The sequence below is a fragment of the Anabrus simplex genome, chromosome 2 (assembly GCF_040414725.1).
Source record: "Anabrus simplex isolate iqAnaSimp1 chromosome 2, ASM4041472v1, whole genome shotgun sequence".
Taxonomy (NCBI): domain Eukaryota; kingdom Metazoa; phylum Arthropoda; class Insecta; order Orthoptera; family Tettigoniidae; genus Anabrus; species Anabrus simplex.
The window spans coordinates 806,779,044-806,900,939 of record NC_090266.1 but is presented as its reverse complement, the minus strand read 5'-3'; the positions used below and the strand labels follow the sequence as shown (position 1 = coordinate 806,900,939).

The 121,896-nt window shown below is 39.2% G+C and overlaps 1 protein-coding gene across 2 annotated transcripts; it reads left to right on the top strand.

The window, feature by feature from the left end:
• Window positions 1-793: 793 nt before the first annotated feature.
• On the top strand, window positions 794-96,565 carry LOC136864472 (transmembrane protein 272). Of its 2 annotated transcripts, none has more exons than XR_010859316.2 (7): window positions 794-921; window positions 1,135-1,315; window positions 35,821-35,931; window positions 36,036-36,158; window positions 36,252-36,392; window positions 36,494-36,841; window positions 96,326-96,565. XR_010859316.2 is itself a non-coding variant. In XM_067141490.2 (7 exons), the coding sequence occupies exons 1-6, from the start codon at window positions 877-879 to the stop codon at window positions 36,676-36,678; spliced, it is 786 nt and encodes a 261-aa protein (XP_066997591.1). In that variant the 5' UTR covers window positions 794-876; the 3' UTR covers window positions 36,679-36,686; window positions 96,326-96,565. The 2 variants fall into 2 exon arrangements, 1 of the variants encoding a protein (XP_066997591.1); XM_067141490.2 differs by having other exon boundaries at window positions 36,494-36,686.
• The last annotated feature ends 25,331 nt before the right edge of the window (window positions 96,566-121,896 follow it).

Below are 121,896 nucleotides of genomic sequence, written 5' to 3'. Positions count from 1 at the left end.
TTACGGAAAACAGTCTTTATTCTGAGAAGTAGGATACGGTAATGAAATCAGAAAATTGATTTAAGGTATCTGAACTTGACCAAAATGTAAACCAAATTGAAATCATTTAGGAGCTTTATTCCTGTTGGAACAAACTGAATCTTGCGGGAAGGAAGAGTGAACTACGGAGAAGTGACGCTAGAAATTTACGTCCTCTGGCATAGGAAAGCACCTACCGGCTACAGTTTTAAGATCTTTGCACTGCCTAACTGTACCACATCAGAAGATGCTGAAAAATTATATAGGATTTTCTAACGGCGAAACGGGCATAATATCGCTCTCCAAACTGCGGCTTCTGTACGAATGTCGAGACATCAGTTGGGTTGAGGATAAGGTAGGATAGCTGATAATTTATAAGATGTTGATTAAACCCAAAGTTATCTATGACCGCAATTTTGATCACTTTATCGGATACACTGGGGCAGAATTAGAGAAAACGGGAAGGAGTGACAAAGTCGCTATTATACTTCTCTGCTTATTTCGTGAATTATTACGTTTAAGCAAAGTGTAAGAAATACGTTGTAGAAAGTAAGTCATACAATTGCTCTCATTCTATTTTTTATCTCACATCTGTTTGTTGTCTTGTGAAATTGCTAGTTTTAGTTAATATTTATATGTTTTCGTACTGGAACATGTTGCAACGAGGGGGCGTGACAGCTCAGTATAGAGAATTCTAGCGGCGCTTGTCGGAAGTATCTCGAGGACGAGTCTAGTGTGCTGTATTTCCCGGCCTTTTTTTTTATCTCGTAGGCAACGGTAGTAGTGTATCTGTTCCTTGTGTCCGTTGATTCTCCTTGATTCTGCGTGATTGGCAGCAAATGTTTACGAGATGAAAACATGGCGACGGGGGAAACTTCGTATGAGAGCTTGTACCACCAACAGGTGGGCATATGCATACTTATCTTGTACACACTAAGTGTATCGTTTCTATAAATATAATACATTTTTCCTGTGCTTAGGAACTATTTTCTTACACTGCATTGTGCTGTGACGAAGGAACGTGGTTTTTTTTTTTTTTTAAGTGAGGTTACAATGTTATATGCACCGTTTGTTTTGTTGAGGTTTGTAAATTATTTCTGTGTTGTTCTACGACAGGATTTCTACTGTCAGAGTCCGGGGGCTGTATCACAACCTATTCTACAGTGTCAATCGCAGGTCCAGTCGGAAGACAACACTCCACCCCCCTCGTACCACAACATTCCTGGAGAATCTCTTTCTCACATCAGTTCGGACCGAGGAGCACCGCCCACCTACGAAGAAGCAATTGATCCTAATGGTTTGCAGTTCTATGTTCTCAGTATGCCTTGCGCATGAACCTTCTTAATTTATATCATTCAGCTCTGTTTACATGAGTTGTCAAATCGCATGGCGTGAGTCAGTAGAGATCGAGTGAATATATTTTATTTTTAATATGTGAACGTTATCGCTTTCTTGTGCCGCTTGGAAAATTTAAGTAAGTGAAGAGGGATACGTAGTAGAGTGGAATAACTTTCGGTTGAGAGGTTGTGCCCGATTGATGCCAAACCACTGTAATATTTTCTTTATGCATTTGATAATTAATTGAATAATTGTTGCTGCCATTGAGTACGTTTTCCTTCCTATGTAGAGATATTGGAGGTGTTGCACAATGTAAAGGCATAGATTCTTTTAATTTAATTTTGAAATGTTCCTTATCTGTATACTTTTCATAACTTAAAATCGTAACTGAAAAGGGTGGAATGTATTGATGTCAAAAGTGTAACCCCAGTGCTAGATCAGTTTACATTTTATAAGTTAATACCATACTCGCAGACTTTTTAAAATGTTATTAGTTTTTACGTCCCAATAACTACTTTCATTTACGGTGTTCAGAGAAGCCAAGGTGCTGGAATTTTGTCCCGCAGGAGTACTTTAATGTGCCAATAAATCTGCCAACACAACGCTGACATATATGAGCAGCTTCAAATACCACCGGCTTGAGCCAGGATCGAACCTGCCAAGTTGGGTTCGGAAGGCCAGTGCTCTACCGTCTGAGCTGCTCAGCCTGGCTTTTTTAAAAAATTCCCTGTGTTGTTGATTGCCGTCACCTGTTAGTATTTTTTAAATCTCCAACTATTTTTCAAATTCCTTAATTTTCCTTTGTCACCTCATATATGAAGTAGGCTATGCAAAATAGAAAACAGTATAGCAATTTGGAAAGTACTATAATCCAAAAACAGTAAAAGACTTTAAAAAGAACATTCAACACAATACTTCATGGTCTTCAAACTATTGGATTCAGTATGATATTGAATCATAACTGGAGAAAAAAGAAGAAAAATAACCAGGGGTCAAACTTGAAGCATTTCCTCATTCCATATTACATAAGTGAAACCCTGTTTGAAGTAAAATGCAAGTTACAGAGTGTTGTGCCCATATAATTTATTCTATGTCTTCGTCTTCGTAGAAGAAAATCATATGTATTGAATCCAATAGTTTGAAAACCATAATGTATTGTGTTGTCGAATGTTCTTTTTCAAGTCTTTTGCTGTCTTCGGATTAATAGTACTTTCCAAATTGCTATATTGTTCTCATATTTTGCATACTTCATATTATGAGGTGCTTTTGGGAAATTGAAAATAGTTTCTCATAACAGAGTCAGGTATGTTTGACTAACATCCCAAATGGGGTGAACGGAACGTTCTTAACTTGTTTGCAGTTATTTTTAATCTTTATCGTTTAATTTCTTAAGTGCTATCCAGTTACTTATGTATTAGTATTCTTCTGTTAAAAACATTTTAAATTCAAGTGGGTACTATTTTATCTACATAATCGTAGAAATGGCTATACTTTTGTTCCTTTTATTCTTGATACGTTCTTATGATGTTAAGACCATAGCTAAATGGTTAGCATGCTGGCTTTTGGTCCAGAGGGTCCCGGGTCCGATTCCTGGTCGGACCGGGGATTTTAACCTTGATTGGTTACTTCCGATGGCTTGGGTGCTGGGTGTTTGTGTGTGCCGTATTAATCATTAGAATTCACCATTAATAGAGCTCCGTCCTCACAGACCCGTAGGTCGCTTGTACGTCGTCAACTCAAAAGACCTTCGGAGGCCACATGCCATTAAAATTATTATTGTTATGATAGAAACACAACTTAGTGGTTATCAAAAAGAACACACTGTATATCTCTTGGATAAAACTCTTGTACGAAGACCTAGAATAAATTATATCGGCACAACACTTGGTAATTTGCATTTTACTTCAAACAGGGTTTCACTTAAGCTATATAATATGGAACGAGGAACTGCTTCAAGTTTGACCCTGTTTTTTTCTTTTTTTGTTTCTTCCTAGTTATGATTCAATATCATATTGAATCCAATAGTTTGAAGACCATAAAGTGTTGTCGAATGTTCTTTTAAAGTCTTTTACTGTTTTCGGATTAATAGTACTTTCCAAATTGCTATATTGTTTTCATATTTTGCATACTTCATTGTTCTTGGGTTGGCTGAAACACTTTCATATCAGTTGATGAATTGCTTGCAACTGTCTTGTGAAGTTGTTCTTTTAATCAAAACAAGGAAAATCAGTGTTAAATTATGTTATTATTTATGTTTGTAATATAGAGTACAGGAAAGAAGAAATTCAATGCAGTAATATTACCAGGTTTTATTAACCATGCTTTGCAAGATGATTCAAACCATTTTGATTTTCTCTGTAATCATATCAGACAAATAACTCCTCACCACATTGATACACTTGTCACAGTGTTGACTAAATCTTGTTCATTCAGAATGTAGTTTGATATATTCATTAACACACAAGTTTAGGTGTGGACCAGCTGCTTCTTTGTTCTGTTTCCAGATATACGAAACACAAGTCAGAGATGTTTACTGAGTAATTATAGACTTATGGCCAGTACTTGGATTTTTATGACATCCTGGGTTGTCATCCTGGGTTGTTTTTCCATGTCTAAGTTAATTTAATATTTATGAACATGATGCTGTTGTTATTTGTCTTATAAATGCATATTGGGTCATCATCAACTTTGTCACATTTATACAGGGTTTCTTTGAAAAATGTTCCAGAGGAGGCAGCACACAATGAAGGAAGGAAGAAAGGTCCAATAAACATTGGGTCACAAACCCAATGGGCCGATTGCAGAAACGATGACTAGTTTTAAGCCTTACACAACGTTTACCTAAACAATGTCTAAATCGAGCACGATCTTCCATTGCATAGACAATGTTCCGCCAATGTTTAACTAGACATCATTTAAAGTTTTAATATTGGTTTGAAAATGGAGATAGAAGTATCTTACATGCAACTCTTTGCTTGTCGTAACCAATGAAATTCGTCGGTACGCGCGCCGAACACCAGTCAGCTGTTTATCTTCCTACACATTACTCAAATATGGCTAAGCATGGGCATGACTTGCCCACCGATAAGAATGTAGCTTTTCGGTGGAAATTAAATCTCGTAATATTATCGACACTAAAGTGACATGCCACCATTTGGTGAAGTATAGATTTGATTATAGCGTTATTATGGTGAGTGTAATCTACTCGTAAATAGGTTCGACGACGGGAAGATGAAATGTGTAGGGACCTGAAAAAAATCGCATTTGCGATAAATGTGAATCTTTGAATCTTGTACTGAATCCAAGCCTACGGTAATTATATTGTGGAATAAAATCATTTTTACACATAAATAGAAGTGCGACAAAATGTGATTTGTGACCCAAAATGCAAAATTAGTATGAATATGCAATATTGGTGCAAATTCTGCAAAAATATGCTATTTTACTGGCAAAAACAACATATTTCGGTAAAATCGTCAGAAATACTCAAAATATGATGCATAATTCCTTCGACCATTCCGATCGATGAAGAAAAGTAGCCAATTGATTGCTGCTTGCTGACTTTAATCAATATTTACAATGGGAATAGCAAGGGGAATAAGATCTGTATCGATTATTATCGAAATGTAAATCGAGTGTCACGGAAATATGAGATAGATGCAGCGTTGTTTTCTTGTTCAAAATTGAAACTAGTGAAGAGTAGAAAGTCGAGCGATCGTTTAGATTATGGGGCGCATGACAAAAACTGCACGAAAGGGCTCAGCAATGTGCAAAGGATTGTTGATAAGGCACAGATTTAGCGACAGTGTTTTGCAAGTCTTGTAATTGCCGAGTTGGGTGCAGGGAAAAAAGATAGCATTTTGAAACATGTTAAATCTGAAAAACACGTGGGTAAGCGATGCGATAACGAATGTTCAACCCCTGCTGCTAGTAGGGCCTGCGTCTCAAAGAAAGCAATCTTCTGTGCTTACACAGATAGTTGTAAACGACGAAAAATTTCCAGAGATAACTTCTCGAAACGCACAGTTTAAGTATTTGCCAAAGCAAATATACCTCTGAAAAAGCTGGAAAGCAAGGATCTCAGAGCCTGGATTACTGAGTTTTCAAATGAAGAGCTGCCATGTGTGAGAACTCTATGTGAAGTATATTTACCGGGTAAGTTTCGATTTCATTGATCGGGTATGGTTTAGGTATTAAGACATCAAAACCACGCGCAGAATTGAAGGATACTGAATTTGAGTGAGATTTCCATATCGAACTATCTTTCCCATACCCAATTGATCCAGTAATTTTAAATTTTGTTATAATTTGAGGTCTTTCTTCCTTTCTAGAAGTTGCAACTGACCGCCATAAAATAACAGCAGAGGCTCTAGTGGGGAAGAACATCAACATACTCCGTGATGAAACTACAGATAGAATGGGCCGTTGTGTTTTTATCATATTCCAAGTCCCAGCCGGATCGAAAAGAGAGCTGCACGTTGTTTCTGTGAACTATCTTGATGCAGGAAATGCTACAAACTGCTCTCGTGCTGTTGCAGAAGCTCTGTGCAGTTGTAGTGTACCATATGATGCAGTTAAACTGTGTGTTAGTGACAGTGCCCCGTACATGACCCGGTGTTATGAAACATTAAGTGTGGTCATAGGAGATCATTTAATGCATGTACAGTGCTGGGCACATAAGTTCAGCTGGGTTGGCAATAGTTGGGTCACAGTGATGACAGATTTAAATCATGTGGTTGCGATGTTAAAGTCTGCATTTTTGAACACAAGAAAGCGAAAATATAATTATTTACAATATTCTTAACATCAAAGTATGGTGCTTCAAAGGAAGCAAAGCTTTTTCATGCTTCTGTCATAACCCGATGGAATAGCTGGTTTCAGGCTGTCTTCTATTTGAGTGCCTACTTTACTGATGTTACATTTTTCAAGATGCTTGACATGAAAGACATCAGCAACTGTGGTATTAAGTACCTGAATGATCTGAGTGACTGAGAAGGGTCTCTGTATCCTACCTCTCATCTCCATTACCCCAAACTGCATAATCTTGATGCCAGTTTTACCTTCATTTATGAGGGGAATTTTTCTGTGGCAACTACTGCTTTGATTAAGGTCACTCCTCTGCAGCAGGCTGCATGTAAAGACACATTTGTCAAAGCTGCTCATTCTTCACAGTGCAAGCTAGCCACATTGAAAGCTAAAGACCCCAACCATAAACTTTTTGTGTCAATTTCTCAAGCTTTGTATCCAAAAAATATAATTTTGAATAGCACTGATAAATTAGATGAGCTTGAGAAATTGTTTGGAGTAACAGATCTCTCTCTGAAACATGCAATTCAAACCCAGATGAAAGAAAGTGAAAAATGTCATGTCATGCTTGCATTAACTGCAGTTCAGAGTTCAGCATATTTGCAAAATACTGTCTTGAGTTGTTGTGGACCCCAATGAACAATGTAGATAGCAAGCGCGTTTTGTCTCATTAAAACACAGTGGTTACAGACAGACAGTGCAGTTTGAAAAAAGCAATGCTGAAGTACTGACAGTGCTTTCGTTTGAACAATGAATTTGTTTTGTGTGTGAACCAATTGCAGTTCATAAACTTGGAATCGTTAAAATGAATAATACCATGTGATTATTTTAACTTTGTAAATAGATGCTGATTTTGGAAATATAGATGCTAATTTTGGAAATAGTAGATGCTAATTTTTCAGGTCCCTAGTAATGAGTAACCGAATGTGTTGTATGATCCATATAGATGTAGCTTGCATTCTGGAGATTGTAGGTTTGTTACACATCATTGGCAACCTTGAAGATTGCTTTCCGTAGTTTCCCCTATTTTTATACCAGGGAAATATTAGGGCTGTTATTATGGCCACATCTCTTCTTCCCCAGTCCTCCTCTTTAAACAATAATCACCACCACTTGCCTCTTCCTATCTCATAGTTGCCGAAAACTTACCTGAATTAGCGTGACAATTATATATATAAAAAGCCCATACAGACTACTTTTTAGTTTTCACTATTATGTGTGCTTACTTGGTAGTAAATATAAGTGAATTCCTCCCGGTTGATGTATGTGATAGCCCTCTGACAATTGGAACAAGTAATTCTGACATGTATGTACGCGAAGTGACCTATAATTCCATGGAAGTGACCCCATGTATAATAAAATACAGTGGAACCTCGGATTGCGAGTAACTTGGTCTACAAGTGTTTTGCAAGACGAGCAAATATTTTAAATAAATTGTGACTTGATAAGCAAGTGAGGTTTCACAATACGAGCGTCACGTGTATGTACGTTTCCACCTCCCCTGTGCCTTTGTTTTCCCCTCCCCCTGCCACACTCTTTCCTGGGAAAGTGTGTATAATCATTTCCCGCGCTGGACTTCAGTTGGCGTGCCTCGCTCGCATAGTCAACACCGTACGAGTGTACGTTTTGTTTCTGTCATCTGTGATATAACTGTTCGGCAAAATTCTTCCTTCTGCAGCCCAGAGTTTATAACATTATAAGGAAGCTAAAATAATGCGAATCTTATTTGGAATACCTTGTAAAGGAGAGATGTGTTCATTGCGATGTCTAGGAACCCACCATCCCGCCCCCAGAAGTACATTTACTTTTATAACCTAATAAGAGCAGCAGCCGCCATCGGCCATGGCTAGCGTAACTACTCGCATTCTCATTGGTAAACGTGAATGGAATGTGACATCATTGCCATCAATGCTGATACGTACATTGTTACCAACCCCGGTTGAATAAAAGCACAAAGAAAAAACACCAATCGTGTTTCCTCACGAAACTAGGTGCCTAAGGACGCTTCGCGGCTTCTAACTGTCCAGACTAATGGTCTTGTCCATGGCAAGGATCCTAACTGTCCAGACCAATGGTCTTGTCCACGTCAAGAATCCTAACTGTCCAGACCAATGGTCTTGTCCACGGCAAGAATCCTAACTGTCCAGACCAATCTTGTTTCCTCACGAAACTAGGTGCCTAACGCCGCTTCGCGGCTTCTAACCGTCCAGACCAATTGTCTTGTCCATGGCAAGAATCCTAACTGTCCAGACCAATGGTCGTGTCCACGGCAAGAATCCTAACTGTCCAGACCAATGGTCGTGTCCACGGCAAGAATCCTAACTGTCCAGACCAATGGTCTTGTCCACGGCAAGAATCCTAAACAGTAATCACCACCAGCAACAGTAACAGTAAGTACCACTCATTAGTTCCTAAGTACAGAGGTTGGCAGCCCTGATCGCCTCTCAGCAACATTCTACTCGAGTGTGCAAACAAACGACAGTCATACAGTGCGCAGCTGAATGTAGCGAGTGCTGTGAACGAAAAGAAGGCTAAAAAGGAATTCGGTCGGAGGAAGGAGATGATTACAGTGGATGAATCTGTTCAATGACAATGCAATGTCACATTTTCGTGAAATCCTCAAAAAGAGGCAAAAGCAACAGTCATTGGACAGGTTCCTCGTTAAAGTTGCACGAAAAGAAAACGCTTCCAATCAGCCAACCGATAGCAGTGATTCCATTAGTGAATTTCGTGCTACACAGTAACTCTTCTCATGTCATCTCTCGTCTCCCTCACACCAACAATGATTCTATTGTAAGGTAAAATGCAGTTTAATTATTTTACGTTATATTTTGTTTTAGAAATGTTATGCGAATAAATGTTTTTGTGTTGTGGACGAATCATCCAAGTTTCAATAGTTTCTTATGGGAAAATTTGTTTTGATATAGGCCTACAAGCGATTTAGATTACGAGCATGTTGCTGGAACGAATTATGCTCGCAATCCAAGGTTCCACTGTATATCGGTTGCCAAGAATTCTATTCAAATTGACAGTTACCGGACTGTCCCTTTGTCAGTCTCAAGAAACAAGTCTCTTGAAAAGCAAAATCTTATTTTAAGCTCTACCTCCCCGTACATTTCAAGTGAATTGCTGCAATTTTGTAGCGGGGGACCCGCAGAGAGGCCGTTGGACAGACCTTTCTTCCCGGAATCGTCTCAATATGATAATACAAATTACATGTTTCATGGTACATAATCTGTGATTGTAATTCACTCCTCTCATTTGAGGTTAAACAGTGTTCTCAGCAGTGTTAACCTGGCTGGTTGAACATCGGTTGTAGACAGTGTCTAAGTGATAAATGTCTCTGCAATGCGTCAGCTATACTTAGGCATTGTTTACCCGTAGACATCGTCTAAAAACCCTTTCTGCAATCGGCCCAATATCTTCGGAATTATGGTGTGCTACCACTATCATCAGTGATCTCTATGTCTTTGATCTACTATTCGCAACATGTGCTCATTGCGACAGCCATCCATTACAGTTCAGGCTTCCATCCTACGCTGCATGAAACCACGCTTTTGTTGGAACACATCCTGGCCATTGTTGGATTGCGTCACCGGCATTGAACACGTGTTCTTGTAGAGTATCCACATCATTTATGGGGACCACATGTACTGTGGTCTTTACATGTCCCCAAAGCCAAAAATGTAAAGGGTTAAGGTCAGGCGAGGTGGCAGCCAAGGTATTGTCCCTTCTCGAACAATCCATCGCTCAAGGAAGACCCATATTAGGTGTCCTACGATGAAAATGGGGCGGTGCCCCATCTTACATGAACCACATTTTCAGTCATTACTGTTGGCACATTCTCCAGCAACATGGATAATTGGTCCTGAAGGAAGGTACGATACTCGGGACCGTTCAGTTTGTTGTGTAGAACTTGCGGACTTGTCAGACTGTCCCAATGAATGCCTGCCCATGCATTGATACTAAATTTGTGGTGGTGGTGTCTCTCTTCCAATGCATGCAGATTTACATTGGCCCATACGTGAGTGTTATGAAAATTTACAATACCATCTCTCGTGAATCCTGCCTCGCTTGTAAGCAAAACTTTAACTGTGAAATGCAGATCATGGGCACAGGTTTGGAGAAGACACTGGCAGAAGTGAAATCTGGTGGGCCGATCGTGTAGCAGCAGAGCTTGGACGTGCTGTACATGGTACGGATAGAGTAACTGTTCGTGGAAGATTGTCCAGACATTGCTTTTAGCAGTACCTTCAGTTGCGGCTATTCTATGGACACAGTTTCCTGGATTGTCCTCCACATGTTGCAATACCCATTGTTCCATATAGGTGTGCGAATTGTTTGTGGTCTACCATGATGTGGTTTGTGGTGCAAAGGATCCTGTTTCTGAAAGGTGCTGGAACAGGATACTAAGCAACTTTACAGATGGTGTACGGCGTGTTGGATACTTGTCAGCATACAGATTGCGTGCCTGTAGGTTTCTTGCATTTGCTTGCCCATAACAGGAGATCATATTGGCCATTTCCCATGTTGAATAATAGACCTCCATTATGTGCCGAAAGGCTCGAGAAGAAAGACAAAACAAATTACAGTACTGCAGTGTTACAACAAAACGCGCCATTTGAGCACTGATGTGCACCTGAGAAACCTAACTTTCCTGACTTCGAGAGCAGTATGGTCTGTAGTACGCAGTGGAATACAAATATATTAACTAGTGTATTGCGTTCTTGCTTGATATAGTGCAAATGCACATGCACGATGCACGCTGTACTGCATCAATTCTCTATGTACAATGGTTTCACACTTGTTTCATGACAGAAGTTCTTGGGAGTACAAGATAGCCCTGCCTACATAATACCATAATACAACACGCTAGTAGGTTTACGACCAATGTTTAGGTAGGAGCGTGTTTCTGTCTTTTGTTGCATGCGACTCTCCATACATTATTGGAATATTGTGATCATTGATAGTAGTGATAGCAGACCATAACTCCAAAGATACTAGGTTTGTGTCCAATGTATAGAGGTCCTTTTTTTCCCCTTCATTTGTTGTGTGCTATCTCTTCTGCAAAATATTGGAATCTTTTTCAAGGACAGCCTGTATAGGTATTTAACATTTCAACAGATATTCTTCTAAACATCATTTCATAATGCTTGTGCAACTGATCTTAAGGAAGTTTGTTTGCCAACCATTACTTGGTGGTAGCAGGATTTACCAGGAATGTGCTGTGTAAACCTGGAACAGCTTGAACCTGTTTGAGATGCCAAAAGTGTGATTCATCGTGTGTGAAGAAGAAAGAAATAGGTAATATTCTCTTCCTCCTTCCAGATAGCCAACCTTCAGTTTCCTTGTTTCGGGGAGTGATAGAAAGAAATCTTAACCGAACGCTATCTATGCCCCTGTACAGTATTCTTTTGTCTCTGCTAAGTACATTACAGTGGAGTTTCAAGATAGTACTCTGATAGTGCAAAAGTTGTGAGGTTTTGTTACAGATTTTGGTGAAAAGTATTTTAGTATGAAGGACATTTTATTTTGTGAAATGTGTGAAGTGAAAATTAAAGCTGGGAAACGTTTTTCACAGCAACAACATTGCAATACTGCTAAGCACAAAAGCTGTGCAAAGGGAAAATTAGCTACAGGAAGCAGACAGCGATTGCTGTTTGAGAAACCCCGCAGCAGCAGGAATTATTAATGAACAAGTGCAGTGTGTATGCGAGGTTCTTCAGAAGGCAGAAGTATTCAGTCAGCAGTATGTAAATATTGTTGGAAACAAGGATAATGTCCAGATAGAGGAGGTGACTAATACTAACAAAGTATTAAAATTTACCTATGATGACAAGTTGAAAACTAGAAAAGCATCTGGAATTGATAAGATTCTGGGGATGTACCTTAAGACAATGGTTGGGATGTAGTACCATATCAGAAGTACTTATTTGATTACTGTTTGCATGAAGGACCTATAAAAATGAATGGAGAGTTGCTATACTAGCCCCTGTGTAAAAAGGAAAGGATGATAGAGTTAATGCTGAAAATTACAGGCCAGTCAGTTTGAAATATGTTGCACATAAGCTTTGGGAAAGCATTCTTTCTGATTTTATTAGACATGTTTGTGAAATTAATAACTGGTTCGATAGAAGGTAGTTCGAGTTAAGCAAAGGTTATTCCACTGAATTTCAAACTTGTAGGATTCCAGCAAGATATAGCAGCAGATATCCTGAATTCAGGAGTTCGAATGGACTGTATCGTGATTGACCTATCTAAGGCGACTAACGGCAAAATTGAGTGCAATTGGACTAGACAAAAGTGTAACTGAATAGGTGGCTATATTTCTAGAAAATAGAACTTGGAGAATTACAGTAGGCATAGCTTTATCTTATCCTGTAATCATTAAGAGTGGAATTAATAATGTTATTGGTTTTCCGTCCCACTAACTACTCTTTTACGGTTTTCGGAGACGCCGAGGTGCCGGAATTTAGTCCCGCAGGAGTTCTTTTACGTGCCAGTAAATCTACCGACACGAGGCTGACGTATTTGAGCACCTTCAAATACCACCGGACTGAGCCAGGATCGAACCTGCCAAGTTGGGGTCAGAAGGCCAGCGCCTTAACCGTCTGAGCCACTCAGCCCGGCAAGAGTGGAATTCCTCAGGCCATTATTATTGGACCTTATTAGTAATGATGAATCTTGTGCGGAATTGTCACACCTCCTCATTTAAATTCTTTTTCCCCCAAATGTTAATAATTTTGATAATACCAGCTCTTGGATCAACAATTTTACATTATATTTTAGTAATAACATCACTGAGCGGAGTAGCCGTGTGTGTTAACATGCTACGGCTATGGAGCCAAGCTCTGCAATCAGCAGGCGAGTGGGTTCGAACCTCACCGTCAGTTGTCCTGAGAATTTTTTTTTTTTCCCCCCCCCTTTTGCACTCTCGAGCAAATGGCAGGATAGTTCCTATTCATAAGCCACAGCTGATTCCTTCCACCTCCTCACCCAGTTTCATTCACCATCATTCATTTCATATTCATTATCTTCTCAACTGAGGTTTGCATCAGGAAGGGCATCCAGCCGTAAAAATATGTTGTAAAATATAATCTAATATAATCCTGCAGTCGTCTTTATATTTTCTAATCTCATTATAGGACATTTTTGCTCCTCTTCTGTGTACCTGAAAAAATACATTATAATCGTATAGTACCATGTCATTAAAAAAAACCACTGCTTATGAACATTTACTCAAAATCACAAGCAAAGTGGCTAGTTTCACTTTCTTTTCATGAATACCATTTGGGAATGTGATGTTTTTGGGTAATTTACCAGTTGAGGTAAAGAAAAGTCCAAATTAAGTGTGTGACCGACTGAGCTTGACAGCTGCAGTCGCTTAAGTGCGGTCATTATCTAGTATTCAGTAGATAGTGGGTTCGAATCTCGCTGTCAGCAGCCTTGAAGATGGTTTTCTGTGGTTTCCCATTTTCACACCAGGGGCTGTACCTTAATTAAAGCTATGGCTGTTTCCTTCTCACTCCTAGCCATTTCCTGACCTATCGTCGCCATAAGACCTATCTGTGTCAGTGCGACTTAAAAAACAACTTTAAGTGCGTACATTGCTAACGACTCATATGGAATTGTGTACCTTCAGAAGTTTAAAAAAATGTATTTTTTGGATGGTTGTGGGGCACAAAATTGGAATCACATACTGGTTCAGTTCTGGGCAACACTTGCAGGGAGTGGTAGATCTGAATACATCAAGTACTGCTATGTTATAAGAGGACATTCATATCTCCCTTGCGGTGGAGGTTTTGACATAGTGGAATGTGTAATACTGCAACTGGATAGAGTTTACACACCCGAGGAATATAGGGACATGACTTTGCAGGCTGGTAAATTGGGAAAATTTCAAGTAAAGATAGTAACTTCTCAAGATATTTTGAATTTTAAAGGTTGGTGGCCCTATCATTATGAAAGGAATACTCTATCAATAATATCACTTGGTAAAATTGTGGCAAGAGAAAACAAGAAGTCTATGACCATTTCTCAGTATTCCTTGATAAAATACACCACACAGGACCCAAGTACAGTGACCTGTTATGATTACATACATGGTCACCTGAAACAATCATTCAGATTGCTGATGACAAATCAGAAACATGTCGCGTACAAAATGTTGCTTATTCCCGTTCGTATCTCTCTGGGGATTCACTCATTTATCATTCTTCATCTCTCTGGGGACTCACTCATTTATCATTCTTCTTTGACATGTAATTTCACCTGATCAGATGCCAAACCCTTCAAGAATTCCATTTTTTTCCGGGCTTTCATGGCACAACTTGGACAACACGAAAGCATTACAATCTGCGATCTCCAACAGCCAAAAGAAAATAGCCATATCACTCAATTTTTTCATCAGTACTGTAGTTCCCTAATGTACGCCTCGAACTGAGAATTTGTAGTTCATAATAACTGCAGCGGACGAGTAATTTGAGATGTTTTACTTACACTGAGCACGCAACATGCATTGACAAAAATACTCTCGTAACTGCTCACGTGAAGTCCACTTGAGAATTTCAATCGACCCTAGCGAGCTAACCCCGACCTAGGGTGTGAAGTCTGTTGACACAGATAAGAAGATGACATAACCTACAGCTCCCTGCAAGATTTTTAATTAAGTCCAGTTGTTTTATGTTTACTGGGAGTCTATGAGACCTCACGTCACTGGTTAAAGAATATAATAACATAAAAAAGCAATGAAAAATCAATATTTATTATTCAGCAGGCTTATATTAAATGCATGCTGGTACCTAAGATATTTATTATTTAATACAAATGTAAATATTCCATAATTTCAGACTGGGTGTTAACTAACTGTTGGTGGGGCACATGAATCAAAGCCTGACGAAAGAGATCTTAACATTAATTCTACTGTACACAGAAAGATCAATTTGAGCCTGATGAAAATCCATTTGATTCGAGTTCTATTTTATTTGACGATTCATTTCCCGTATTGCAAGATACATCTACATTAGAGGCGTCATACTCCGAGAAGACCATAACCTAAACAGATGACAGGGACAGATGACACCATTTAAGTGGAATCAGTGACTAAAAGCCAGTGATAACATGGAAGTAAATGTACTGACCAAAATAATGTCGACTCCAGCACACCCAAGCACGTTAAAACTACAATGAATTACTGTAAATATATTATAACCAGTTCATTATCACGTATTAATGTTTACAAAATTAATATAAGACCTTGTATGAGTGGCGCCTCATAGCGGTATATGTTGGAATCAGTTCTAACATAGAGGTAACTACAGCACTAGCTGTAGTTACCAGTCGTTGTGCAGATAACTGTGAAGAAGCCGATAACTGTTGTTTCGGAAACTCGTTTTAAACATATCACCATGTTAAGTCACTGATAACTACGCATCTACAGATAACTGTCATTCCAGAAACCAGCCATTAATGAAGCAGAATTTTCATGTTCAGTTGTGAAAGGTCATGAGTCCAAGATTTATTTTGTGTTGTATACATTGGTTTTTGGATAATTATATCACGTTGAGTGCCATACGACCCCATATGGGTACGTGAGAGTAGCCAAGTTTTTGAACTTCACGGCCCCATATGAGGTCGTACGTTCGTTCTAAATCGAGAACTGTGCGAACCCATTTGGGTGCGCAGTAAGTATGTGTTTCGAAGATGTACAAAGTCTCTTCCTGCCATCTGCGGGTCGTCTATTTAAAGTACGTGCATAGTCCACCTTCCATTTCTCAATTCCTGTTTTGGCACGACCCCATATGGGTACGTCAAGAGTGCTTTGTAGGGTGACAAAGTCATTGTCTATCTCACGCACGGGTTGTTTATGTAAGTGTGCAGTGCTGTGAGATTCATTTTCTTTTTTAAGTCGTTACGAGTAAATCGAGCAGTAAAAGACTTAGTGCAGACTGTCTGGACGATATATCGAACGAGTCGGACAATGATGATGTAGACGAAGTATATAGTTACAGTGATTTTGAACCCAGTATACAGCAAATATCGATCTCGCACGTTCAACCACATTCATGAATTACAGTCTTCAGCACACACTTCCCCACTGTACTCCAGGTTTCCAAGCCAGCTGTAGCAACAATTATGACTGTCTTCAACGATATAGTCACTGGTTTCCCATGTGCACAACCAGCGCTGCCAGCTTCTCTTACTCAAATTGAAAGTTATACAAAAAATTGTATACTTATTCAATATTCCGTAACTACTAATTCTTCTTATAATATTATTCTGTTACATCCTAATTTACCAAATTCACATGATTTTCATTACTTTATATAACTATATTCTATACGAAAATTTCCTAACCTAAAATCGAAAGATCGTCATTTACAAACATTTCCTGACCTCAAATCAGAGATCGTACTTTTTAACGGCTCCAGTATGAACAAGATAACATATCTATCATAATCAACAGCATATAACGCGTCCCCGCAAAGGAAAATGTAAGTATGACCGACCGTCGGGACAGTAACTACTGTATAAGTACGACCCCATATGGGGGCACTTTACAATGGCGAAAAATATCTTGTAACCCATATGGGGGCGCGTGTACGTGTACAGTTCGTAATGACCAATACGACCCCATATGAGGTCGCAATATTTTACCTAATATACATAATAAGTTAACCTAATACATCATAAATACATCCTCATATCAGCGATCATTTGCTTGGTTAAGCCTGTGAACGTTTTGGCACCAGGGAGTAACTCGATGTTATTAGCTCACGGCACTAGACAGCAAGCCTATGAAAATCGGTCTGGCACTCAACGTGATATACATAACTGTACCTTTTCTTCCATATGTACATATACACAATGACAAAAGCAGGCCTACCAGATCCATTAGGAAATCCTTGGAAGAGCCTGTAAAATGTTTTTCTCAGTTATCTCAAAATGGAAATGGGTGGCATCATGACCTTTCTCAAATGTTAATTTCATCGTAGAAGCATATATGTTGTGAAAACAAAGTATGTTAGGTGTTGGAACCGTGCACTCTCTGTAGCTGCCTGTTGAGATCTCTACGATAAAATCAACGTGCACCCTACCAGGACGCATAACATTCAACGCGTTCTTACAAATGTCACCAACTCAACATATTACGGCACACGAAAAGAAGAACATGCTCCATCAATAATATTCAAGACTCTTAATAGCTTTAACAACAGTAGCTGCCCAAAATATCACCAGACATTACAACCAAATATTACCTAAATTGCAAGCAGATTATACAAATACTTATCTAACCGCAATTATGTATATAGTTATGTATTTTTACGGACCCATTATATCGGAACATCATAACTAATCAAATACTGTTGTGAAAACTTTGTTAACCCCATTTTACCCCAAACAATGTATATGTAGCACCACATATTAATAATGTTAATGCAATGTATTTTTAACAAGGTATATATATACCACTGTTTTAGTTATATGTCCAATTTAACAAGATTATCCAATGCCTATGCTCAACAAAACAAGTAGTTTTCTAAAAGTTCAACCCTATTCCAAGACATAAAATAAGAATAATAGGCTTTATAAACTGATACTTTAGTATTTAAGATATATGCCAACAAGGTATTGCATACTAATATTTTAATCACAAGTGTCCAAACCAATAATTCTGCATTTTCATATGACTGATCAATAATCAATTCATGTAATTTAAGAACCAATTTTTAATGTATATTACTGAACTTACTACTATTAATTTACACTAATGTATGTATATCTCATTCCACATTGTACAACCCAAATTAGATAGTGATAACATGAAAAATAGCATGTAATTTTATGGATGATGTATATTAGTTAATTACTTACCTTGACACTGTATGCTGGGAAACTTAGGATTGACACATACAATAGCTCAAATGTACCAAGACATACATACCAACATTTATGATCAGTTGGACTTAATTTAAGTTTTAATCATTATATGTGATGTTTTTGTAAAATATATCTTTTAATGCATGTCAACTGAAGATGACCCCCTAGGGGTCGAAACCGGTCTTGACCATATTTACTAGCTGAATGTGAATAAATTTTCTATTGATAAGGTGGTGACTTATATTTATATTGTTTTTGTAAAGTAATATCTATCAATACGGAAATGAAACTTAATAAACAACAATATTACAGGCTGTCATGCAATTTTTGGATGCTACTAATTTCGTGGCAAAAATTATTTAAAATGGAGGTCAACTCAACCTGGCAAATGGACATGAGTTCATATAACTCTTTCAATCAATCCCTACTGATCTGCATTTAGGGCAGTCACTCAGGTGGCGGATTCCCTATCTGTTGTTTTCTTAGGCTTTTCTTAAATAATTGCGAAGAAATTGGAAATTTATTGAACATCTCCCTTATTAAGTTATTCCAATCCTTAACTCCCCATCCTATAAACGAATATTTGCCCCAATTTGTCCTCTTGAATTCCAGCTTTATTTTCATATTGTGCCGTTGGAAAACAAGTAAAAAACGAGAACTTGGCCACACTGTCACATCCTGCAGCGCATTGGAGTATAATAGAGGAACGTGCTTCATCCCGCCCTACCGTACCCGCCGTCACAGCTCACTGAGTAGACGGCTGGGTTATCAAAGCCACATGCACCATGGAACTACGACTCGAATCTACGTCAGGTTGTTTTTTTCTTTTGTGTGTGTGACGTCAGGTCCCTAGTTGCCGTTGTGTAACTGCGTTTGTAAGCATGTCCTGTTGTCACATGATAGTAGTCGAACACATGACGGTGTGATTCAACTGAATGCATGAGTCAACTAACCACGCAGTGCAAAACCATAACTGGTCCTGTCAAGTTGGCGGTGCAAAAATAATTGTATCTTAACTCCAAATAGACTTTTTACAGATGGATTAGAACATTACCATATATGGTCATGCTCGCTAAGCGAGGCTGGTCCGAGGCGGCCATGTCACTGCTGTGTACGTCAGCCGAGTTTAGCAGGCTTGCCTATCCTTCACCTCGCGCAAGGCTTAACTCTCATTCTTCGAACTTGCCTTCTCATAGCAGTGTTTCCGGTACTATATCTATACAGGGTGAACAAAAAATGCCGCACTTGGAGGTCGGCATGTGATTCCTCATCCCATTGCAAGACAGAAATTTCTATTGCCAAATCAGATCTGGTGCTGTCAAGTGCATGTAGGGCGGCTTCCTGATGGAGTACACAAACGGCGAATACGTCGATATGCTTTTAGTGTTCGGTGCATCCGATAACCAAGCTTCTGCTGCTGCTCGTGAGTATGCAGCACGGTACCCTCAAAGGTGCCATCCCGATAATGTTTTTCGTCACCTTGATACTTTCAAGAAAGAAGTCATAATAAACTTGTTCGTATGTATGAGAAAAATCAGAATCCTCACATCGTTCTTCAAAATTTCGAACACTTTCGTACTATCTAGTACTACTTCAGCACGGCTGTGAGCGGCCATGTTCATCAGCTAGCAGTCGATTCCCAAAAGCCGTAGACATTCACATACAAAAACTATGTTTACACAACTTCCCATGAGGAGATGGACAAGCGTAAGCTTTAGTAATGTAGCCAATAGATGCAGATAGCTTGTTATTTTTTGAATCATTGCTCAAAGACATCCAGAAGCAAAGATATGACATTCGGAAGTTCGACATGCAATATATTGCGTTGTAACTGCTGTGCACTTCCCGTGAGATGCAATATATTGCGCTGTGACCTTCATTGGGTTAAAGGCATTTTATCCTACTGCCAGCTCTAAGCTAAATGTGGAAAAGGGCGCCTTTTGCAGCCGTTCCTAGCATGGAGCATGGGTTCTGGTAGCATTTCCTCCACCCATCGACCATCACCCTACCCAAAGGTACTCGTCTGCCCACAGCTGTTGGCCCCCTTAGGGAGTCGAGTAAGTTTGCTGACTCTTGGCATACTATCTCCTCCATTACCATAGCTGGTATGACTTGTCTTGTACTGAGCTAAATCTGTTCTCACCCTCTTTCTTGAAATCAAAATTGTGCTTGCTTTTCTGACACGTGGTTCTCTTGGAGTTTGTGTGCTGCCCCTGACTCTTTCAGAAATTCTTTTGCACGCAGATTCATGGTTGTTCATGGTGTGGGTTACGATAGTTGAGCACTAGTTTGCAAATCGTGGGCAACGGCTGAGTAGCCTGGTAAGTGGTCCTGAGAGTTGGGATGCTAGTTGCTATGGAAGAGGAATGGGCATCTCAGACATATTCTGAGTCGTGGCCTTCCTTGAGCTCAGGCGACTAGGACTATACAATCCATCAGTGGTCCCTAACTAGTTAGAGGAGATTCTCACTGGGACTATGTGTAAGTAGGGTAGCATCCTGCTTCACAGAATTTACTGAGCTAGGAATATTTTTAAAATACCTTGGTCATATGAGAGTAACAGAGTCCCGCTTCCATTTGACAAGCGAGGACTTGGCAGATGAAATGTAATACAATGGAGAGCTGCCAAAATTATTGGGGCTAACGGATGAAAGCAAATACAACTGGCTGAGTCAGCAATGAGGATGAGTCTGGATGTATTAGAAGTTAATGATATTCAAGTAAGGGGAGATATTGAAGAAGAGAGAGAGATCATCAGGTGTTCTTAACAGGGATGGGCAGAGTGTGGGGTAAAACTATACATCATGAATACTATTGCGTGCAACATAGTTTCTCCTAGGCACGTAAATGAGCAAATGACTTGGGTAGATTTAGCAGTCGGAGGAATTAGGATGTGAATTCTCTTAGCCTATTCACCCTGCGAGGTTTCACATGAGTGTGAATTTGGCAAGTTTTATTAAGCACAGTGTGACATTGTAGTCAGGGTCAACAGCAAGTATAGGATAGTGTTATCTACGAGGGTAATCCCAAAAATAAGGTCTCCTATTTTTTTATGAATACAGAAATCTTTGTGTGGCTGTTGTTCACAATATTGTGAAGAGTGTTTCCCGCGCTCGCATATAAACATGCGCACGCCGTGCTGAGGCACTCAGTCTTGGCTTGGCAGCCATTGAAAATGGAGCTCCGGTTGGATGTTACTGCCAAGTGTGAAGTGTGCACAGTTATTCGGTTTTTGAATGCAAAAGGTACTGAACTGATTGAAATCCATCGCCAATTGATGGAAATGTATGGTGAGTCTTGCATGGATGTCAAAAATGTTTGTAAGTGGTGTAGAGAGTTTGCAGCCGGTCGGACTGAAATTCACGACGAACAAAGGAGCGGGAGACCATCAATTCGAGATAGTCGTGAAGGTTGAGCAAATCATGCGTGAAGATCGGAGGATCACCCTGGATGACCTCTGCGCTTTGGTTCCTGAGGTTTCCCGAAGCGCCGCTCACACGATTTTAACGGAAAAGTTGAAATACCGGAAGATGTGCGCAAGATGGGTGCCACGCGTGCTGACTGAAGACCACATGCGGCAACGAGTTGACTTTTCCCGCGCATTTCTTCAACGCTTTGCAGCCGAACAGGACAACGTTTTGGACTCGATTGTCACGGGTGACGACACCTGGGCATTCCACTGTACACCTGAGACCAAGCAACAGTCTTCGCCAAAGCTGCGGAAATTCAAGCAAACACAGTCTGCCGGTAAAGTCATGACAGCTGTGTTTTGGGATCGAAAAGGGGTATTGTTGGTCGACTTTATGCCTGCTGGGACCACAATTAATGCTGACAGGTATTGAGAGACCCTGAAAAAACTCAGATGAGCAATTCAGAACCGGACAAAAGGAATTTTGAGAGAGGGTGTAAACATTCTCCATAACAACGCTTGCCCGCATGTCGCCCAGCAAACCGTTGGTCTCCTGCAACAGTTTCAGTGGAACATCATCACCCACCCACCCACCCTATAGTCCTGACTTGGCACCCAGTGACTATCAGTTGTTCCCTAAGTTCAAAGAACATTTGGCTGGAAAGCGATTCAGCACTGACGATGAGGTGAAAGATGAGGTTCACAACTTCCTGAACAGCATGGCGGCGAGCTGATATGACATGGCGTACAAAAACTGTCACAGCGTCTACAAAAATGCATTGACCGAAATGGTGATTATGTAGAAAAATAGCTAAATGTTCAAGCTGTAAAATGATGTAAACCATTATAGAAATAAACAGGTCTGTGTATTTATAAAAAATAGGAGACCTTATTTTTGGGGTTACCTTCGTATGATAACAATGCAAGAGTTGGAAATAGAACTCAAGTATATGAGAAAGTGATAGGTAAATATTTGAAAGATATGGAAGCAAATAGGAATGGGAAACATTTACTGGACTTCTATACTAGTATGAGTTTAGCAGTTATATTCTTCAAGCATAAGGCTATTCACCGCAACACCTGGGAGGATAGGAGCACAAGATCCATAATATTCTGTTTTATAACCGACTTTCAATTCAGGAGATCTGTTGGGAATGTTTCTGGAATTTTTCGATGATACAGATCACTATCTGATCTATAGTGAACAAAGTATATCTAGGTCTAGGGTAGAGAAAGTGAAATCTGTGTGCAGACAAATTAGACAACTACATGGATATGATTACTGAGAAGTTCCAAACAATAGACTGTAAGAATGTTCAAGACATAAAAGAGAATGATTGGTGTACAGGAATGCTGTAGTAGAAATAGCAAGCAAATGCTTTGGAACAACTGTTTGTGAAGATGTGAAAAAATGAACTTCCTGGTGGAATTATGAAATGTGTCGGTCAGAAATGGCTTCAAACCAGAAATGGTGCAGACAGGGAATTGTATGTAGGTGAAAGAAATTAGAGTAAAACAAATAATTGTTGAATCCGAGAAGAAGTTGTGGGAAGATTTTGGTAATAATCTGGAAAGGCTTGTGCAGTTGGCCGGGAAATCTTTCTGACAGTAATGAAGAATCTCAGAAACAGAGGGAAAATGGAAATGAATAGTGTTGGATAACTGAGGTGAACTCATAGTATGTGATCGCAGGAAATCATTGGCCAGGTGGAAGGTATATTTTGAAAATCATCTCAACCTAAAGTGAAATCATTCTGTTGACGTCACAAACAACCGTGCTCATGGGGAGAAGGAGAATGATGTTAGTGAAATTATGCTTGAAAGATTGGTAAATAAACTCTGTTGTCATGAAGCAGCAGGAATAAATGAAATGGTGAAATATAGTGGGAAGGCATGGATGAAATGGCTTCATAGAGTATTGTAACATGGAATTTTAGTTAGTTACCTTCTGATTGGATGAAAGTAGCAATTGCACCTATCTTTAACACGTCATCACACGCTCCCGCGGCAGTTTGCCGCGTTTGAACAATAATCCTAATATCTTCCTTTGTTGTATCCAAGAATCGGCGGGCAGTCAGGTATTCCTCCCCCCACATCTCTGTATAACGACCGTAGCCTTATCCAGTTCGTCGCTGTCTCCTCTCTACGTCAGTTCACATTTGTGTTGGTGGTGTCACGTTGTGTGAGCAGATTGCTAACGTGCGTGCTATCGCGTACAAACATTAGTGAGCATATTGCTAACGGGCGAGTTCTCGCGTATATTTAATATGATACAGTTGCAATATTTCTGTTTTATTGTTTGCGCCATTACCTGGAAATGGATCCGTACGACGTACGACAAGCTACAGTGAGACATATAGTGGACAGTGTTCCAGAATGTCATTCAAGTAAATTAGGAGAAGATAATTCTGGTTATCGTGACGTTGATGAAACAGATGTTTTAGAGCATGATAATAGTGACTCAGAAGAGAGTGTTGCAGAAGAAATAATACAACCGTGCGAGGTTGGTAACGAACAACACACCCCACCGCCAAACGAAGAGACACTGAACCTTTCAGTAGGCGCTCAGCAAGAATTTGAATGTTGTGAGCCTGTTCTTAAAGTGAGACAGCAACAACCACATGAGAGGCCCCTGCAACCAGGGCAATATGCTATCTGTGGTATCTGCCCTAGAAGGAAAAATAGCAGAACAATGGTTATTTGTTGCGCATGTGATATTCCCATCTGCCGAGAACATATAGTGCCAACGTGTTCGAGATGCTCAACCCAACAGGAGGATCCAGCTGAAAATGACTAGACTGGCTGATTGTTGGACAGAAGTAATATGCTTACGATGTTTCTTAAATCAATCATATTTGTTTATATTTCATATTTTACTAATTCAACTGGACTTGTGTTAATGCAACTTATGTGAAAATGCCTAAAATATAGTATGCGGCAATTTGCTAACGGGGCGTGCTTTGATGTCAGCTCACAGGCTTGGAATTGCGGCAGTTTGCTAACATAGCGTGTTCTCGTGTTGTAAAATATTTTAAATTACTAATAATTATTTGCAGTCCTAAATATGATGTTTTGGTAAGTAAATTCTCTTTCTTACAATGTTGTTAACGTTTGAGGATTGGTTTCTTCATTTCAAAATCAGAGCAACAATATATAACATGCGTGAGCAAATTGCCGTGGGGCGTGCTGTCATGTAAAAATAAGGGGGCGTGTGATGACGTGTTAAGCAAAGGAACAGGTAGGATTGAAACATCTATTGACATATTTCTTGTTCACTGGCATTTTGGAAGGAAGGTTATGATAAATGGTTGAGAGTAGATTGTATGAAAACCAGTGTGGTTTCAGACCACAGGGGAGCTGTTAGGATCAGATTTTCAGTATACGCCAGGTAATTGAAAAGTCTTATGAGAGGAGTAGAAAGTTATGTGTATGTTTTGTAGATATACAGACTACATATGACAGAGTGCAGAGGGAAAAGATGATAGCTGTACTGAGGGATCCTGGGATGGTTGATAGATTATTAAAAGCAATCAAAATCATTTATATTGACAATTCAGCTACAGTGGGAGTTGATGGTAGAATGAGTTCTTTGTTCAAGATATGTACAGGGACTAGGCAAGGCTTTAATCTTCCTCCTTTGCTGTCCATAGTTTGCATGGTTCTGCAGTCTGTTTCCAGTTATTCAACTGAGTCAGCAATGGAATGAATGAAGCCCCCATCTAGTGGTGAGGATAGGAACTGTGCCAGCTGCCAAAGTCTGTTGCATTCCTCTGGGGCGATGATTAATGACTGACAGATGAAATGATGTTGGAGAGTGTTACTGGAATGAAAGAAGACAGGGAAAACCAGAGTACCCGGAGAAGAACCTGTCCCACCCCTGCTTTGTCCAGCACATTGAGTGACTGGGATTTGAATCACACAAACCAGCAGTGAGAGGCTGGTGCACTGCTGCCTGAGCCATGGAGGCTGTTAGTTTGCATGGATCATCTATTGAAAAGTATGAAGTGGCAGGGAGGGATTCAGTTAGGTAGAAATGTAGTAAGTACTTTTGCCTATGCTGATGACTTGGTCTTTATGGCAGACTGTGCTGTAAGCCTGCAGTGTAATACCTTGGAAATTGGTGCAGAGAGTATGATACGAAAATTGGCATTTCGTAGACTAAAGTGATGTCAGTCGGGAAGAAACCTAAGAAAGTTGAATGTATGTTAGCCAAAACAGGAACAGGTAGATCATTTCAAATACACAGTTCAAAAAAATTAGGGGAACATGTTTTTGAACATATGTCATGCTCCACAAAAGAATTCCTCACATCCAGGTATATTACCAACTAAACCTTTATTCCTTACTGTTGAAGTATACAAAAGAACATTGATGGATTCGCGTTCATTTTCAGAACACGAACGTAAATGTCCAAATAGGGGCGAAAACAAAGTGACAACAGTCCTCCAGGGTGGATTTTTATCACAGTTGGAGAGCTTCAGTATGGTGTATGTCCTCCACGAGCATTTATCACAGATTGCCACTTATGTGTCATGCTCCGTGTAAGTCGCCGGAGGTCGCGTTGCGGTATCAAGTCCCATTCTTCAATGAGAGCCTGTTCGAGGCCTTGGAGAGTCTGTGATGGAACATGAAGCCCATGAACACCTCTGTCAAGCCTATCCCACACATGCTCGATGGGATTAAGGTCGGGACTCTCTGCTGACCATTCCATCTCTTGAATGTGTCTGGTGATGCGCACTACATGAGCCCTGGCATTGTCGTGCATGAATACGAATTCAGGGCCAACACTGTATGCAGGAACTAACACATGCTGTAGCAGTATCTGCTCGATGTACCCCACAGCGGTAAGATTACCACAGACGACGACAAGATCTGTACGATTATAATAATAACAGTAAGTTATTTATTAAATTAACCACCTAATCAATACAATAAGTCATTGTCTTGGATGATTTACATTGATCTATTAACTAAAAATGGTACATGTTTCGCTTAGTATGAAGGCATCATAAGCCATTGTCTTAACCTCGGAATAAAAATAAGCACTTGAATAACCTATAATAAGATGAAATTGATTTTTAAAAGTCTTGGAGATACTTAAACTAAAATTAACGTTAAAAATAACAATGTTGGTTTGAAACAATTTTTTTTTTCAAGGTGAAGAATTACAAATGTGAAAGTATTAAATTTTTAAAATCAATTTCATCTTATTATATGTTATTCAAGTGCTTATTTTTATTCCGAGGTTAAGACAATGGCTGATGATGCCTTCATACTAGGCGAAACATTACCATTTTTAGTTAATAGATCAATGTAAATCATCCAAGACAATGACTTATTGTATTGATTAGGTGGTTAATTTAATAAATAACTTACTGTTATTATTCTAATCAAATATTATCAGTACGGATCAAAAATGATATTTATTACATGTAATATCTGTACGGCCATCAATACTGATGCCACCCCACACCATCACCAAACCTTGTCCGAATCGGTCGCCTTCCTGGACAACATTCGGCATGTACTTCTCACCACGGCATCTCCATACACGTTGACGTCCATCACGCTGTGTCAGAGGAAATCTGGACTCGTCAATGAACAACACAGGTCTCCATTGGCGAAGTTGCCAGTTGACTTGGGTACGGGCAAACAGAAGGCGAGCTGCGCTATGTTGCTGCGTTAAATGGGGCACTCGAGCAGGATGTCTGGGTCGTAAAGACACTTTTCTTGGCCTGTTCCTTACTGTCTGGTCAGACACCGTGACCCCAGTGACCCTTCTGAGGTCTTGTTGCAGTTTTCTGGCAGTTGCTGAGCGACGCCGCAGTGCACAGATGGTCAGATATCGGTCATCCTGTGGAGTTGTAATGTGTCCACGACCTTGTCCAACCCTCCTTGTGAACTGGCCTGTCGCATTGTATGCAATTCCACAAGCGTTGAATAACTGACGGAGAGACATTGAGATCCACAGCAATATGACGAAAAGTCCATCTTTCCTGGATCAATGTGACGGCCCTTGTGACTTGAACCTTGTTAAGATGTCTCATGGGATGTGCTGGTTTATGTACAACGTGCTCAGATGACCGCAGTAGTCTGTGTACCTCACAACAACGCACGGATGCACGGCTTTTCACTTTGTTTTGAGGGGTCACCGGACATTTTAATGCATGACTATGCCTACAGATGGAGTATAACTTCAATTTGACATACTCTGAGTAGCTAAGGTCTCAAGGTATGCTGTACAACCATTGGATCCCCCATCTACCAAATTAATGTTCATATACCAGACGTTACAAAACATGTTCCCCTAATTATTTTGAACTGTGTATTTAGGACTGTTGTATAGTAAGTGAGATTGAATCAAGCTGCAGCTAAGCTAATGCAGTGAGCTTGCAGTTGCAGTCAGCAGAAGTTGGCTCCCAGACCCAACTATATTTACATCAGTCTGTTTTCAGACCAACTTTGCTGTACAGGAGTGAAAGCTGGATAGTCTCAGGTTACCTTATTCATAAATTAGGAGTAACAGACATGAATGATACGAGAATGATCGCTGGTACAAACAGGTGGGAGGAATGGCTGGAGGATACTTGGAATGAGGAGGTAAAGGCTATGTCAGGAATGAAGCTAACAGTGATGTATTATAACATGTAGTGATAATATTTAATTATATTTAGGTATCTAAAGACATGATATGATTGGGAAATGGTGATATTTCATGAGATTGAAGCATATAAACACAAAGCTGTGACATAACATTTAGTGCTTACGGGAATGAGAAAAGACATTTTCAACTTGTACAGTAAGTTTCCTTTTTTGCAAGGAATGCATTTTTGAGAGTCTTAAAGATAGACAGTTATTTTATAACAGGCCATTAATATTGGTATTGATGTATGTAATATTTCTACATTGACAGTAGGAGTCGTCATAATACTAGCCGTAGTAAATTTTCTTAGCAAAAAAAGAAGTGGGGGAGGGGAGGGAATTCTCTTGCTTTAAGTGATATGAACCATCTGGCAACACTGAATGCTGAATACTAAAGGCAGTATGTTAAAGAGTTTTCATGCCCAGAAGTATTAAAAATTTCACCAAAGCACTTTGTAAAACATACAAATGTGATTTTTCAGTTAAATGTGTAGGACACGGTGTCTGTCAATGCCATATGAAGTCTAAAATCCCCTGGAAAGAGTGGGTGCATCAAAAGGAAATGCAAGACTCTCTTTTCTCTTATGGGCTGAGTAAATTTGACATTTCCTTTTGGTTTAACGTAACATTTCCTTGTCTGCAGCAGACAGTGCTACCTTTGAAGTTTGGTCTGTCTGTCGTTATTCAGTATTTTCAAAGGAGAATAGGCGATCGATGAATTACATTCATGGGATCACTTTTTATCACTGTGAATCAGCTGCTTATCCATGATCATGTTGATACATATATCACTAAGAAGGGAAACTACTCTTACTCGGTACACACAGTGATTTGCCTGCACTGGGTTCTATTCATTCACTTCCTTTGCTCTGATTGACAATGAGTGTTTGCTCAGAAAGAAGAATCAGTTTTTATAGGGTGACAAGGTAGTGCAGTTACATTGTCCAGTAGTTAATTGCCATTATTATTAGAGCCCTTGTTTCTAGCAAAATCCATATTCTTTTCCACACTTCTTAAGGTAAGCTTTGTAAGACACAGCTTGATAAGAAATTTTAACTACGTTTGGTAGTCCTTATAAGTGTTTTATTTTGTAGGAAAACAGTTTTGCTTGCCTATTTTATGATTTTGAATGAAAATAATTGAGGGGTTGCCGACAAGAACCCCACTAGTCAAAAAAAATCGAAAAATGAGTTGTAGGCACCATCTTTTAGTGTTCAGCATTATGCACGTGATTACACAACCGATTTAGTCAAAAACACCTCAGGTCGTACTGTATTAGCCTCTAAACATACGGCGATTCGGCAAAAACCCACAAGTCTGGACTGTTGCTAGTGAGAGCACCACTAGTCAGTGGTGCTTCAGGCAGGTGCTGCGAGAGCGCTCTGCTCAACTCCCGATAAACCACTGATAAGCTACACTTTTATTTACAACTGCCTGCGTTCCTCTAGGTTGTACTCCTGTTCTCCAAGGTTTTACGTTAATATGGACACAAATAGTCCAATGAGGTTATCTCAACGCTGCTACATTTCATAAATAGCATCCCACACTCCGAGTTAACAGATGAGCTGGTTTTAATAAGTGACAGCTGTCCTGGGCAAAACAAAAATAAAACAGTGGTTTACTTCCTCTTCTGTGTAGTGCACATTCTCAAACTTTTTAAAAGGGTTACATACTTTTTTGCCCGTTCGTGGTCATAGCTGCCTACCAAATGACCAGGACTTTTCACTTATTTCTGCTCAACGCCGAACTTCCTGAAGACTGGGATGAAAAGATTCTGAAGGTCCGAACACGTCCATCTCCATTTGGTTTGGAGATATTCACCTACCATGATTTCAAGGATTAAAAAAAAAAAAAAAAAGCAACTGACAGTTTGTTTTGTAAAAAACCAAAGCCAGCATTCAGGCTTAAGTGTGTTCGATCTATGCGGTGTGAGTTCAAACATAAAGCTGTATATTTGTGACAAACTTACTGTGGTCCTTGGAGCCGTCACATCATCACAGATCTGAAGTTCAAAACTCCTGACACAATCAACTTACTAGGATCTTTCCCATCCCCTCTTGCAGTGAAACCTGCGAAGGCTATGGATATATTAAAATTTGCCGAATACCTCGCAAATCCTGCAAGCAAAGAGTACTGCTCAAGCCTATTTGGCACAGCTGCATCAGTGGATGTACCTACAACCAGTTAATAATAATAATAATAGTAATCGTATGGCCTCAGCTACCGTGTGCAGACATTTCAAGTTGATGCCATCTGGCTGTCTGCTCATCAATTTTGACGTTCCGTTTTACTCTAGGCCCACTAGATGGCAGGCCGAGTAAACCGAAACTCTCTTGGGTGTGTATGGCTGAGATTTAATTAATTTTGTCGGGTAAACACCAAATGTGTCACCAGAGATCTTTTACATGCCGACATCGTACGACATGGAGTGTCGAATGGACTTTTTCCGCCCTTCAAAAATCCGACTACCTCTGCCGGGTTTGAACCCGCTATCTTGGGATCCGGAGGCCGACACTCTACCACTGATCCACAGAGGCACCTTACAACCAGTTGTGACTATGAAACAGACAATGACAATAGTGATGGATGTGAAGATTAATGTTTTGAGTTGTCCCTGTATGCTGTATATCACGTTTTCCTCCTCTTTATTTAATAATCACTTATATTTATATGGTATATATAATATTATTAGGCATTATCTTAGTGGTGGTGTATTGAATTCTGCAAAAAAAAACACTAGTCCAATCCATTTTCCTTCTTCACACCCTGAGAATATAATTTGGTATCACTGAATGAGTTCTGATAACATCCCTGATGCCTACAGAGTATTTAGACAAAACAAAAAAATTAGCTATGTATGTGACGAAGATATGCGGTTTTTCTCATTTTCCCACAATTATGATTTTCTGACTAGTGGGGTTCTTGGCAACAACCTCTCAATTGTATTTTACACAAAACTGACATTTTAAAAGTGCACATTTCACTCCTGGCTGTCAATTATCACAGATTCCCATTTTTTAAAAATCAGGTAAACAAACTTTAGGCAGATGCGTAAAGAAGCATAGAAGGGATATGAATTTAAAAGGGAGAAGCACCAGGATGTTGTGATATAACACTACATAGTTAAAGAATAGGAAGTCCAAACAGGTATTGGCATGTTGTCACGTGCTTTAGTGAATCCGCAGGTTCCAAGTTGTGTCAATTATGCATCATGCATTTGTTCAATGAGGTGAGTACATTTGGGTCCGTAGTTAAGTTAAGAATGCCATCCACGAGATCCTCCCGGTCAGGATTGTTATGCAAATACATCAACGAGTTTGGAAGTGATATTTTTAGTGTGAACAGCAAAGTCCAATTTTCTTTGGCATGTGAAAGTGTTCCTACAAAGAAACCATATGACATTGTACAGTATATCAATACAATACAGCATAAGAAGTGAGTAGTCAGCTTCACTTAAAATATACCATTGATAAAATATACACCCTAGATAAAGTCTCATTTTAATTTTAATGTGCTGTTCACCTAGGTTATTTAATATTTTAGTACAAGAAATTTCACTGAAACTTTATAAAATATACCATTCTGTAGTTAAAATTCCCATTGTAAGTTAATGGTTTTGTTAGTGTGCATAACCTGTATCGAAGAGCTTTTTAGAGACTTTCCAGAGCACTGACAATGCTGTTGATATTACCATCATGTAATTTTACCATGGCTTGAATTATTGCTGAGAAGTGATGTAACGGATGTAGACATTTTCTCACAGAACTAGAATGTTTGTCATAGAGACAAGATGTTAATGGTAGGAGGGTGGAGTGTTCGTACTGGTGAAAGAAAAATTTATAAGTGGCGCAAAAGTAAGGTCTATGGATGAGAAACATGAAATTGTAGGTGTAAGCCTCATCACTAAAGATAATAGGCAGCCTGATGATTTTGGTGTTTACAGATCTGGAAAGGGTGGCAGTGACGCTTATATGGAATTATTTGATAAGTTAATCAGCTACGTGGGGAACAAAACAGAATGGAATGTTATTGTAGCCGGTGATCTCAATTTACCAAATGTTAACTGGGAAGGGCATGTGAATGACTGAAAGCATGACCAACAAACAATGAGTAAGTTAATCTGAGAATGACAGCTCAGTCAGAATGTAATGGAACCAAATAAAGGTAAGAATATTCTAGATGTGGTGCTGATAAAACCAGATGAGCTTTATAGTGAAACTGAAGTGATATATGGTGTAAGTGATCATGAAGCTTTTTTTGTTGTTATCAAAAATAAATGTGATAGAATGGACGGATGTAAAAGTAGTACTATTAAGCAATACCACATGGTTGATAAGAGAGGTATAGGGAAATTGTTATAAAATATTATCAGTGGAAGATGGTAAATAGAAATGTAAATGGCCTATGGGATGGGTTTAAAGCAGTTGTTGAGGAGAATGAAAATATGTATGTACCTTTAGAGGTGGCAAGAATTTGTGAAGACCCACTATATTATAATAAAGAAATAAAAAGATTGAGGAGATGATGGTTAAAAAGGAATAGTTAGGTATGGTTGTGGAAGTAAGGAGAGATTGAAAGAACTTGCTATGAAATTGAATTTAGCAAAGAAGTCAACCAAGGATAACATGATGGCAAACATAATATTGGCAGTCACACGAATTTGAGGGAAGAATGGAAAAAGTGAAGGCAGAAACAGGTTCCAGGAGTGACAGTCCAGGGATCATTAATCAACAAGGAGAATGTGAATGCAAGAACTTACAGAAGGCAGAAACATTCAGTCACCAGTATGTAAATATAGTTTGATGTAAGGATATACCCAGGTAGAGGAGGTGACTAGTACTGACGAAGTACTGAAATTTACCTGTGATAATAAATACATTTCATAGGTAATACATTTCATATTAATCTGTATTGGAGAGCAATATAATAAAACAAAAGCTAAAGGTTTCAACCTATTCAATACCATTTGTTGTAACCTTAAAAAGAGTTACATATATTTGTTGTAACTAGTTTTGTTCTTACTAGAGACCATCATCAGTCAAAATCAAAGTTAAGGCAAGGCATGAATATTGATAAAATTTACGAAGCAAGCATGAAATTCAATGCAAGATAAGTCCTCAAGTGCTGGTATTTTAAGTGTTTCGTCTGGTCTTCTGTGAGGTGTAGTCTTCAAATTGGAGGAAGGCTGAGAGCTTGCACAGGACATATGATTGTGATGAGTGTTTTTCAAATCTTTACGTATTTTACAGTATTATTGGACCTTTATGTTTTCTTATGTATGTAAATGTTATGAGTAATAAACTAGAATCACAGATAGGGCTTTTTGCGGATGATGTTATACTGTATAACGTAATAAATAGGTTACAGGATTGTAAGAGACTGCAAAAATACCTCAACAGTGTTGTGAGATGGACAGCAGACAATGGTATGATGGTAGACGGGGTGAAATCAGGTTGTAAGTTCACCAAGTGGAAAAGTCCTCTCAATTACTGTGTCGATGGGGGTGAAAGTACCTCATAGGGATCACTGGAATGATCTAGGTGTTAATATAAGGAAAGGTCTTCATTGGAGTATTCACATTAATGAGGTTGTAAATAAAGGTAACAGATCTCTTCATATAGTTGGTGTATTTAGGGGTTATGTTAATGGTATAAAGGAGATGCCATACAACTCACCAGTAAGATTCCAATTAGAGTATGGTTCCAGTGTAGGAGACTCACACCAGGAAATTTTGATAGCAGAACTGAAAAAGAAAGAGTTTTTGTATGTTTTTAAATATAGTGTTTTGGTTTAGTTAATCTTAGTTTAAAAGAGTAGTGTTACAAATGGGAAGACTTTGGAGTAAGGAGACGAACTGCTCGGCTAAGCAGTATGTTCTGATCTATCAATGGAGAGATGGCATGGAATGATATTAGTGGAGGAATAAGCTTGAGTGGAGCTTTTAAAGGTTATGAAAGATCATAATAGGAAGATGAAGTTGGAATTTAAGAGGATGAATCGGAACACATATTCATTTAAAGGAAGAGGAGTTAGGAATCGAAAGAATTTATCAAGGAAAATGTTTGGTAAATTTCCAACTTCTTTGTAATATTTTAAGTAAAGACTTAGTAAACAATTGATAGGGAATCTGCCACCTGAGCAACAGCTGAAATCTATAGCAGTGATGATTGATTTTAAGATCATGCTAACAGATGTCATTGAAATTTAACATTTAAGTAAAAGTTCTTAACCACATCAAATTATTATTATTATTATTATTATTATTATTATTATTATTATTATTATTATTATTATTATTATTATTCATCCTGTAAAATCTTGCCATGTGAGCTAAGGTATGGTTTCTTGGAAAGCATTTCATGTAAAGAGCTTCATTGGTTCTCTTTTATGTGAGATTTCATCCCGATCAAATTTCAAGTGTATGACTGTTGTGTTAATAATATTCTATTTTGTTTAGTGCAAAACAAAAAAGAGAGATATTTTGTATGTTAAACATATTTAAAAACTGGTTTCTGTCAGATTACTACCATTTTGTTGAATTTTTACTCCTTCACGATTTGCAAACAAAGATAAGATGATAGGTTCAATTTCTGTTACTCTTACAGAATAAGCTGTTTTGTAATGTGAATTAGATATGAAACCAATAAATTATGTACTTTAGTGTGTATTGTAGTTTTCTGTTTTTAAGTTGTCAGCTCTGTTACTTAACTTGTCTGTAATATCATGCTATTGCTTTTGTAAAGCCTAGCTTAAGCTGAAAACTGACTTCTAGGATTATGGTGGTGGTTGTGGAATATGGAACTAAATAAGGTGATCACCGTATACAAGTCTACTGTTTCATTATTCTGTATGAGCTGTTCATTTTTCCATTTGTATATATGTGTCACAAGGAAATCAAGCCTATATAAGTTGATGCATTTTAATTCTGAGATTTCTTTAATTCAGATTTAGTTGATGTGGGAAATAATCTTCTATGAAATTTTTAGCATTCGTGGAACTTATGCTTTATTACATTTTTGGTATTTATGGAACTTATGGTTTGTTATCACAGTTTTAATGTTTATGGAACTTATACTTTCTAAGTTGTCGGATAGGCCTTCTTGACTGTTTGCTGTTGGTATGAACATGAAGTGTTCATGAGAGTCTACTTTGAAGGGCTCTGCTTTGTATAATGCCACATGATATTTATACGTGCAGGGATGTGTTTTGTTAGTTATTATTAATGTATGACTGGGCTGTGGCCACTTGTGAGACTTTTTTTTTTTGTCATCTTGTAAATTTTTTGAATGATATGTAATTTTGAGTTATATTTCAGTATTATTTGCATTATTATGAATTTATTTTAACTTAGTAGGTTCGAACACCACTGTCGGCAGCCCTGAAAATGGTTTTCCGTGGTTTCCCATTTTCACACCAGGCAAATGTTTGACTTCTTAAAAAATGTTGTGATATTACTGCTAGGAACTAGTAAGTGTTACATGAGTTATTGGTCTTCAATTTTCAATGAAATATGTATTTCATATTTGCATAGTTTAAATTTTTATATACATTTTTCTTTTTGCTGTACCTTACTTATGGCCACGGCCGCTTCCTTCCCACTCCCTTTCCTGTCCTATCGTCGCCGTAAGACCTATCTGTGTTGGTGCGACGTAAAACAATTAGCAAAAAAATTTATTTTAATTGAGTGTGAACATTAAAAGTAATTCTTACTTTGTATGTTCTTCCAGCTCCACCACCTTCGTATGACTCCCTCTTTGGGCGTGTCAGAGAAGCACATAAGTCATCAAAAGGAATGTTTGACTTCTTAAAAAATGTTGTGATATTACTGCTAGGAACAAGTAAGTGTTACATGAGTTATTGATTGGTCTTCAATTTTCAATGAAATATGTATTTCATATTTGCATATTTTAAATTTTTATATACATTTTTCTTTTTTCTGCAGTTGGCTGCACTATTATTTTGGGAGTCACGATTGTTATTCCCATCTGTATGATTGTCATTGGGTCCATTTATTTATATGAATGCCCCCAAGGAGAATATATTCCTATTTATCTTCTAGTAGGTGGTAAGTTGATTATTCTGTGTGTTATGACTCCCCCTGTATATATTCTGATTGCTGTACTGGCGTTAATCTTTAAAATTCTTGTGCAATTTTCAGGAGGATTTGGTGTATTGAAGCAGTTAATTCATCACTCTGCTCGAGTCCGTCAGCGTGAGGAAGAACAAGAGGAAGAACGTATGCGACAATCTCCTACACAGACGCTTATTAATTGCTTCATGCTCGGTTGGTTCATCATTGGTAAGTGTCTGTTCCTATGAAGTAAGTGAAGCATACTTAATTGCGTGCTGAAATGAGACATTCTGTGAGTTGAATATACAGCAATTTTATTTTTGTTGTAGGATCTGTGTGGGTGTATAAAGAATATGAGCCAAACTACGACCCAGCTCGGGGGAAATACTGTAATCGCACACTCTACCTTTTTGCATTTTGGCTTATCACATCAGTGTATATTGTGTTGGGCATGATTACGATGTGTTTGTGCAGCATCAGTATTGCGTCCATTGCATTCCAGCGAGAAGTGTGACCTAGGAGGTTTGTCAGTATCATTTGATAATCCATTTTTTATTGGTGATTTACTGAGTAAGATTACAGTCGATGACATACTCAAAGAAGAAGAAGAAGAAGGAGCAACATAGTTAAGAATTTGCAGTACATCTTCACATGATGATGTATCTTGAATTATTGAGGTGAGTTGGAAAGAGATCAAGGAAAGTCATATGATTATGTGTTTCACAGAATCTAAATACTTGCTATTATTCAGTCTCAGAATTCCTTGTTATGAAGGAAGGGAAGAAAAGGGTGTTTGATTAAGAATTGTTATTCGTTGCGTTTGTTGAATCCAGATGTGTGTGGGTGACATAATGCTCCATATTGAACAATTTTCTGTTAAAGACTGCATGGCCTTTTGTGTAGTTTCTTCATAGATAATGTCGAAGGCTGGGCAGAATTTACAATGTAGTTGATAGGCGACTTTGGTTGAGGGATTATGACTGCCATACGTGTCTTGTAGGTATATGCAAATGAGGTCATGTAGCAGTTATCTCTAGAGAAAGGAGCTGAGGGCTTTTGATGACTGAGAATATTCTTGAAATTTGGTGAGTACCTGAATAAAACATAGTTCTGATGTGAAATGAGCCCTGTATATAGAGTTAGGCAGTTGGTAACTAACTAACAAAGAACAGTTTGATCTGAAGCTGCCAAGAAACACTCACCAACTGATCCTCTTGGATTTTGACATCGTGAGCGGGTTTGTTCAAGGTTCATGCGACTGGTTCTTTACATATTATGCTGTTATTCACATTAATGCTAGTATGAAGTTTTATGGAATTTTGGTGCATGACAGTCATTGCTTATTCCTCTTATTCATTACCAGCTGCTGCTGATGACGTGTCATGTGGCCGGGTGGGAAGTGAATTCGTGCTAAAATTACAGTTGCCTGCACATAGTTCAATATGCTGCTGGTCATTCCAATTGTAACACCAAGAAGGATGTACCCATTTGACCTGATATGTATTTAACTCAGTGAATTGAGGACAGGGAAAAATGTTTATTAAGAAAGTGTATTTTGCTTATTTTAAGGTTATACTCTCAGGTCTGTATAAGAAGTGGGTTTTACACACTGCCTATAACATACCTGTTGTAAGACTGCAGTACTAGTACAATGGAAGATAGAAATTCACTCTCTTTGGGATTTCCATGATCTGGCATGAATCAAAATGATTACATTGTTGGTTGTTGATTCTGTTACTTCTTCTGATAATCTGGGAATCCTGTGTTTTGAGCAGGGTGTGAAGGATTACATCAAGAAACGTGGAGATATCTGAGGCAATGTAATGTAACAGTGATGGAGGACTATTGTCAGTGCTTAAAATGAGGAAGTTATGCAGTAAGGAATTCCTTCCAGCGAGATGGGTAGGATTTTTAAGAATGATGTGTCTCCATTTATTATGGTCCTGGTATGCTTCTTTTCTCTCTAGGGCATCCCGTGTTTCTACTCTCTTCTCTAGGTCTTCTTTTATCTGTTCTAACCACCTTTCCCTTGGGCATCCAATTGGTCTTCGTCCCAGAGCAATCTTTCTAAGATACTTCCTTGGTGTTCGAGTCTCCAGCATCCGCTTAACGTGTTCTAGACGCTTCAGCATTGCAACACTCAGGCTTTCTTCCATAGTCAGGTTGACCTGCAGGTCTCTTCTTATCTGATCATTCCTAATTCTGTCCTTCCTTGTTTTCTATACAGCTAATCTAAGGAACTTCATTTCAACAGCTTGCAGTTGACTTACTTCTCTTTTATGTATGATGCAACTTTCCAGGCTATACATCATGATGGGCAGGAGATAAGTCTTAAACAGGATCTGTTTAGCCCTGAGGAACTCCCTTATCCCACACTATGTTCCGTACTTCATTAAGAATTGTTATTTGTTGTCTTTGTTGAATACAGTTGTGTGTGGGTGACATAATGCTCCATATTTTCTCAAGCATTGTCAAATGTCTTGGTCCATGGGCTGTATTCACATTTGGGGGTAATGCCAGTGCTTGGATTCTGCAACAAGGATATAAATGTAAAACAGTGTAATTCCCCTTGAAAGAAGAAAATCCGTCTTTAATCACGGTTCAATTTTAAAGTTATGTAGGTACATTCAAACCCTGGTTATTGAAACTAATTTGGGCTGGTGTTACCTCAAATTCCAAATACTTGGATTACATGAAAATAAGAACAAATCAAAGGGTAATGCATGAAGAAATGTTTCCCACAAATAAGTTCAACAGTACAGTACATACCTGTGTTAGATATGGGCTAACATTATAAAGTTTAAATGAAATGTGAATTTAAATTTCAAAGAAATTGTCCATAGAAATTAAAATAGAGCCTTGTTTTCAAGAAGCAATATTATGTCATCTAAGAAGCACGGTGTCAGTTGGCGTATCTTCTGCTTGCTGCTCAGTGTAACGGAGTGCCACATCTGGTACTGCCAAACCCCACCTTGCTGTTAGTCATCAGTGATACGGTGTCTTGTGGCACTGTTTTCAGCGCGCTCACTCATCATTTCAACTATTGAAACATTGTTCAGTTCAAACTTTTCATTACTGTTCATCCATTCCAAAACCTGACTTTCGTTTGCATTTACACAACTGGTAAGCTGGGATACATCCTTCTTGGTGTTGCAAGGTGAGGTCATCATCATTTGTACTATTGGTATCTGTTTCTTTGCATAAAATATTGTTCCAAGACTTTCTTAGTATGCCCATCTTTATTTCAGCCCATGAATTGGCCACCCAGTAAACCCTTCTTTTTAACTCCATGATGGTTCCTTCACTTCTCTACTTTGTAGGAGCATCTGAGGTAGACGACGAAAATACTTTTTTTTTCTCAACCATTGTCAAATATCTTGGTCCAGGGGCTGTATTCACATTTGGAGGTAAGACCAGTGCTTGTATTCTGTCTTCCTCATGAGGGAGTAATCTGGCATTGTCAAGTGTTAAGATTGCTTTGGAAGGCAAGCCGTTTTACTGTAGGTAATTTTTGGTCGTGAGAATCTTAAAAGCAATTCTTAAAAACATTTTTATCTATCTAGGCAGATTCTAGGATTACATAATATAACCGGTAGTGCAGATACAGTTATATTTTTTAAAGCTCTAGGCTTAGCAGATTTGCCAGTTAATGTTTATGGTAACCCCTGTGGGTGGGGGATGCAGATGAAGAATATACCCACGGTATCCCCTGCCTGTCGTAAGAGACGACTAAACGGGGCCCCAGGGGCTCTCAACCGGGAGCGTAGTTTGGCGACCACTGTGCCCTTAGCTGAGTCCTGGCATTGCTTCCACTTGTGTCAGGGTCCTCACTTTCATCTATCCTGTCCAACCTCCCTTGGTCAACTCTTGTTCTTTTCTGACCCCGATGGTATTAGAGCATTCCAAGCCCAGGAAGTCTTTCATTTTCACGCCCTTCGTGACCCTTGCCTTCCTTTGTCTGTTACTTCATTTTTCGAAGTGACGGATCCCTTCTTTTTTCTCTATGTCTACCCTCTGTGGGTGGGGATGCAGACGAAGAATACACCCACCGTATCCCCTGCCTGTCGTAAGAGGTGACTAAATGGGGCAACCAAGGGATGATTGGATTAGAACCATAAAACTACTTGTCATTAGTACCATCATGCAGGGAACACCATGGGTCGCCTTTACTTGCAAATAGTACCACTGGTTTTCCGTGGTTTCCCATTTTCACACCAGGCAAATGCTGGGGCTGTACCTTAATTAAGGCCACGGCCGCTTCCTTCCAGCTCCTAGGCCTTTCCTATCCCATCGTCGCCATAAGACCTATCTGTGTAGCAAAAAAAAAAATAGTACCACTATGTTATGTACATAATAGGTTTGTGATTAGTAGCAGCAGAGAGTGGTTCACTGTAGGTTTCCAATACCCGTGATTAGTACCATTGTGAAAAACACCACGTGTCTGGGCGTTGCCTGTGATTAGTACCTGCTATATGAGGAACACCACGGGAATACCGCCACCCATGATTACTACACCTAGGTGAGGAACACCATGGGTTTGCGTCGCCTATCAGTGGTACCATTATGTGAAAAACACCATAGGTCTGCGTTACCTGTGTGACGTACAATACTTGTAATACCATAATGTGTGGAACACTGTGAGTCTACGTTACTTTTGATTAGTACTGCAACGTGGTTCTACTTTACTAGCGATAAGTACCATTATGAGGGGCCGTTGACCTGGATTTTGGACCCATTTAGACAACAAGTATCCTTGATTCAGGATTGTGCTTTAGAAGCAGTTTCTGGGTCGGATCTGCCGATTGTTTTAAATTCATGCCCATCCATTCATTCTTCATCACATTTTTTAATTCTGGTCATTGGATGATTTAAACTTTTAAATTGTCATTACATTTCGTACCATTAGGGGCCGATGACCTAGATCTTAGGCCCCTTTAAACAACAAGCATCATCATCAGTTTATGGTCTCCATTTGTTTTCAATGCTGCAAGAACTGTCAGCCTCGCTTCAGATTTCTTGTGGTCCAGGGCGACTATTTCTTCATCAGACTAGAGTTGTACATGGGGGCATTTTAAAATTTAGGTCAGTTTCATCACGGTATACAATTGATCTGGACTAAGTTTTTCTTCTCCTATAATTTGGTTAAATTTCCCACAATTCTGTAACATTCTCAGAAATCACCGAAAGTTTTGCACCGCAGATTTCAAGTTGCCTTAGTTCATATCTCTTCTTCCACCATTCCAACCATCTTGAATTTGCAGTAAAATAATCCATACCTTCCTTTAACCCTTAGCCCTCTTTTTCTTCTGAACACTCCTGCCTCTCCAGCTCCGTTTAAGAATCTGCTTGCAGAGGGATAACAGAGAGCACAAACATATTGACAGCATATTTATAAAAATTAGTTAAAGCAAACACAAAATAATATAATAGAAGTACAATACGGTATTCAGGTGCAATGTTTAGCATTTTCAAACCTGAAATTATCTCAGTCAGTCACTTTTTGTCTGTGATAGTGCATTATGTGAAACTTCCCAAAACACTCGCCAGGATGTAATCCAGGCTTTTTTCTGCAAGTATTGCTGAAAAAATCCACTCTCGCATCGTAATTTAGGCTTACTCTTCATTGCCATATTTAGGACAATGCCTAAAAATGCTTTGAATTCAGGAAAAGTAACATCTATCCACGACCTCCTAATAGACTCGCGTGAGGGGCGTAACCTTTTGAATGTTTACACTAGCATACCGGTTAGTCTCGCACGTGCAATTTCCGACAATAACTCGTCAGTCAAGAGTAATAATTGGAAAAAGTCAAGTTCATTGAACCTTGCGGTGTTTTATAACCTGACGTACCTGTGAATGAGCTTTTGAAATCCAAGTCAGTGTTACGGTATTTCCTCTATCCATCAGAAGAGGTACCAGCATTGCCATTTAGCATAATTTTCTCATTATCAGGATTTTTATCACTCAACTCACCAACACAATCTCATTCCACAATATCTTCCTCACCACTTAATTGAAAATCACTCCCACTATCGCTGAAATCAACGTCACTTTCACCTAAAAGTCTGGCTATTTCTTTCTCACGCTGCTCGAACGACGCCTTGTTGCTATGCAAATTTGTTTACAAACTCACATGGTCTGCAAAGAATGTGCACAAAGCCTGATTTCAAAGAGATTATAGCTATACATTGCTTCAAATTTTCAGTAGCTTACTGTAGCTTACTGTACCTGTAATTCATGCGCGCGTAACCCGACAAAGGAGTTATATAGGGAAGAAAATCATGTTGGGCATTGCCTGACATAGGATCTATGCGGGATATTCTCGTTGTCGGGCATGGCCCGCCGCGTGAGTGTTAAGGGTTAGCTCATTCCAAAAAAAAACTCTCTTTCTTGCACAATGATCCCTGAATTTGTATCCCCTTTATATCCTTGTTGAGTAAACCCTATGGAAAGGAATTGGAAATATGGAAAGGATCTGGTCATTACATTCATAGATCTAATAAAGGCATATGATAGTGTTCCCAGGGAGAAGGTTTGTGAAAAAGCCTTGATCATAAAGAGCCTGAATAAACAAATTGTAGAAATGGTGAAAGTAATGTACAGTAAGTATGTCCGCAGCATAAAAACTCCAGTTGGAAAGATGTAATGGTTTAGAAATAAAAGTGGACTAAGACAGGGGAGTATGCTGTCACAACTTGTGTTTCTAATGGTTATGGACAAAGTTGTAAAGGAGACAAAGAAAGCCTATACGAATAGGGAATTTGTTGTTATTATTTGCACATGGTATTGTGGTGTGGGGAATGAACAGCAAAGAAGTACAAGAACATCTTGATGCACTGAACAAGAACATTGAAAAGTATGTTATTAAAATAAGTGCAGAGAAAAGCAGGACATTGGTGATATCAAGAGGAGAAAGACGAGGAAAAGCATTGTGAAAATTGGTGGTCGAAACCCTGAAATTGTGGACAGTTTCAAATACCTAGGGAGTGAATAAATGCGGAATACAAGGGTGGTCGTGGAGATTAGCAAGAGGGTACAACAGGGCATTGCATTTTATTAGAGTGCAAGAAACCTTGTCTGGAATAAGGAAGTACCAAGAAAGTGTAAAGTGATAGTGTACAAAATGTACTATGCACCCATAATGACTTACAGCTGAGACCTGGAAAATGACAAGTAGAGAGGAGAGTAGAATACAAGCCAGTGAAATGAAATACCTAAGATGTATGCTAGGGAAGACAAGGAAAGACAGAGTGAGAAACAAAGAATTTACAAAAAGAAGTTGGAATAGGAAACCTGAATGAGAGAACTTATAAGAATAAACTAAGATGGTTTGGACATGTAAAGAGGATGGAGGAGAAAAGAATACCAAAACAGATGATGGAGATGAAGTTTGAGGGAAAGAGAGCAAGAGGGAGACCTAGAACAAGGTGGATCTCTCTTTTCTTTCTCTTTACGTCACACCGACACAGATAGGTCTTACGGTGACGATGGGACAGGAAAGGGCTAGTAGTGGGAAGGAAGCGGCCGTGGCCTTAATTAAGGTGCAGCCCCAGCATTTGCCTGGTGTGAAAATGGGAAACCACGGAAAACCATCTTCAGGGCTGTCGACAGTGGGGTTCGAACCCACTATCTCCCGAATACTGGATACTGGCCACACTTAAGCGACTGCAGCTATCGGGCTTGGTCTAAGTGGATCTGCACAGTTCAAAAACATTAGGGGGACATGTTTTGTAACGTCTGGTATGTGAACGTTAATTTGGTAGATGGGGTTCCATTGGTTGTACAGCATACCTTGAGACCTTAGATACTCAGGGTATGTCAAATCGAAGTTGTACTCCATCTGTAGGCGTAGTCATGCATGAAAATGTCAGGTAACCCCTCAAAACAAAGTGAATAGCGGTGCGTCCGTGTGTCGTTGTGAGGTACACAGACTACTGCGGTCATTTGAGCACCTTGTAAGTAAACCAACACATCACATGAGTCATCTTAACAAGGTTCAAGTCGCAAGGGCCGTCACTTTGATCCAGGAAAGATGGCCTTTTCGTCGTGTTGCTGTGGATCCCAGTGTCTCCGTCAGTTATTCAACGCTTGTGGAATCACTACAGTGAGACAGGCCAGTTCACAAGGAGGGTTGACAAGGTCGTGGACGGATGACAACCCCACAGGATGACAGATATCTGACCATCTGTGTGTTGCGTCGTCGTTCAGCAACTGCCAGAGAACTGCGACAAGACCTCCGGAGGGTCTGACCAGACAGTAAGGAACAGGTTAAGAGAAGTGTCCTGATGACCCAGATGTCCTGTTCGAGTGCCCCGTTTAACGCAGCAACATAGCGCAGCTCACCTTCTGTTTACACGTCAACTGGCAACTTCGCCAGTGGAGGCCTGTGTTGTTCACAGACGAGTCCGGATTTCCCCTGACACAGTGTGATGGACGTCAACGTGTATGGAGATGCCGTGGTGAGCAGTACATGCCAAATGTTGTCCAGGAAGGCGACCGATTCGGACAAGGTTCTGTGATGGTGTGGGGTAGCAACAGTATTGATTGCCGTACGGATCTTGTCGTCATCCGTGGTAATCTTACCGCTGCGGGGTACATCGAGCAGATACTGCTACAGCATGTGTTGGTTGCTGCATACGGTGTTGGCCCTGAATTCGTAGTCATGCACGACAGTGCCAGGGCTCATATGGTGCTCATCACCAGAGCTGTCTTGCAAGAATTGGACATTCAAGAGATGGAATGGCCAGCAGTGAGTCCCGACCTTAATCCCATCGAGCATGTGTGGGATAGGCTTGACAGAAGTGTTCGTGGGCATCCTGTTCTACCACAGACTCTCCAAGACCACGAACAGGCTCTCATTATAGAATGGGACCTGATACCCCAAGGTGACCTCCGTAGACTTATACGGAGGATGCCACGTAGGTGGCAAGCTGTGATAAATGCTCATGGAGGACACACCATACTGAAGCTCTCCATCTGTGATAAAAATCCACCCTGGAGGACTGTTATCACTTTGTTTTTGGACATTTGGACATTTCCGTTTGTGTTCTGAAACTAAACGCGAATCCATCGATGTTCTTTTGTATACTTCAACGGTAAAGAATAAAGGTTTTGTTGGTAATATACCTGGATGTGAGGTATTCTTTTGTGGAGCGTTGCATAGTTCAAAAACATGTTCCCCTAGTTTTTTTGAACTGTGTATTAAGTAAAGAGGAGTGCAAGAAGAAGAAGAAGAAGAAATCTGGACTGGGACAAAATGATGGAAGAGGATGTTAGAAGGAGAGAAGAAAGTGGAGGAGTGCCACAAATGCCCTGACCTGGTAATAACTGCATAAGGGAAAAGGATAAGAATGACGATGATGAGTATGCCATATGAATGGAGCTTTGTTAATTTTTTTCATATCAGATTTCTTCATTGACTTCTCTTCAAGAGACGAAATACCCAAGTACTTAAAACTTCTCAGTTTTATCTCTGTTTCTACACTAATCTCCAATTGTCACTTCACTGACTTCATATTCAGCAGTATGTTTTCTAGAATTATTTTGCCTTTCTCGAGTCTTGTCAAGACTTCCAGTCTCACATTCAAAGGCACAAACTTCCTCTTATCCTTGCCATTCACTATTACAGTTAATACATGCAAACTCACAATAAAGAATGTTAGAAGTAATATACTGGTATCCGACTGCCATTTGCAATAACTATCAGCCTGCCACTTATTTAAATTTGTGACAGCTTTCACTTGGTGAGGGTTATTTTTCTGACAGGAAGTTATAAATCTGACGTGCACACAACCTCAGTTGGTAAAAGGACGAAATAAGAATGACGTGCAGACTCCTCAGAAATCAGCCTAAAGGTACCTGTCAATCTGTAGTAGTGGTGTGGAAGTAGGGTTATTTATGTATGTACATTGGGTACAAAAAACGTCTAGTCCCGCGAGGTCATTGGATCTCCAGCTGACATCAAACCAAGTGGAAAGTATAAAGAGCTGTAACTTCCGCAGCTTTTACATTCATACAGGCATTACACAGTATACACGGTATTCCCTGTAGTAATTCACTGGTTCCGCCTGTCACGAAGGTAATAATTTAACTAAATAACGTGATGCCCTTGCAAATTTTGTTTAAAGAAAGAAATTCAACAGAATATACAGCATTTCACTGGCAAAACAGATAGCAGTCATCGTTTTGTTATAGATTATTGCCGCTCTTCATATTCAAGTGGGGTATTGTATTTTTGGCTACAGTTGAGAAAAAAGTTTGCAGTTTAATTGTAAATAATAATAATAATAATAATCAGCTGATTCCTGTATTCCAATAACTTACCATATAATCTCGAATACCACCCGCCACCGAATAAGACCTTATTTTGAAAGAACAAAATTATTTGCAATCTTTACTAACACACATCAAATGATTAGAAAATACAAATAAAAGTAAACAAACATTTCCAGAACGATATCCAACGAGTTCATTCATCATCATCATCATCACATACCTGCCAACTTTCAAAAAGAGAAATCTGGAAGATCCTAAAGTGGAAAGTTTTTAACACACCCATGCTTCGCAAAAATCTTGAGACATAATGAAAAAGGACGGCAAGGGGGGAGATTAGAAACAATACTAATACAAGTCAAATATATGTTATGATCACTCCTGAAATTAAATACTTGCACAAGGTTACATCTTCATGAGTGCTTGTCTGTTTCCACTTAACACTGGGAACACTTTCCATGATCGTATAACACTAGGAAATTAAGCAGAATATGCCTTCCTAAAAGACTGATAATATGGTTTCTTAGTTGAACTCATTACGAACACTACTAAAAATACTAAATTGCTTACAAATTCGTCACGCAATTCCATGAGTTTCAGAATTAAAGCCAGTGTTACTCACACCCACACACAGACAAAGCCTTTCACAGCTGCTACAAAGCATGACACATTACTACAGTTGTTATATATAAATTCACAGCCTGCTACTTTTCACGGATATCTTTTCTTCAAAATCACAGCCTGCTACTTGTTTGGGAACATCTCAGTGAATGAAGTAGCAGTTGATTACAAGATATTAGAATCATTCCGTATTGACGGTTTTCACTTTACAAAGGTGAAAAATGATAGTATCCTCCTAATTCAATACAATAAATATTCCGTCATTAGACGGAGTAAACAAATAAATATTCAGTCATTAGACGGAGTAAACAAATTGTATTGAATTAGGAGGATACTCTCATTTTTCACCTTTGTAAAGTAGCAGTTGATGTCGAACAGGTCACAAAAGAACGGTGATAATCGATACATTTACCGGTCGAATTTCAAACACTGCATCTCGTTATTACCAGTTACTGTCGAAAGTCAAACAAATCCGATTTGACCGCAGAAAGCGAAACCAAGTGTGGATATTCAAAATCCACACAGTAACGTCGTTCATCCATACAACCGTAAAACACACGCAACATCCGTACATTTTACGGAAAAACCTGAATACTTGGCAGATATGCCATAAGTACCAACTTAGGAACTTTCATCACCATCACCTTCCCACAAAATGTCATCATCGCTGCCATCCATAATGTTAGAAATGCTACATTTCCTGAAGCTCTTCCGTATGAGGTGTCCAGGGATACGATTCCATGCCATCAAAATCCAATCATGAATACACAACTCATCAATATCGTATTTCCTACCGGCGGCACGATTTCCAATAATTTCGGCTTCCCGAACTACTTTCAGTTTCTCACTCGCAGTAAAAGATCGCAAACACTTTGTGGAATTCATGTTGATACTCTGAGAACGTGTGTGAGACTGACGCCAAGCGTGGAAGTAGCGTGTACTGAGAGCAGAGAGGGCATTGTTGCCAAGCCGCGCCGGCGGTGATGCCCAATTTACGCGCATTCGGAAAAATAAATTTCTCAAAATTGTAAATAAGACCTGCACTCAATTTTGGAAGCGATATTTTCGAAAAAACAGTGCGGGTGGTATTCGAGATTATACAGTATTTGTAATTCTGAGTTGGTATTTCAAGTCTCTGGTGTATTGTATACTGTATACACTCTAATCTTTCAGCATTTTTAATTCCAGTTTTAATTTCTTTTAGCTTATAGGAATAAAAAAAAACTTTCTAATGAGGATTTAGTTTTAAACACATTTCTGCTCTTTCAGTTAACCAGTTGTAATTAGGATATGTCTCAACACAGTTCAGAATAATTGTACTGTAGTTATTTTATTAGATATTATTGTGCTAACTTTATTATTACATAATATTTGTGTGTAGGGTGAAAATCTCTACCGAGCTCGACAGCTGCTGTCGCTTAAGTGCGGCCAGTATCCAGTAATCGGGAGATAGTGGGTTCGAGCCCCACTGTCAGCAGCCCTGAAGATGGTTTTCCGTGGTTTCCCATTTTCACTCCAGGCTGTACCTTAATTGAGGCCACGGCCTCTTCCTTCCAATTTCTAGGCCTTTCCTATCCCATCGTCGCCATAAGACCTATCTGTGTCGGTGCAACATAAAGCAAATAGCAAAGTAAAAAATCTCTAGGAATTTAGATCTTAACAAAATTCTATTGTTTCAGTTAGCCTGTCATAATTAAAATAGTTTAATTCCAGTTTAGAATTGAGGTGTAACTTTTTTATTGGATAGTATCTTGCTTCCCTTTCCTGTTTGAAAGTAGTAGTAGTAGTAGTAGTAGTAGTAGTAGTAGACATGATACTGTATAGGTTTTTGGGCTTATGCCGTGTCAAGAAAATAAGGTGAAATTCTTGACACGGCATAAGCCCAAAACCCTATACAGTATCATGTCTATAAGTACGGGCTGTGAAAGCATCAATGGCAACAATAATAATATTAATAATATCATCTGTATGTACAATATATGTAAGTATTTATCAATCGGTCATCAGTGATCTGCATTTAGGGCTGTACCCAGGTGGCAGATTCCCTATCAGTTGTTTTCCTAGTTTTTTCTTAAAAGTTTTCAAAGAACTTAAATTTATCAAACATTTTCCTTTGTAATTTTTTCCAATCCCTTACACCTCATCTTATAAAAATATATTTGCCCCAATTTGTCTGCTTGAATTCCAACTTTATCTTCATATTATGATCTTTCCTACTTTTAAAAGCTCTGCTCAAGTTTATTCACCTACTAATGTCATTCCACGCCACCACTCTACTGACAGCTCGGAACATACCACTTAGTCAGTATCTTGTCACCTTGCTCCCAAGTCTTCCCAGCCCAAAAGTTTGCAACATTTTTGTAACAATACCCCTTTCTTGGAAATCACCCAGAACAAATTGTGCTGCTTCCAATTCTCGTATCAAGTTGTCCTGGTGTGTGTCCCATATACTGGACCACGAACCTGCTACGCAGGCATAGCAGGGGGAGAGGTGATACTCCCACGTGGTGTGTCCCAGGTGGTGGATAGGAGGGTCCTAACCGGCTTGCCAGCGGACTTGAGGGAAATAAAATACCTCTCGCGGACCAAACACACTACCAACTGCGGGTGGGGGACGCACATGTAGAATACACCCGCGGTATCCCCTGCCTGTCGTAAGAGTCGACTACAAGGGGCGACCAAGGGATGATTGAATTAGAACCATGAAACTACTCTTGATTCGTACCATCATGCGGGGAACACCATGGGTTGCATGTACTTGCGAGTAGTATCATTAAATTGGTACGAAATAGGTTGTGATTAGTTGCAGTAAAAAGCCTGGCCTGGTGGATTCCAGTACCCGTGCATTGTACCCATGTGGGCAACACCGCGGGTCTGGATGTAGCCTGTGAGTTGTACCGCTAAATGAGCGGCACCGTGGGTCAGCGTTGCCTGTGATTGGTACCCACTATGTGAGGAACACCATGGGAATACCGGCGCCCGTGACTAGTACACCTAGGTGAGGAACCTTACCAGTTTGCGTTGGCTATGAGTGGTGCCATTGTGTGAGAAACACCATAGGTCTGCGTTCCCTGTACGAATTGCAATACTTGTGAGTAGTACCATCTTGTGTGGACCACCGTGAGTCTTCCCTACTTTTGATCAGTACCCCAAAATGACAAATACCATGGTTCTACTTTACTCGCGACATGTACCATTCTGTGGGGCCTTACACGTGAATTTAGCACCCCTTCAGACATCAAGCATCATTGTGCTTTATAAATGGTCCCTTGGTCAGTAATACTCTAATTAACTACCTTCTTTTTGAGTCTGATCCACTGTTTGTTTTTTGTAGGGTTCATGTCCATCCATTCATTCTTCATGACATTTTTAATTTTATTTTGGTCAGTGGATGAATTTGAATTTTTTGTTATTTCATTTTGTACCATTAGGGGCCGATGACCTCGATGTTAGGCCCCTTTAAACAACAATCATCATCATCAACCATATACTGGAACTATACTCTGATTGGGGTCTTACCAGAGACCAATACCCACCCCCCTCTGTACATTCAACTACAACCCCTCCTAAATACTCTCATAACCATTTGAATAGATCTGTAATCTTTCCTAACAACACTGTACAGGGCAAGATGGCCATGCGGCTAGGGGTGTCCAGCTTTGAGCTTGTATTTGGGAGATAGCGAGTTCAAATCCCACTGTCGGCAGCCCTGAAGATGGTTTACTGTGGTTTCCTATTTTCTTACCAGGCAAATGCTGAGGCTGTACATTAACACATTGAGGTTTTGCTCACTTTCATACATTTTAATCCTCCAGACTGGCCAATTTTCACTCATTTTGGATTTAAAAATTAAATATTAGTTTTGAACTTACATAAATTTGAATTTCACTATATTTGAGTTCATACTTTTATACTTCATATGTGTAAAAACTGTAATACAATTGACACATCCCTTACCATGGAAATAGTGGATTGAAATGAGTAGGTTTTTCATTTTATTAAAAAGTTCAATGTATACTGAACGCTGAAAGGCATAACAGTCTATAATGATAATGTATGATAATGTTCAATGTATAACCTTAACGTATAAAATATGGGTGGTATCAAGTTTCTTTGGTGTTTTAGGCCATTCAGAATTGTTCGTACAAGAGATAAATCTACGTAATAGTTGGTACATAAATATTATGTGTGATCTGTTCGATATGTTCAGTTGGTATAAATCACTGTTGATGTCAATGTTCACACGTGGCCACTATTACATGCACACTGTCGAGTCGACACAGCTCTGACACGATTTGAAAGGAGGAATGTGATGGGTAGAGATGTAGTTTGCTGCCATCTGTAATTTTTTTCTTCTTTTTTTCCCGAGAACTAAATGGACCAAATCTTACACTGCAGTGCCGATCAACGCACATAGTACGTTTGTTTGTTTCGTACCAATGATGAAAACCAGAGTACATACAACATGCGGGCATCGTTCGCCACCATAAATGACACAGCCCTTACAGCCTTCATCCTCAATGTGTCAATTAAGGCCACGGTTGTTAACTTCCAACTCCTAGTCCTTCCCCATCGCATCGTCGCTATAGACCCAACTGTGTCGGTGCGACTTAAAGCAACCCCAATGAAGATCATTCCTCAGTATTAACACCACAGTGTTCCCCATGAGGTACTATCACCCTGTCAAGAAAGTAATCAAAACTCAGAGAACTTTTCCTCTTCGTGAAACTTATAACTCTGCAGTCGCTTAAGTGCGGCCAGTATCCAGTATTCGGGAGATAGTGGGTTCGAACCCCACTGTCGGCAGCCCTGAAGATGGTTTTCCGTGGTTTCCCATTTTCACACCAGGCAAATGCTGGGGCATATATAAGGCCAAGGACGCTTCCTTTCCATTCCTAGGCCTTTCCTGTCCCTTCATCGCCATAAGACATATCTGTGTCGGTGCGAAGTAAAACAAATAGCAAAAAAAAAAAAGAAAAAAAGAAACTTGCAACCTGACTTTTTATCCAGTTTACCATCATACCATTGCCCGCTGTCCATCTCAACATTGTCTAGGTCCCCCTGCAGCTGTTCACAATCCTGCAACTCATTTACTGCTCTATACAGTATAATATCATCCACAGATAGCCTTATTTGTGATTCCAGTTCTTTACTCATATAATTTATATAAGACAACATAAACGTCCAATAATACTGCACTGTGGGACCGCCCTCTTAATCATTACAAGATCAGATAACACTTCACCTCATCTAATTATGAGAGTTCTATTTTCTAGAAATTTAGCCAGCCACTCTTGTCTAGTCCAATAGCCCTCATTTTCAAAGTAATCTCCCATGATCTTCCCCATCAAGAGCCTTGGATGGTTCAATAGTGATACAGTCCATTTCACCTCTGAATCTAAAATATCTGCAATATCTTGTTGGAATCCTTCAAGTTGAGCTTCATTGGAGTAACCTTTCTTAAACCCGAAATGCCTTCTATCGAACCAGTTAGTAATTTTTGCAAACATCTCTGAAATAATCAAGAAAGGATGCTCTCTCAGAGCTTACAAACAACAAACGTCAGCCTGACTGGTCTGTATTTATCCACATTATCTTCTTCACCCTTTCCCTTGTTTACTGGGGCTACTATTGCAACTCTCCATTTGGCACTGCTCCTTCATTCAAACAGTAATCAAATAACAGACGTGCCAAGTCTCCCGATTTTTCATCGTTCCTCCCGATCGCCGGATCCGATCTCCCGATTTTCACAGCAATATCCATCATTTTCGTATTATTTTAAACTCTCACGGATTTCCTCGTTCTATCGATATATGGCTGAGTATGGCTGGTCGATAGTAGTTCTAATAATGATACCAGATGGCAGTACGGGGCACGGTGGCCAGTCATGTGCTGCTCCTTGGTCTATAATACAGTCATTCTCTTTGCAAGCGAGTCAAGCGAGTAACATTCTCTTTGGAGTAACCTAACCTCAGAAGTAGCACACCATAGTTGTTTTACCCGTAGAAGTGCTCGTGTTGTGCCTTAATATTTGTTTTGGCCAAAATATCAAAAAAGAAATATGATGCAGTGTTTAAAAGTGCTTATAGGGAAGAGTTTCCGTGTTTGAATGAATCCAGAAAGGGACCAACGTTCACATTCTGTACTATATGTAAGTGTGAATTTTCAGTTGCACATGGCGGGAAATGCGATATACTCAAGCATATGCAAACGAAAAAACATAAGGAGAGTGTCCAGTGTGTAGAAAGAAACCAGAAACTGAACAATTCATGTAAAAACCAAGATGTAAATCCTGTGACGAATGCGGAGGCGTTATTTACTTCATTTATAGTAGAACATAACCTGCCTGTAAATTGTGCTGATCACGCCGGACCTTTGTTCAATCAATCAGTCAATACTGATCTGAATTTAGGGCAGTCGCCCAGGTGACAGATTCCCTATCTGTTTTCCTAGCCTTTTCCTAAATGATTTCAAAGAAATTGGAAATTTATTGAACGTCTCCCTGGGTAAGTTATTCCAATCCATAACTCCCCTTCCTATAAATGAATATTTGCCCCAATTTGTCCTCTTGAATTCCAACTTTATCTTCATATTGTGATCTTTCCTACTTTTATAAACGCCACTCAAACTTATTCATCTACTAATGTCATTCCACACCATCTCTCCGCTGACAGCTCGGAACATACCACTTATTACATGTTATAAACCTCATTTTAGGTCCGTATTGAAAACTTAACAGTTCAACAATAATAAAGGTGTTTTAATTTGTTCCACCTATTCAATACTTATATAAGTATTGGTCCCTTTCTGGATTCATTCAAACACGGAAACTCTTCCCTATAAGCACTTTTAAACACTGCATCATATTTCTTTTTTGACATTTTGGCCAAAACAAATATTAAGGCACAACACGAGCACTTCTATGGGTAAAACAACTATGGTGTGCTACTTCTGAGGTTAGGTTACTCCAAAGAGAATGTTACTTGCTTGACTCGCTTGCAAAGAGAATGACTGTGTTATAGACCAAGGAGCAGCACATGACTGGCCACCGTGCCCTGTACTGCCATCTGGTATCATTATTAGAACTACTATCGACCAGCCATACTCAGCAATATAAGTATTGAATAGGTGGAACAAATTAAAACATCTTTATTATTGTTGAACATACCACTTAATTGAGCAGCTCTTCTTCTTTCTCTCAATTCCTCCCAACCCAAACTTTGCAACATTTTTGTAACGCTACTCTTTTGTCGGAGATCACCCAGAACAAATCGAGCTGCTTTTCTTTGGATTTTTTCCAGTTCTTGAATCAGGTAATCCTGGTGAGGGTCCCATACACTGGAACCATACTCTAGTTGGGGTTTTACCTGAGACTTATATGCCCTCTCTTTTACATCCTTACTACAACCCCTAAACACCCTCATAACCATGTGCAGAGATCTGTACCCTTTATTTACAATCTCATTTATGTGATTACCCCAATGAAGATCTTTCCTTATATTAACACCTAGATACTTACAATGATCCCCAAAAGGAACTTTCACCCCATCAACGCAGTAATTAAAACTGAGAGGACTCTTCCTATTTGTGAAACTCACAACCTGACTCTTAACCCCGTTTATCAACATACCATTCATTGCCTGCTGTCCGTCTCACAACATTTTCGAGGTCACGCTGCAGTTGTTCACAATCTTGTAACTTATTTATTACTCTATAGAGAATAACATCATCCGCAAAAAGCCTTACCTCCAATTCCACTCCTTTACTCATATCATTTATATATATGAAAACATAAAGGTCCGATAATACTGCCTTGAGGAATTCCCCTCTTAATTATTACAGGGTCAGATAAAGCTTCACCTACTCTAATTCTCTGAGATCTATTTTCTAGAAATATAGCATCCCATTCAGTCACTCTTTTGTCTAGTCCAATTGCACTCATTTTTGCCAGTAGTCTCCCATGATCCACCCTATCAAATGCTTCAGACAGGTCAATTGCGATACAGTCCATTTGACCTCCGGAATTCAAGATATCTGCTATATCTTGCTGGAATCCTACAAGTTGAGCTTCAGTGGAATAACCTTTCCTAAAACCGAACTGCCTTCTATCGAATCAGTTATTAATTTCACAAACATGACTAATATAATCAGAAAGAATGCCTTCCCAAAGCTTACATACAATGCATGTCAAACTTACTGGCCTGTAATTTTCAGCTTCATGTCTATCACCCTTTCCTTTATACACAGGGCTTACTATAGCAACTCTCCATTCATCTGGTATAGCTCCTCTGACCAAACAATAATCAAATAAGTACTTCAGATATGGTACTATATCCCAACCCGTTGTCTTTAGTATATCCCCAGAAATCTGATCAATTCCAGCCGCTTTTCTAGATTTCAACTTTTGTATCTTATTGTAAATGTCATTGTTATCATATGTAAATTTTAATACTTCTTTGGCTTTAGTCTCCTCCACTATCTGGACATTATCCTTGTAACCAACAATCTTTACATACTGCTGACTGAATACTTCTGCCTTTTGAAGATCCTCGCATACACACTCTCCTTGTTCATTAATTATTCCTGGAATGTCCTTCTTGGAACCTGTTTCTGCCTTAAAATACCTATACATACCCTTCCATTTTTCACTAAAATTTGCATGACTGCCAATTATGCTTGCCATCATGTTATCCTTAGCTGCCTTCTTTGCTAGATTCAATTTTCTAGTAAGTTCCTTCAATTTCTCCTTACTTCCACAGCCATTTCTAACTATTTCTTTCCAGTCTGCACCTCCTTCTTAGTCTCTTTATTTCTCTATTATTATAAGGTGGGTCTTTACCATTCCTTACCACCCTTAATGGTACAAACCTGTATTCGCATTCCTCAACAATTTCTTTAAACCCATCCCAGAGTCTGTTTACATTTTTATTTACCGTTTTCCACCGATCATAGTTATTTTTTATAAACTGCCTCAGCCTGCTTTATCAGCCATATGGTACTGCCTAATAGTCCTACTCTTAAGACCTTCCTTTCTATCACATTTATTTTTAACGACGACAAAAACAGCTTCATGATCACTAATACCATCTATTACTTCAGTTTCCCTATAGAGCTCATCTGGTTTTATCAGCACCACATCCAGGATATTTTTCCCTCTGGTTGGTTCCATCACTTTCTGAATCAGCTGTCCTTCCCATATTAACTTATTTGCCATTTGTTGGCCATGCTTCCTGTCGTTCGCATTTCCTTCCCAATTGACATCTGGCAAATTCAGATCAACTGCTACAATCACATTTCTTTCCATGTCGTTTCCCACATGGCCAACTATCCTATCAAATAATTCCGAATCCGCGTCAGTGCTACCCTTTCCCGGTCTGTACACTCCAAATATATCAAGTTGCCTATTATCTTTAGAAATGAGCCTTACGCCTAGAATTTCATGTGTCTCATCTTTAACTTTTTCGTAGCTTACAAATCCTTCTTTCACCAGAATGAATACTCCCCCTCCCACCATTCCTATCCTGTCTCTATGATACACACTCCAGTGCCGTGAGAAAATTTCTGCATCCATTATATCATTTCTCAGCCATGATTCAACTCCTGTTACAATACCTGGTAAATATATATCTATTAAATTACTTAATTCTATTCCTTTCTTTACAATACTTCTACAGTTCAACACTAACAATTTTATGTCATCCATACTTGATTTCCAGTTCCCTGTTCCCTTATCACCGCTCCCTAGGCCACCCCGTTTCCACTAATAACAATCTCCGCTTTATTAAACTTCATCCGTGCTGCATTTACCAGATCCCACACATCTCCAACTATGTTGGTACTTATATCAGCTTGCCTTACGTTGTTGGTACCAACGTGAAACACTACCACCTTCTCCTTCCGCTCCTCCCTCTCTTCTACTTTCCTCAACATCTGCCTCAACCTAATTCCTGGATAACATTCTACCCTGGTTCTCTTTCCTCCACACACTTTCCCCACGCGTCTAACGATGGAATCCCCCATGACCAGAGCCTCAACCCTACCCACCTCATTTGATCCCCTCCCCTCCTGGTCAGCCCTATCTTTCCTGATAGCTGCAGAAGCTACTTCCTCCTCCCTTTTCTCCTTCCCATGACCCTGTTCCACCTATATTTTCCTATCCTCTACTCCTTTCCTACCTTTTCCCTTCCTCCTACTTCCACACATCTCAGCAACAGTTCCCTGTCCCTGTCCCTGTACCGATTTCGCACAGACACCTGTCCTGAATTCTGATCCTGAATAGAGCCCTTAGCCTGCAATCTCCTTCCCCTTAGAACATTAGACCACCTCTCTTCTACAACTCCCTCATTTCCTTCCCCTCCCTCTTGTACACCTACTGTAACCTGTACATTGTTTGAGGGAGTCCTATCTTCCTTCCTGTCTTCTGTGAGAATCCTCAAACTCTCCAACTCCTCCCTCATACCCCTCAGTGCCTCGCCACACCCACAGTTCGTACACTCGCGCTCCTTAGCCATTCTTTACGAAAAAAAATTAAAATAAGAATAAAATAACTTATTTGCAAAAAATAAATGAACGGAGGGATGTATTGTCTGGGATAGTACTCAAAGATCACACTACAATAAGTTAATTAATATACTACTACACTACAATACTACTTAGTTGTACTCTATTTTTTATCCTACTACCCCTAACAGGATAAAAACTGCTGTTAATTACTGAATATCAAAAGTAATACACAAGAACTACACAATTCCAAACTGCAATTAAGCCTATCCTAATTACAACATAATTTTAGTAAGAGTTTCTACGGATACCTCTACTACACCAGTGCTACACAAATATTTTACAATATTAAAATAAGCACACTAAATTCTAATAGGATATTACTTGTATACTACTCTACAGTACACTACAGTAATTTTTAAACTACTTTCAGACGTATCCTAATTACGATACTGGTACCTTATGTCACTACTAAGCACAAACAGAAATGAAATTTGGAAGAACTACTGTACTCAAAGATTACCAACAAAGCTAAATGCTTAGACAAATTATTATTTATACTATGCTCTAATAGATACGCACGTAAGATAACACACGAATATAGCAGGCAAGATACGGCACTATCTAAATGTACTGTATCTATACTACAATGTATCTACACTACAATTTTCAGCTGAAGTGTGGTTATATGAACTTTTACCCCTGGTGGATTAGTATTATTTTCCCTACTACGTGGGACGGAGAATGAAAGTGTCCTTAAATGCTGAGAATAAGAGGTTGTCTACTATAATTTCTACCAAAACCACGCCGGGGGTTTGAAGTGCAATATTATTGGGATATAGGAATTTGATTAATAACTTTTACTCGATGAATAATTGAAGGTGGAAAGTACAAAGTATGCAGGGAACTAAGACTACAAATTATCGGAATAATGAATCAGCTGACTTTGTATTTATTTACACTACTATCATGTGCATGTAGCAACAATCGTCAACAATCCAAAAGACTGTTAAGTACCGTAATTATCCAGTGAAATTACTGTGAATTCTCTTTAACTTCTCTTTAAATCGATGTTTACAGGCTTATCGTGTTATTTAATGTTATAAATTATTACCTTCGTGATAGTTTGAACGGATATCTGTACGAAATATCAGAAAAATAGCGGCGGAAATTACAATGAGTTACAACTCCTTATAATAATCTGCCTTTGTAAGTATAGTACCAACAAACCTACAGATATTTAAAAATATTGTTTTAATAGTTAATATTATTACCTATAGTATTTCCTAAACCTAAATTCGAAACAAAGTACACCTAGCTAGCCTGCTTAACCTAGAAAACGTAATCTACTGAGCACCAAATGTATTACTTGTTATAAAATTCAAATAAATAACACTACTCCCAATTTCTCACACACACAAAATTTAAATTATTTCAGTAGGTTTTAACTACTTTTTCACTACAATAATGCAACAGCTCTCTCAATAGCCAACTGTTCACAAGCGCATCCAGCAATGCCAAAATGTTTCCTGATTCGGAAATCACTAAACGATATGGGTGTGCTAGAACGAAAACAGCGGCTATCATTACAGAAATGTGCACGGAAGAAAGGGCGAAAATTGTATCATATTTGCAGGTGAATGCATTTTCTGTTGCTACTGATGGTAGCAATAAAAGTGACTTGAAGATATATCCCATTGTTGTAACATTTTTTAGGCCTGAACTCAATGAAATTCAGAGTTGTCTACTCTCTGTGCCTGATTTAGAAGGGGATGCTACTGGAGCTAATATTGCCAATCTTTTGCTCTCAACTTTTCTGGAATTCTGCATTCCATTAAAAAACTGCCTAGCTCTTGGTGCTGATAATGCTCCAGTAATAGTAGGATTAAAGAATGGTGTGGCAGGATGTTTGAAGCGGGAAAATAGTGACATAATCATCGTAGGCTGCTCTTGTCACCTAATTAATCTTGCTGCTGAGAAGGGTGCGGCGTGCTTGCCCGTAAATGTAGATGAAAGTATAATTGATGTATTTTATTATGTGGAAAGGAGTGCAAAGAGGAAAGAAAAGTTCAGAGAATTTCAGACTTTACAGAACACTGAGATCAGGAAAATTCTGAAGCATGTGCCTACTCGATGGTTATCACTAAGAAAGTGTTTAGATAGGATTTTGCTTCAGTGGGACCCTTTGGTTACATTATTCAGGAGCAAAATTGTGAGTAAGCATTCTCAGATGGGAACTTTGAAGACTCACAAAATTCCTAAGCACAGTTTAAGTGCAGATGTGTCTTGTTTGTCTGAAAACGTTAAGGAATGTCATAACATTTCACCTCACTCCTCAGTTAAAAGGAAAACCCAGTCATCAGTTTCACTAAAAAAAAAGTGAAACTACTGATCACACTAAGAGCCATGCTTTGTCACGTGAAGAACGACTTTTCGTATTCCTTTCATCAAATTTAGATAAATCTTTTTTGCCTTTTTCTCTCAAGTTTTATGGATATCTTTGAGAATTCAAACGTAGCTCTTCAGTCAAGTATGCCACACATCCACTTATTGAGGTCAGTTTTGGAGGAACTATTGAAGAATGTGATGGCAAGGTTTGTGAAACCAGACGTTATTAAAAGATCCTCCTCTCTCCTTGATGTAGAATATCATGCTCCAGCAAATCAAAAGGATGATTGTGATTTGATGATAGGGAACTCTGCGTTTGTTTTAGTGAACACCTTGAAGTCTGAGGAAAAGTGCATATTCTTTAAGTCTGTTAGAAAGTGTTTCTCTTCATCGTGTGACTACATGGTACACAAATTTCCATTCAAAGATGAAGTTTTAATTAATGCAGAAGTTGCAAATATTTCTGCTATAAGTGAGGCATCATTTTCTAGCCTTAGATTTTTCATTAACAAGTGTCCGAACATTTTGACTAGTGAAACTGAACATTTGGATAAAGAAACTGATATTCTGCACTCCCAGTTCTGTAACTTTCAGCTCGAAGAAACAACCTGGCAAAGGGAAGAAGAATTGATGCTCAATGGGCATTGGTAGGTCAGATGAAATCAGCTGATGGTGTACTTAAATATGACAGACTCTCTAAGGTGATGCTTGCTATTATATCAATTCCACATAGCAATGCAGAATGTGAAAGGATTTTTAGCAGTCACAAAGACAAAAACACAGTTCAGATCCTTGCTGTCTGAACAAACTTTGGATAAACTTTTAACCTTGAAATCAGTTCAGCAAGGCAAGTGCTTTGAACAAAAATTTAGTTCCAAGTTTCTGAAGAGGGCTAAGTCAGCTACTGGTGTGTTGAACAACAATTAGTCGTAATGTGATCACCATGTTGAAGAATGAGAAGTCACATGTTTCTACAGTTCAGGTATGTCCACTATTTAGTCTTCACATGTAAATGATGAAAAAAATATATATGGGCAAATAGAATTGTTAATGTATTGAATTATAATGAATTTGTGCATGTTCTGCCATCAGTGATGTGTCGTAATATGTCGCGATTCGCTGCAAAATTTCTCCTGATTTTTCACTTTTGAAAGTTGGCATGTCTGAAATAAGTATTTCGGATATGGGACTATATCCCAACCCATAGCCTTTAATATATTCCCAGAAATCTTATCAACCCCAGCTGCCTTTGTAGCTTTCAAATTTTGTATCTTTTTATAAATGTCATAGGTAAATTTCAGTAATTCACCAGTATTAGTCATTTCCTCTATCTGGACATTATCCTTGTTTCCAACTACCTTTACATACTGCTGACTGAATACTTCTGCCTTCTGTAAGTCCTCACATTTACACTCCCCTCATTCATTAATAATCTCTATAATGTCCTTCTTGGAACCTGTTTCTGCCTTAAAAGTATTTATATCCTTCCATTGCTCCCTAAAATTTGTATGGCCTCGGATTATGTTTGCCATCATGTTATCCTTAGTTGACCTTTATAAATTCAATTTCCTAGTAAGTTCTTCAATCTTTCCTTACTCTTGCAACCATTCCTAACTCCATTTCTTACTAATCTGCACCTCCTACTTAATATATTTATATCCCTGTTATAGTGGGTCAGTATCATTCCTTACCAATTTTAAAAGTACGTACACGTTTTCAGACTCCTCAACAATTGGTTTAATCCCATCACATAGGCTGTTTACATTTTTATTTACCATTTTCCATTGCTCGTAATTGCTTTTTAAACATCTCCCCATGTATCCCTTATCAACCATGTGGTATTGCCTAGCAGTCCTAGTTTTACAACGTTCCTTTCTCTTGCATATATTTTTAACTACGACGAAGACAGCTTCATGATCACTTGTAACATCTATCACTTCAGTTTCTCTATAGATCTCATCTGGTTTTATCAGTACCACATCAAGAACATTTTTCCTTCTAATTTTTTCCATCACTTTCTGATTCAGCTATCCTTCCCATATTAACTTACTGTTTGTTGGTCGTGCTTTCTGCCATTTGCATTCACTTCCCAGTTAACATTTGGTAAGTTCAGATTACCCACTACAATAACATTCCTTACTTTGTCATTCCCCACATAGCTGATTATCTTATCAAGTAATTTCGCATCAGCGTCAGCGCCAGCCTTGCCACTATCTTAAGAGATAAGTCTTACACCTAGAATTTCACGTTTCTCATTTAAAAAATTTTTAAGTTTGAAAATTCTTCTTTAACCAGTATGAATACACCCCATCCTATCGTTCCTAACCTGTTTCTGTGATGAACACTCCAGTTCCGTAAAAAAAAATTTGCATCAGTATCCCTTCTCAGGCATGGTTCAGTTCCTATTACAATATCTGGTAAATAAAGTAGAAGTCCCCTATAGCGAGTACAGCATATAACGAGAACCCCATTATAACGACAGTTTTTGTCTGTCCCTTCGAAATTCCTATATTAAACCATGTATTATCCTTAAGTTACAGCAACCGGGCGGTTGGCCGTGCGCGTCGAGGCGCGCGGCTGTGAGCTTGCATCCAGGAGATAGTAGGTTCGAATCCCACTATCGGCAGCCCTGAAGATGGTTTTCCATGGTTTCCCATTATCACACCAGGCAAATGCTGGGGCTGTACCTTAATTAAGGCCACGGCCGCTTCCTTCCAACTCCTAGGCCTTTCCTATCCCATCATCGCCATAAGACCTATCTGTGTCGGTGCGACGTAAAGTCCCTAGCAAAAAAAAAAAGTTACAGCAAGAGCCCTATCACTGACGCATCCGTTATTACGAGCGCTTAAGCATGCACGAATTTTCAGTTACCGATATTTATGCACCCCAGCGATTATGTTGCATGCGATCGATCATCTTCGGTATCGTTTCCTCGCTATGTCCACTAGCAAGCTCTCTCGTCGACATTCGAAGGTGATGTTGGAGTCTATTAGTAATACACGTCGACTGCTGTTCCGTAAAGCAAAATCGAAATGAAAGAGGAGAACATGTTTTTGCATAAATGCATAAATTACATGTTTAATAGCAGTTGTTAAATCGTTAGAAATAAAGGCTGAAGTAAACAACCGCATAATTTTAATACTGAAATTAAGTATGAATGCGATACACCTCAAGATATTGCAGAGTGCATCATTGATTTCAGAGGTTTGATTATATTTTCTCGCATCTGAACGAACTTTGGTACGGCTATTTCCATGTAAATTTATAGCGAGAAAGTTATGACTTTTCTACTGGCGCTTGATGTATGTTTTCATGGTACGTTATGGTTAAGTTAGGTTAGGTGACGCTGCTTGAATTAAAAAACTGGAGCGTATGCCACAAAATGCAACCTTCGGTATAGTTTTCTCACTATGAGCACGTGCAAGCTCTCTTGTCGACATTCGAAGGCGATGTCGGGGACGATTAGTAATACCCGTGAACTGCTGTTCTGTAAAATACCCGTGAACTGCTTGTTCTGTAAAGGAAATTAGAAATGAAAGAGGAGGACATGGTTTCGTAATAAATACGTAAATAATGTGGCCGATAGCAAATGAATGAAGAGTTGCAATTGTAGCACTAATGTGTAAGGGAAAGGGTGATAAACACATGAAGTGGATAATTGCAGGCCAGTCAACTTGACATGTGTTGTTTGTAAACTCTGGGAAAGGATTCTTTCTGATTATATTAGACATGTTTAAAATTACAAACATATGTAACCAAATGTTCAGGAACAATGGGAATCACTTTACATATAAAAAAGTCATATTATCCTCCTTTTCAATGAAAAAAAAACATCTATATTGGATGGGATAATATATATCTGAAGGCCATCCTCAGTAGATCTGTGTGTCAATAGAGACATGAGACCGACAAGGTTGTACCAATATAAATGATCCGTTATTGGACATTATAAATTTTCCAGCTAACTCATTCCTGGTTGCCAGCGTTTTGCCCCCGTGTGCTAGGCTGGGCTCATCAGTTGGTACCTAGCACACCTACCAAGACGCTGGATAGTGCATACCGTGGAGGCCACTGCGTAGGCTAATTGTAGCCACCGGCAGTGCCAATGCACTATGAGAGACATTGTCTCATTATCAAAAATTGATGCCTGCTTGGCCATCAGATGATGTAGACGTTGATTCCCATAGGGAATCAAAAATAATTGTTCCGAATGAGTAAATTTATAATACCAATATAAATGATCCGTTATTGGACATTATAAATTTTCCAGCTAACTCATTCCTGGTTGCCAGCGTTTCGCCCCTGTGTGCTAGGCTGGGCTCATCAGTTGGTACCTAGCACACCTACTAAGACGCTGGATAGTGCATACCGTGGAGGCCACTGCGTAGGCTAATTGTAGCCACCGGCAGTGCCAATGCACTATGAGAGACATTGTCTCATTATCAAAAATTGATGCCTGCTTGGCCATCAGATGATGTAGACGTTGATTCCCATAGGGAATCAAAAATAATTGTTCCGAATGAGTAAATTTATAATACCAATATAAATGATCCATTATTGGACATTATAAATTTTCCAGCTAACTCATTCCTGGTTGCCAGCGTTTCGCCCCCGTGTGCTAGGCTGGGCTCATCAGTTGGTACCTAGCACACCTACGCAGTGGCCTCCACGGTATGCACTATCCAGCGTCTTGGTAGGTGTGCTAGGTACCAACTGATGAGCCCAGCCTAGCACACGGGGGCGAAACGCTGGCAACCAGGAATGAGTTAGCTGGAAAATTTATAATGTCCAATAACGGATCATTTATATTGGTATTATAAATTTACTCATTCGGAACAATTATTTTTGATTCCCTATGGGAATCAACGTCTACATCATCAAGGTTGTACCACGCGAGACGACAGTCTTCTAACGAGTGATGCACACTCATTATCCCCGTATTGACAGTCTCACAATGCTGCGCAACACAGATTCCCAATTTTAAAAGGATTAGCAGATTTTATGTCAACCAAATAAGTTTTTCAGGCGAGAGGATTTCCTCAACTTGTTTTTATTATGTTTTTAATATGTTAATCATGATCATTGTCTTTTAATTTCACACATTTTAGTAGTGTTTTCATTTGTTTACATAAATGTAATATTTGAGCTTCTACTGAGGATGGCCTTTAGATAGGCTGAAACATGTATAGATATTATCCCATCTAATATAGATTTTTTTTTTTTGAATTGAAACAGAGGATAATATAAGACTTTTTTAATTTGTAAAGTGATAACCATCAATACTAAATGAGATTTATAACAAACAATGGGAATGACTTCAAATTGGTCAAGTAGAAACATAGAAGTTTTTTGCAATAAATTTGAAGGCCTCAAAAAGATGCAAAATGGTAGTTTGTTGCGTAACACGCACATTGTATTTCAGGCTAATTTGTTGCTCGGGTGCGACCACTTTGGCAAAATCCCCGTTAAAGTGGAAGAACACAAATCCTTGAATCTGGTTCGCAGAGTCATCTTCCACCGCAACCTAATCTTGAACACTGATGATGAGCTAATGGAAAACATTAAGATTATTAAAATCAATCAAAGGCATTTATGTTGACAATTGGGCTTCAGTGAGAATTGATGGTAGAATGAGTTCCTGGTTCAGGGTACTTACAGGGGTTAGACAAGGCTGTAATCTTTCACCTTTGAGGAATTGTACAGCAAGACAGAAACTCTCACAGCATCAATTAAGAAGAGATGGCTATTATTTTACGGTCATCTCTTGAGGATGACTGATGATCGACTAACAAAAAGATTACATACATACATACTGTACCCGCTCAAAGCCCGAGTCCCAACCCGCATTTATCTCAGGGGGTGTTACGGTCCGAATCTATCGCAACTAATAAACAATAAAATTTTTTTATGAAGACATAAGGTCTCCAAATAAATGTATGGGCGCCCTCCAGTTAGTACTACAGGGTTGAACGGGACACACTAATCATTAACTTTAAGGCTCATCATAAAACACACAAAATAGTTTAAATCAGATCAAAGGGAAAAATATGAAGGCTCCGTCTTAGGAATGGCGACGGATATTTAAACGGTCGCCAAGAGTTTACTATGCTACAGAAACAAGAACCTGGAACCGTTTCCTTGCAAATGCTAAAGGAGCATTTAATTTAAGTTGAAAAATTTTACACACAACAAAATTTGTTGACCCTTAATTTGCCGGTAATTTGGCAAATCACTCCCGAAAATTTTACATGATATTTTACACTTTTGACGACCCATCCACTTGGATGGTGGAACCGTTTATTTCTGAGGGTTTCAATTCGACCCTCGGAAACACAATGACCATTGATGGTCCTGGACCAATTACCTGTTGGTCAAGTGGGCGCGATCACATGAATCATGTCATCACCTCCACTTTTATTGAGATGAGACCAACCCGGGATACTACAAAACTCTCCCCGAGTTCCTAACCAAGATATGCTAATCGTTAACTGAAGAAAACGACAAAACTGAAGAAAACGACAAAGAGACTCTAAACTAATGGTCCAGATGTAGAAATTTGCCATCACTTTACAAATACCATACTTAACTTATTATTTACAACCACTTGACATTATTACGTTATTTCGCCAGCTGACTTCCCTAGTATCATTCAACATCATCATCCGAAATAATTTGTAAAAAGTTTAATTTTATTATTATTATTATTATCAGTGGAGATCAAGATTATCGTAACATGTCATCAACATTGATTTAATATTTCAATTTCAATCATTCACTATTTTTATTATTCTCAGAAATAATCTAATAAATTCTTCTTAATTCTTATTATTATTTCTTATTAATATGAAAATTTTATATTTTTATTTCAATTCCCACCATTATTATTATGTTCAGTGCATAACCCTTTACAATTATGGTCTAGTTTGGCACTGTTCAATCAATTAAAACATGATTTACTTGGATTATTATTATTTCGAAAATTTATATTTTAATTTCAATCTTTAGAACTTAGTCACATATGTTAACTCCCAGATATGACCCACCAAGATCCGATTTCATATTAGTTGGGACATAATAACAGTATTCGAACCCGCAACCTTATTTTCATACTGTCGTTAATTTATGGGAACACCATGTCCTCCCAAGACAAATCTCAAATCCCATGGCACCTCACAGTTGGGCAAATACACCCAATCTCTGCAAGTGCTAAATTATTCCTTCTATTTCATTTGAAGTCCTTTTATTCCACTGGAATTCTTCAAATATTTACGTACATACATACATACATACATACATTATTATAGACTCTTATGCCTTTCAGCGTTCAGTCTGCAAGCCTCTGAGAATTTACTAAACGTCGCCACAATCCTCGATTTGCAACTAGTGTTGTGGCCTCATTTAGTTCTATACCTCTTATCTTTAAATCATTAGAAACCGAGTCTAACCATCGTCGTCTTTGTCTCCCTCTACTTCTCTTATCCTCCATAGCAGAGTCCATTATTTTCCTAGGTAACCTATCCTCCTCCATTCGCCTCACATGACCCCACAACCAAAGCCGGTTTATGCGTACAGCTTCATCCATAGAGTTCATTCCTAAATTAGCCCTTACCTCCTCATTCCGAGTACCCTCCTGCCATTGTTCCCACCTGTTTGTACTAACAATCATTCTTGCTACTTTTATGTCTGTTACTTCTAACTTATGAATAAGATATCCTGAGTCCACCCAGCTTTTGCTCCCATAAAGCAAAGTTGGTCTGAAAACAGACCGATGTAAAGATAGTTTCGTCTGGGAGCTGACTTCCTTCTTACAGAATACTGCTGATTGCAACTGCGAGCTCACTCCATTAGCTTTACTACACCTTGATTCAATCTCGCTTACTATATTACCATCCTGGGAGAACACACAACCTAAATACTAGAAATTATAGACCTGTTCTAGCTTTGTATCACCAATCTGACATTCAGTTCTGTTGAATTTCTTACCTACTGACATCAATTTAGTCTTCGAGAGGCTAATTTTCATACCATACTCATTGCACCTATTTTCACGTTCCAAGATATTAGACTGCAGGCTTTCGGCACAGTCTGCCATTAAGACCAAGTTGTCAGCATAGGCCAAACTGCTTACTACATTTCCACCTAACTGAATCCCTCCCTGCCATTTTATACCTTTCAGCAGATGATCCATGAAAACTACGAACAGCAAAGGTGAAAGATTACAGCCTTGTCTAACCCCTGTAAGTACCCTGAACCAAGAACTCATTCTACCATCAATTCTCACTAAAGCCCAATTTTCAACATAAATACCTTTGATTGATTTTAATAATCTACATTTAATTCCATAGTCCCCCAGTATAGAGAACATCTTTTCCCTCTACCCTGTCATATGATTTCTCTAGATCTACGAAACATAAACACAACTGCCTATTCCTCTCGTAGCATTTTTCAGTTACCTGGCGCATACTGAAAATCTGATCCTGACAGCCTTTCTGTGGTCTGAAACCACACCAGTTTTCATCCAACTTCCTCTCAACGACTGATCACATCCTCCCTTCCAAGATGCCAGTGAATACTTTGCCTGGTATACTAATCAATGAGATACCTCGATAGTTGTTGCAATCCTTCCTGTTCCCTTGCTTATAGATTACTGCTTTTGTCCAATCTGAAGGTACCTTAACAATACTCCATGCTAATTTTAATATTCTATGAAGCCATTTCATCCCTGCCTTCCCACTATAGTTCACCATTTCAGGTCTAATTTCATCTATTCCTGCTCCTTTATGACAGTGGGAGTTTATTTACCATCCTTTACCACTTCCTCGAGCGTAATTTCACCAACATCATTTTCCTCCTTCCCATGAGCTTGGCTGTTTGCAACACCACCAGGATGATTTCCTTTTACATTGAGAAGATGTTCAGAATATTCCCTCCACCTCTCCAGTGATTCCTTGGGATCTATTATGAGTTCACCTGAATTACTCAAAACACTGTTCATTTCCTTTTTCCCTCCCTTCCTAAAATTCTTTATTACTGTCCAGAAAGGTGTCCCTGATGCTTGACCTAGCCTTTCCAGGTTATTACCAAAATCTTCCCACAACTTCTTTTTGGATTCAACAACTATTTGTTTCGCTCTGTTTCTTTCATCTACGTACAAATCCCTGTCTGCCTCGGCCCTTGTTTGGAGCCATTCCTGATAAGCCTTCTTTTTACATTTACAAGCTGCTCTCACTTCATCATTCCACCAAGATGTTTGCATTTTCCCATCTTTACACACAGTTGTTCCTAGGCATTCCCTTGCTGTTTCTACTACAGCATCCCTGTATGCCACCCATTCACTTTCTATATCCTGAATCTGCTTACTGTCCACTGTTCGAAATTTCTCACTAATCATATCCATGTACTTCTGTCTAATTTCCGCGGCCTGGAGATTTTCCACCCTTATTCATTTGCAGATGGATTTCACTTTCTCTACCCTAGGCCTACAGATACTGAGTTCACTCGGATAGTGGTCTGTATCATCGAAAAATCCCTGGAAAACTCGTACATTCCTAACAGATTTCCTGAATTCGAAGTCGGTTAGGATATATTCTATTATGGATCTGGTACCCCTAGCCTCCCGTGTGTAGCGGTGAATAGCCTTATGCTTGAAGAATGTATTCTTAACTACTAAACCCATACTAGCGCAGAAGTCCAGCAAACGCTTCCCATTCCCATTAGCTTCCATATCTTCCCCACATTTTCCAATCACCCTTTCGTATCCTTCAGTTCTATTTCCAACTCTCGCATTGAAATCGCCCATTAGCACTATTCTATCCTTGCTGTTGACCCTGACCACGATGTCACTATATGCTTCATAAAACTTGTCAACTTCATTCTCATCTGCACCCTCACATGGTGAATACACGGAGACAATTCTAGTCCTAATTCCTCCAACTGACAAATCTACCCACATCATTCGCTCATTTACGTGCTTAACAGGAACTATGTTGCGTGCAATGGTATTCCTGATTAAGAGCCCTACCCCAGACTCTGCCCTTCCCTTTCTAACACCCGTCAAGTACACTTTATAATCTCGTATCTCTTACTCGTTATCTCCCCTTACCCGAATATCACATACTCCTAGCACATCCAGATGCCTCTTCTTTGCTGACTCAGCCAGTTCTACTTTCATTCTGCCATAAGCCCCATTAATATTGATAGCTGCCCATCTAATTCCATTTCGTTTGCCAAGTTGTTTCCAAGGAGTCCCTCACCTGTCAAATGGGAGTGGGACTCCATTACTCCCATAGGACCGAGGCTTGCTTAAAATGTTCTGAGCTCGGTAAATTCATGAAGCAGAATGTTACCCTACTTGCACATAGTCCAAGCGAGGATCTCTCCTCTAACGGGTTATGGACCACCGGTGAATTGTATAGTCCTAGCCGCCTGAGCACAAGGAGGGCCATGACTCAGAATATGTCTGAGATGCTCACTCCCATTCCATAGCAACTGGTATCCCAACTCTCCAGACCAGTTACTAGGCCACTCAGCTGTTGTCCATGGTTCACGAACTAGGATGTGACTATAGTAACACCCACATCATGAAACAAAAAGAATATAGAATTTTATTCAATCTAAGGCAACAAGGCCGAGATAGTTCCAGGAATGAGAAAAAGATTTGAGGCAGATTGGTATTTCAGACCAAGAAATTCATGACAGGAACGCATTCAGAAGATTGGTGAACTATCAAGGTTTCAAAATGGCATCAACTTCCAGAAGACGGAAAGGACCTTTGCCTGAAGAGCATAAACAGGCACTCGTCGCTGGGCTCAGAAGATACTGGCAGGAAGTCAAAGCCGGAACAAGAAGAAGACCTAGACACTAAAATGAAGTTGGTTGTTACCACGCAGTCCATAGAGGCTCAACTTGATGTATTAAAAAAAATTGACAGGGCGGACTAAACAATCACCTGTTGTACATTATTGGTACGTTTTTAGTGAACTGTTATGTCGGTTCTATCCATTTTGTGGCAGAAATTCTAATAATGTAAGGGAGATCTGTTTGGTGAAATGGTTACTATATTTAGAATTGACACAGTTGAGGAGAAAGTCAAAGTAGATGGTGTTGGGATGCATGCAAACTTCTTTTTTTTCCTTCCCCTGGGGAGACCGTCTAGTGTGATCTTTTGGAGTTTGATCTCCCTTACACTCCTTGATGTTGATCTTAGTCTATGAATAAGTAGAATCCTCACCGCAGTTATCTTCAGAACTGGAGCAAATTGGTGCCAGAATTATAGGTTTCACCTCAGACTGAAGTCAGTCGAATAAAAAGGTGTGGAAATGTTTAGGAATAAATGGAAAAGAAGGGAAGGTCGTGTGCTCTATTTCTAATCCTTTTGATTCTAGTAGGAGACTTTGGGCCTTTTCAGATACTGTACATATAATTAAGTGCATCAGAAATAATTTTCACGACAAAAGGAAAATCTATTACAATAATGAAGTTGTGGACTTAAAATTCTGTCGACAAGTTTTTGAAATGGATAGCTGCCATAAATTTGCAGGTTTGAAAGTTTGCCACAAGCTAATGTCTGTACATATAGACCCCACTTCATTTCAGCGCATGAACGTGAGACTTGCTTTTCAGTTATTTAGTAATTCTGTTGCAAATGGCATCAGTTCTTTAGACAGATAAACTCGGAGGGTTTTGAGACAACGAACCGACAGAAACGTTCGCAAAGGAATTAAACATCCTAATAGATGTATTAAATACTTCTACACCAGCAGGGGCTCTTTATATTCAATAGAGCATCAAACGTTAATAAAATGGAAAGATAATCTCAGTGGGAAGAATAATACTTTTTCTACAGAAAGAACTCTTGAATCCCTAAGAGTAACAATTGAGAGCACCATGCAGGTGTCCGAGTATTTATGGAATAATGGATTCCGATATGTGCTCGCAGCCAAATTTAATCAAGATCCAATAGAACGGCACTTTGGTATACTATGCTCATTAAATTGTGACGACCACCCTTCAACAATAGATTTTTTAAATTTACATGTTGCAGTCTATTTATATCCCAACCAAACTTGCCCTGTCATCGGGTAGTAATTGTGAACCCAAATTTGAACTGACATCATTCGTCAATCAAATGAGAACACTGGCTAAGAAGACAGAAGAACAAATAAGGCTGCAGTAGAAAACGCAAAAAATAAATAAGGCAAGCACTAGACTTCACTGAGAACATGGATGACCTTTTACCGGTCTGGGAGAACAATTTAGGTCTAATTAACAGTGATAGCCGCAGTCTTGCAAAGGAGTGTTTGATTTATTATCTAGGAGGATATACAGTACGCAATGTATCCAAGGTCACAAAATGTCATAAATGTGTCAGCCTGCTTCACGGAAAGCCTACAGAAGAAATACTTGCTGCAGCCCTCACATTTATTAGGGATTATAGCAATAAATACAGCACTGACAGCACTTTACTCAACCATCCTTCAAGAGCAGTTTATAATGTGTTCGTGCAAGTTGAAAATGTAGTGGAACAAAAACTCTCCTGTGAACATAGTCTATGGAGCGATATACACTGACTGACAGTGACAATGCAACACCAAGGAGGAGTGGTTCGAAAGGGATGAAAGTTGGGGAAAAAACAGAGACGGCACGGACGAATAATTGATGTTTATTTCAAACCGATATGCAGGTTACACAATGCGCACGGCATCGACTCAGTAGGATGTAGGACCACCGCGAGCGGCGATGCACGCAGAAACACGTCGAGGTACAGAGTCAATAAGAGTGCGGATGGTGTCCTGAGAGATGGTTCTCCATTCTCTGTCAACCATTTGCCACAGTTGGTCGTCCGTACGAGGCTGGGGCAGAGTTTGCAAACGGCGTCCAATGAGATCCCACACGTGTTCGATTGGTGAGAGATCCGGAGAGTACGCTGGCCACGGAAGCATCTGTACACCTCGTAGAGCCTGTTGGGAGATGTGAGCAGTGTGTGGGCGGGCATTATCCTGCTGAAACAGAGCATTGGGCAGCCCCTGAAGGTACGGGAGTGCCACCGGCCGCAGCACATGCTGCACGTAGCGGTGGGCATTTAACGTGCCTTGAACACGCACTAGAGGTGACATGGAATCATACGCAATAGCGCCCCAAACCATGATGCCGCGTTGTCTAGCGGTAGGGCGCTCCACAGTTACTGCCGGATTTGACCTTTCTCCACGCCGACGCCACACTCGTCTGCAGTGACTATCACTGACAGAACAGAAGTGTGACTCATCGGAGAACACGACGTTCCGCCATTCCCTCATCCAAGTCGCTCTAGCCCGGCACCATGCCAGGCGTGCACGTCTATGCTGTGGAGTCAATGGTAGTCTTCTGAGCGGACGCCGGGAGTGCAGGCCTTCTTCAACCAATCGACGGGAAATTGTTCTGGTCGATATTGGAACAGCCAGGGTGTCTTGCACATGCTGAAGAATGGCGGTTGACGTGGCGTGCGGGGCTGCCACCGCTTGGCGGCGGATGCGCCGATCCTCGCGTGCTGACGTCACTCGGGCTGCGCCTGGACACCTCGCACGTGCCACATGTCTCTGCGCCAACCAACTTCGCCACAGGCGCTGCACCGTGGACACATCCCTATGGGTATCGGCTGCGATTTGACGAAGTGACCAACCTGCCCTTCTCAGCCCGATCACCATACCCCTCGTAAAGTCGTCTGTCTGCTGGAAATGCCTCCGTTGACGGCGGCCTGGCATTCTTAGCTATACACGTGCCCTGTGGCACACGACAACACGTTCTACAATGACTGTCGGCTGAGAAATCACGGTACGAAGTGGGCCATTCGCCAACGCCGTGTCCCATTTATCGTTCGCTACGTGCGCAGCACAGCGGCGCATTTCACATCATGAGCATACCTCAGTGACGTCAGTCTACCCTGCAATTGGCATAAAGTTCTGACCACTCCTTCTTGGTGTTGCATTTGCTCTGTCAGTCAGTGTATTTTATGAGTGTTTGGACAGTTTGCACAGTATCACTATTAATTCGGAAGAATTTTAAGATGCTGCAGTGACCATGTTGCGGACATTATCCCTAAACTTGTATTACATTATATGAAATGTCGATTTTATTTTGTAACAAGACAGATGAAAAAGGAACTTAAATCTTCTAAGACCACAAAGTCTACCCGGAAGCTATCTAAATTATCTGACAACTGATTTCTGGAGTAGTAAGCAAAAGCATAATATTTTGCATGCAATAATTGTCTTTTATTAGTTTGCTGACTAGTAAGCTCAAGCTCAAGTACTGCTGGGAGAGCGGCCTAGCGGAGGAACTGATGAACTAGGGGAGTGATCACACTTCATCCTTCTACTCACTATGCCGGTACTAAGCTGCTGAAGAGTCTGGCATTTCTCCTCACTTAAGCATATCACAGAATGGTGACAGTACGAAATAAATGTAGATTTCGTCAAACAGGTCCCTCGTTCGACTTGGCATTCATCTGCAGCGCCTCCTATGGTATGTTCCATTTGACATTAATGACAACGGCGGTTTCACGACCCGTAGAGGAGAAACAGGGACTGTGTGTTGGGAGGTGGACGCTGATAATTCATTATATCGTGCTTATTTTCCAACCGACCTATCCCATTCTTTTGTTTGGCGGGTGAACTTGTTGCTTAAGTTCTGTCTCCTGGTATGCTCTGGCTATTGTTTTAACTATTTGTTTATTAATAATGGAGTGCAGAAGTTCATCATAGTTCATCCCTATGATTGAAGTGGGATGACAACCCCTTTAAATCTTTAGAATCTACCCCCTGTGCGTGGGGTCACAGACGAATAATACACCCATGGTATCCCTTGCCTATCATAAGACGTGACTAAAAGAGGTGACATAGGTGCAGAAATGGATTGTGGCTTTGGAAGTATGAATTGTACCCCGTGTTGGTGGGGGACACAGACAAAGAATATACTCATTGTATCCCTTGCCTATCATAAGACGTGACTAAAAGAGGTGACATAGGTGCAGAAATGGATTGTGGCTTTGGAACTATGAATTGTACCCCCTGTGGATGGAAGAGTTTGAATACATCCACAGGTATTCTCTGCCTGTCAAGGAAGGCGACTAAAAGGGTCGTGTGGATATCGGTCCCCTCTTGAGGGTTAGTTGTAGACCGACTCAAAATTACGTGCATGCTGCTTGGGGAAAGGCCTCACACATTTGTGGCAACGGTCAATAGCCCAGACGGAATCCACAACCCAACAGGTGGGAACGCCTTGTACCCTGCAGTGGCATCCATCTGACAACACAGGTTCCCTCACAGACGAATACGAGAGCATATTACTTCATCAATTTATTTTTATTTTTTATTTTTGTCACGCTCAGTATATACTGTGGGGTAAATGATATGGATGATATGCGGAAGGGAGCCCTAGTGCTCATTGCCTGAGTCAGTCCATACTAGGCAACGTTCAGTATCGCACCCTGGGCAATACCTTCTATGACCAGGTGAGTATTGCCTCGGCTGCTTGATTTGGCTACAAAGGCCACTTATCGGAATGGGTAGCTTTCAGGGAGGATGTTTTCGGACATGGCAAACAAACATCAGAAGCCTATCGAGGGTGGTCCACCACTCAAGTCTTTAACCTTTGATTACCTCTGGAGGAGGGGGACAACAACCCCTGAGAAAAAAGTGCAGCGTGAAGGCATGGGATTCAGCTTCCCTAGGCTCCTGGTTGCTACCGGAACTGGTAGGCAAGATTTCAAGGTGGTAAGTCTGTTTTTTTTCTTTTCCAGTAGACACATCGAAAGTGTTTACGGCAAACTTTAGGACCTAAAGAAAATGTGTAACAGTAGTTCGCTATTAAAGATGTGCACTGCAGTTCAAGCAGATCAGTTGCTTAAGTGCAACCACTTTGGTGAAATCCCCATCAAAGTGGAAGAGCACAAATACTTGAATCTGGTTCACGGAGTCATAATCCACTGCAACTTCATCTTGAACACTGACAATGATTTGATGGAAGACATGAAGAACCGTGGCAAGACGCACATCCGGCACATTACACGCAAAGTCAACGATGTGAAGGCGTTGCCACCGGTGCTTTCATTGTCTCCTTCAATTTGTCTGTTACCTGAAAAAGTAAAGGTAAACAACCTATCATTGCAACTTGAGGCCTTGCATCCTGCCTTCCATGCAGTGCTATCAATGCCAAAGTTTGGGACACATAGTATCTCGTTTTTTGAATCTGTCTGTATGACGGTTAGGAGCTGAGTGGCTCAGACGGTTAAGGCGCTGGCCTTCTAACCCCAACTTGGCAGGTTCGATCCTGGCTCAGTCCGGTGGTATTTGCAGGTGCTCAAGTACGACAGCCTCGTGTCGGTAGATTTACTGGCACGTAAAAGAACTCCTGCGGGACTAAATTCCGGCACCTCGTAAAGCAAATAGCATTATTATTATTATTATTATTATTATTGTCTGTATGTCAACTTAGGTTTGAGAGAAGACTCGACCTTCCAATACTTACCCTTATTAGCTAACCTATAAATTATTACATATGTTTAGCGCGATGTCTTGTCTATATTAGTACAGGTTTCGTTCCATTTTCGGAACATCTTCAGCTAAGACAAAAAACTTTACATTACAAAAATTGACACAGCATTTAAAACATTAGATGATATAAAAATAGCTTAAAATATTTGTGTTCAACATTGACGAAAAGTAGAGAAAAACACTTAAAAAAGCCATAGTGATGTTAGGTCTATGACGAATTTTGTCTATTGATGGGATGTTTTATTGCATGTTATCTTCTTTTTATTTTCTTTGAGAGAATAATTAATGTTCTTGCTAATACTGCCTTTTAGAGTAGTAACATTTATGACAAAACAAAATTTGGGAAGTAAAATTGACACTGTTGACTTAAGTGCTGATAGGATTTATATCTGGACTGAGAGAGCTGCTTGAAAATCTTAGTTGAAGTTAGGCTAAACGTATGTAATAATTCATAGGTTAGCTAATAAATTTCAGTATTGGAATTTGGGATCTACTTTCAAACCTAAGTTGAATCAATGCCAGTACGGTATTCTACAATGATATTTATAAATTGTCACTCTGTAAGTAGTACATGTGGGAAAGCTTATGGCACAGAAAAGTGCACACCTGCGAACAGGTGACCTAACTACCCTGGTCTTCATTCTCCTCATGATAGAAACTGTCCTGTCTCTCAATGAGAAGAAGATCCAGAAGATCAAGACACTGGATGGTCTTTCCTACCAGGAAGTGCGCCATAATCTTAATTCCATGAATGCACCTGCAAGGCCACTAGACTTCAGCATGGGAGCACAGAGTCTACCAGTTTCATCGTTTCTTCCAGCAACACCTGTAAAGATCGCTGTGTCAATGGCGGCAGTTGCTCCTGCAAGAAGAGTAAGACCTCAAAAGTGAGGTTCACCGAACCTTTGACTACACAGCTAGGAAAAAGAGAAAGTCTCCCTTCCCCACGAGGTCAGCATAAGCCACACCCAAGATGGCGGAGGCAGTGTCTTCCACCGGGATTGGGAAGAAAAAGGCGAGGAAGAAGGAAACCCTTCTCCACCTATCCTGCGAATGGGGAGACATTCCCTGCATCCGGAAGGTGTGTGTCAACGCCAGCAGGTACACCTGCTCTAAAACCTGCATGCTTCCGTCATAGGAGAAAACGCCGCCACAGAAAAGTGCCAAAAAATCACTCGGCGTACATCACCTTGTCCGATGGTGAGTGGATGGATGTCGAGCATTCGTCTCCATCTGAATGTTGACGTTGATGTTTAGGTTCCTAAGCATCTCGCCACTTACAACATATGTTTTTTTTTTTTTTAAGTCCATCCTTATGGCACTCTTACAGTGGGTTTGTAACAGTTATAGGCATCCTACTGAGCTGCATCAGTTAATCAGTCAGTTTGCTGTGAGTATAGTCTGTATTCAAGAAACTAATCTCAGACCAGTCATCATACGGTCTTGAGAAATATTAGACTATACTAGACAGAACAGGATTATGCTAACTGGGCTTTGGGTGGCGTTGGTATTTTCTCTTGTTCTGACACCTACAGTGAAGCGGTTCAACTAAGAAGCCAGCTGGAGGCAGCAGCGGTACGTGTCTCATTGTCTGTCATAACTAGAGTTTGTAAAGTTTATTTCCCATCAGGCCAGCCGCTTAATATCAATGCTGTAATTGATCTTATAAATCAGCTTCCTCTATCTTTCCTCTTATTGGGTGATTTTAATGACCATCAGCCATTATGGGCTCTGAAATGCCTTGCCCCAGAGGAAGGGAGTTGGAAAAGTTTATAGGAGAGCTGGATTGATGCATTCTTGAGTACAGGGTAATCAACACGCTTCAGCTTAGTTCATGGTACCTTCTCCTGCATTGACGTTAATCTGTGTAGTGCTTTTTCTCCTGCTTCGGTGGTATAGTATGAAAATGAGAAACAGATTAAAACTTCACTTTTTTATGATGTGATAAACCAGACCATGATCCCTCACAAAACAGATGACGAGGTCTACTGACTCCTCGCCACCTCATAGAATGAGGAAGATGTACATGATAAATCAGACCATGATCCCTTTGACAAGGTCTACCGACTCAGAGATAACTTAAGGTTCAACCTTTTCAATACAAATTACGTGTTGTGTAGATGTTATTTACAACATTTATTTAATATGAGACCGGTTTTGACATTTTAAATGTCATCATCAGCCATAAACACTTTAATTGTGAACAAAAGAGCAAGGTCATAATAATTAAAACTGGCGTAGTGACACATTGAAATATGTACATCGTTTTTTATCATTCAAAGATTAAAAGAAGGTTTTGACATGTTAGCAAAGTACAAAAGTCTTTAAAACGCCTATTTACACCATGTGTCAAATAAAAACGTCAAGAACTTATAGAAATCGCTTGGTACACAGCTCTGGCTGGTCCGTCCATGTGCCAATGCACGACAAGCCATATTAACAGTTACATTCGAATCCCTGAACAAGAATGTTGTCAAAGTGAGATTGTAAATTAGTTGATGACACTTGATCGTGTAATGAACTTGTAGTCTTCTCAATGCACATTATCTTGAAAGGTTTTATTTTGTTTGTTAAAATTTGCACAGATGTATATGAAATTCTAAGAAACAGTCAGCGGTAATAGGTTGTCCTTCAGTATTCTTTTCCGATGTAGTACAGGTGATCTAAAGTTCTCAGTTCAGTCGGAAGAATTTTTATCAGCCTGAAGAGAGAATAAAATAAAGGAATATAAGTGTTAAAATATAATAGGCGTGGGCAAGCTAAAATGTGTTGGTACATGTTAAATGTGGCTCATCTTCGACAGCGTGTTGAGACGTTAACCTTGTGAGAAGAAGGTACGGACTGTTATGTGAGGTAGGTCTGGAGGGGTGGGCGGGGGAGAAGGGGTGGAGCGGGCTGGGGGTGGGGGGGTAGAGGGTTTAAGGTGGGTCTTGTGAACAGTGTTGTGGGGGTCTGTAACATGATAGGGTATTGTGTATCGTGCCAAATATTGACCGCCTAATCGGAAGATCAAAACACCTAAAGACTTTAATTTTAAAAATCAGAAAGAATGTTAGTTTTTTCTGAGATTTCGTTCAGGTTCGAATTGGAGTTAAAGGTTAAAGAACTGGTCTAAGTGAACGAAGGAATTTTCTGCGACGTCACATTCATGAGAACCTCTATATCTTGTTGTATGTTACTGAAGCTATGCTTTGAATCTTGAATGTGCTGTCCAACTGCCGAGTATGTATTATATTTTATAGCATTTACATGCTCCATGTATCTGATTTTGAAAGTTCCTCTCTGTTTGTCCAATGTATGAGGACTGACAGTTTTGACATTGGAATCTGTAGACTCCCGACTTTTGATAAATGTTAAGTCTTGTTAATTGACCTGGTATTATATATGATATCAATGGGTGGTGTGAATAAAAATGAGCATGCATTCTTTACTCGCGAATTTAAAGCAGGCACTCGCAATGAGGTGAATAAAAACCGCCTGTCGGAAGCAGTCACTCACAGCAGACCTGTGACCTTGAGCACACACTCCAGTCGCTCGAGTAGCAGAGTGGGCGCTCCAGATTTCTGGTGAATAAAGATAAAGCAGGCACTCCTTCCGGTAAGCGCCTGCTCATGTTTCCTTGAGCTAACTCAGTAGGTGACTCCAAATTATAGTGTCAAGTTCATTAGCATGGCAGAGGTAATGCTGGTGGTTAATCGGAAAAGAAAATTATATAAACTTCGCAGAGAATCATCGCAACGTGATTACAGAGTGTTATAAAGGTCCAGTATGGAGCATGCTGAAGAGCTTCCGTGGCTCAGATGGCAGAGCACTGGCATTTCACCTTTGGGTTCCGTGGTTCAAATCTCGGCCACTCAATGTGGGATTTGTGCTGGACAAAGCGGAGGCGGGACAGGTTTTTCTCCGGGTACTCAGTTTTCCTGTCATATTTCATTCCAGCAGCAGCACTTTCCAATATCATTATATTTCACCTGTCAGTCATTAATCATTGCCCCAGAGGAGTGAGACAGGCTATGGCACCCAGCACGATTCCTATCCTCACCGCTTCTTCCATTCCATTCCTGACCCGGTCAGATGACTGGAAACAGGCTGTGGATTTTCAAGGAGCATGCTGAATGGTTAGCGGAGCATGTTATGTTGGTGACCCCCTGGGTTTCAGAGTGGAATTGGTGAAGACATCTTGGAAAACTGTGTCAAAAACATTTTCGCAGGTTTTGACATTAACAGAAATGAAAGCAGATTATTAGATAAAATTGCACAAATGTTGCTTAGATGCAGGAAGCACGGGGTAAGTGGCAAGAACGTTTGAGTTTCCCTTATGCTGTCGCAACTGTAGACTGTATTCATGGACAAATTCAGAAGTTACATGTTCATGGGAATGACTACATTTACAGAAAAGGCGTCCCTAGCATTAATGTACAGGCCACTTGCAATGGAAAGGAAGAATTCAGCCAGTGTAGATGTATCACGACCTGACTGTCTATGACTCCCGAATTTGGAGAAACTCCGATGTTTGCAGAGTTATGACGCCTCTGTAGGAAGTCGAAGGGATGACAACTTCTGCAGATCTTGCAACTTGCTTACGTCACGCCGACACAGATAGGTCTTATGACGACAATGGAATGGGAATGGCGTAGGAGTAGGTAGGGAGCGGCCGTGGCCTTAATTAAGGTACAACCACAGCATTTGCCTAGTGTGAAAATGGGAAACTGAGGAAAACCATCTTCAAGGCTGCTGACAGTGGGGTATCGAACCCACTATCTCCCGGATGCAAGCTCACAGCTACACGCCCTTAACCACACGGCCAACTCATCCGGTCCTGCAGATCTGGCTCCTTAAAAATTTCATTCAGTTATCAATATATTTTCTTCAACATAATTGATGTTTGTTATTTATGTTGTAAGCCTACCATTTTCCTCAATGTATTAATGTCGTAATATTCAGGCTATGATCTCCTATCTTTCAGACGGCCGATGGTAGGGTTATTCTCCCGCTGCATAAGATTCATCAGCCGCTTCTCCCATTATTTTAACAATATGCATTTGTTTCCCGTACGCTTTAATTCTACTTTATATTTCAGTCTTGTTTTCATGTTTTGTAATTTTTTACCAACAGTTGGACAGAAAATCTCCTTCTACCGCTTTTCCCACTTCTGTGGTCGTGGGTCGAATTGTGTCGCACATGTGGATTTGGCCCTGTTTTACGGCTGGAAGCTCTTCCTGACGCCAACCCTAGATGGAGGGATGTAATCACTATTGAGTGTTTCTGTGATGGTTGGTAGCGTAGTGTGTTGTACGAATATGAAGAGGAAAGTGTTGGTACAAACACAAACACCCAGTCTCTGGGCCAGAAGAATTAATCAGAGGCGATTAAAATCCCCGACCCAGCCGGTATCCTTGAACCGAAGGCCTCAATGCTGACCATTCAGCCAATCAGACAGTTGTTGAACGGAATTGTTTAAGTTAAATTTAGCGAGTAGTTCACACTGAACTGCATTTATTGCACTTATTTTCTTGTGCTTCTTATCCGGTAACTGTGAGTCTGAAAACATAATTGTATATTCCTTTAAAATGGAGATAAAAGCGGATTGGAATTCCACACTATCGTCACCTGCCATGTTAAGTATTGAACTACCCGGAAGTCATCGAAGTGTTATCACAGTCTAAGGTGTTATATACATGGCACGTGCGCGACCTTGATCAGTGACACTGAGAGGCTGCTCCAGACATTGGAGTGTACGCTGTGCTTCCGCTCTGTATTTTTATTCACCGCAAATGCGGAGTGGAAGCTCATCGACGAGAAGACACTCAGGCACTCAGCGAGCACTCGCTCACTCTCTTAGACTCTTTTATTCACACCACCCATTATTTCTATTGCTAGTTCGGTGTGCGATTTTAGTCTTGTATTTCTTCAGAATATTTGTAACGCTGTAAATATCTTCATTGAAAGTGAAGGTTGAATAATAATCAGGTTTAGTTTTCTCTCTGGTTAGAGTTGAATTTAGGCGATGTTTGCATTTGTTGATAACGCGCACTATAAATGCATTGTCATAACTGTTATATTTAGCTATGAAGCGGATTGTATTCAATTGTTTATTTAAATTTTCTGTATTAAGCGGTACACTGAATTCCCTGCCTACCATACTGTTGTAGGTAGCACACTTGTGTGCTTTGAGATGGAAAGAATTTTTCTTGATGGTAGTGGCTGTCTGTGTCGGTTTCCTGTAAATTTTGTTTTCTATAGAGGAAGGAAGTCTGTTTAATGTGATATCCAGAAAATTTATGCTTCTATTTGACTCAGATTCCAGAGTGAACTTTATCTGCGGATCAATATTCTTTAAATTGTTAAGACCGGGCGGTTAGGAGCGTGCAGCTGTGAGCTTGCATCCGGGAGACAGTGGGTTCGAATCCCACTGTCGGCAGCCCTGAAGATGGTTTTCCATTTTCACACCAAGCAAATGCTGGGGCTGTACCTTAATTAAGGCCATGGCTGTTTCCTTTCAACTCCTAGGCCTTTCGTATCCCATCGTCGCCATAAGACCTATCTGTGTCAGTGCGACGTAAAGCCACTAGCAAAAAAAAAATTTTTTTTAATGTAAGAGTGGAGGATGCATCAGTCATTCTTTTGTCAAGGATAATGAATGTGGCAACTACAAACCTGGCCCAGAATTTTATGTTTGCAAAGTTATTATTGTTGTTGTTTATTGCTGTATGCTCTAAATAGTCAATATATATCTCAGCTAATATCCCTGAGGCCGGTGACCCCATAGCCAAATCACCTGCTGGTATATGCAATTATTAAAACGGAAGAAATTATTCTTAATTATTAGTTTCAAAATTTCCCTGAAATCTTGGATCTCGAGTTTACTGAGGTTGCTATATTTATTTAGATTGTTTTGGAATATCGGAAAAACGTTTCTTAGTATTGATGCTCGGATACATATTTGTTATGTCAAAAGAATGCATCGAGTGGAAAGGCTGCTTTCAAAGCCATCTATTTTTTTTAACTAACTCAGTGGTATTTTTCACAAACTTATTTGACAGAAAATTATAGTTCTTTTTTAGAAATTTGTGGATGAATTGTGTTAGCTTATATAACAGACTTGGCCTATAATTTATGATGGGGCGTATGGGGACGCCGGTCTTATGGATCTTGGGTAAAGCTTTCGCTACTGGTAGTTCGGAGTTCGTGGTTATTAGTTTTGTCTTCTCTTGTTCTGTGAATAAAAATGTTGTATTTTTTAGGGCTGCTTTCAGGAGATGTTGTAATTGTTGGGTCAGATCTTTTTTAATCACCAAAAAAGAGCTATTCTTGAAAAATTCTTCAGTTTTTATCAATGTAATCAGTTTTGTCAATTATTACTGTTGTGTTCTCTCTATCTGCCCTAGTGACATTAAGGTTCATATATTTAATTTTCTTTTTGAGGTTAATTTCCTGTTCCCATTCTGCAGAATATTCTTGGTTTCTATTGTTATTATTACGTAATGTTTTTCTTTTTGATGCATGGATTTTATTCAGTTTTCTCCTAATATCAAATCTGACCTCATCTTGTATTTCTGGGGGCATTATATTAAGAGCTGCTTCCGATTCGATAATTAATTTGATAGTGGCATTGATTATGTTCATGTGTGTTCATGCCACTTGTGTTTCAGACCTTTTTCTATTATCTTGTTGTCCTGCTCTGTTAGTACTGTTTTTGACAAATTTATAACCAGGAGGTGAAATTCTTCAATCAAGTTCTTTTAAATGATTATGATTTTTTGTTTCTTTTTTTGTACTCCTGTTTTTCGTCGCATTAGCCTTAAGTGTGTTGAGATTCTTGTCTAATAGGAGCTGTTTTTGAGCTAACTCTTCAAACAATTTACTATTAACCTCGTCAAGGAAGATGTTCCATTGAGCTTTAGAAAGGAGGCACGCTGCCTCAAGGTGTGTCGCGTATAGTTGGTTATTTAGAAAAGATTTTTTATTATATAAGAATTTAATTTCATTCCTAATCCATGTCTTATTAACCTTATTTTGTGTACTCTTGTGTTGAGGTGAATTTTGGTGTCTCTTGATGTTTGCTTTGAGGAAGTTAGGTGTCAGGTAATGCTCCAAGAACTGTTTTAAGAAATTTTATCAGATTTTGCAAATTTTATCAAGCCTTTCGAGACAATGTGTATTGAGAAGTCTACTAGTTCATTGCACGATCAAAGTGTCATCAACTAATTAACAATCTCACTTTGACAACATTTGAATCAATAATGTCTTAGCAGACTGACAGATTCTTGTTCAGGGCTTCGAATGCAACCGTTAATATGGCTTGTCATGCATTGGCACATGGACGGACCAGCCATAGCTGTGTACCAAGCGATTTCTATAAGTTCTTGATGTTTTTATTTGACACATGGTGTAAATAGACGTTTTAAAGACTTTTGCACTTTGATAATATGTCAGAACCTTCTATTAATCTTTGATTGGTAAGAAAACCCTGTACATATCTCAATGTGTCACTACGCCAGTTCTAATTATTGCTTTAAGTTCTTGTTATTTTATTAACAGAAGGTGTGAATGGGCGTATAAAGACTTTTGTACTTTGATATCCTTCTTTTAATCTTTGAATAGTAAAAAACTACAAGGCGTGTTTTTTTTTAGTAAGGTCCGTTTGAAAGTAAGTACACAATGAAAGGTTATTTCAAAAAAGTAAATTTATTTTCAGAAAGTACATACTTCACTATTTTTCAACATAGTTGCCAAGTTTGTTCAAACACTTATCATACCTCGTAACCAATTTTGAAATACCCTCTTCATAGAAACTTGCCGCCTGCTGCGATAACCAAGAGTTCACTGCCGTTTTCACGTCGTCGTCATTGTAATGGTTGCCACTTTGGTGATGTTTGAGGTGGAGGAACCTATGTTAATCGCTCGGCGCAAGATCAGGACTATACGGTGGGTGGTCTAAAACTTCCCAGCAAAAACTGTCCAATAAATCGCAGGTCTGGCCTGCAGTGTGAGGTCTTGCATTGTCATGGAGAAGGACCATTCTCTTTGTCAGCATGCCGCGTCTTTTGTTTTGAATCACTTTTTGTAGCTTTCTCAGGGTTTTGCAGTATGCTTCTGCATTGATAGTGGTTCCTCATTGCATGAAGTCGACCAACAAAACACCATGCCTATCCCAAAACACCAACGCCATGATTTTGAGCTTGGACAGAGTCTGTTTGGTCTTCACCTTTACAGGTGAGTGTGTGTGTCTCCATTCTATGCTGTGTTGCTTCGATTCGGGCGTGATATGCGAAACCCATGTTTCGTCTCCAGTTACGATCTGACTCAAGAAGCCGTCACCTTCTTCGTCATAACGAGTCAAGAACTTCATCGCACACTCAAATCTTTGGTTTTTGTGGTCCTCTGTTAGGAGTTGCGAGACCCAGCGGGAGCACAGTTTCCAAAACTTTAGGTGTTCAAAAACAATGTTGTAAAGCACTGATCTCGACACATCAGGAAATTAGTTTGAGAGACCTGTTATTGTGAAGCACCTGTTCTCACGAATCTTCGCTTCAACTGAAGCCACCAAATCGTCTGTAATCAAAGAAGGGCGACCGGAGTGGTCCTCATCATGGACGTTGTCACGGCCATCGTTGAATTGTCATACCCACTTACACACTTTGCTTTCACTCATAACAGTATCACCGTACACTTCGCAAATCTGTCGATGAATTTCTGCAGCAGACAGGTTCCTTGCTGACAAAAACCGTATCACTGACCGAACCTCGCACGCGGCGGGCGAGTTGATAGTCATAAACATTTTGAAAGCACAGAACAGAACCGTACAGGTTAGCTACAGAGCTGAAACTGAGCACAGTTGTTCCCGAGGCAGGCCGGTACATGACGCACGTGCTCGCGGCGATATGCGTGCGAACTACTAGTGTCGACAACAAAACGGACCTTACCTAAAAAACATGCTTCGTATGTACATATTTCAATGTGTCACTGCGCCACTTTTAATTATTATGTCCTTACTCTTTTGTTTGCGATTAATGTGTTTATGGCTGATGATGACATTTAAAATGTCGAAACCAGTCCAATATTATATAATTGTTGTGAATAACATTTACACAACACGTAATTTGTACTGAAAAGGTTGAACCTTATAAATAACTTCTCTGTGATCTCAGTTCAATACGGAAACAATAATGAAGCTTATGTCTTTGAAGGTGTACTGACTGCTCGTCACCTCGTAGATGAGGAAGGTGTACGCGATAAACCAGACCATGTAAAAGAACTCCTGCGGGACTAATTCCTGGCACCTCGGAGGCTCCGAAACCGTAAAAGTAGGTAGTGGGACGTAAAGCCAATAACATTATTTATTATTAATTCACTCTACCCAGATTCAGTTGAACACCCCAAGAAGATACAACAGGCTTTCCTCGCTGAGGTTTTTCAGCATCTGCTTATGGACATTACCTGGTCCAGTATTTCGGGAATACAGGGACCATCCTTAGTACCGGGTAATTCTATTGCAGTTGCTAATCATCTAGCAAGTAATTTCGCAGATGTGTCTGGTTCCGTAAATTGCCATCCTGATTTCCAAGCGGGAGGCAGAATGCCATCATATTATGTTGTGCCACTTGTGCTTCAGAGGATTATAATGTGACCTTTACAGAGTGGGAACCCTGCAGTGCCTCGGCACTTTGTAATGACATGGCTCCTGGACCAGATAATGTCCATAACCAGATGCTGAAAAACCTCAGCGAGGATAGCCTGTTATATCTTCTTGGTATGTTCAACCAAATCTGGGTAGATAGTGAGTTAATGATGTTATTGGCTTTACATCCCACTACTTACTTTTGCTGTTTTCAGAGCCTCCGAGATGCTGGAAATTAGTCCCACAGGAGTATTTTTTACGTGCCAGTAAATCTACCGACACGAGACTGACGTATTTGAACACCTTTAAATACCCCTGGACTGAGCCAGGATCAAACCTGCCAAGTTGATGTCAGAAGGCCAGTACTGCAACCGTCTGAGCCACTCAGCCCGGCAGAGAACGAGTTTCTGTCACAATAGCGAGAGGGAATTGTAATTCTTCTCCTAAGCCTGATAAAGATCCTAAGTATGCAGGAAGTAGACCTGTTTGTCTTACCAACCGTCTCCGTAAATTATTTGAGAGGATAGTGAATCGCAGATTTGTGTTGTGTTTGGAGAAAATAAGACTTTTGTCCAAGTACCAGAGTGATTTTCGAGCTGCTCGCTCCACCTCTGACCACTTGGTACACTTGGAGAGTTCTATACAGGACACATTTCTCCCAAAACAGCATTTGGTGGTAGTTTTCTTCGATTTTAAAAAGTCCTATGACACACATGACAATATGGCATCCTTTCAGCCCTGCATCTGTGAAAATTCGGATGTAACTTGCCGGTTTTAATTGCAATTTTTTTGTCGTCACTCCATTCCATGTCTGAGTAGGGAGGGCATATTTGCAATATCATATTCATGAAAATGGAGTCCCATAGGGATCGGGTTTCAGTGTCACTCTGTTTGCGATTGCTACAAATGGTATTGTCGCTGCTGCTGGTTCAGCAGTAGTACCGTTGCTGTATATGGATGACTTTAATCTGCGTTATATCTCACAAAATACGGCACTTGCAGAGCAACAATTGCAGCAAGCAATTAGGAAAATGGAACAATGGATCTTAGAATATGACTTGGTTTTCAGCTGCAAAGACCTCTGTTGTTGACTTCTGCTGAAAACACTCTCTTTATTCCCATTCCAAGCTCTATTTGGGGGAGGACTCTTCCTGTAGTTGACACGTACCGATTTCTTGGGCTCCTTTTTTATAATAAATTATCGTGGAAGCCACTCGTACATAAGTTAAAAGTCAAATGAACTAAGAAACTGGATATTTTGAAGTTTATTAGTGGCACTCTGTGGGGGACTGACCGCATGATGCTCCAATGCATTTATAGGACACATATTTTATCCAGGTTATACTACAGCAGTGCAGCGTATGGATCAGCTAGGTAAAGCAGTCTTGTGAACCTGAATAGCATCCACCACAGTGGTGTTGGCAACGGGAGCTTTTCATCTGGTGTGCTGCCTTTACACCTGAGGTGCCAACAAACGCTGTTGTCCTATTCTGTGAATTTGCGACAGATGCCACTTCACCCAAGCTGTTTCTGTGTATTTCAAAATGGGAACAGTCGGCTGTATGCTGCTTATCCACGAGCAATGGAGCCGGTTGGTATACGCTTGGATAGCTGTTACAGATTGTTTGATGTATCTTCAGTACCTCGTCTTGTTAGACAGCTAAGTTAGATACCTTGTGGTTAATATGATGATATGAAATCATCCTGGATATGCACACTGGCCCTAAAGTGAACACGAAACCGCCCAGTTATCAGAGGCTCCTATTGTACCTTGTTAGCGGGTATCCAGGTTCACTAGTTATTTACGTGGGTGGTTTGAGGCAGAAGTGAAAATAGGCTGTGCATTGATCGTTGATAATAAATAGGTTTCTTTTTCCTTTACCGGAAATCTGTAGCGTGTACACGGCAGAGCTGTATGTTATCTTTGAATCTCTGTGTTACATGCTGTGCAGTGTACGTCGACACATTCTGCTGTGCAGTGACTCCTTCAGTTCATTGCAGTGTATTGATGCATGCTTCCTGCAGCACCCTCTGGTGCAGCAGATCCAGGACCTGCTGGCCGGGTATTGGAATCCTAGCACCAGAATCACGTTTCTCTGGCTCCCAAGCCACATGGATGTAACAGGAAACGAGTTAGCTGATAGGACTGCCAAGGAGGCAGTCACATTGCCCCCATTGCCTTACAAAGTTTCAGCCAGTGATAATCATTCTCAGCTGAGACATTTGGTAATTGCACATTGGGAGCTGGAGTGACCCCTCTTTCAAATAAGCTGAGAATGATTAATGATACTACGAAGGTACGGAAGACTTCCCTTCGAGTTCTCGGAGAGACACAGTGGTATTATATTTTCTTGAGATCAGCCGTGGTATAGCAGCGCCCTTCTATTTACTGAAGAGAGAATTCTCCCAGTGTGTATTTGCGGCGATCATTTGACCATAGTACACATCCTTACGGATTGCGCAACCTTTCCGATCTGCACCGTAGTCTAAAACTTCAGATTACCGTTTCCCTCATTCTACGAGACGACACGTAGTCAGTAGACCTCGTCATCCGTTTTATGAGGGCTAGTGGTCTGTTTTATCGTTTTTAAATGTTAAGTTTTTGAGATTTTTAAACTCTTCTATTATTGCAAGCTCAGTTTTTATTCTTCCGTGTATGCTTTTTAGCTATCTTTTTGTATATTTTAATATCTAAGCTGAAAAACTGTTGTGACATCTTAGAGGTGAAGCTTCCACGATGTGTAGAATTATTTAGTTTATTTTAGGGTTGAACCGTGTCGTTATTTTCTGTACATTACGCACAGTTTGCCGACGTTTCGAATAGATTGCAGTATTCTTTGTCAAGGCGACTGAAATACCCTACTCGATCCGAGGTATCAGTCTCCCAGGCAGCAATCACACTACAAGAGTGGTTCCTGACCTTGGTCTATATATCCTAGCCTTTCTGGCTGACGTAAGCCCCCTGGCTGTCTCGTGAGAATTCTGGAAGGTATTTGTCACAGCCGGGTAGGGGGGCTTGCCCGCGCCATTATGTAATAGGAGGTTCGACCTGCGTGTTTATGTTGTGGTCTGTATGTCTTAATTTATGTATGAGAGTCTTAATCTATGTATGATAGGAATCCAAGAATTACTGATTTTATATCCTTCTTCTAAATTCATATTGTTCGGATGTTTCTTGATTTCGATAGCCTTGCGGATTTTCCTTTCCAGATTCCAAGGAATAGCTGCTAGGATCGTGATCTTGTCAAATGATATTCTGTGTCTTGTTTCGTAGGAATGCTTGGCTACTGCTTAAATATCTGTGTTTTGATTCTTGGTGTGACGGATATGTTCTTTTAGGCGGGTGGAGATCATACGTTTTGTTACACCAGAGTAGCACGTTCCGCTGCTACATTCAATGTGGTATACTCCAGGAGCCTGTAGTTCTATTGTGTCTTTTACTGGTAGTAGATAACGGGCTAGCTTCTGTTGTGGTTTATAGATGGTTTTTATGTCATATTTGTCCAGTATCTTGCTGATCCTGTCTGTAGTGTTCTTAATGTATGGAAGTATCACTGTTTTCGGGCGGGTCAGTTCTTGTTTCCTATTGTTTTCTCCTATGGCGGCCTTTTCTTTGTTATCTTCCGATTTTCTAAAAACTCGTCGGATGTTACAGAGTGAGTAGCCATTTCTCCTGAGGGTTCTCGTGAGGTGTTCTTTCTCTTCTTCCAGTTGTTCTGCGTTCATATCATTCATTTCTCAAGTTTATATGAAGTGACAATGATTATTCTAGATTTTAATAAAACATTTAAGTTCAAACAACAAACTTTTAAGAAAATTAATAGTTTTAATAGAATGTGAAAAATTGTTACACTAGACCAACTAGTTGACGTCACATACGAGAATATTGTAATAGTTTTAATTTCACTGTTACTAGTTGTTATATCCTATATCACAACCAAACGACATAATATATAAGATAATTCTATTTAATCAGGTTTCTTAAAAATTGTAATATTTAGGTTTGCTAATGACAAATCATGTATACAAATTCAAAATCAGTGTTCCTAATTAACCTTGTGATGACAATATGGCTGAAGATGCTCAGAAAATGAGTGAAACCTGTACCACGTTTTTAATAATTTGGCAATAAAATAAGGATGAAATCCTAATTTTGTATGCTGGTTAAGTATTGAATAGTTGAAAAACAGTTTTATTATTCTCCTTTCAATGTTTGTCCAATGTATACCTTACCACAAGTACAGGGAATTTTGTATAACCCGGGATGTAAAAGTGGGGACAATTTGTCCTTGGTATTACTCAGACTGTGAGCAATTTTAGTGACGGTGCGAAACACAGTTTTTATATTGTGTTTGTGGAGGACCTTGGCAATTTGATCTGTGGTGTTGTAAATGTAAGGCAGGTAGGCAGTTCCCTTCACTCCTTCCTTCTGTGAGGTTTTCCTTGGTCGTTTATCTGGGATGCAGGGCTCTATGAATCTCCAAATTGCTGTAACCATTACCCTTGAACATGATTTGTCTCGCCCTCTTGAGAATGCCTTGTTTTTGTGCTGGATGGTGGTGGGAATCTGCATGAAGATAGCGATTTGTGTGGGTAGGCTTACGATAGATGGTATGTCCTAAGGAGCCATCCAGTTTCCTTCTTACTAAAACATCCAAGAAAGGACGGCATCCGTCCGACTCCATCTCCACAGTGAATTTAATTGAAGGATGTTGCTGATTTAGGTGGTTTAGAAATGGATTAAGTTTCTCAGGACCTTCTGTCCAGACCACAAATGTATCATCAACATACCTCCACCAAATCGTAGGTTTGACGGGCACGAAAGTGATAGTCTCCTCCTCAAAATGTCCCATAAAGAAATTAGCTTCTACGGGCAAAAGTGGACTTCCCATAGCCACTCCATCCGTCTGTTCGTAAAAATTCCCACCCCCACAAGAAATAGCTGGAAGTCATGCAGTGGTAAAATGGCTTAGTTATGTCCTCAGGGAACAGGTGTTCAATGAGAAACATGACCAAGTAAATCGGCACTTTAGTGAACAAGGACTCCACATCGAAACTCACCAAAAGTGCATTAGGTTGAAGGATTATTGTTGACATCTTGTTGACGAAATACCAAGAGTCCCTAACGTATGATTCAGTACGTCCTATGTGTGGCTGAAAGAATTTGCTTAAATATTTAGCCAGAGCATACGTAGGAGAACCTATCGCACTAACAGTAGGTCTGAGGGGAACATCATCTTTATGGATCTTAGGAAGTCCATATAATCTAGATGGCACTGTGTCCCCTGGGGACAGATGTTTAGCCTCCTCTTTTGGAATTGAATATTGCCGTAGGAGCTTCACGGTGGCGTTGTACACACAAGTGGTAGGGTCATGTGAGCTCAATCTGTAAACAGGTTCTGACAATATAACCGAGATCTTATTTTTATACTTGTCAGTGTCCATAACCACTGTTGCATTACCCTTATCAGCTGAGAGAATGGTCAGTTCAGAATCATCTCCAAGTTCCTTCAGAACTCGCCTCTTGTTGAATTGGGCGTGGGTACAACAGCGGACCTTATGAGTCTCGCACATTTCTGTCTTAACTCCTAAGCCTCATCTGTAGGTAGTTTGTGGATGGCTGCCTCAACGGAAGTAATTAACTCCTCGGTGGCAATTTTAGAGGGAGGGACAGTGAAATTAAGACCCCTAGCTAGAACTGCCATTTGGTTCTCGTCCAAGGATTTATTGGAAAGATTGGCGACAGTTTTACTAGCATCCAGATTCGTGCGAGAGACCGCCTGTTTCTGAGCTAGTCGGAGGAACTTAGATTTCTGTCTGAATGACACCAGGTTGAATTTTTGTTCAGCCTGTATAGGAGTAATGCGATTGAAAGACGACCAGAATTCCTGCGAGAGAATGTTGCTTAACAGCAGGTGTAAATTGCTACTCTCGAGGGTCTGAGTCCATTTTCTTACGAGTGTAATCCACTCCATCGTTCACAAGAGCCTTGCTAGCGCGTTGATACATTCTCCTGGCCTTCGGAGTATTTAATGCGTGCTTCAGTTTCACACAGTTAGGAATGATGTTATGGTCCCAGTATCTCAGCAGAAAGCATAAAGAACAATAGATTTCTTCCTCCTTAATTTGCTGAATTTTGAAGCCTACTTAAAAGTATCCTCCCCATAGAGGTTTTTAATGTTGCCATTGATGCTTTCGCAGCCCGCACTTATAGACATGATATAGGCTTTTGTGCTTATGCCGTGTCATGAAAATAAGGTGAAATTCTTTCCCATTTCGCAGAGAACTTTGCGTCGTCAGAAGGAAATCTCGACGGTTCAGAGAAAAGCTTCTCAAACAATGAGGTTTGAATTTAAACATTACAATAGAAGTGGAAGTGGTTCGTTCATTCATCACCAGATCGCTCACCGGGTGCGGTACAGCGCTAGCGTTCAAAGCGGAAGCTGTCGGAACCATCAGAATTAGTCTGAGAGGGTCACATAACATAACATTTGTACACACATATGAAAGTGTGACATTGACCCAAGCCTGGAACGAAACATCTGGCAATGAGGAACGTACAAATTTGGAAAACACCAAAACGAAATAACAATATTGAAGGGAAGGGAACTACGTACGTAAATCCTTAATGGCTGGCAAGCATGTGTTACTTAATTGATAGCCAGTGTCCCTGTTGAAATTGTTAGGATTTCTACATATTTCCACAGCTTCCTGTATAATCCTGGATCTGTAGTGTCTAGTGTGGTTAAGAGCTTGAGCATCTTGGAACACGACATCATGACCTGACGACAGAGCGTGCTCAGCTGTTGCTGATTTGTCTGGCTGGTAGGTTGAGACGAATATTTCATTCATGTTCCTTGATACGAGTACCAATGGACCGGCATGTTTGACCAATGTATACCTTACCGTAAGTACAGGAAATTTCGTATACCCCAAGATGTAAAAATGGGGACAATTTGTCCTTGGTTTTACTCAGACTGTGATCAATTTTAGTGATGGTGCCAAACTCTGTTTTTATATTGTGTTTGCGGAGGCCGTTGGCAATTCGATCTGTGGTGTTGTGAATGTCGAAATTTTCTTCTGATGATTCCGAGCAAAGTTCTCTGCAAAACGTAAAGAATTTCACCTTATTTTCTTGACATGGCCCAAAAGCCTATATCATGTCTATAAGTACGGGCCGTGAGAGCATCAATGGTAGAATGTAATGATGTTTGCGGATGATGATATTGTGATCTGGGAAGATGAGGAGGAGGTACAACAGCTGAATGTACTAAATAGAAGGATTGGACAATGGTGATTGAGAATCAGTGAGGAAAAGAGTAAAACAAAGGTAAAGTAAACTCGTGTCCTAATACTGAGGTGATGCAGTTCTTTTCAGGCACACCCCCGGTGGAGTTGAGCTGCATGTACCATTCTGACCACATAACAGCCCTCCTGCCATTCTTAAATTTCTGACAGTACCGGGAATCGAACTCGGGTCCCCGAGAATAGCAGCTAATAACACTAACCATTATGCTACAGAGGCGGACAAGACAATGGTAATGAGTATAAGGAGTAAAGAAGGTAACGAAGCTATCAAAATTGGTGACAAGGAACAATAGTAGAACACTTCAAATACTTGGGAAGTGAACCGATAGAAAATGAAAGACTGGATATGGAAATTAGTAGGATACAACTGGGAGTTCCTTTTACCAGCAGGTACAACATTAACATGAAATAAAGATGTATCAATGAAGGCTAAAGAATTGATGTACAAGGGGTATTAACTTAGCTGTAATGTCATATGCAGCAGAAACCTGGACAGTAATACACGGAGAGATGAGGAGAGAGTACATGCAGCTGAAATGAAATTCCTGAGGAGTATGGTACATAAGACGAGAAGGGATAGAGTAATAAATGAAGACATACAAACGGCGCTAAATGTGCAAAAACTAAATGACAAACTGGAGCAGAACAGATTGAGGTGGTTTGGACATATCAAGCAGATGAGAGAAGAAACGCAGCCAAGACAGGCACTGGAAAGACAGATGACAGGGAAGAGAGGCCAAGTGAGACCAAGATTATGATGGATGGACTTTGTGAGGAACAGCACAGGACAATGGAACCTGGACCGGAACACAGTGTTGGATAAGGAATGGTGGAGAGACAGGACAAAGTGGAGAGGAACCATAATTGTCCCTACCTGGTGTCAGCTAGAAAAGGGGAATGATGATGATGATGATGATGATGATGATGAATCTTCATATTTGTTCCAGTGTTGTGACACAAAACTCTGTATTACTACCAGATTACCAGAAGTAAAACAGTGCTTACCAGCCACATATGAACAGGAAGTCTCCATATTACCTTTTACACATTCAGTTTAGTGTTCATACCTGGGGGTAGCATAATCCAAGAATGGTTGGTTAGAAGGTATCAGGGTGGCCAAACAGATAACTCAAAACACAATATAACCCTCTGGATGACCGATATGTTGAGATAAAATTCATGTCCATAAAAATGACCACTGTATCTCGGTGGGTTAAGAGATTTTATAGTTTAACAATTATGGGACACCAGCTGCACCTAAATTCCTCCACCATCCTGTCCACTTGCATTCTGTTCCCCTGTTCATACTTTGTGACCAAATTGACGTAGAGGGGAAAGATTGGGTTACTTGAGATTTTTACATTTTCATTAGAAAATCATTATGATTAGGGTGTTCATGAATTATTAAATACTGTTGTCACAAATTTGAGAATAGATGTACATACTGGACTATTTTCAGCTCGAGCAACTCAAGACTACCTCTGCTGGTGAGAATATCAGTATATTTTAAGCAGCAGAATATTAGCATCTGTAGCAGAAGGTTCGGATGAAGGAACATTGATAAAATCCACAGTTGAAATAACTGTCTCATTCATTTACAAAGGGTTGCATGGATTGTTGCCATTTGACCTAGCCACATGGTTTTCATCCGTAATTGTTGTACATGGAAATCCAGTTTCCAGTTTTGCTACATCAGATTAAGAATATTACCTTATTCTGCTTATTAATTGGCAATTGTTTCTTAAGTGCTAGTGGCTGTTGTACACCTCTTTTTGCATACTGTTGTTGAACCACATTTTTATTGCATGTACTGTTACTGTAAATGTAAGTTTCTGTTACAGTATTTCCATGCCTGTTACTTGTTCCTTAAGTAATATTGATATGATTCTTGTTCTAAAAAAATGTAATGTTTTCTCTTCTAGAGAACGAGACTGATATCTTCTTCCACGTGGTCAAGTGTTAATGTCGGTACTCTTTCACTGTTGTACCTTACTTCTGAAGAGGTTACGCTGTTTCTTCTGACAGCATGAAGATAGCTTATTTTGCAAAAATGTTTGCAAGAAGTGGTGCTTCATTCTGAGACTTTAAGAAAGTTTATAATTGAAATCCATATTCTATACTGTATACAAATTCAATGCAATTTAATAAATCCTTTCTTTGTATGTTTTGGAATTCATAGTGCTGTGGGGCTGTTTCTGTCATGCATTTTATACATGCATGCATAAAAATTTGCTGCAGCAGTCATTTTTATGATTGAATAAATTCTTATCTACATTGCCTCCTGTATGAACCAGTGATGAAATTCAGATAAAATGTTTATGAATTGGATCCTTCTGTACCACAGTTTAAAATATATATATGTACCAAGTGGTCCACCAGCCCCTTATAATTCATGAAGATACACAAGCCATCTGAAACCGATAATCTGTGAGAATTATGTTGGTTTTGCTTCCTACCTGTATGTCTGCAACATCAAATGAGGCAGACTTGCACAAGAAACTGGGCTATATGCTATCTTTATGCCAAGATAAAAGGACTATTCCACAGACATGCTGTTTATTGTGTGCCATTATAATACATATACCGCTAATACAAACTAGGTAATAGGTTGTACGAAGTGATCTATTGTGGCAGAAGGCAGAATAAATGCTGTAAAAAAAAAAAAAAAAATCAGATATATGAAAAGGATATTTCATTGCGAGGTGGATGGTCTTGCACTCCTAGAACATACATCTTCTATGAGTCAAGCTCTGTATGACAAGCGTGGCTGAAGTGAGAAGATGCTGGTCACCTGTCATGGCTCACAACGGATGGACGGTTTAAATCCAGCCTTATGTAAATATTTTTGCAAGTGTTCACAGCTTGCTTGTATGAAGGAATATAGCAGGAAATGTTGGCCGTGTTAACCCCTTACGCAGGGAATTCAGTTTCTCTGAATCGCACACAGGTGGGCAGCAGTTTCCTTACTCTAAGTAAAATATCTTGGAGTAGTCTGTGGTGAATTATGTCTGTTATTTCGGCTCTTACTATCAAATAAATTATTATGATGTTCAGTGCCATTAAAAATGTGACAGGTGGTGCAATTTTAATTTTCTGATTTGTGAAAACAACAACCGCACATATCTCGCTTCTTTTTCTTCTTTATCTCAGCTTTTTCCCACATCACATAGGGTCAGCGTTGCTTTGATGGATTCTTCTCTTCCATAAATGTCTATCCAATGCTTCTTCCCTCTTCCAACCTTTTTCCCTTAGATCCCCTTCTACCTTGTCTTTCCATCTCATTTTTGGTCTTCCTCTCTTCCTTGATCCTTCAGTTTCTAGGTTTCCAACTTTTTTCCCCACGTAGTCCTCCCCTCTTCTCTGCACATGTCCATACCATCTTAGCCTACTTTCTTGAACCTTCTTTCCTATGAATTCCACTTTCACTGATCCTCTGATGTAATCATTCCTTACTCTATACCTTCTTGTAACTCCAATCATCCATCTTAATATTCTCATTTCTGCCACTTCCATCTTTCTCTCTTGGGCCTTTGTGATCGGCCAAGTTTCTGCACTATAAAGTATCCCAGGTCTCACCACAGATTTATAGAGCTTTCCTTTCATCCTGCAACTGACCTTCTTATCACACAGTACTCCACTCAATTTCTTCCAATTCATCCATCCATTATTTACCCTGTGTTGTATTTCAGCCTCCAGACCTCCATCACTTTGTACGTATGAACCCAGATATTTAAACTTCCTGACCAATGGTAGTTCTTCTTCTTGCAGGTTAGTACGTAGATCTTGTGCTTCTTTAGTATACATACATTCTGTTTTTACCCTGCTGATTCTCATTCCTCTTTCTTCCAGAGCTTTCCTCCACTCTTTGTAACTAATCTCATGATTAGACCCGTATTGAATTTGCTATAATATGCTTACAATATTGTGATATTTTATTCCACCTTTTCAATACAATTGGTTTATGTTGTTAGATCATAATGCTACAACACTATTTTATAGGGACATGTTTCGCTTGAATTTCAAGCATCCTCAGCCTATATAATCATCTCAAGGTTAAGACCTGTCATATTTGATTTGCTTTGACAAATTTGTGCTTAATTATAATTCTAAAATTAAGTAATAAAATATATAAACATAGGAATTTATGAACACGTTAATAGTTTAACAATATGAATGACTATACTAAAATTGGAATGACCGTTAATTCTAAAGATATTGACGTCCAAAACACAGTATCTTCAAATGTTGAAAATTTGGCTAAAATTGTTTTCTCAAAGTTCTAGTTTATTAAAAACAATTGTAATTTGAGTCGTAATTATAGTTAAAACTTATTGGTGTCTGAAGATTAAAATCTTGGATACGTTGGAATTCAGCTTCAAGTTTTAATTTTGAGGCTTCTACTGTAATTTAATAGTTTTGAACAGTAAAATGTTGAATTAATTAGTTTCATCAAACTAGTCTTGTTTTTATGATCAGACTTTCCGTTGGTAGTAGTTTGTATTTATGAGGGTTTTAGTCAACAACAGCTTTTCCATACGTATAACACAAGGAGTAGAACCACAACAGATAACAGTCACCGTAATGTAACGAAGTCCACAAGATTTTGTAGTTGCAGTCAAAGGGACGCACCATCATTCAAATATTATGAAAGAAACAAATCAACTCCTCAAGATTTTGGATTGACGTCCCTTTTGACTAAAACCCTTATAAATACAAACTACTACCAACAGAAAATCTGATCATAAAAACAAGACTAGTTCGATGAAACTAATTAATTCAACATTTTACTGTTCAAAACTATTAAATTACAGTAGCAAGCCTCAAAATTAAAACTTGAAGCTGAATTCCAACGTATCCAAGATTTTAATCTTCAGACACCAATAAGTTTTAACTATAATTACGACTCAAATTACAATTGTTTTTAATAAACTAGAACTTTGAGAAAACAATTTTAGCCAAATTTTCAACATTTGAAGATACTGTGTTTTGGACGTCAGTATCTTTAGAATTAACGGTTATTCCAATTTTAGTATAGTAATTCATAATTTTAAACTATTAATGTGTTCATAAATTCCTATGTTTATATATTTTATTACTTAATTTTAGAATTATAATTAAGCAAAAATTTGTCAAAGCAAATCAAATATGACAGGTCTTAACCTTGAGATGATTATATAGGCTGAGGATGCTTGAAATTCAAGTGAAACATGAAAATGAAAACCTACAACCTGTTTTCCAGTCATTGACCGGGTCAGGGATGGAATGAATGAAGCAGATATAGGCTATTAGTATGATGGGGTCGCCACTCCCAAAGTGATTTATTAATGAATGATAAATGCTATGAAATGAGAATGGAGAGTGTTGCTGGAATGAAAGATGACAGGGAAAACCGGAGTACTCGGAGAAAAACCTGTCCCGCCTCCGCTTTGTCCAGCACAAATCTCACAAGGGGTGACCGGGATTTGAACCACAGTATCCAGCGTTGAGAGGCCGACGCGCTGCCGCCTGAGCCACGGAGGCCAAGCGAAACATGTCCCTATAAAATAGTGTTGTAGCATTATGATCTAACAACATAAAACCAATTGTATTAAAGAGGTGGAATAAAAAATCACAATGTTGTAAGCATATGAGTACAACATCGTCGTCAAATGTCATGCTCCATGGCGCCACCTTCTTTACCTCTTAAACCAGCACATCCATTACCAGGTCAAAGAGATATGGGCTGAGAACAGATCCCTGGTGTAGTCCTACTCTCACTGGAAATTCCTTTGTTGTACCTACACTGCTCCTAACTTGCGTCGTCACACCTTCATACATATCTTTCACCACTCTCACATACTTTTCTGGCAGGCCTTTACTTCTCATACTTCTCCATAGCTCTTGCCTGGGCACTCTGTCATACGCCTTCTCCAGATCAATGAAAGCCATATGCAGATCAGCCTGTACCTCTCTGTGTCTCTCCATCAGTTGCCTTAGTGCAAATATTGCATTGGTTGTTCCTCTTCCTGGCATAAATCCAAACTGTTCTTCACAAACTTCGGTCTCTAAACGTAACCTCACCTCAGTGATCCTTTCCCAAGTCTTCATTGTGTGGGACATCAGCTTTATCCCTCTATAATTGCCACAGTTTTGAATATCACCTTTTCTCTTCTATATGGGAACAAGTATAGAATCAAGAATCTTTATTTGCCATTGACCATATACAATGAAATAGGCTTTGTCAACTGATAATAATTTAGTACTTAATATTACTAAGGCTAAATGAACATACACCTTTTATTAAAACTTAATACTAACATTATGCATTTCTAAGAATTCAAAGGTATTATAAAATGGATTTTCTATTAACCAATCCTACATTTTTCTTTTAAAATTGCTTAAAGGAGTGGACTGTGTAGAATGTGGTAATTTATTAAATAATCTTAAACAATTGATTTTATGTGAGTGAGCAGTTTTTGACAGCCTGTGAATTGGGATGTCAGTGCCTGCTTTACCCCGAGTACCATGAAGGTGAATGTTTTCCCTAGTACTGAATTCATTTATGTTGTTTGTAACACATGTCAAAGATATATAAATATACAAATTTATATTTGTCAGTATTTTAAGCTTAATGAAGAGAGGTCGACAATGGTCAATTGCACCAGCCCTACACATTGTTCGGACAACCTGTATTAGAAGAATATTATATACATAAGAAGAATGCCCCCATAATAACAGTCCATAAGTAATGTGTGACTGGAAGAGACCAAAATACAGTGGAACCTTGGATTGCGAGCATAATTAGTTCCGGCAACATGCTCGTAATCCAGATCGCTCGTATATCAAAGCAAATTTTCCCATAAGAAACTATTGAAACTCGGATGATTCGTCCACAACACAAAAACATTTATTCGCATAACATTTCTAAAATAAAATGTAACGTAAAACAATTAAACTGCACTTTACCTTACAATAGAATCGTTGTTGGTGTGAGGGAGACGAGAGATGACTTGAGAAGAGTTACTGTGTAGCACAAATTTCACTAACAGAATCACTGCTATCGGTTGGCTCATTGGAAGTGTTTTCTTTTTGTGCAACTTTAACGAGGAACCTGTCCAATGACTGTTGCTTTTGCCTCCTTTTGAGGATTTCACGAAAATGTGACATTGCATTGTCATTGAACAGATTCATCCACTGTAATCATCTCCTTCTTCCGACCGAATTCCTTTTTAGCCTTCTTTTCGTTCACAGGGCCCATTGTTGCAGAACAGTTATATCACAGATGACAGAAACAAAACATGTACACTCGTACGGTGTTGACTATGCGAGCGAGGCATGCCAACTGAAGTCCAGCGTGGGAAATGATCACACACACTTTCCCAGGAAAGAGAGTGGCAGGGGGAGGGGAAAACAAAGGCACAGGGGAGGTGGAAACGTACGTACACGTGACGCTCGTATTGCGAAATCTCACTCGCTTATCAAGTCACAATTTATTTAAAATATTTGCTCGTCTTGCTAAACACTCATAGACCAAGTTACTCGCAATCCGAGGTTCCACTGTATGCCATCCTTAGGTAGTCGCTGCTAACTAAATCCCTCAATTTCCATATCAAACAGGCCACTCGTGATATTTTTTTACAAACATGATCAATGTGTGTTTCCCAGTTCAATTTGGCATCAATATGGAAACCCAAAAGTTTGACTGACTGTCTTTCAATAGCTTTGGATAATCCTAGTGTGAGGAATTGAGTTTTATCCTGATTGCACAACAGCCTATTGGATGAAAACCAATGCATTGCAGTTGCAAGAGCTTCCTGTGACATCTGATGCAAACCTGAGATGCTCTGATATTTTGTAATTAACGTTGTATCGTCCACGTACGATATAAGAGCATGACATTTGACATTTTGCGGTAAATCATTGACTGCCAGAATGAATAAAAATGGACCGAGGACAGAGCCCTGTGGCACACCAGTTGTAACTTTCTTCAAAGTGGAATACCTATTTTTAATTGAGACAAACTGATATCTGTTATTTAAGTATGACTTAATTATGTTCAGCAAGGGATACTCAACACCATACATCTCAAGCTTTGCAAGTAAAATTTCATGATTAATACAATAAAATGCTTTACTTAGATCACATAATTGCACCAGCCCTACACATTGTTCGGACAACCTTTTTCTGTATTCCGCTTCTTTCCTACTTATAGCTTGAGTCACTCCTTCATTTACCTCTCCATCCCCGTACTTCGCTCTCACATTTTCCTCATTCAATAGACTTTCAAAGTACTCCAGCCATCTTTTCAGTATTTTCTCCTGATCATGGTTTACTTCACCTAACTCATCCTTCTGCTTCATTGATGTTTTGTCCTTGGACGCTTTATGTCTTGCCTGAGCAATCCTTATTAGTTGCCTGTCATCCTGACTTCTTTCCAGCTCTACATACGCCTCCTCCACTGCCTCAGCCTTCGCTTTTGCCAGAGCTCTTTTGGTCTTCTTCTTTGCAGTCTTTTGGGCTTCCCACTCTTCCTGTCTTCCCATTAAATCCCATTGTTTATTAGTATCCTTCATCAATCTTATCACTTTCTGAACCTCCTCATTCCACCACCATGCCTCCTTATCTTCTGGTGGTCCCTTTCCTGATGTTAAACTTGGCATGTCTTCTCCAGCTTTCTTTATAATACTGCTCTTGATACTCAACCACTCCTGAACATCCTTTGTTAATCTCAGTTCTCTCAACACTTTTTCCTTGAATTCTTCATGCAGCCCCTCTTCTTTCAGTTTCCACCACTTTAGCCTTTGTTCTCCTTGCTTGATAAATTTAAGTCTTTTTCCCACCATCATCTCATAATCGGCCGCTACAAGTTTGTGTTGCGCTGCCACACTTTAACTGTATATGACCTTGGTGTTCCTTATTTCCTCTAGGTGTTTCCTTCTGTACAACAAGTAATCTAACTGACTTTTATGGTCTGCACTCTTATAAGTTACAAAGTGTTCTCTTCTCCGACTGAAGTTGGTATTAGCAATCGTTAGGTCAAAGGCTACTGCATATTCCACAATCCTGTCCCTTTCTGCATTCCTTTCTCTGTAACTCCATCCACCATGAACTCTATCTTCACTACTTTTCCTCTCACCAACATGTCCATTCAAATCTCTACCAATTATAATCCTTTCTGGTATTTCCATTGTTATGCTATCTAGGGTCTTCCAAAATTTGTTTTTCTCTTCCTCAGAACATCCTGACTGAGGAGCATATACACTCAAAACTGTGACAAGGTCTCCTACACTCATAATTCTGTCATTAATTCTGTTAACTACACAAACTTCCTCCTTCAGATCTTTATCCAAGATAATCCCCACTCCATTTCTTGTCTCTTTGTCCACACTGCTATAGAACAACTTATATCCTTCTGCCAATACTTTTGCTTTATCACTCTTCCACCTAGTCTCTTGTATGTACAGGACATTCCCTGTGCATCATATCTACAATCTGTCTGCTTTTTCCATTCATAGTCCCTATATTTAAAATTCCAACTCTAATTTTGATTTTGCACTTCACTCCTACTCTCTCACCTTCCTGTTCTTTTGTTGAATTCCTCGCAAGACATCTTCCCCGGAGATCCGATTGGAAGACTATTACTCCGGAACATTTACTTTGAGAAATATCCATCCATCATTTTGGTTTTGGCAGTAGTTTATTACGACCGGATGCCCTTCCTGACATCATGCACAGCGCACATATCTCGCTGTTCAAATAATATTTTATTCGCACTTTAAAGCCTGTTTCTTCTTAACCTTCTAATGCGTCACTAGGAGAAAGTTGTCAAGACAATTAACGATGGGTCCCATCTATGAATGGTGCAGACATGGAGACACTGATGTATTCATCCACAGCGACAAAATTTACTGATGATTACTCCTGCATTGTTGAAATGGCATAAGTAAGAAGAAAGGAGAAATCAGGGATCTAAAAATGACCCTGCATTTGTAGAACATTAAGGATATCCCATTCACAAACGCCTAAGGATTGCCACATTTCCTATTGCCTAAATATGTGGTCTCAGAGCAAGATCACAAAACAATATTAGATGTCCTACAGAATACATCATTTGACGTATAATGCACTGTATCGTAATAGAATAAATTACTATGAAAATAATGAAAAATAATGAAAGTCGATTCACTGACAGGCATTTAAATAAAAAAATTTGTTTCTCAAAGCTTCACTCACTGAAACAGAGGCTCCTCCAGCAAAAATATCCCACCATTGCACTAGCTATCTGAAAGTTTATTCTTGTTGTATTTTAACTTCACACTATTTATGCATTTTTATAGGGTTTGCATCTTTTTACTCAATTTACACTATTCGTACCTCATTCTTCACTGCTTAATCCTGAACGGTGTGTTAAATTCTGAAACATGGCGCCGGACACAGTGGAAAATCACAGACGTTGCAGCAATACTGAGTGTCTCATCTCTCTTGAAAATACAGACCACGCACCTCTTACTGATGTGTTTCCTGGTATTTGTTGGAGGATTTAGGTCTGGAAAATGCCTTCCTGAGAACTGCCCTGTTGGGTCAGGGTATAATGGTCTAACTACTCTGGCTGGTATAACTTCAACAGTCGTTGATCCACTGAAATGACTGAATATTTTCTGCACAATACGTCCTGAGTCTTGCCCTCCCTGTCCTGTGCCGTTTGCATTTCTGCATAGTGAGTGCTGCTTAGCATGCATTTGTCCCTCTTGTCTCTCCCTTTTAGAGCCATGAGTTTTGTTCTTGAAAGAGAATACTACCTCAGTTTCTTCCCACCAAGAGAGTTGGCCGTAGGGTTAGGGTCGCGCAGCTGTGAGTTTTCATTCAGGAGATAGTGGATTCGAACCCCACTGTCGGCAGACCTGAAGATGGTTTTCCGTGGTTTCCCATTTTCACACCAGGCAATAATGCCACGGCCGCTTCCTTCCCACTCCTTGTCCTTTCCTATCCCATTGTCGCCATAAGACCTATCTGTGTTGGTGCAATGTAAAACCAATTGTAAAAACAAAAGTTTCTTCCCCATGACGTTGTTAGGAAGTCCTTTCCTGTTGTTGCACAATTGGTTCCAATAGCGTTAGTGTCCAGATCATCCAGCAAGAGGTGCATGGTCTGCATTTTGAAGAGAGATGAGACACCCAGTATCGCTGCAACATCTGTGATTTTCCACTGTGCCCAGCACCATGTTTCTGGGCTACTGTAATAATTGTCCAGAGCAATAAGATATCCCTTATTCAAAAGGTCTTCAGCTAATGTGAATACAATTTTGGATGGCTTACTGAACTGAGATATGCCCTTCCAACAAACATCATTTAACAGTTCAGTCTCCTTACAGGTATACCAAACAATGTTCCACACATACCCTGTGCTTGCCTCACGTAGCTTGAAGGACTCCACCCCAAAATGGGATCTCTTCTTCGGAATGAATACTTTCCAATGTTAGTGACCCTTCCTCAGCAGTAAACTTTCATCTATATGACCATTCGGAATATAACAGTTTCTAAATTTAGATACAGTGAAAGCTCGTTAGTGCATTCTTCATTAACACGTTTTCCCGCTTAGCACATCGTAAATTCAAAGTCACAATTCTCATCGTATCAAATCTATAAAAAAGTGCTTCACTTATCGCATCATGAATTTTTGCTATTACCTCTTAATACGATTGCATTTTTCCTAGGCCCGAAAATGTTATTGTATTTGTCATCCCTTCTGAAAGAAACGCAATTTCCATCTCGGGTAAGGGCCGTTGCCACAGTTGCGTGATTATGAGAAAAGGCCTTCCTGAACTTAAAAGGATAAGTTGCACTTTTGGGGAGCAAGCCATTAGCCTCAGGAATGTTCAGTTTTGCTTGCCAGTCAGCAGCGAGATTGCTGAATAGCAGAGTGAGCCTATTTGTGCTTGTATTTCGCATTCCATTCAGAAGGTAGAAATGTATTTTGTGTTGAGTGGTACAGTGAAGTGCAGCTAATATTTGTCGCGTGATACAGTAGCCTGTATCTGGATTAGGAGCGTAATCGTGTGAAATTGACTAGCGTGGTGCATGTTTGTCTTGTGATAGCCTAATTATGGACACAGAAAATGTGAAATTCCTTAATAACATAATGAAGACAAAACTAAAATCTGTCAGAAAGTCTACTGTCATAAGCGTGCAGAGGCCGTGAATGCTGAAAACTCGCATCTTCAAGTTTCGACTCGATCACTCAAGTTGGTTGAAGTTTTGTTAGATTCAAAATGCAGCCAAAGTCATTCCTCACACTTGCACAGGGTCGAATGTAACCTCCAATTCATTGTCTAAGAGTGTGACCAGAAAATAATGTTTAATAACCTACTGCTCCGAAATAAAAGGCTTCTACTAACATTTGTTTTATAAAGAGTGTGATCTGCAATAATAATAATAGTTCAGTATTTTTGTTGGCCCCTGTACACATGTTTTCATATTTGTTGCCTGATACCTTTTAGTGTACTGGTACTTGTTTTATAATTCCCAGCAGGAAAGGTTTTCATATTTGTTCTCTCGTGTTTTTCACACCTTTAAATACATTCCTCTCATCTTTGGAAATGATGGATAGACCTATAGTTTTCACTGTACCTGTGGATCACTACGTAAAATGCCCTCATGTTGGAAAAAATCATACCTAGTGTTTCCATATCCCTGTTGGAGAGTTTTTATTTGTATATTCAGTAGTATGTTTTTTCGCTTAACACATTCTTTTTCCTTGTCCCCTGTAGAAACGCCTTTATGAGGTTTCACTGTAATAGTTTTTGAAAAACGGGTCTGATTTTGTCACTTTTTGGGTGTGCTTCCGTATTATATGCCTCGTTATGAGAAAACCATAGGACCTTCAGAGGGAGAAATAACCTTGTTTCAGGCATCATTTGAAAAGAAATTGGTGTAGCCAACAAACGCTTCCTTGAAAAATAATTGCTTAGTTTAGGTTTATGAATTTTTCCCTCTAAGAGTAGGTATCCATTCTTTTTCTCTACTACTTCTTTTCATTTTCCTAGCCTGTGTCTTTGAGTTGATTTTCTGTGGAGCAAATTAGTTTCCTCAGCTATTATGGTTAGTCCACACCAAAGTTAATAAACAATGTTAACAAAACAAAGTTAATAAACAATGTTAACGAAAACATTTCTCAAGATGTTAATAAACTCTTGTTAACAAACCTCTTTAACATTGTGTCCACACCAAATAAACTTTTGTTAACAAACTTCTTTAACATTGTGTCCACACCAAAATATCTGTTTGTGAGGTTACAATGGATAAGGTCAGGAAGAAGAAAATACAGCTGCAGCTTTCATTATTTTAATGAGTGCAATTAGAGAAAAATGCAGACGCAAAGTGTGGCAAAGAAAAATATTGGGAAAGCGTTTAGAATTAAATTTGGAGAGGACATTTAGGCCTATGTCAGAACTTTCAATTCATGATGCAGCAGGCTTTCAAAACTTTCTGAGAATGTCCCCACAAGACTTTCAGTTCTTGTTGACAGTAATTGAGTCTGAAATTGGAAGAAAGGATACAAATTTATCGGAATGTCATCTGCATTAATGTTAGACTAAGTATAACTTGAAGATTCCTAGCGACTGGTGACTCCTACCAATGATCATGTAAGAGTGTAAGAGAAATACTCCTACACTTCACTTATGTATTTGTATGGTGTATATGAGTTGCTTGCAATTCGACAGTCGATTTCAAAAATTAATAAAAGTATTGTATTCCGCGCTACGAATTTGCGTGTTCTAATCGCGTCTTTGCGCATGTGCGAACCGAAATGTTAACGAAAACACGAAATGTTAATGAAAAGTTTCATTCACAAAAGTTAAAGAAATTTTGTTTATCAACATGCTCGAAAAGTTAATGAACACGCTATTTTGTTTATTAACAGACAGAAGTGTTCATGAACATTGTTCATTAACAATGTTTATTAACAAAGTTAACGAAAACATCTTGGTGTGGACGCACCTTTAGATCTCACAGCTCATCGTCAGTGAAATACCTGTAAATTTCTTCGGACTCGGTACTATTTTTCAGTTTACCTCTAATTCCAAAATTGTACTTCGCTTCAGATCTCTCTCTCCTTCATCCACGAACCTCCCACTCACTGTGCAAGAAACTATCACGGTCGCTTCCACTACTCTTGGCACTTCAGTCATTTGCATTCGAGCCACTTGAAAAGTGTTTGACCAACCCTACTTCAGCATGTGTTAAAGAATGTGGGCCTGCAGTATTCTCTAAATGCATTGATTCACTATCACTTAATGAAGATCCTTCGCTAGATATGTCATTTTCATCACTAAGTTCTAACATTTCATGGATAGCATGACTGGGTTGATCTACAGACATGTGCAGATTATTAGAATAATGCACGAATTTTGTTTTTTTCTCTCATTTAGTACAAAACCTCTATACATATGAATGTAAAAGTAGGTTTCAACCTATTCATGCCTTTTTAGGTTTATGCAATCCACTGGAGGCCCTTTGGGTTATCCGGGGGAAAATTATTTCCCTCTCTGTTAAGGTTTGTGACACTCTTTATCAGCTGATGTTGTGGCAATTGTTGATCAAATCAGCTGATGTTGTGGCAACTGTTGAATGTGGTTTCCATAGATTTTCTAGCTGAGTGTTGAGTTTCTATGTCAGAATTGAAGCCTAGGAGTGTTTGATATTGTTTATACACCGGTATGTCTGTTTAAAACAATTAAAACAAGTAAAAATCCCTAAAATTGTACTGAAGAAACCAAAGATCAGGATTTGGGAATTGGAGGAGGAGGATAAAAGAATAGCGTTCAAAGATTGGATAAAAAGGAAGTTGCCTAACACAGAAATACGAAGTGGAGAAGAAGAGTGAGACAATTTAAGAGAGATATTTGTGGGAGCAGCAGTTGAGGAATGCGGGAAAACAAAAGCAAAGGTTAAGGGAAAGGAGACACGGTGGTGGACAGACAAAATAAAAAAGTAAAGAAAAGAAAGGAACAAGGTAAAGAAAGAACTGGATAAGGAAAAGCAAAAAATGTATCAGAGGGATGAGAATATGATAGAAAGGTTAAAAGTGGAATACAAAAGATTGAAATTACAAGTAAAGATGAGTATCAAGGAAGAAAAGGAGAAATGTTGGGGAGAGTTTACGAACAACACTGAGCAAGATAGTCCAGGAAATCAAACTATTATACAGAGTAATGAAATCAAAAAGAATAAATCAAGAAAAAAATCAAGGCATTAGAGAGAGAAGATGGATCCGTAGTACATGACGAAAAGGGTCTTCAGAAGGTGATGGCAAAATATTTTGAAAAACTTTATAATAAGGATGACTGCTCGGAGGAAGGAGGAGATAAGAAAATGGAAATAATAGAAGGAGAAAAAGAAGAGATCCCGATAACATGGTTTGAACTTGAATGGGCAATGAAAGCAATCGCCAAAGGTAAAGCAAGTTGAAAAGACAAATTCAATGCTGTTATTAAGGCAGCAGGAAGTAGTGGACTAAAGTGGCTATTCTGAGCCCTCAATGGCATATAGAAGATGAAAGGATACCTGAAGATTGGCAACAAGGAAGCATTGTACCATTGTTCAAAAAAGGAAGTAGGAAGAAATGAGAAAGTTATAGAGGTAATAACACTATTATCATGTAGGCTAAAAATAATGGAGAAAGTCATAGACAAAAGACTGAGGGATATAATAGAAACACTGTTAGAGGAAGAACAATATGGCTTTAGACCAAATAGATCAACAATAGACTTGATATTTACAGTGCGAACGATAATGGAATAACATCTGGAAAGGAACAAGGAAATCATACTCGTATTTTTGGATTTGGAAAAAGCTTATGATAACAGTTAAGAGAAAACATGTATGGGAATGCCTACTGAAAAGGAATGTACTAAGATCATTAATTAATAAGATTAAAATGTTGTATCATGAGAGTAAAAGCAGTGTACAAGTGGGGAGTGGTGACTCTGAAACATTTTGAGGTCTCAAGCAAGGAAGCTCACTGTCGCCATTATTGTTTATTATATTGATGGAAGAGTATCAGTAGTAATGAAGTGAATGGTTTGGTATTTGCAGATGATGTAGTGATTTGTGGAAAGGGAGAAAAGGAAGTACAAAGGAGACGACAGTTCGAATAAAAATCTGAAGGAGTTTGGAATGGTAATTAGTAAAAAGAAAACTGTAGTCATGCACTGTGGAAAAGAGAAGCCAAGTGAACATAGACAGAGAACGGTTAGAGAATGTAGAACAGTTTGCATATCTGCGTAGCATTATTAATGGAAGTAATGAAATCAACCCTGAAATTAATAACAGACTAAGTAAAGGTTCAACATTTTATCATCAAGTCAGAGAGCTTTTATGGGATGACAAAGTACCCAAGAGAACAAAATTAACATTATATAAACAGTATTTCATACCAATTGTAACATACGGACTAGAAACAGTGGTAACTAATAAGAGACAAGATACTGTAGTAATATCCAAGCAGCAGAAATGAATTTTAAGGACATCAGTTAAAAAGACAAGAAGAGATAGAATTCAAAATATTAAAATCAGAGAAGAGCTAAATATAGAACCTCTCTAACTTGAATTATATACATATATCTGTACTTCCAGGCAATTCCTTATTCAATTGTCACCTACATTTTCTATAATTTTAATAGAAAATAAAGCATTTGCAAATTAGATCCACTAATTGTTTTAATTCCATAATCATTTTTCATCACCATTTATTTTAAACTCTAGTCTGGATATATTTTAAAATTTTAATTATCATATCATGTCGTCCATCTCATACCACTAGGGGCCGATGACATTAGATGTTAGGCCCCTTTAAACAACAAGCACCATCATCATCAATATAGAACCATTAGTATACAGAAAGCAAGACTGAGATGGTTCGGATATGTAAAACGAATGGGAAAGGAATGGGTGGCAAGAAGGGAATTGGAAAGAGAAGTTAAGGGAAAGAGACCAGTTGAAAGACCGAGAAGAAGGTGGACGGATCAGATTTGGAAGGACATTAGAGAAGCTGGATTGGATGTGGTGGAAGTAATGGAGCATGAAAAGTGGAAGGACAGAAAGGAATGGAGGAGGCTTGTTAACCACACCCGGGCGACTGGAGTGGAACATTGATGATGATGATGTCTGTTTAATCCAAGTTTGGGATAAAGTTGGGTTTTGGATTTGTTTTGTAGTGAGTTTTTAAAGTGGTGAACTGAAGTTGCTTCTTCTTGCAAAAGTGGGGTTATGGGTAAGAAAACAGATCTTTCTCCCCATAAAAGGGCATTGACTGAATGTTTAATAAAGGAAGGCAGATATTCCCAACAAGATATTGCTACAAAATTGAATCTTTCACAAGCATCGGTTAGTAGAATAAATTCTGCATTTAAATCAGGCGAGACCCTTGCAGTAAAACGTAAGGGTAAATGTGGTCGAAAAACCATAGTGAGCCACCGTATGCAATGCAGATTGATTCAAATGGCTACAGTGAATCGAAGAAGCACCAGTAAGGACTTCAGCAATCGACTAAAAAACCATGGAGTTGAAATATCTCCATTAGTTGCCAGGACTTCCTGTAAGAAGGCCAAGAAATAAAGCCAAAATAACTCCTACCTTGGCAAAGAAGTGGCTGGAATGGGCAAAAACAATGGATAATGAGCTTAAGGATAGTTGGGAAGAGGTATGCAACACGATACATCTCATGATTTACTGTTTACTAACAAGTAACTTCATCCTCATAGCTTAAGTAGAATTTTTCAGAAATTCAGTATAGAGATGTGCTGATTTATTTTTCATATTCTCAAAATATTCTACTGAAAAAGTCATGTTAATTAGAGCTCAATAGCTTGCAGGTAATCTTTTCTGATGAGTCCATATGTTCTGTGCCCGAAGAAAGCAGCCAATATGTGCGAAGGACCCCTGATGAGGCGTTTTCTCCAAATTGCATCACTGAGAAAGTTAAACATTCAACTTCAGTCATGGTACGGAGTTCCATGTCAGTTCATGGATACGGCAGATTATACATTTTTGAGGGTATGATGGACCAGAATCGGTACTTTTTTTTTTTTTACAATTGCCTTTACGTCGCACTGACACAGATAGGTCTTACGGCGACGATGGGACAGGAAAGGGCTAGGAATCAAAAGGAATCGGTTGTGGCTTTAATTAAGGTACAGCCCCAGCATTTGCCTGATGTGAAAATGGGAAACCATGGAAAACCATCTTCGGGGCTGCCGACAGTGGAGTTCGAACCCACTATCTCCCGAATACTGGATACTGGCGGCAATTAAGCGACTGCAGCTATCAAGCTCGGTAAGAATCAGTACAAAAAGGTGCTTCATACCCATCTTCTACCTCTGATCAGGGATTGGTTTCTTGATGGATATTGCATTTTTATGCATGACGGAGCACCATGCCATAAGGCCAAGTCTTTTAAGGAATTCTTGGATTTAAACAACATAAGGACATTGCCTTGTCCTGGCAATAGCCCAGGCTGCAACCCAATTGAAAATTTATGGAGAAATGTGAAGTCAGGATTGAAGAAAAGAAACATAACAACCAGAATTGGCCTCATCGAAAACCTCATAGACATATGGCATCGTGATGAAGAAATTGAGAAAATGTACAAGGACCTTACGGCAATCATGTCAAAGAGGATCCAAATGGTTATAAATAGCAAAGGAATGCACACAAAGTACTAAAGAGGACGTTGTATATTGATAAGTAGTTATAGTTAAATTTCAAAAGTGAATTACTTTGAGATTTATAATTTAATAATTTGTACATTTCTGTAAATGTCCCTTTGCCATATATATATTAAAGAATACAATTAAAATATAACATACTTGTTACAGAAATACAGTAACACACTAAGCATTACTTTTGAAATTGCCTCGACTCGGCGCAATTGTATGATCAATTCGGACATAGATCCTTCTTGCACGAAACAACTGACGCTTCCGAAAACAGGGGATTCTCTGGGCAGATATAGCTATAAATGCAGAGTTCAATTCAATGAATTGGTAACATGGCGGACCAGATGAAAACACGGATTGAGAACGCTCTCAAAACAATAGTTAATATTACAGAAACAGGTGGTTACCTTAAGAATGAGAAGAAAGAAGAGATACTAAAAGCGGTAAGCGATCTGAGAAAATGCTTTGATATATTAACTAATGTAGTGAAGGACAAGAACAACGAAATGATTGTTTCTGAAAGTGAGGTTATGTAATACCAAAGAGAAGACGTATCAGAGGGAGAAGACAGTTTGATTGCGAGACAACTAGCGCCATCTGATGGCCACAACCAAGAACCTGCAAGTAACTCCAACTGGCAGCTGCTCCCATCTAGCGGCCACACCCAAGCAGAGAAGGTAGCACTACCTCGGAACAAATAGCTTCATCTCCTAGCCACAACCAAGAACCTACAAACAGCAACAACAACCAACTTCACCCATCTGACGGCAGAATGCAAAGCTCGCATTTACTTGAACGGACAACCCAGCTCATTCAGAAAAACAAAGCCGTGAACAATGAAACTAAGGATCTAGCGGATTTAAAAGAAACCGTAAGATATATGATGGACTTTATAACGAATAAAATGAATATAATCATTGAAGAAAAAATTATGCAGACCCTGAATAGGAATGCAGTGCTTACTCACAAGGATAATGAAGAACTCAATAACAAAACAGACGGAAGGGATAACGATCATAACTACAGAGAAGAAACAGAATGGACAACTGTAATAAATAAAAGAAACACACAAACCATCAGAGGGGCAAGGGTTCAAGAAGATGATCTACAAGCTGCTGACAAAATGGCATGGCTTTACCTAGGCAATCTGAAAGGAAACGCAACAGAAGAGAAGGTTAAGAAGTACCTAGAGAAAAATGGAATTAAAGATAATATCCATTGCGAAGAACTTCACACACGAAGTGAAAACAAGGCCTTCAAAATAGGTTTCCCTTTCAAATTCCTTGAAGATGCTGTACGACCGGAATTCTGGCCAAATAGAACGATCGTAAGAAGGTTTCATTTTCGGAGAGCAAGCCGTGCTGAAGGAGGAGAACTACAATAAATGTACACATATGCTCCTATGGAACATTGAATGCATAAAAAACGCTCTGCCTCTCTTTCCAATAGAGACATTAAGTAACTACAGCGCCATTATACTGACAGAAACATTCTTAACACAGGATTTCAACATTCAAGGATATTACAGAATTCATTCATTCGCCCATCAGACCACAGGAAGACCATCAGGAGGGATCTCCATCTTTCTCAAACCGAACTTAGGGAAAATAAAACAAATAATAAAAGAAGAAAACACAATTACCGTAAAGACCAACCTACTATCAATCATTGGCATGTATGTTCAACCACATATGTCAACAGAGGACACAATCGAAAGAATAACGGGGGCCTTGTCACAAACGCAAACAGATGATAGAGTAATCTTCGCAGGCGACCTAAATGCAAGAATAGACAAACCAACCGTCAGAACAGAATTGATTATAGAGGCTCTGGAAGAAGCCGGCTATGTCCTTGTTAATAGTCCCTACATGAAAACATACATAGCCTCGAATGGAACCAGTGCCATAGATTTAGTCTTTTACAGAGGTACAGACATTAAAAAATTCAGTCAAAAAGCATTATGGACTTCAGCCATAGCCCCGATTAGGAAGCATATACCAATCTCGACAGTCTTTGAAATCACTCATAAAGATCAATTGCCAATAAAACCAAGGAAGAAAATATCCAGGAAATTAGATCCAGAGAAACTAAGACATATCGGTGATGAAATAGATAAAGCAAGGCTATTAGTTCGACGACATGAACTAACTGAAGCAGTGGAAATGTGTACAAGAACCCTTCAATCATGCCAAACTCACACGAAAGTGAGGAGATCACAACCATGGTTCAATAAAGACTTACAATGAACGGAGAAAGACCCTCTTGGCACTACATCGAGCGAAGAACACATCGAACCCGAGTCACTTGGCCCAATACGCCGAACAAAGAAGGAAATATAAATCACTAATCAAGAAAACAAGAACGGAGTACATTGAGGAAGACGCTAGGAGACGTGCTACAAACGCCCAAAATGACCCATTCCTAGTGCTAAGGAAACCAAAAACTTCAGTAACAAATAATATCTCAATGGAGTCATGGGAAAACCATTTCAAAAGCATTCTCAACCTCCAACACCGATCAACAGCTTTTGAATTAACTCCAGTAACAATGACGGGAAATCACATCCCCATAACGAGGCAGGAAATATATAATACAATAACAGCAGCAAAAAATGGAAAGGCCACCGGCCCAGACAGCATCTGCACAGAACACCTGAAAGAATCTCTACCTGTCATGCTAGACTACTGGGTAGAACTATTCAACACATGCATGCACATTGGGGAAATTCCAGAGCAATGGAGGTTGTCAACAATCAAAATGATGTTTAAGACAGGAGAAACTGACAATCCTGATTCATATCGAGGTATAGCCCTCGAAAATACATCATTCAAAATCTTCACGAAAATCTTAACAATCAGGCTTGCAGAAGAAATAGACTCCCAGATACCAGAAAATCAATTTGGCTTCCGAAAGGGAAGAAGTACACTACATGCCGTAAAATACCTAATAGAACAAGTCCAAGATACATCGAGGCATCCAGGAAAGAAATATTTTGTAGTCTTCGTATACTATCGTAAGGCTTTTGACCTTGTTGATAGAGCAACACTTGTCCGGAAACTCAATTACCTAATAGGGGTTAAACATCCAATAGCAATCATAATCTCGAATATCCTCAAATATAACTATGTCCAAATATCAGACAACATAACCCTATCCAAAAACGAAACCCAAACAAACGGAGTTCTACAAGGTGACCCAATCAGCCCAATTTTATTCAACATCATGACAGTAGACATCACAGAAATAATCACAGATACCTCAGCATTGCTTATACTTTACGCAGATGATATGGCAATAGGCTCAGAAAACATAGAAGAGCTCCAAGAGGTCCTCAATAGGCTCACATCATGGGCAGAAAGGAACGGTTTGCAAATAAACCATAACAAAACTAAACAAATGACCTTTAGGAAAGGAGGAAAACATGCACCTAAAAATACAATAACCATGCACAACAAACCTCTAGACATAGTGCCGAAATTCAAGTACCTTGGAGTCACCCTCCAAACTACTCTAACATCCTACAATATCCACGTCAAAGAAAGAGCAGCCACAGCAATAAAAGCCATCTACAACATTCAACAACCTCAACAAATATCATTGGGTACAGCAATGCTACTGTTCAGGACAGCCATATCACCAATAGCAACCTATGGGATTAGCATCATCTGGGAAAAACTCACAATCAGCGATCTGATGACAATAGAAAAAGTCAAGGCCCGATATCTCAAGAGAATTCTAGGCATTGGGAAGTCAGCCCCTTCAAGGTTAACATATGTTCTAACCAAAGAGGACTACTTCATTGACGATATCAAAACACAGTTTTGTCTACCAAACACCAAGCCCTACGAGAATGCACGCCAAACTTTAAACGAGAAACGAAATGCTATTTGGTCTGACTTCTATTCCACGGACGCCATCATGACGGAAGAGTGGAAGCAAGCAAATTACGAGCTACGGCACGTAATTACACGTTACGCCACTCATGGATTTCACCACAGATTCTGCCAAACAAAAAACTTCCACCAGCCGAACGAAGACTGTATATGTAACCAGTGCAACGACCGTTGTGAAAGATACCATGCACAAAACTGCAAAATGAAGACAACCTCAATAATAAGAATGGCATCAGCATAGTTGACCATCTGTACAAAAACTGTTTTTGCACATTGTGCGCTTTTCATTTAATAATAATGAATACCCATAAGATGATATAGATGTTGATTCCCATAGGGAATCTGAAATATTTGTTCCGAATGAGTAAATTTATAATGCCAATATAAATGGTCCGTTATTGGACATTATAAATTTTCCAGCTAACTCATTCCTGGCTGCCAGCATTTCATCCCTGTGTGCTAGGCTGTGCTCATCAGTTGGTACCTAGTACACCTACGTACTCTAAAAAGTCGTTATTTCTTAGTATGGGTCATCCTTTGCCTTCTTCAGTTTATAAATAGTCTTCATACAGCAGTAAAGCTTCAAACTTACGTCTTCTACATGCCTCCATTTTGAAATTTTAGCAACTGTTAAGAGGTTTAACACAGGGGTGCTGCTAGGTTAATTTAACACAAGTATTAACAATTTGTTACAGTTAACAATTCTTGATGAGACGACCATTTTGTTAAATTATGTGTTAAGTCTCCTTAACAGCAGTGATAACACTTATCATTCGTTGAAGAAACCAGACCTTACACTTCCTTTCATAACGCAAGTGTTATTTGCATCTGTGATCGTTTAGAGTTCATTTGAGTTTAAAATATTGAATTAACTTTGGCACAAGCCATTCCTGCAGTCTTAGTTTGTACTAGGAAGCTGTGAACACGTTTAAAAATATCTGCATAAGCCTGGATGCGAACCATCCATCTGCTGTCAACCCTGACAGGTGAACAGCACATTCTCACTTCAGCTAGGCTTGCTATACAGCACTTGACACTTAGAAGACGTATATACTTGGGGTGTATGGCAATCCACCCCACATTGAAATATTATTTTCTTGTCTCTAATTCACATTTTACAACGTTCATTTTGCATTCTCGCACAATAAATCACTGTTTTGTATTTGCGATATATGTATTATAAAGTTATGCAATAAACAGCATGTTTGTGCAATGGTCCTTTTATCTTGGCGTGAATATAGCGTATAGTAGTAGTAGTTTTTTTTTGTTGTTGTTGTTGTTGTTGTTGTTACAAAACTGCCTCGTTTTGCTTTGCTTACACACTGGTAGCAAGCAGAGTAATATTGACTCTTAAGGACTATCAGTGTTAGATAGGCTGCGTATCTTCATGAATTATAAGGGGCTGATGGAGCATCTGGTATATATACAGATGAGCTAGAGGGTAGATACAATTTTTTGTACAAGATCTGACTTTGTAGTAGTACCTTATGGTTTATTATTGGGTCACTCAGTATTTCACATTTAGATACCATGCTGAACCTCATGGTGGAGTACTAGTTTTAAGTTAATAGTTTGACTCAGTAACTTCTCATTAAGACCTTGATTTCAAGTTAGTCAAAAGTTGTGCCTATAGAAACACAAAGGTGTTTTTTTTTTTTTTTTTTAACTCAGAGAATCATAAACATATGTTCCCCTTTCTCTGCATATGAACAGTTGTTTAGTTTATTTTTAATGTGTACTGTGGACCAATATCCCAATTGTTATTTGGAACACCTATGTTTGCATTTATTTCTGTACAAAATGAAATAACAGTTTTTGAATATCAATAACCATTCCTCTTTTGCCTGTACCAAAGTTCTGTTTTAAATTTGCTTCTGCTATGAAAATTGTTTAAGTTTCCTTGATATAGAGAGGCTGGAAAGAGAACACGGAAGTTTGTTTCCCCACCTGTGTGGGATCCACAAGACACACTCCCAAATGACAGTTCCTGCGTGCCTTCTGTGTGTGTCTGTTACAGCTAAGGTATCATCAGAAGTAAAGATGCTAATTAAGTTATCTTTCTCCAAACTGATTATGACTTAGACTGGAATATTCAATGTTTACGTGCCATCTGTTTGTGTCTGTTGTGCTTTCTGTTTCTGTTCTCTTTTTCGTATTGGAAACTTCATGTTCTTTCTGTGCTGTTTTTTAATTAGTATTATTGAAGTTGCCATTGATTTTTCAACTCTTTCATGTTATTCTGTGTGGATGAACTTACCGTGTTGTGCACCAGGTGCATTCCACTGAACAGACTGTGATAGGGCAAAGGTAAGTTCCCTACAGTCCATGTAGCATATTTGTAGACCAAAAATTTCAACCTAAGTTGTCTGTAGTGGGAAGAAACTTGTCATCATTTATTGTATTTTTTATATTAAAACGAAAATTGAAAGTTTGTTTAGTGCAATGGGTTCTATGAAGGCCAGAACATATAGTGTCATAAAATAGTGTGTAGACATTAGTATTGGTGTTGTGGCAGGAAAAGACAACTCATTTCCTTTGCATTCTTGTCATGAAAGCAATGTTTAAATACCTATGTGAATACTGGAGAATACAAGCCCATGTAATTTGTACAGTAATTTCCTGTGGGTTTTTATTTTATTTTATGAAGTGTTGAAAATGTGAAGTATTATTAAATTTTGAAATTATGTGGTAGATTTTGGTAGGATCCTGGAACAGATCGGAGACAGTTTAGTTATTTGAATATGTAAGTTTTATTAAGAGGTTATAGTGACCAGTAGAGTGTGAGCTTCATGTTTGCTTTAGTTATCAGTACCTATGCCTGCTCATGGGATGATGTTGGATTATTCACCAGTTTTATTCCTTCTGTGATTTTTCAAAAGTTTATATACTTGATACAATAAGGAAAAACCAAAATGTCATAAATTCGTTTTCTATTCTTCACCTGTTCATAAGCATACACTACTGTAAACATTTTCTGATTATTTTTTGCAAATATTGAATCCTTAGCACTCTTTCCTTATTCTGTTTTCCTGCAACACTTACTTCTCCAATTACGGTGCAGGTGTAATTAATGGAACACACACTGTACTTATATAATGGTTGCATGCTAATTTTCTGTTCTACAGATTTGTTTAATGGTCCAAAAAAGAATACTTCTGTTCAGTGAATATACCTAGTACTTGAGATTTAAAATTCACATAAATCGCTTCTTGTCTTTATAATAAGGTAAAACAGGTGATATCATTTTCCAAATTTCTTCTGAAGACCGAATTACCTTCAAGGTTCTGGCAGAGTTTGCTGATTATTTTTTACTTTATAATCCATAAATATCTTGGTGGTATCCACTGTTGCAATAGTATTTCTAGATTTTTCTCTGTTAATGCTCCAACATCTTATTATTACAGTCAGCCGAGATGAATGAACATTATCAAACATTTTAACTTTTCAAGTGTATTTGAAGTATCTGATTTTGGCCTTAAGCATCAAGTTTATGAAATAATTATACTCTGGTACCATCATTTAAAAATTGTGTGTGTTTGGAAATTTCTTATATCATCCTCTAGATTTCATCTTTGATAAGAACAACAGGAATCAAGGAAACAGTTATTTGAAATTTAATTTATCCAACTCTACGCTGAAATTTACACTTCAGTAAAATGTGTCATAAACATTTTACCAAGATTATGGTATTAAAGTATTTTCTAGGCAGCTTATTGGACTAGATGTGCTGGTATTTTGGTAATATTTGTTAATTTAAACATACTCTTTCTTCATAGGATTATTTGTGCAAATCAGAATTTGTCTGAAATTCTGGTATTATCATTGTCTTATGTGTTTGTATTCAGAAAAGAACTTGGTATTTGACACAGGTAATGTATTATATATTCATCTTTCTGTGTATTTTGCAATAGAAGCAAATCATAAATATCTGGTTTACACATAGCCCTTCCCATTCAGAGATTGGTTACTTTATTAAACCCAACATATTATAATAATAATAATAATAATAATAATAATAATAATAATAATAATAATAATTATATCAAGAAACTTAAAGACAACAAAGCATCAGGGGAAGACGGAATTGTAGCTGAACTTCTGAAAAATTTAGGCCCAAATTCACTCAGAGAAATTACACAAATAATCCAAAACATTTGGCAAACCGAAAAGCTCCCGGATGACTGGAAGATTGCTCTAATCCATCCACTACATAAAAAAGGCAGCAAGTTAGACGTAAACAATTACAGAGGAATCTCACTTGTATCAGTCACATACAAAATACTATCAGCCTGTCTCTTGCATAGAACACAACAACAATTAGAACCCAAATTATCAGAATTTCAAGCAGGATTCAGACTAAACAGGTCATGCCCAGAACAAATTTTCAACCTCAAAACCATACTTAAACTACGAGCCCTCAGACAAAAGCCTACAGTATGCACATTTGTAGATTTCAAAAAGGCATATGATTCGATAGACAGACCCTCCCTATTCCAAATTCTAGAAGAGAGAGGACTAGATCCCAAAACCCTAGAACTCATAAGACAAACACTAACGGGCACAAAATCTAAAGTGAAATTTATGGGAGAAATTTCAGAAACCTTCGACATTCAGACAGGTGTGAGACAAGGTGATGGACTATCTCCAATTCTGTTCAACGTCGTCCTAGACAAGGTTATGGAAGAATGGGAGAAGGAACTCAAGAAACATGAATCTTGGAAACCGATCCGATTGGGCTTTCCCAAAAACAACCTCTACGTACCATACCTTGCATTTGCGGATGATCTGGCGATTTTAACAGAGGATGAGGAGACTGCCATCAAGCAGCTTGAGATACTTAAGGAATCTGCAGAAAAAGTGGGACTACAGATTTCATTTGAGAAAACTAAATTCTTCTGTTCAAAGA

Coding starts and splice junctions, on each gene's coding strand:
- LOC136864472 (XM_067141490.2), top strand. CDS start 877: ATGGCGACGGGGGAAACTTCGTATGAGAGCTTGTACCACCAACAG. Junction 36,159..36,251: donor TATTTATCTTCTAGTAGGTG/GTAAGTTGATTA, acceptor TGCAATTTTCAG/GAGGATTTGGTGTATTGAAG. Junction 36,393..36,493: donor GCTCGGTTGGTTCATCATTG/GTAAGTGTCTGT, acceptor TTTTTGTTGTAG/GATCTGTGTGGGTGTATAAA.